Source organism: Aplidium turbinatum, chromosome 2, assembly GCF_918807975.1.
Source record: "Aplidium turbinatum chromosome 2, kaAplTurb1.1, whole genome shotgun sequence".
NCBI lineage: Eukaryota > Metazoa > Chordata > Ascidiacea > Aplousobranchia > Polyclinidae > Aplidium > Aplidium turbinatum.
In genome coordinates, this window is record NC_137473.1 from 17,343,770 (window position 1) to 17,487,948 (window position 144,179).

General features: G+C 38.1%; 4 protein-coding genes and 1 non-coding gene across 5 annotated transcripts; 2 read left to right on the top strand and 3 right to left on the bottom strand.

The window, feature by feature from the left end:
• Positions 1–27,209: 27,209 nt before the first annotated feature.
• LOC145765777 (U6 spliceosomal RNA) lies at positions 27,210–27,316 on the bottom strand. Its single transcript, XR_014288650.1, has one exon. It is a non-coding gene; the product is annotated as a U6 spliceosomal RNA (small nuclear RNA).
• A 1,928-nt stretch (positions 27,317–29,244) lies between these two features.
• LOC145764651 (valine--tRNA ligase-like) lies at positions 29,245–61,912 on the top strand. The gene is made up of 21 exons (XM_082576293.1): positions 29,245–29,474; positions 30,353–30,437; positions 36,461–36,692; positions 36,988–37,152; positions 38,818–38,934; positions 40,434–40,630; positions 41,098–41,185; positions 41,735–41,835; positions 42,260–42,485; positions 43,409–43,498; positions 43,899–44,084; positions 44,450–44,638; positions 45,167–45,260; positions 45,569–45,688; positions 46,340–46,486; positions 47,141–47,263; positions 48,080–48,250; positions 55,278–55,529; positions 57,261–57,557; positions 57,723–57,863; positions 58,118–61,912. The coding sequence occupies exons 1-21, from the start codon at positions 29,298–29,300 to the stop codon at positions 58,220–58,222; spliced, it is 3,303 nt and encodes a 1,100-aa protein (XP_082432419.1). The 5' UTR covers positions 29,245–29,297; the 3' UTR covers positions 58,223–61,912.
• A 4,450-nt stretch (positions 61,913–66,362) lies between these two features.
• LOC145765275 (peptidyl-prolyl cis-trans isomerase E-like) lies at positions 66,363–76,251 on the top strand. The gene is made up of 10 exons (XM_082577076.1): positions 66,363–66,533; positions 69,513–69,638; positions 70,374–70,417; positions 70,772–70,859; positions 71,122–71,246; positions 71,697–71,781; positions 72,127–72,215; positions 72,699–72,795; positions 75,260–75,402; positions 75,578–76,251. The coding sequence occupies exons 1-10, from the start codon at positions 66,506–66,508 to the stop codon at positions 75,644–75,646; spliced, it is 894 nt and encodes a 297-aa protein (XP_082433202.1). The 5' UTR covers positions 66,363–66,505; the 3' UTR covers positions 75,647–76,251.
• A 1,646-nt stretch (positions 76,252–77,897) lies between these two features.
• Positions 77,898–81,670, bottom strand: LOC145764624 (ras-related protein Rab-34-like). Its single transcript, XM_082576263.1, has one exon. The coding sequence runs from the start codon at positions 81,656–81,658 to the stop codon at positions 80,876–80,878; it is 783 nt and encodes a 260-aa protein (XP_082432389.1). The 5' UTR covers positions 81,659–81,670; the 3' UTR covers positions 77,898–80,875.
• Positions 81,671–95,171: 13,501 nt separating this feature from the next.
• Positions 95,172–115,592, bottom strand: LOC145764952 (uncharacterized). Its single transcript, XM_082576661.1, has 7 exons — positions 115,426–115,592; positions 105,310–105,473; positions 104,996–105,088; positions 100,299–100,360; positions 98,982–99,145; positions 98,005–98,176; positions 95,172–97,515 (listed from the first exon to the last, which is right to left on the bottom strand). Exons 1-7 carry the CDS (start codon positions 115,492–115,494, stop codon positions 97,019–97,021), a joined length of 1,221 nt encoding a protein of 406 aa, XP_082432787.1. The 5' UTR covers positions 115,495–115,592; the 3' UTR covers positions 95,172–97,018.
• Positions 115,593–144,179: the final 28,587 nt, after the last annotated feature.

Here is a 144,179-nt window from a genome sequence, read left to right on the forward strand (position 1 = left end):
CCCCCTACATGAAAAAAATGTGATTTTGTGTTATTTTTCTTCTTTTAGTATTTGTGGTTTCTGCAAAATGCTGTGCAGTGCTGGATTGATGCTACTGTAGACATTGAGGGGGTGTTTCGCGCCGTAGGCGAATTTTTTTGCACGGGGGCCCCTGATCTAAATGTGCCTCGGGCCTCCCATCAGTTAAATCCGGCCCTGTGTGAAAATGAAATGCGTTTTTATCAGATTATAATCAAAATCAAAATCGTAGTCTGAAAGTGCCGCCCCAGACGTGCCGCCCGGGGCGGTCCACCCCTCCTTCCCCCCTTAGCTACGCCACTGATTGTCGGACATCTTCAGGCCTTGTCTAGGATTTTCAGACATTGTCGAACATATTCAGTGGTAGATAGGTTTGTTAGGCATTGTCGAACGTTTTCTTGGGTTGTCGATCAATACCAGGTTTTGACAGGTTTGTCAGGCGTTGTCAATACTTATGATAGCCAGGTCATTTAAATGCTGCTGTGTTTGTGTATACCGTAAATATGTTTACAACCTACGCAAAATAGAAAGGGATCATTCTGCTGCTCATGCAGAGCTGGGAATAAAAATGCATGAAAATGTTCGACAATGCCTGACAAACGTGTCAAAAACCAATAATGATCGACAATGCCTGGAAATCCTAGACAATGCTAGGAACTGCCCAACAATGCCTGAAAGTAGCTTAATCTAGAATGCCTGACTACCCCTGAAAAAGCTAGATAATCCCTGAAAATGTTCGACAATGTCTGACAAACCTGTCAACCACTACTAATGATCAACAATGCCTGGAAATCCTAGACAATGCCTGGAAATTCCCAACAATGCCTGAAAGTAGCTACTCTACAATGCCTGACAACCCCTGAAAATGCTCGACAATCCCTGAAACTGTTCCATAATGACTACCAAACCTGTCAAACACTGATATTGATCGACAATGCCTGGAAATCCTAGACAATGCCTGAAAATTACCAACAAATGTCTGAAAGTAGCTACTCCACAATGCCTGACAACCCCTGAAAATGCTCGACAATCCCTGAAAATGTTCGACAATGCCTGAAAATGTTCCATAATGACTACCAAACCTGTCAAACACTGATATTGATCGACAATGCCTGGAAATCCTAGACAATGCCTGGAAATTCCCAACAATGCCTGAAAGTAGCTACTCTACAATGCCTGACAACCCCTGAAAATGCTCGACAACCCCTGAATATGTTCGATAATGCCTGAAAATGTTCGACAATGCCTCACAAGCCTGTCAACCACTGATAATGATCGACAATGCCTGGAAATCCTACACAATGCCTAGAAATTCCCAACAATGCCTGAAAGTAGTTAGCCTACTCTACAATACCTGAAACCCCTGAAAATGTTCGACAACCCCTGAAAATGCTCCACAACCCCCCAAAAAGCCGACATTGCCTGACAATGCCCGACAATGCCTACAATGCCAGACAATGGGTATTTAGAGGTACCCTCTGTGACTGTGATTTGTTTTCAATCGCCAGAATCTCCATAAAGCAGTCCATGCGAACGAGAATGTGACGTCATCACAAGCAATCCACACGTCAACTTGAAAACGAAGAAAGTTTTATTTAAACAAAAACCAAAAAAATATATTAAAAATAAAGTTGTTTTGCTGTGCCAAGTTTGAAGTCAATGCATACAGACATAGCTACGTTGTTAGCCTTCAAACATCGTTACGCACCACTGAGTTGCATATCTATATATAAGATATCTATGAAAGGTTATAATATTTAATATCTTTTCAGGAATTCAGGTTTAGAGGTTTTTTTTGCAGATTAAATTACAGTTGTAATATTTAATATCTTCTCAGGAAGTACAGGTTTAGAGATTTTTTTTGGCAGATTAAATTACAGTTGTAATATTTAATATCTTTTCAGAATTATCGATTTTTTACTGTTTACATGTTTTTTCAGACCTTCTGATGATCCGTTAGGTGAAACAATTTGTAAAGGCTTCAGATAGTAATAACTACATTTGATTTAATTCGCTCTGCTTTGCCTTTTTGCTTGGCATTGACCACTTTTTGTAGTATTAATAGTTTTCATTGTTTTAAGATATCTATGATATAACTCATTTAATTTTTTAAGAAGTCCTTTGAAAAAAATGTGTCTGAAAAATCTTTAAACTTCTCCGCATGGCCATTGGCCAATGCTTTTTCAGCCATAACTTAGTTTTACAATTTTCTTTTTAGTCTAGTTCTAAACTCTAAAGTATGCAAAAGAAGTTTTAACTACATAGTTTTCTACAAATTTGCAAGCTTTCTTAAACACATTTCGAATCAGCATGCTCTCTTGCAATAGGAGTAACTTCTGGAGTATGGACTGTTACCTCGGTTATAGGTAAATTGTTCGTAAACAGTTTTTCATGAAATTAAATCTTCGTAAAACATTTCTTCGTATAGCCTACATCAATTCTTCGTAGGCTACATATATGTGAATTGTTCGTAAACAGGTGTTAGGTCAATTGTTCGTGAACAATTTTTTGCAACAGCAAGGTTTCTATGGAAATTTCCGATGAAGATGCATAATGTACGTTTTCCTGAATAACCAAGTTACAACGACATAAAAAATAAGCACAATGAAGAAACCCTTTTTTTGTTATTTATTCGAATACAATAATTACATTAGCCTATTCGAATACAACAACAATTATTTATTCAAGAACAATACAATTATTCGAATACAAGAATAACGAATTTGATTCTGGTCACTTTAAAAGTAAGATTTTCCCAATTGATTAAGAATTAACCCTAACCCTTCTTTTTTTTAAACGCTTTTGTTCAGCGCAAAAATTAATTCAAAGGAAAAAATTTGACTTCGATGTGCGTCGAACCGTTGTCCTCACGAACATGACGAAAAAGGTGAAACCACTGAACGGGTACCTCTAAATACCCATTGTCAGGCATTGTCAGGCATTGTCAGGCATTGTCAGGCATTGTCAGGCATTGTCGGCTTTTCGGGGGGTTGTGGAGCATTTCTAGGGGTTGTCGAGCATTTTCAGGGGTTGTCAGGCATTGTAGAGTAGCTACTTTTAGGCATTGTTGGGAATTTCCAAGCATTGTCTAGGATTTCCAAGCATTGTCGATCATGATCAGTGGTTGACGGGTTTGTTAGGCATTATAGAACATTTTCAGGCATTGTCGAACATTTTCAGGGGTTGTCGAGCATTTGCAGGGGTTGTCAGGCATTGTAGAGTTGCTACTTTCAGGCATTGTTGGGAATTTCCAGGCATTGTCTAGGATTTCCAGGCATTGTCTAGGATTTAAAGGCATTGTCGATCATTATCAGTGGTTGACGGGTTTGTTAGGCATTATAGAACATTTTCAGGCATTGTCGAACATTTTCAGGGGTTGTTGAGCATTTTCAGGGGTTGTCAGGCATTGTAGAGTAGCTACTTTCAGGCATTGTTGGGAATTTACAAGCATTGTCTAGAATTTCCAGGCATTGTCTAGGATTTCCAGGCATTGTCGATCATTATCAGTGGTTGACGGGTTTGTTAGGCATTATAGAACATTTTCATGCATTGTCGAACATTTTCAGGGGTTGTCGAGCATTTGCAGGGGTTGTCAGGCATTGTAGAATAGCTACTTTCAGGCATTGTTGGGAATTTCCAAGCATCGTCTATAGGATTTCCAGGCATTGTCGATCATTATCAGTGGTTGACGGGTTTGTTAGGCATTATAGAACATTTTCAGGCATTGTCGAACATTTTCAGGCATTGTCGAGCATTTTCAGGGGTTGTCAGGCATTGTAGAGTAGCCTAGCTACTTTCAGGCATTGTTGTGAATTTCCAGGCATTGTCTAGGATTTCCAGGCATTGTCGATCATTATCAGTGGTTGACGGGTTTGTTAGGCATTATAGAACATTTTCAGGCATTGTCGAACATTTTCAGGCATTGTCGAGCATTTGCAGGGGTTGTCAAGCATTGTAGAGTAGCTACTTTCAGGCATTGTCTAGGATTTCCAAGCATTGTCGATCATGATCAGTGGTTGACGGGTTTGTTAGGCATTATAACACATTTATTTTCAGGCATTGTCGAACATTTTCAGGGGTTGTGGAGCATTTTCAGGGGTTATCAGGCATTGTAGAGTAGCTACTTTCAGGCATTGTTGGGAATTTCGAGGCATTGTCTAGGATTTCCAGGCATTGTCTAGGATTTAAAGGCATTGTCGATCATTATCAGTGGTTGACGGGTTTGTTAAGCATTATAAAACATTTTCAGGCATTGTCGAACATTTTCAGGGGTTGTCAGGCATTGTAGAGTAGCTACTTTCAGGCATTGTTGGGAATTTCCAGGCATTGTCTAGGATTTCCAAGCATTGTCGATCATTATCAGTGGTTGACGGGTTTGTTAGGCATTATAGAAAATTTTCAGGCATTGTCTAGCATTTTCAGGGGTTGTCAGGCATTGTAGAGTAGCTACTTTCAGGCATTGTTGGGAATTTCCAAGCATTGTCTAGGATTTCCAGGCATTGTCTGAATACGCCAGGTTCCGACTCTAAAGCCATGTTTCACACTGCGCATCCACGATTATCGTGTTTTTTATTTCCATTATCTTGAATCGTCATATAATCATAAAAAGCTCTGCATTTTACTTGGTGTTTTGACTAAACATGGGCCAACTCGAGATGCGATTTTTTCAAATTGCGAACTGCAAAATTGGAATAAGAACGACATTAGCTTATAAAAGTTAGACTTTCCACTCTATCTTCATTGTGAGATTCAGTTTGCTTTTATTTCTTCGATGCAGCTTGAAATATGAAGATCGCGGGTAGGCTATGCTGTACAGTAGGCCAGGGGTTCCCAATAACCGGGTCGCGACCCAGTATGTCCTTAGCCATAGAATAAACTAATTACAGTTAAACAAGATCAAGCGGCGCTGGTTCGGCTCTCGGGGTGTGTATTTGACTGAGCAACGCATTTCAGTTTAGCTCTCCATTTAGTGGCACCAAGTAGATGGAATAATTCACCGACAAGAACACTTCAACACCGACAAGAACACAAGCGAAAATTCCACTCCGTCAATCTCAGTGACCGGCTGGTTCAAAGCCTCTACAAGTAGGCTACGCGAAACTGTCAGGATTAAGCTCTCAAAGAAGCTTTCCCAGTCCGAGGATAAAGATCAATCAATCAACTACCCAACAATAAAATTGAAGTATAAGGTGAAATGTGCATTGTATAAGCTATGAAAGGTGGGGGCACCTGAAATGGATTTTCGAAATTTTACTTTAAGCTCATACAATATACTACTATACAAACTTTTAACAAATAAATTATTGAAATCCTTCTGTAGTCGAGAAAGAAAATATATTTAAAAAGTAACTTTAATTTTAAATCAAAGTTTGTCACTCAAACTTCTAAAAATCTATTTTTAATTTGATGATGTTGATCAATTACGAGGTGTACGACTTCATAAATAAATCATTATTGGGCCTAAAAGTGCATCAAAATGCGATCAAAACAACGTAAATTTAGTCAAAATTTTCTGGGGAGCAATCCTCACAGACTCCCTGCTAAACTAGCTTCATTTTCCGACCTCAACTGTTACATTGTCTATTATATTTTACAAATCTTGCTCAAAGTGTGTTTAAACCGCAGTAAAAAATTGGACCTGGGCTATACGTAGATGTCAAACTTTGTTTGTCCTATCGCCGGTCCGCAAGGCTATTTTTATTTAAAAACGGTTCGTGAGAGCAAAAAGGTTGGGGACCGCTGCAGTAGGCTATTTCGATTATCATGCGTATGGTGCTGATACCATACTCAAGTCCTACTTTGGATGGGGGTGAAATACCACAGGGTGAGAAAAGTCAGCTTCTATCGTAGCCTATAACCAGAAAATACAGTATGGCAGCTCATCTTCGACTATTTAGGGTAGGCCTATAACAATGTAATAATGAAGTAGCCTATGGCCAGAGATGGGCAAGATCATCAGTATTGGTGATCTTGAAGATCAAGATCACCAAGAATAGGTGATCTTAAAGATCAAGATCACCAAACTATGTGATCTTGAAGATCAAGATCAAGATCGTGATCTTGAAGATCAAGATCACTTTCAAGATCACTTTTTGTGTACTTGAAAAAAAATGAAGTTTTTGATCAATGATGTTGCAAAAAATAATTACTATAGCCTAAGGAACCTGGGTAAAGGTATATAGTTGGTATTGCTAACTTTTACTTTTAACTACTCGATCACTGGCCTAAGAATTGTAATAAGTTAGTGACTGTTGCTATTAGCCTATCAATTGCTGACGTAGTTTGCGTAGAACCGCAACGTCACACCCAAGGCCGAGGTTAATTACAGTAGTACTGAAAAAGTCGCAAAATTTGCAATTAGTTTTATACTTTTTATTTATAATAAATAAAAATAAACTTTGAACTGCATTATTTTTTACCAAATTTTTGTCTGGTTCATGTGGAAGTTTTAATTCGTGTTACTAAGTAGTTTTAAGTTTCACTGCATTATGTCAATGTTTATTGCACTATTTACCCATCTGGCAAACTTGATACTGTTGTCTGCTTTCAAAAACGTTCAGAGGTTTGCGGTCAGACAAACCACTCCATACTCAGACCTTAAACAAGTCTTGGTCTGGTTGATTTGCTGCAATAAACCACTTTACATGACCAAAGTCGGCTAGAGTCCAGATTTTTTAACACCGCTATTCTAGACGTTTGAAACATCTAAAATTGAGTCAAAGAAAGCAAACATTTCTTTAAAATTCACACATAGAACTTGTGAACAAAGTTAATTTTTTATTTTATTATATTTTGTTTTTGTTTTTTTATCATTTTTTACTATACGTCAACATAAAGTACACGGAAGTTGACTTCTTTATTATGACCAACACAGAAAACTTTTCAATTTTGAAATGGCAACGCTGACCAGATTAGATGGTGACTTTAAATCGTCTTTTGTTGGACACATATTATAATAACAGTGGCTTAATGTTAGTAGATGCTACTAACTACTTTGTACAGTACGAGTTCTAAAAGAATGCCTCTATCTAGTAAGTAAACTTCAATTTTAAAGTGATCTTGATCTTATTGTTTTTCAAGATCAAGATCACACAAAAAAGTGATCTTAGATCAAGATCAAGATCACCAAAAAAAAGTGATCTTCAAGATCAAGATCAAGATCACGACCTTGATCTTCAAGATCACTTGTGATCTTCAAGATCAAGATCACGCCCATCTCTGCCTATGGCAATGCATTAAAATCAATCAATTGAGAATTAAAACAAAGTTCCCCCAACCCAGCCTCTATGCTGGCGATTTTAATTGCCACCACGTTCACTGGGGCTACAAAACCACCAACACAGACGGAGAAAGCCTGGCCTCATGGTCAGCCAATAATAACCTCACCCTACTGCACGATCCCAAGGGTGCAGCGAGCTTCTTCTCCGGGCGCTGGAACACTGGTACAAACCCCGACCTCGCTTCGTGAGTGATGACCCCGATAATGGCCAACCGGACAAACGTGTGCTAGAGAAGTTCCCCAAGTCCCAACACCGACCCTCGCTTATCACGGCTCCAACGCTCACAATGCCTGTCCCGAGCAAGCCTGTTAAGCGATGGAACTTCAAAATGGCTAACTGGGAGTACTATAGCCTCCTCACCAACGAAGCCAGGCAGTATCTTCCATCACCACACACCAAGAACGTGGAAGAAGCTTACTAGGACTTTTGTGATGCAATAACATCAGCGGCAAAACACTCTATCCCCCGCGGCCGACGAAAGAACTACATGCCGTGCTGGGACAAGGAGTGCGAAAGCCTCTTCTCTCCGACTTCCTCCACGCCCCTCAGGGCAATGACACCAACAGTTCAGCCACAGCCCTGTTGGCAAAGCTGGACTCAAAGAGGAAGGAGCGCTGAACAGAAGCCGTTGAATCAATCAACTTCACGCACTCCAGTCGCATAGCATGGAGTACATTGAACAACCTAACTGGCAGATCACATGCCTCTCGTCAACAACGTCCCGTTTCAGCAAATTCCATCGCCTCACAACTTGTGGAGAACGGGAAATACAAACCGAGAGACCGTGAATCAGACAGATTCGTCTTACAAGAAATGACGGACCTCTGGGGGGTAACAACCCCAGACGGAGACAACATCTCGGGTGAGTTTACCACGGACGAATTTTCCGCCGCCCTCCAGCACATAAAGCCAGGTAAAGCCCCGGACCCTGACCACCTATGCCCGGAGTTGATACTCCATGCTGCTGCCTCCTCAAAGTCCTGGTTAAAAGACTTCCTTTCCTGCTGCTTGCGCCACCTGAGAATTCCCAGGATCTGGAGAAGAGCCCTTGTGGTTGCAGTTCCTAAGCCAAAGAAGCCCCCAGGATACCCGAAGAGCTACCGCCCAATGTCACTGCTCTGCATCCCCTTCAAGATCCTCGAGAGATTCATCTACGCCGTGTCGAACCAATAAAAGATCCGCAGCTCCCCCGTGAACAAGCTGGCTTCCGACACGGACGATCAACCGTAGATCAGGTCACACTTATGACCCAAGACATTGAGGACAGCTTCTCGGCTAAGAAGAAGGCTGGCGCCGTGTTGTCAATCTCACGGCTGCCTAATGCCTATGATACTGTATGGCATAGCGACCTTACTTGCGAGTTACTCCGTCTGCTCCCTGACAGACACATGGTTCATATGATGATGGAACTTGTGCAAAGCCGCAGTTTTACCCTCACAACCGGTAGCGGTCGTCGAAGCAGACTATGCCGACTCAAAATCGACGTCCCACAGGGCTCAGTCTTGGCTCCTGTGCTGTTCAACACACAGCCTACACCTACGACATGCCCCCACCATCTCCACGAAATATGCTTACGCAGACGACCTGGCACTCCTGCACTCAGAGGGAAATTGGCAGTCAGTGGAGAGGAACCTCAGCCAAGACATGCAAACACTATCAGCATACCTCCAGAAATGGAAGCTACAGCTCAGCAAGGTTAAGACAGTGTCGGCGGCCTTCCACCTTAACAACTGGGAAGCACAGCGCGAGATAAACATCAACATTGACGGGGAACGCCTTCCCTACTTGCCGAACCTACTTATCTCGGCATAACCCTGAACAGGTCACTCACGTACGGTCGACACTTGGAGTCACTGCGCAAAAAAAATATTTACACGCGTCGCACTTTTGAGGCGATTGGCGGGTTCCTGCTTGGGAGCTGGTGCCAAAACTCTTCGTACAACTACCCTAGCCCTTGTTTATTCCACTGCTGAGTACTGCGCACCAGTCTGGTGCCGTAGTTCTCACACCCACCATAATACCGCCATCAACGATGCGCTGCGTACTGTGACTGGATGCCTGCGTCCCACTCCGACAGACTAAGTCTACCTATCCTAGCAGGCATCCAATCTGCTGAGCAACGTCGTAAAGGAGCCACGATTCCTCTCGCTCGCCGCGCTCTGGACCCCGACCATCCCCTCCATGCAACATTCAAACGACCACCACCTATAAAGCAGCGACTGAAATCAAGACGCCCCTTTGTGCCTGCCGCACAACAACTACTTAAGAACGAAGAAGAACTTGGGTTAAGTGGGGAACACTGGACGAACCACATGTGGAACACGGAGTGGCAAAACCATATACCTCCACGCTCCGTGACTTCATACCCGACGCCGATCCCCGTCCACCGGGGATGTCCCTCGCAAGGCTTGCGTGGATCAGGCTTAACCGCCTGCGAACTGGCGTCGGCCGCTTTCGTTCGGACATGCACAAGTGGGGCCTGGCTCCTCCATCAGAATGCGAGTGTGGCGCCACAGAACAGACCGCAGACCATGTCATTCACCACTGCCTAATCCACCGGTCTCCACACGGTGCGCATGGCCTAAGGGTCCTGAACGACGAGACTGTTGAGTGGCTGATGACTTCCTGCCCTCCAATCTAGCCTGGAAAGACCTGCTCATACGTCGATGATGATGATGATTCAAACACGATGAATGTCTTTAGCCAATTCACTTTCTAACTTCGCAATGTTTGCAAAAACATTGAAAAAATATCAGGCAGTAGTAGGCTACCATTTTTGGTTACTGTTTAGGTACCACGAATGGGAAGCCTCTGCTCCACATTTTTATTTGAATTTCGTCTGCCACGAGAGCCTGGGCGAACCTGCCTCAACGTCTGGCCAGTGCACATCCGTGCTCGCCGAATGAAAGCTTACTCTTCTCCAGTGAGTATTAATTACACTCCCACCTATATATATATATATATTTTTTTTTTATTACAGTATATTGATTCATCGAGCCTCTGCTCCACATTTTTATTGAATATTCGTCTGCCACGAGAGCCAAATTATCCTTAAATGGTTCGACTCTCTTCCTCTTGGGAGACCCCAATTTTATCCGCTCTGCCTACTGGCAGACCGGGTATAAGAGTCAAAGTACCTGCGCCGAGGACGCGTGAAGGAGACGTGGGCGCTACCCGGCGGTCAATTACTGCCGGTTCCAGCGTCCACACGCGACGGGTCGCCCGGTCCGTTGCAGGGCTTCATTCTGGGCTATGCAGAAAGAGCCTGTCTCCCTGGCCCGCTCCGCCATTCTAAATTTGCGGACGGGCCATATAGTGTTTCGATCCACACTCTCCCTCCACAGGTACCTCGACTCCCCAGCCTGGCCCCCGCGACCTAAGCTGGTGGACTTACCCCTCCGGGTGCATCGTCACCCCATAAATCACGCCGCTCCCCGCCGCCGCGGGGTGTGGCAGGCCGGTTTCTGAAAGTCTTCGACCTGGCTATGTTTGTTTGTACTCTCTCACCGTGTCAATCTTTTGTACCGTGAGCTACTGATGCGAATAAAACAGTTCAACACTATCCTTAAATAGTTGACTCTCTTCCTCATGGTAGACCCCAATTTTATCTGCTCTGCCTACAGGCAGACTGGGTATAAGAGTCAAGTACCTGCGCCGAGGTCGCGTGAGGGAGACGTGGGCGCCGTCCGGCGGTCAATTACTGCTGGTTCCAGCGTCCACACGCGACGGGTCGCCCGGTCCGTCGCAGGCCATCTTTCTGGGCAATGCAGAAAGAGCCTGTCTCCCTGGCCTGCTCCGCCATTCTAAATTTGCGGACGGGTCATGTAACGTTTTCGATCCACACTCTCCCTCCACAGGTACCTCGACTCCCCAGCCTGGCCCCCGCGACCTAAGCTGGTGGACTTACCCCTCCGGGTGCATCGTCACCCCATAAATCACGCCGCTCCCCGCCGCCGCGGGGTGTGGCAGGCCGGTTTCTGAAAGTCTTCGACCTGGCTATAATTGTTTGTGCTCTCTCGCCGTGTCAATTATTTGTACCCGTGCGCTGTTGATGCGAATAAAACAGTTTAACACCTTAACTACTGCACTGATGAGACCGGGAGGTCGAAACGGTGTGCACTGTCTGCAGTTAAAGCAATATTTTAGATTATCACACACTACCTTCTCCCGATATGCTGCTCTTTCCCGCTCGGATCAACCTCGCGTTGCTTTTAACTCATCGATAAACATGATTTCCCGATCAACTCGATGCAACCTCCAAAGTTTCATCCCACTATTCTATATTTTTCCTGGTAACGTAGCCTAGTCATATCTATGCTTCGATCGCTAGTCCCCCCGACCTATCTGGGCGAACCTGCCTCAACGTCTGGCCAGTGCACATCCGTGCTCGTTGGTTCAACGTCAACACTTTTTCAGTAGGTAAAGCATACAATATATTCCCACTTGCCATCTTTTTTTTTACACCAATTAATTGAGCCTTTGCTCCAGATTTTATATAATTTTCGTCTCCCACGAGTATTCAAATCGTCCTTGTAGCTAAGCTTCTCTTCTTCGTGGGAGACCCCAAAGTTTATCCGCTCTGCCTACGGGAAGACCGGGTATAGGAGTCAAACGTACCTGTATTACGGTCACGTGATGGAGACGTGGGCGCTGCCTGGCTTTATAAAACTTCTGTCGCCCGGCCCGTTGTGAGCTGACCTTTTTGCGTTTGCAGAAAGCAAAGCCCGTCTCCTTGGCCCGTTCCGCCATTCTAACTTTTGCGGACGAGTCGCACAAAATTCTCGATCCACACTTTCCTTCCACAGGTACCTAGACTCCCCAGCCTGGCCCCCGCGACCTAAGCTGGTGGACTTCCCTTCCGGGTGCATCGCCACCCCATAATCACGCCGCTTCCCGCCTCCACGGGGCGTGGCAGGCCGGTTCTTTAAAGTCTCTGACCTGGCTATGTTTATTGTGTTCTTCTCGCCGTGTCAATTATTTTGTACTCGTGCGTCGTTGATCAAAATAAAACAGTTCATCATCTAGGCCCTATATGCACCAACTACAAAAGTAAAGGTTTTCAAATTCCTTTCTTCAGAAACATCATTACAGCCCAGTGGGCTACTTTGTAACCAGCATGCCGTGGCACCGTAGTGTGCCGAGCGGCGGCACTAGGTGTAGCCAACGGAATGATAATTGATTTTGAGATGTTTCTATTCTTGGACTAAAAAACCTTCTTTGAAAGCTTAATTCTTGTAGTTTCCCATAGCCTACTTATAGAGGCTTTGAACCACCGCCGCTGGCCCGGTCACCTAGATTGGCAGAGTGAAGTTTCCGTTTGCTGAAGTGTTGTTATTATTCCATCCAGTAAGTGTAGCTGAATGGAGCTCTTCTTCATGATGCAATACCTTCAATAGCTTGCTCTCCTCCATGATGAGACACCCACCCCATGACTATAACGCACCCATCCAGACCATCAACACTCTTGATAACGCACCAAGGCCGATCAACATAGCAACTGTTTATTATTTTTTGTTTTTACCAATATAAATTTTAAAAATTTTCCTTGCTCTTTTTTCCTCGTCGTTTTTCTAAATATTGAAACTCTTCGAAGGTGTTGGATGGATGGATGGTCATTTTATTTTTGTTTGGATGCGAAACGCCGAAACATACATAAAACAAAAACTGACAGTGTGCATCCAATGAGAGAGTGCGAAAGACCGTAGCCCTGAATGCGTAGGGCAGTGGTTCTCAACTGGGGGTCCGTGAAGCGATTTCAGGGGATCCGTGAAAGTTTCTGAGTTTTTAGCATGATTAATAAATTACGAAATTGAAAATTTGTTTGTGTTTTGTTTATGTATTAGCCTACAGTAATTCTCAAACTGTAAGTCGCAACGCATTGGTGCGTCGTTTGAAATTACAAAGGACATACCGGTAGCACAAAGGTTTGGTTTCTTAACTAAAACATATCATATACCTACACTAAATGACTTAAACCCTTTAAAAAAAAAGACTCTGTTGGCTATGTTTAAATTGATTCTTTTGAGACAACAGATTGTTGATCAATGATTAACTTAGACTGCTGACTAACGTTTGCATTTCCATCACCACTCACAGTTTTGCAGCGGCTATGATTATAACGAATTAATGTTGATCTAATGTCGATTTACAAATGAAAAAAGGAAAAAATTCTCTTTAATGGTCGCAAGTATTCTATTAACTTTTGATAAAATTTATTGAAAAACATCAAATGAGCATATGGATTACTGATGTTTGATCCTGTGTGCCAACAGATAGCTCATACCTTCATTCATATACGTCGCATGATACACCTGTCTTTTCCGTGTTTCTAGATGCCTCTAAAGCTTTTGATAAAATTAATCATCACACATTGTTTAAAAAAATGATTGAAAGAAGAGTGCCTATGCAATTTGTCCGTTTGTTACAGTATTGGTACAGTCATCAAACTATGCGTGTAAAATGGGGTGGCCACCTCTCTCAGCCTTTTCATGTTTCAAATGGGGTGAGGCAGGGTGGGGTTTTGAGCCCTTACCTCTTTGCCCTCTATGTTGATGATCTATCCAAAAAGCTTAACATGTCTAAAGCGGGTTGCTATGTAGGGAATGCATTGGTAAATCACATTATGTTTTCTGATGACCTTTGCTGCTTTTGTCCCAGCCTTGTTGGTTTACGTGAATTGATTGAAATCTGCCAAGACTTTGCAATGCAACATGACATTACTTTTAACTGTAGAAAATCCTTTGGGGTGTTATTTAAGCCCAAACATTTCGATCTGTCTGCTTCCCCAAGGATTATTCTTGACCAAGAACCGATTGAGTTTGTTGAAAATGTTAAGTATTTAGGTGTGCATATCACGTCCTCATTATCAGATGACAAGGACATACTGCGACAAGTTAAATCTCTTTATTGTACTGCAAACAAATTAAAAAATAAATATAGTAAATGTTCACGGAGAGTAAAAAATGTGTTGTTTCGCTCTAACTGTACATCTCTTTATGTTTGTCAACTTTGGCACAATTATCGCCGTTCTTCTATCAATCGGATTAGAATTGCATATAATGACTCATTTCGAATTCTACACAATATACCTCGCTTTACTAGTGCACGTGAATGTCAAGTCAATGCAAATGTTACAACTTTTGATGCTCTATTGCGGAAAACAGTTTATGCTTTTGTGCAACGTTGTTACAAGTCTCTCAATTCTCTTATCATAGCATTAATGTCCTCAGACGCTTTCTATAAAACGACATATTTTAAGCACTATAATGATATGTTGCACATGTCATCCAAGTGACTCCTTAGGTCTTGTCTTTTTGTGTTTTGGTTTTAATATGGACAACCTTGTCTGATGCAAATAAATAAATAACATAATTTCGTCAATCTCATCAATCATCAAGTGCGTTGCGAATCCAGCAAATCCTTCCAAGTGTGTTGCTTTGAAACTTATGTAACATATGATTCCATAAGGAGACGCGATATATCAGCCTACCAAAATTTCAAATATAAATTTTCAGGGGTCCGCGACCGCTTCGAAGGTACCAAAAGGGGTCCACCAAGACTAAAAGGTTGAGAACCACTGGCGTAGGAGGTCATCGAGTCTGCACTCTCTCATTCAAATAGTTATACGAAAGAAAGTAGGCCTATTGGGTTTTTAAATATTGTAGCAAATTGACACAAAAAAGAAAAAGGAAGGAAGAACAGAAAAAAAAACAAATACAGATACTACAAAAAATAATAACAATTAACATAGTCAGGTAGTGGATGTCGTTTCTATAGCTCTTGATTATTGAAGAAGTGTTTTTTGCACATTTTACTGAAAAATTTGAAGCCTTTTTTCATGTTTTTTTTTCATATTTTGAGGTAAACTGTCCCATACCTTGATTCCCATGCATTTTAAACTTTTTTGAAATAATTGGGTATTTGCCTGTTTAGTATAAAGTGAATTAGAGCTTGAACGTCGGGCGTTATACGAATGAATAGCTGATACATGTGTAAAGAAAGTTTTGAAGTTTTCCGGTAGTTTATTATTATAAAATTTGAACATAAATTTGCTTATTTCCAGTTTAGGCTATAAGTAGAATTAACTAGAATTAACAATGTCTTCTTAAGTAACTTAAATAAGTAGAATTAACAATATCTTCTTAAGTAACTTAAATAAGTAGAATTAACAATGTCTTCTTAAGTAACTTAAATAAGTAGAATTAACAATGTCTTCCTGAACCAACAATTTGCGTGTACTGCAATGATAACAAAATTGAACAGGTTCAAAAATTCAAATATTTGGGCTCAATACTGAATCCAAGCACCCGATGTGAAGAAGAAATTAGACGACGCATTGCATTATCAAAGTCAAGTTTCAACACCATGGCAAAAATCTTTAAAGATCGAAAGCTCTCCAAAACCTTAAAAATTCGTTTGTTGAAATGCTTTGTTTGGTCAATTTTGATGTATGGATGTGAAAATTTTGACATATCATGGAAGCAAGTTTGTTTCCTATCTTGACTCTTTGTTGCTAGTGTAGATATTTTAGTGTAATGTTTACTAAATGTTTATTCATCGACTTGGCTGAGGGTGGCTGCTTGACTCGAAGACCGTCATGGTCACTTCGCAGCTTCCCGTTGTGATTTACTTATCAACGATGCAGTGTACGTACATTTGTTATTTTTCTTTGTTTCAATTGTGTTCGTTAAGCGTGCTGCATCATTTAATGATTTTGCTGTTATAATATTGCACAACAAAATAAACCAATCAATCAATCAAACACTAACGGTAAAAACACGAAAAAAACTTGAAGCTGCAGAAATGTGGTTTTACCGAAGAATTCTTAAAATTCCATGGACAGCTTTTCGAACCAACAGAGCAGTTCTCCAACAGATGGGCCAGGAGCAGCAGATACTGAGATCTTTAGAAATGCGGCAGCTGAAGTTCTTAGGTCACATTATAAGTCAAGTCAAGTCAAGTCAAGTCAATTTATTTTGTTTTAACAGCGCCATATATTAACAAATAATCAGAGTAAAATGTAATTGTCAAAACAATGCATTGTACAACTGTTGGTTAGATTATGGCGCAATCAGGATGGTAGCGAAAGACCATAAGCAGTCATCTAGTCAGCCACCATAAGGAAAGGCGAACTGGAAGATTTATCTTTAAGTGGAAAAATTCTAGGAAAACAGTCAAGAGGAGCACAAAGATTCACATTTTTGCACAATTTTCAACCACTTATCAAAAACCCTACTAAAATTTGGCAAGAAGCACGAGATCGATCAAACTGGAACATCATTGTACATCGAGGGCTGTATCAGCTATGATACCTAAAGAGAAAGAATTAACAGTTAGTAGGCTATTTTATTTTCTTGATAGAGTGGCAGTAATTTAGTTTTCATTTTAATTATCTTATTTTGTCTAACTTGGATTCTATTCAAGTATTTTGTGGGTGCGCATCCCCAGTTGATAATTCCATATTGTAGGTGCGAGTGTAGCCTACAATGCTATAATAAATATTGTTGAGAACTTTTCTAGAAGTAAATTTTCTAAGTTTACTCAGTACGCCTGAAGAAGAGGATAGTTTTTTCGAAATAGTTCTTGCTTACCTTTGTGTCATATTTTAAGCTGATTATTCTATTTTAGTGTCAAGCACGTCATAACTTTCGCGTTTTGTCGCTCCTACTTTTTCTAGACCTCTGTTAAGTTTGGTATATATTGTTATTCGCTGTGATGGTCAGAAATATAAACAAACTGTCCTTAAAATGCGTTGCTCGTACGTACACCCTGTGAACTGAATCAGAGAACCTTGCGGTTTCTCTCGTGCATAAAGGGGGGGGGGGGGGGCGCTTAACCAACTGAGCTATCGGGACGGACCGCAATCTGAACATACTTTTAAAAAAGCGACTCGCAATTTGAAGGCAGACTAGTGATTTAAGAGGATGATTTGATTTTCAGACGTCAGCATAAATTGTCGGTCGGAGGTCCTATGAAGTTATAGTTCTTTATGGGCCTACTGTTTGTTTTCCAGATTTGAATATGGAGAACTGCTTTGAAGTAGCCTACATTGCTCAAGCTCATATAGTTACATAGCCTACTCCAAAAATTAAAAAATTACTTTTGTTTGATCTTGCTGCTTTTTTGTTTATTTTACTAAAATATGATATTTATATCCACAGACCATTCGGGGCAGACGTTTTCACCATTATTGAAGAACAAAAAGATTAGGCTTAAGTTCTATTTGAGCCTCATACTAAAATTCCGAGGCAAGGTTTGTCAGGTTGTCTTTGTTGAACTGACGGAACTCAAGGATTAAAGTTGTTTTAATACGCTATACCACTTGACTATTTTGGGATTCCTGTTGAAGAAGATATAGCTTAAGCAAACTTCGGAAGCAGTTATTACAATTTGCTCCTGTTATACACTAGGCCAGGGATGGCCAACTTCTCATCGATTGTGATCGACTAGAAAATTTCTTAATCACTAGCGATCAATCGGTCGGTGATAAAGTCACTAAACAATTTTTTTCCAGTGACACCTTTACTGTAAATGCATTTACATTTATCACACATCCACCATCGTCAGCACAGAGCAGTCTATTCATGTTTCAGTTAATTTGGTTCTTTACAATAAAACACGAGAAGAATAATTATGTTCTACAAGTAAATTTACTTTAAATTTCTTCTAAATGAGTCAGTGAAATATTAGAGTCATCATGTTGTAGGTACTTCAGCTTGCCGTTATCATTACATCAGGTGTCTAAAGCAATCGTCCAGGTGGCGGTCGGTTAGCACAGCACGTTGCTTTTTTTGATTACGTTCACAAATGAAAATGCAGATTGACATAAATAAGTTGAACCAAAACTATATAGAATGGATGTGTTCCGCACATCTTTTGATATTGCACTATTTTGCATCAACAACAAACCACCAGAAATCATCTTCGGATGCTCGAATCTTCAATGTCTACATTTCCACTTCAATCGTACCTACTTACCTGTTTCCAACAAAAATATTTCATTTATTTTGAGAGAAATTAGTAGAGAGTAGACACAATTAAATCCGACTTGAACGGGTATGAGACGTAGTCGACTATTTCTTCGATTTCATGAAAAACACTAAATCGAGATTCAAAATCATCAAAAACAATTGTTATTTTTCAGCAATGGATATTTTGGACTTTTTATGGATTTTTTGGATTTTTTATTTTTCGACAATGCCTGATAAACCTGGAAATGATCGACAACCCAAGAAAACTTTCGACAATGCCTAACAACCACTGAATATGTTTCTCGGCAGCCGATTTGTAGCAAGAATTGACAGCGACAGACACGTGTTTCGCCCATGAGGCAGAATACGGTGCGATACTGATGAGCCCAGCCTCATGGGCGAAACACGTGTCTATCGCTGTCAATTCTTGCTACAAATCGGCTGCCGAGAAACATATTGTTGATTGGAAAGTCTGAATGGCTAGCGTGGAAGCTACACCGTTATGGTTGGCGAATCGCAGTTGCTCGCTGTACTAGTGAGTGCTCAGCCAGTCAGCCTTGTGCTGATAGCCGGGAAGAACGCCCCTTTCTTCACAATGTCCTCTGCCCTGGCGCCTGCTGGTTTTGTTGGCTCTTTCTTTGTTTCCACAAAGATAAGAGTTAAACTGACTGGTAAAGCGGTGGTCGAATAAATTTGTGGCAGAATACAATGCGATACTGATGAGCCCAGCCTCATGGGCGAAACACGTGTCTATCGCTGTCAATTCTTGCTACAAATCGGCTGCCGAGAAACATATTGTTGATTGGAAAGTCTGAATGGCTAGCGTGGAAGCTACACCGTTATGGTTGGCGAATCGCAGTTGCTCGCTGTAGGCCTACTAGTGAGTGCTCAGCCTTGTGCTGATAGCCGGGAAGAACGCCCCTTTCTTCACAACCACTGAATATGTTCGACAATGCCTGGAAATTCCCAACAATGCCTGAAAGTAGCTACTCTACAATGCCTGACAACTCCTGCAAATGCTCCACAACCCCTGAAAATGCTCGACAACCCCTGAATATGTTCGACAATCCCTGAAAATGTTCGACAATGCCTAACAAGCCTGCCAATCACTGATAATGACGGACAATGCCTGGAAATCCTAGACAATGCTTGGAAATTATCGACAATGCCTGAAAGTAGCTACTCTACAATGCCTGACAACCCCTGACAATGCCTGAAAATGCTCGACAATGCCTGAAAATGTTCGACAATGCCTGAAAATGTTCTATAATGCCTAACAAATCCGTCAACCACTGATAATGATCGACATTGCAATGCCTGGAAATCCTAGACAATGCCTGGAAATCCTAGACAATGCCTGGAAATTCACAACAATGCCTAAAAGTATCTACTCTACAATGCTTGACAACCCCTGAAAATGCTCCACAACCCCTGAATATGTTCGACAATGCCTGAAAATGTTCTATAATGCCTAACAAATCCGTCAACCACTGATAATGATCGACAATGCCTGGAAATCCTAGACAATGCCTGGAAATCCTAGGCAATGCCTGGAAATTCACAACAATGCCTAAAAGTATCTACTCTACAATGTCTGACAACCCCTGAAAATGCTCCACAACCCCTGAATATGTTCGACAATGCCTGAAAATGTTCTATAATGCCTAACAAACCCGTCAACCACTGATAATGATCGACAATGCCTTTAAATCCTAGACAATGCTTGGAAATTCCCAACAATGCTTGAAAGTAGCTACTCTACAATGCCTGACAACCCCTGAAAATGCTCGACAACCCCTGAAAATGTTCGACAATGCCTGAAAATGTTCTATAATGCCTAACAAACCCGTCAACCACTGATAATGAGCGACAATGCCTGGAAATCTTAGACAATGCCTGGAAATTCCCAACAATGCCTGAAAGTAGCTACCGTACTCTACAATGCCTGACAACCCCTGAAAATGCTTGACAACCCCTAGAAATGCTCCACAACCCCCCGAGAAGCCGACAATGCCCGACAATGCCTGACAATGCCTGACAATGCCTGACAATGCCTGACAATGCCCGACAATGCCTGACAATGCCCGACAATGCCTGACAATGGGTATTTAGAGGTACCGCACTGAACCAAACACGCCAACGCAAAATGTTTGCATTCACACTGTATTAATACAAACTGTATGCGATTTAACAAAAAGTTCGTGGGAAAAAAATTTGGGGCCCGGTCACCGAGATTGACAGAGTGAAGTTTCCGATAGTTGAAGTCATGTTGCCGGGTTGCATGGAAAATTGCAGAATCATTAGGAAATAACATATACAGTAGGTTAAACGGCTTCACTATAGTTAAGAAAAGGGAAACTTGTTAGACGCAAACGCAATAATGGATCGCTACACTGTAGGCTACTTAATAGTGTACTGTATACTAAAGTGATTGCTGCAAAGATTTTTCATTTTTCCGGAATTCTTTGCGATTTAAAAAATCCTGTATGAATGTTTTTGCGACCTTCATGAAATGACCGTAACATGACCCTCTTGGGTGTCGCGACCTCCAGGTTAAGAGACGCTGTTCTACAAGTATGCGAAACTACCAGGAATAACATACCAAGTCTTTGTTAGTCTGAAAATAAAGATTCCAACCAACCTATGTGCGTATTTGTGACCATTTTTTCAAGGACCACTAAAATTCGTATTTTGTTAACATAAACAATTAATCTTTTTTATTAGAAAGATATTTTCCTTCTCTTGAACGTGTAATAATTTTGTGATATTGTTCTGTATACAGTAGAATTCGCCTATAGTGACTTCGGCTATAGTGACACTTCGCCTATAGTGACACCTGTTGCAAAGTCCCGTTTGCATACGCAACAGTTGAGTAGAATTCGGCTATAGTGACACTTCGGTTATGGTGACACTATTTCCGCGGTCCCTTCAGGTGTCACTATAGGCGAATTCAACTGTATTAAAAGTACAATAGCGGCTTTTGTGAATGCTGTTTTATATCCAAACTGCTCCGAACAGCACTGTCATTCTGGCGGAATACTTCTACGCGATCTGCACAATGAAACAATCCCCAAAAAACGCTCGGTAAATAATGCGATGAGTCATTGGCTTATCCTGTTTTTAGCTTCATGTGTCGTAATGCAATTTGTCATCAGTATTGTATGTTGGTTTATTTTTTAGTTTATTTCTGCTTCAATTTGGTTTATTGTAGTCTTTTTTAGGTTCATCTAGTTTTTTTAAAAAAACCTAGATGGCAACACTGCCGATGACAGTGACTGACAACTTACAGTAACAGCATGTCACACTCAGGGTTGTCAGATTGGCCCTTTGGGGCCAAATTTCACAAATTTGGCCCTTTTTAGAGCCAGCTGGCGCAAAAAAATTTGTTTGGCCCCATGGCCTTTTGTTTTCAATATTTGGCTTTTTTTGGAAGCAGTTGGCACATACTATCAAACTAGCTATTTAAATGAATGTCTTTCGGAAATTGAGACTGAAAAGTGTTATTACGATTTTTTAGACAGTGCTTGGTGTATTTTATGAAAAGTTGTCTGGACAATGTTTATGCCAATGCCAAAGATTCGAGTGGAAACACTGTAGACTCTACAGTGTAGAGCAGGGGCGTCCAACCAGTGGCCCGCGCGCCACATGTGGCCCGCGAGAAGGTTCTGAGTGGCCCGCGTGATATTTTTCGAAATGACATATATTATATAATCAACTCAATCGCCAACGTAATTTATGGCAAACTTACCATCCGATAAATTGGCATTTATTGTTTGCTTTCTTTTTTTATTACTCTATAATCCCTAGTGCATGGGGTGCGCAACTGTTCAAGTTAATTTTATTGTATCACAATGCACATTGTTAGGCATCACATTTTCCACATTGTTGCGTCCATCCTTTTCCACACAATAGTACTGGTGCTTCAAGAGTCAGTCAATTAGCATTATTTCTTGCTTTTAGCGAGAGAAGTTCAAAACTTTCTATTGCTAGAATTTTCCAAAAAAAAAATTGTTTCTTAAGAAAAAGATCAGAGGATTCATAGATTGGCAGTTTTCTTGACATCATTATTCGGCAGCACTTACTTTTGCGAGCAAGTTTTTTGTGGATGAACCTAGGGACAGCCGGACAATACATTACTGGACGCGCAACTCCGCTGTTCCGGCAACATCAGAAGGGTCAATTGCCAATTTACATTTTTTACGCTTTGCTGCTGGCTTGCTTTCAACTAAAATCCTTAAACCACTTTAAAACCAACTTCACTCTTCTTAGTTAGCCTAACCCATAAAGTGTACAAACACATTTCTAAGATTAGAATTTGGGTGTAAGGGTTTTAATTAGAAATTATCAGACAGTCATTTTTAAGATTACAAATTAGCAGTAAATACTCAAGTGGCCCACGCAACCATTTGTAAACTACATGTGGCCCTTTGGCCAAAAAGGTTGGACATCCCTGGTGTAGAGTGTAGAGGATGAAGATTTGGAATTGTTCTTGTGTACTAGAATGTAGACTGTGTTGTTGTAACGTTATTGACGTTGTTAACGTTATTCTGCATTATTAACAACGTTATTAACGTTATTGAACAATTTGGCTGTTTTTTTACCCAGTTTGGCCTTTTTTTCGACATTGTATGGCTCTTTTTCTTAAACCTGTGTGACAACCCTGGTCACACTCAGAACTCAGACTCACAATTTAGGGTTGCCAGATTGGGCGCTTTTACGCCCAATTGGGCTACTTTTGATTTCTCCGGGCGCCAAAATTCGCGTTGGGCGCGCTTTTTTGGCTGGCGCCCAATTGGGCCACTTTTTTTCTAAATATAATATAACTTTTTATGTAAAAATTGTAGGCTATCACATTTCAGATTTTTACCTAATTCGTAGTAGTTATTTCATTGAGGAGCATTGTTTTTGGAGGCCTCGGTCAAGCAGAGTTACCAATTTGGTAGAAAGATGCCAATTTTCAAAAATGTGCGAGTTTAGGCTTTGATATCTGGCAATCCTGGCAACTTAGGTTGTCCAGAATTCCAGGTTTTCATGAAAATACAGTGGACATCAGTGATCAGTTCAGTTTGTTTTTATTTCTGACCATCACAACGAAAAACAATATATGTTAAACATAGTAGAGGTCTAGAAAAAGGTAGCAGCGACAAAATACGGACGCTATAACGAGCATGATGCCAAAGCAGGACCATCAGTTATGGCATGGTCACAACACCTTAATAAAGTTTTTACAAAAGTAGAAAGATTAGAAAAAAAAGGCTACCGGTAGTAAATTTTTTTTAACAATTTATATGAGTAAAAAAAAAAGGAATAGTTTATACGTTGATCGACCTTGGTGGGTAATCAAAACTGTTGATGGTTTTGAAGGGAACTTTTTGATGCGTTAGCTCATCACGAAAAGCAATTAAACCATTTTTGTGTTTAGGTACCGGTGCTTGTTTGTACTTATTTTAACTAACAGTTGAGTGAATGCATGGTTGCCAATCTGTCTGAAACGTGTGAAGAACTGGAAAAACACTTATAATTTGGGACTGATGATCAAGCGCTCTTGAAGAATTTTGTATAATGGCCTATCTCTTTGCTTGGGCTCTATTTTGGGCTCCATTTTAAAAAACCCCAAAAAATTGGGCTACTTTTGGGCTACTTTTTGCATAAGCTTGGGCTCTTTTTTATATTAACCTCTGGCAACCCTAACTCACATGCGGATTGCGGACCCTGAGGAAAGTGCTTCTCGATTACATAATTATTATATGTATTTTTAAGATTAGCCATCTAGCAGCTGCGTTTTTTTTATATATTTTTTTATATAAAAACGGAGTTTTTCTAAAAAACGTAATTTGAAAACCAAAAAACAAGTCGCATAATTAGCGCAAAAGATAAAACTTACACAAGTTGTGGTAACATTATTGATAAATAACACTGGGCTACAAAAAAAAACGAGTTTGGATTTTGAAGCTGATTTAAGGTAGTTTGGAGTGCTGAATCCCAATGTGAACTCAGATTTCTATCATGACATTAGATGTTTGAGAAATGATGACAAAAATACTATATTGTGGAGGGTCCCACGAATTACCCATAAGCCCCATAAGTCGCGTCAAATTACCCATAAGTCGCGTCGAATTACCCATAAGCCCCATAAGTCGCGTCGAATTACCCATAAGCCCCATAAGTCGCGTCGAATTACCCATAAGCTCCATAAGTCGCGTCGAATTACCCATTAGCCCCGTAAGTCGCGTCGAATTACCCATAAGCCCCATAAGTCGCGTCGAATTACCCATAGGCACCATAAGTAGCATTGAATTACCTAGAAGTAACGTCGAATTACCCATAAGCCTGTATAGTGTAGAGTGTACCGTCAACTGGGGTAACTACGACAATGGGGGTAACAATGACTGCAATAAAATAGGTCTAGGCCTACTACTGCTGCTGTGATTAATATTAATATTGAACATTCTGTAAATATTCTATGTTGAATTTGTACAGCACTGCGTTCTTTTAAAAGGGTGCAAAATAGCATATTTGCATATTCAATGATATGATATTGCAGGGTGCTTGTTTGATTTTCTAATTTCTTGTCTTAAAATACAATTTTTTTTTTTTTAATATTTTTTGTTATCATTGAAGCCCCAGTGAGAGGATTTAATGATAAGCTGTTGCAAAATATTCACATCTCATAGTTACCCCAACATTGAGGTAGCCTAACTATGATAATTTTTTGAAGTTTTAAAAAAATTAAAATTTTTATTTTAGCTGATAGGCAAGACCCTAAATGTCATATATTCAGAAGTTTATGGATTTCCAATCGGTATATAAATTTTTACATCATAAAACATTAAGAATATTATCGTAGTTACCCCATTTGACTGTAGTCTATAGCCGTCTAGAAGCCTAGTAGTCGGCTGCATAGCCGAGTGGTGAGGAGCACTGGCTGGGCGTTCCAAAATATAGTTCGACACCGCTCAAGAGCAGGACACTTGAAGGCATGCCTAAAGGTGGACACGAAGATTGGCTTCGTTGCCTTCCCGTACGCTTATATGTAATCTGCAGTTTGCTGCAGCAGATGGAGTGTTTTGTCCGATAAAACACTTTAACATTGGACAATTTTCCCTATGAACCAGGTAACTGCAGCATAGCAATCGTTCTCGCACTCAGCTAGAGACTTAATTCTTGCTTTGAATTTGATAATTAAAGAAAAAAAAGAATAATGGCAAGGGTGGGAATCAAACCCGCGTCACCAAATTCAATGGCCCTTTGGCTAAACCACTCTGCCACGCAAGCGCTCGTGAAATCTTCGCTTAATTTGGTTTATATGGGTAATGTTTCGAGAACGCTTACAATATTATCAGTTTGGTTTGTTTTTATTTCTGACCATCACAACGAAAAAACAATATACGACAAACTTAGCAGAGATCTATAAAAGGTAGAAGCGACAAAACGCCGACGTTATAACGTGCATGATACCAAAGCAGGACAATCAGTTTAAGTGACACGATCGCAAGTCGCAACAGCGACTTGCAGATTACATATACGCTGACATGAAGGCGTAAGTAATTCCACGTTGCTTATGGGTAATTCGACGCGAGTCGAATTACCCATAAGCCCCATAAGTCTCATCGAATTACCCATAAGCTCCATAAGTCGCCTCGAATTACCCAAATGCTCCATAAGTCGCGTCGAATTACCCATAAGCAACGTGGAACTACCGGTACTTACGCCTCATGTCAGCGTATATGTAATCTGCAGGTTGCTGTTGCGACTTGCGACCGTGTCATGTTAAACTGATTGTCCTGCTTTGGTATCATGCACGTTATAACGTCCGCGTTTTGTCGCTTCTACCTTTTATAGATCTCTGCTAAGTTTGTCGTATATTGTTTTTTCGTTGTGATGGTCAGAAATAAAAACAAACCAAACTGATAATATTGTAAGCGTTCTCGAAACATTACCCATATAAACCAAATTAAGCGAAGATTTCACGAGCGCTTGCGTGGCAGAGTGGTTTAGCCAAAGGGCCATTGAATTTGGTGACGCGGGTTTGATTCCCACCCTTGCCATTATTCTTTTTTTTCTTTAATTATCAAATTCAAAGCAAGAATTAAGTCTCTAGCTGAGTGCGAGAACGATTGCTATGCTGCAGTTACCTGGTTCATAGGGAAAATTGTCCAATGTTAAAGTGTTTTATCGGACAAAACACTCCATCTGCTGCAGCAAACTGCAGATTACATATAAGCGTACGGGAAGGCAACGAAGCCAATCTTCGTGTCCACCTTTAGGCATGCCTTCAAGTGTCCTGCTCTTGAGCGGTGTCGAACTATATTTTGGAACGCCCAGCCAGTGCTCCTCACCACTCGGCTATGCAGCCGACTACTAGGCTTCTAGACGGCTATAGACTACACTCTACACCAGGGGTCACCAACTGGCGGCCCGCGGGCCGAATGCGGCCCGCCACGCTGTATCGCTGCGGCCCGCGAAAGGTATCAGCATACAAGTATAACCAAAAATACTTTTCTTGAGGAGTTAAAGAGGACGAAGGCAAAAAATACTTTCCGGGAAGCATATTTTCGTTTTGCATACGATTCCACTGACCGACCAATCAGATTATAGTTCTCGGTGGGGTTTGCTTAAAGTTATTCCAGTGCGATGTCCAGCCACACTGATCCAGTGGTTGATTAAAACGTCTGTTTTCGAATTTCGAATTTGTCTGTGAGCATAAGGTTGCTTATTTGAAGTTTGCAAATGTCATGTAAACACTAATGTGTGTTTCACCGTTATTGTGTTTCACGAGCAGTGTTCTCTTTATGCAAGTTTTTGTTGGCAAAATAGGTCGGTGTGCCAACTCAATTTATAATAAATTGGCAAAATATTATATATAAATTTAAAGACTTTTTCTGATTGTATTATGAAAATATTTAGCTTAGTAGGCCTACTGCAAAATGTTTTTTTTTAAAGAAATATGGAACGCTTCACGATTTTGCGTGTCATCCTTGCGCAGGGGCCGTGCTAATTTTCTCTGTATCGTTCCAATTTTAGTATATGTACTGCCGAAGCAAGTCCTGCAAAATGTTGTTAATCAACAATTCTTGCCATGCTGATAAGCACCGCAAGTGACAGTTGTCTAATAGTCAAAGAAAGACGGTTTTGTAGACTCTCACAAAAAGGATAAAAACCAACTCATTGCTTTTTTAGACGGAAGACTGTTCATGAATTACGATAGAATTACGATTTTTCGGTGATTTCCACAAGCGTTTGTTTCATGGTGCCTGGTTTCTTTTTTCCTGTTATTAGAACCTATTTTTACCCACTTGTTGCCATGGTTACAATCAGGTGTTGCCAGAGTTAGGATTAATGCTAAGAAGGGTTAAGCCAAGGTGAGTGTTAGAGTTAGGAATAAGGTTAGGGTTTTGATCTTTGCGCAGGACTAAAAAAAGAATTCGAAAATACAAGTTTGTGTTTTCAACAGCCTTAAACCTTTCTCAAATTAGGGCAGAATTCCTTGTCTGGCAACGCTATTGAGGCTCACAAGCTTGAAAAAAAAACTTGCTGAAACTTTTATGACTTTGTTGCTGCTCTGTTTTTTATGTTTATCTCTATCTTTTATCGGACAAAGTCTTCAAAAGATCAATTAATTGTCATCTGACATAATTAGAGTTGCTGCCATAATTTTCGCACAAAATTCCATACGGTATTTTGACATATTTCCATTTTTGCCTACATCCTTTTGCTCCTCTTGGTCTACAATTTATCTAGGCCTGCACAAGGTTACTACCCAGTGTCAAGCATATAGGCCTATCCACTCATAATTTTGGGTGCTGGTTTAGGATCGGCCGCCCCGGTCAGTGACATCATAAGATTATGTGACGTCATGCAAAAAATTGCAACTACTTTAGCTAGCAATCTTTGTACCTGTGCCATTTTAGTTTATGAGTTGAAACAAACATTAGCCTGTTTATTTTGAAATTTGTGTTTCGGGTTATTTCACTAAATATTCGAGGTTAGGGAAATCACTATATACCTTAGCTTCCATTTAAGCAGAAAAGCTTTGAATTTTACGTTGCTTCAACGATTGATGACATTGAATAAGTGCAACAAAGGTGAGTTCTTCTCTAAGAATGGAGTACCTACTTCTACACTAATCAGCGCAGTTTAATTCAAGTCTTAAGTCACAATGTCTGGCTTTGATCTCCGAGTAGTATTGATAAGATAAGGTTGGTTACAAAATTAGATTATATATAATAATACGTGTAGGCTAAGTTTTGGTATTACAGTAAGAAAGAAAAGGCCCAGGGAAAATTCTATAAGTGAAAATAAATATGAATGAACCTACTTGCTCTTCATTACTTTCGCTCACATGACACGCAAAAACAAACCTAAGGAAAAAAGCCTAGTGAACGTTTGACTCTCCAAGCGCAGGTCGTTGGTCTGATGAAAACCTTTCAGAGTGACTGCGCTGAAATTTTGTAAAGTCTTTCAAACCGTGGATATAGTTCAAGATAAAGCAATTAAGCATGATGATCGACGTTAAAACTGGTCGCCTTGAAACTAGATTTGTCCGCCGAGATAGCTGGACAGTGGACATGTTTGTTCACTGTCAACAAAATCGAATTTCAAGGCCTGCAACCTATTTCGACAGTATTTCGTTCCCTGAAAAGATAAAAAAAAATTTTGAAATGTTTGCGGTAACTCCGATCAGCGACTTTGGCTCTGTTGTATTTTTTCTCGATCTTTTCAGGGTACAAAGTGTTCAGGTGACGAAATAGGTTGCACCCGAAAATTTCTAACCCTAACCTAATTCCTAAGCCTGGGTTAGAAATAGAAACATTTCTAACCCCAACCTTCAATAAGGAATAAGGATGCAACCTATTATTTCTCCCCCTGAAAAGATTGAGAACAATTTTGAAATGTTTGCAGCAACTCCAATCGGCGATTTCGGCTCTGTTGTATTTTTTTCTCAATCTTTTCAGGTTGCACCCGAATAGAATAATGGTAGGTTACTGATATATTGTTTTGTCAGTTTAGCAAAATAGTTTTTAAAATAATGATTAAGAGAAATGTTTCAATGCGTTGGGTATTCCAATGGCATTTGCACAATCAAAAAAGGTTACAGCATGATCAAAATCACACCCAAACTAATGCACAGAAACATCGAAATCAGAAAGAATATCGAAGGTTATTAAGAAAACAGGATATTGACCATAACATCAAGTTAGCAATGGTAAGTCCAATTGAATCGTTTTGATGTTCTTGCCTGTTCAGGCTTTGACCTTCATGCTAATTGTGATTTTTTCAATATATATATAATATATATATATATATAAAAAAACAATGAAAATATATATAATATATATAATAATACCTTGTTTTATTTATTTTTATTTTGTTTGCATTTATTCCTCTAAATACATACAGCACTGAATTATACTGTACAACTGTAAAACCATCATCAACAGTTCAACACGTTTTGCAAAGAATGCAGGTCAATAGTGAAATGAGACTGCATAATTGTAACCTACTGATTGTCTTTTGAATATAACTTTATAAATTCGACTGGTTTTCAGAATGTACCAGAAGATGCAAAGCTTGCACATTCTGTGATGAAAAAGTTGAATGTTTTAAGGAATTTGTAACAGTTGGTGAATGGTGATTAATTGGTAGCTCATTTTCATAGTATATATACATGCAATGCTGATTGCTGATGTTGCTACACAAAACTTGCACATTATGTTTGTACTTGTACATTTTGTGTAAAGTTTTCACACAATTATACAAATTACAGCAATTAGGTTCATTTAAATAGGCATAACATTTTTTCTATTTATGTGGGTTTTCCAACAAACTGATATATATGCGATAAATAAACCAATGTTTTTTTAACAAATGATTGGATCTGATTTGCATTTTGCATGTTTTGTAATTTTCCAAAATCCAATTATATGTCCATTCGTTGTTTATCTGCAAGACATGGTATTTTGGAAGCCATTTCTGTTATTTTTCTAAGCTAATAGTAATATGATATAGAGACAAAGCCTTTAGCTTAAACTGTATATAATACTACTTACAATATAGGTCTACATTTACATTTTTTATGTTCAGAATACACTGCCAAAATTTTCTAAGCAAGCTTTTGTATTTGATGAAGAAGAATATAAAGGAACAACAGATCCAAATCATATAAAAGGTTTAGTCTAAAGTAGTGTAGCCTATTATTAGTGGCTTAACCTCTTTGGGACAGATGATGGATTGATGGTAGTACAGTATCCTATATGTACGACATACGTGACAAAACAATTTTGCTACAAGACACACGATGTATAATTGTATATATAATGTATATATATATATATATATATATAGTATTTGAGTACCAGTATAGGTTGAGATTTTTGCAAGCGATTTTCACCTCAAAAAGACAGGTTCGGCTAATACACCGGACAAGCTATTGTCTCCGGTTCGGCAGCCTTCAAAATTAACGCTTTTGCCGATGTAGATTACGAATTGTGGAATGGCATCGGCCGAAGTAATAGTTTTGAATACATTTATTTGCAGTGATTCAAACTTAATTTTCCAATGTAATGATTTCTTGTCAATTCTAAACTTTATATAATATATATACTAGGGTGCGTCGTGTGCCCCAATGTTCATATTTTTTGTATTATTTTTTTTTAATGGTGAGGTTTCACTGAAACAACAATAATATGAAGTTTCAGCAAAAAATATTAATGTTTAGGTGCTCCACATTGCAGTTAAAAATACAGGAATTTCGACCCCCATACTCCATAAATACCTTGTTTTAACATAACACTGGTCTACACGATTTTTGCTCTATGAACTTTGAAAACTGATTTAGAGTAATTTTGGGGTGCTGAATCCGAATCTGCCCTCAGATTTATCCTATCACGTCAGGTATGTGAGATATGATGACAGCAAATTGTTACTTTTGTCAAAAGTGGAAGATTTGACGTTGCGTTTATTGCACATACATATTTTGCTATATGCAGAAATCCAGGCCATGTCGTGCATAAGTAGCTGAAATACACCAAATATAATTTTGATACCAATTTGTTTTCTAAGCAACATTATTAACCATGCAGTAATAACAATCTAAAAGGGAGGCTAAAAGTATAACTGACCCCCCCCCCCCCCCCCCGTCAAAGGTTTGCATAAAACCACAAAGGATTAAGTAGGCCTGTGGCAATGCTTGTACAGTAACCTTACTTAGGCTGTTTTGGTCTGTCTAACACTAACCATTCGTTATAGCACTGCATTATGTTGGTGGTGAACGCAATGCCAAATCTTCCACTTTTGACAAAAGTAACCATTTGTTGTTATCATATAGTCTCACAAACCTGACGTGATCTGAGGTTAGATTCGGATTCAGCACCGCAAAATTACTCTAAATCAGTCTTCAAAGTTCATGGAGCAAAAAATAATTCTTTTTTTGTTTACCAGTGTAATATATGGATTATGCCTGCATTGTGCTTGGGCATGTTGAATGTTGATGAAGGCTTGCAGTTTTTGTCAGTCGGGAAATTATGTCGTTCAAGGTGGCTAACACTTGCTTGTAGGCTACTTCGTAAATACACTCATACAATCAACCCTTCCAAAAGTTTCATGAACTTGTCTGAGTAGGCTACTGCATCAAGGTTTGCTTCCCACCTTGGTTTGAAATAAAACACCACAATTCATTATTTGATGGGTCAAAAAACTTCTTCAACATGTTGCAAAGAAATCTTCCCAAACCAAGAAGTAAAAGATTTCCAAGAAGGTTTTGGAATGCAATGCATTATTCGCTCACTCTGAAAATGTCATTGTTGGAATGCTAGGTGATGAAGACTGCCAAGTTAGAAGAGCAGCAGGCCAACAAATCTATTCCTTAGGTGCACAAGCACAGGAAAAGCAAAGCAAGAATCATGTTGGCTCCTCACAAAAAGCAGAAGATGAAAATCGAAAGCTGAGAAAGGAAATTGCACCAGCCGCGCCACCTGCAATATGCAGATTTCTTGTGCCACAGCTTAATACTAAAGCAAAATCATACCACCAACTTGTGAAGCTTGGCACAGTTCATAAGTCTGAGCCACCTATCATGAGATCGCTAGCAGATCAACAGCTTGACAATGTCATCGACGAACCTCTGCGGCTGGATTATCCTTGCCACAACCAAGCAGTGGAGTGTCACGTTAAGCTAGTGACTGTTAAAGCAAGCTTATATGCTGTAGGTTTTGAAAGAAGGGATGGACTGATTCGTCAGAAGGTGCAATCTCGTCAACTTATGAAAGAATTCAACAGCAAGAAGGAATTCCCACTAGATTGACATGTTCACCTTTTTGTGCTGGTTGCTAAAATCTCAATGTAGTACAGGTAGTCTAGCACATGCAGCAGTATGGAGTATATCAATCTGTGTGCTGGTATTTCCTTGACAATGATTTCATGGCAGAGCACAGTCTACCCATCACCAATTATGTCTACTAATTACAGTATTTGTTTTATGCACCTACACTTTGAACAGTCCAGTTAGTAACCCCCAGGTCGTGCAGTAAAGTTGTTACTTGCTACTGTGTGTGTACATGACACGAGCACTATATTGTTTCCAGTCACACTACTGTACCGGTAGACCACTGCCTACATGCTCTCGATTAACCCTTGTATTCTCTACATCATGTGTAGTGTGTACCGTATATTATGCATACCATGCTGTATATTTATTGCAAATGCAATAAGCAAAAGTATCCAAGTCATCTGTGACCTGCATCAACATATGCAGTACAGCATGTGCATTTACCCATTACCTTGTGCCTGCGCTACCGTTTTGTCCAAAACATTGTCAAATATACGCTTTTTGTCATAACTTTTTTTCTAGTGAAATTAAGGCAAAAAATCCTCATAGAGCAGATAGAAACATTATGATTCAGCATCATTTGATACCAAACTCATGTTCCTAGCACCAGCAGTTCCAAAGTTACATCCGATTTGAGAATTTTGGGGGGTATTCCCCCATAAAATGGGGGTTAGAACGGCCAATATGTGGTACAACTCCCTGAAACCAGTTTTGTTATTTTTAGCCAATTTGTCAGTGGTCTAAACCCCCCTTTTTTTTAATTAAAAAAAAAAATTTTTTCAATCCACCCTATTGTCAAGCCAACAAGGGGATACAGGCAATTGAGATGTGGAGCACCTAAACCTTAACCAAATTTTTTGAAATTTTGTAATTTTGCTTTTTTAGTCAAGCCTCACCCACAAAAAAAAAAATTTTGTTTTCAACCATTTTTTAAATTTTTGGGGGCACACGACACACCCTAACATAGGCGCCTAACGCGTGGGGGCCCGGCCCCCACGCATATTTCTCCGTGGGGGCAAATTTTATGCTGTATTGATACATAAAACAATAGATAAACTAGCGATCGGCAGCAGGAAAACATTTTTTAAATGCAAACCGCAACAGCTTCGCGATAAATAATCACCAGAACGAGCAGCTATGCTACAATCCCACACCAGACAACAAAATCTGTCATTTTACATTGATTTAACGTCTGCAGACGCACCCAAAAACAAAACAATTTGCTACGTAGACACGGAGCGTGCGTTTAGCTTTATGCACTTACAAACAGACTTGATGCGTTGCTCGATGTCGCTTTCGAAAGTCGAAACCTCTGCAGTGAATCGCTCGCTGTGAAAATGAACTTGAAGTCTCTGCCCGAGGTAACCACTAACATTAACCAACGCAACAAGGGCTGGTACAAACCGCATTGCGCACACACGGCCGTTGCCATAGAAACCCGATCAAAGGCAGGAATATGTGCATCTTTTGTTTCATCTACAACACGAAAACCGGCGTTTTACAGCGAATTGAAAGCAGATCAGTCATAAGTTGCGACATTGTAGTGAAAAGGGAGAAATGTCAAGTGGAAAACTTAATCAAACGTCTCTCCGTAACTATTTTCAAGGGCTGTTTACGGATGTCAGCAACTTCTAAATTTATTCAAGGTGACGTGCTGTCATAGGCGTAGCCAGGGGGGGCAAAAGGCGCCATGGCCCCCCCCAAATTTTCAAAGCTTGCATTCCGAAGTTGAGCCCTTTGTTGAAAATGTAATAAAATTTGTAGAAATTTATAACGTTTTCCAAGACATCTGGCTATTACACCCCAAGGACTTGTTTTAGACACACAGAAAGACACCAATAAATTTTGCAAATTGTAAATCGCGCAAAATTTACTCGATTTACGTTTCTTTGAACTAATTTGTGGAAGCAATTTCAGAATGGCTTACTCTGTTGGGTTTTTGTGTAGCTGAGTTTTTGGTGTTCTCTAATGTTAGCCGTAGATTTTGCCCGTTCGTGTGTAAGAGCTACCTTTAATAAGTTAATAGCTGTTTATCTGCTAATAAATTTTATACTAATATTATCCTAAAAGTGTTTCCAGAAAGCGCTATAATCCATTATTTGAGTGTAATTTTGCAAAAATTTTCCGGGGGAGCATGCCCCCGGACCCCCCTAGAATACGCATGCCTTCGGCATGCTCTAACCCCCACCAGTTTCATTGCTTCCCATTGCTCAACCCACCAGGATACGCCACTGCACATCAGGTGGCGATGTCTTAAATCAAACACTTTGTCGTTCTCTTCAATGCATCAAATATTTGGCCCCCCCCCAAATTTTTGTCCTGGCTACGCCACTGCGTGCTGTTGAATTGAAGTAAACATGAATGATTTTACTTTCAACAGGTATATTTTCAAGCGCATGATCAAGTTAGTATTTGCATTCCATTTTCAAAACATTGTCATTCCATTAATACAGTATACCTTTTACTAAACCTTTTCGTCTCGTGTTTCATGCTAATAAATCTAGTTCGTTGCTGAACTTTATGTTGTGCTTAGCTTAAAGAGTCGCAGTCCATCAACCGCTAGCAGACGCATGGCATGTGTTTGCTTAACCGAAGTGATCGAGTTTTGTTTATAATAATTAACGATAGGTCGAACGTAGCGATAACTCCGAGTGTGGCAATAAAAGCAATCCTAGTGTGACGGCATAATTACGTCATCGATCTGCGTGACATTTTGCTGAATTTACGTTGCTGCTGATGAAACACGCTTTCGCCCCCACGGTCAAAAAAATAGTTAGGCGCCTATGCACCCTAATATATACACTTGGCAATATGCAAAGCTCACGAGACAAAACAGCAAAAAGATCTGTTTTAAGCGATCAGTTTTGTTTTATTTTTTTGTGTAGGATATATATAATCGTTCTTATTACGTACCTAACATTCCATGATCGTTGAAGTCGATGTCAAGCCTTAGCAGATGCATAAAATAATGACGTCAGGTTGGCTAGGTGATAATAGCGGTAAGAGACGTCGTTAACTTGTTAATGCAGGCTATATCTGCGACCAAGACCATTAAATGCAGGAAGGCCAAGTGCTAATTTTCATGTGTTAATGAGCGGATTTCAATTCGTGTGTGTCTGATAACAAAACAATGTGTTCTGTTGAATCATCATTGATCTCACAGCGGGAAGACCTTGTTAAATAGCGCGATCCGTCTGATTTAGCTGGTTTGCCGTGAATAGTGTTATGTGACTATTCCAGGAGCGAAAGTTAGTCTATGCTCTACTTTGAAATTTCCTCATCGTATGTCAATGCCAATACTTAGATGAACCATCAAATGGTAGTGTTGGGAATAAGCTATTCGACATATATATACATGAGAGAAGGAAATATCACCGTTTTTCAGCTCAAAAGTAGAGGTTCGACAATCGACATACACGAAATCGACCTATACGCGAGTATAATTATATGGTGGCATTTTGACCATTGATAAAAGGACTGTTTCCGTTTATATATGCATAGCTTTTAGCAGTTTTCATATTTGCAACATTATTAAGTTGTACACTGGGGAAACCAATGAACAGAAGATCAATTCAGAAACAATGTAATTTTTTGCATCTGGTTACTTTAGGCTCAGCTATCGAGAAAGTGTACTTTTGAACATGGTAATTTCTCTTTCCATCTCTATACCATATACCGCATATATACATTTTATGCTAAAAAAAGAACTTATGAATAAAATAGAATCAGTCTTTTCTGATGTCACTACAGGTGAATTCTACTGCATTTAAAAGTGACGTACTTGGCATCGATGTTTATTGTGCTCCATATCATATATATTCTAGCAGATAAATCGTAATTTACATTGAATTTTATGATGGGTTCAGATACTTCCTTTCCTCTGCCAAACAAATACAGTCCTAAGTTTGTTGAAGCGCACTGGTACAAGTGGTGGGAACAGCAAGGATATTTTACTCCTGAAAAATTAAAGAAAAAAAGTCAATCTAAGCTAGCTCATCCATCCACATTTAGCTTGGTAATACCACCTCCAAACGTGACAGGAAAATTGCATATAGGACATGCTTTAACTGTAGCACTTGAAGACTCTCTGGTTAGGTGGTAAGTCATGTTAAAGGACAATAGTTTTAATGTTATTGCAAAGAAATTAGGTGTCAAGAGTGTTTGTGTTTTTATTTTGAAGTGACCAGACCTTATCTCAATGACTAACAGTTTCTTAGCAAAAATGTAACAAGTGGTGAGCCTCAAGTATTTTTTTTACTATTTACATACCTTAATAAACAGTGATAAGCTTGAATTTCTTCAATCTTGTTTGTTGATTCATACACACTGTGTGATCAACTGATCATGTCAGATTTCAGTGGTCAGTCTCACTCGTTTTTTGTCGCTTTCTCAGGAAGACTATGTTGGGTCATGATGTTGTGTGGATACCAGGTAGCGACCATGCTGGGATAGCCACTCAGGTAATGGTTGAGAAATTTATTGAGAAGCAATATGGTGAAACCAGGCAGGATCTTGGACCTGAAAAGTTTAAAGAAGCTGTCTGGGAATGGAAGCAAAGGTAGAACCGACTTTTTGTAATTTGTGTTTTAAGTTACTACCATATGTTTTGTTGTAAGCAATGCTTGAAGACTTTCTATAAAGAATATATTTTAATAAAAGGAAAGCTTTTGGAAGTACAGTATATATATAATACTTGTCGCCAATTCTGTTTTCTGTAATCATCACTGAGTTTTGTTTTGTAATGTGCACTGTGCAGGTTTTGTGGAGCAGTTTTTCCCTCGTATGCCCCACTCCAGTATATTTGTGCGTTTTAGTAACCTATTCTTTATTATTTATTTAACCCTACCTGGTATTCGTCTCAAAGACGCGCGAAAAGCACGAGACGTGACCATTTGGCCACGCCCTGATTATTGGTTTATAACTCAGCCGCTAAATATCGCACATTTGTGAAAATCGGCATGCACATAGTCAAATGCTTTTATTTTATATTTTAATTATTTGTTTTCAAAACAAATGTTTAGTTTGTGCATTCTGAAAACATATGTTGCAAAAAAGCTCTAAAAACGCAAATTTTGCTGGCATTTAGGCATTTTATGTCCGATTTTGTTCGTTCGAATTTTAATTTTAATGATTTGTGAACATTCAACAACAATATTTTGAAACTAATTATTTTTTCCTGCAATAAATGCAGTATTTTTCATATTCATACTACATCAAGCGGTTTTGAGGTTATTGTGATGAATTGCTTCTCCGCAGGTGGTCATGGCTGCTTAGCATCGCAGTATCTCTCATGACAAATCAAGATGAATGAAAGCATAAAATAGTTGTAGCGATCCCAGCCAGCAAATCATTTTTTTCACATTGATTCAACGTTGGCAGATTGAATTTCTGGTTGAAATAACTCTAGTTTATTACACAAAATTTCTGAACAACCTGTGACAAAATGCTTATTGTGAACCACATAGTGTTCCAAAAATAACCAAATTAGGTTTAAACGATGCTCAAATGATAAAAAGTAAAAGTCAAGAAATATCAGCGTTTTAGAAAAATTCCTTCTATATAAAATTTCAAAACTAGTGAAGGGCGTGGCCATTTGAACACGTCTGATAACAGGTCGAGTTAATGTTGTCCCTGCTCTGCGTAATTAGCTATGTTTTAGGTAATAATTTCAACAAAATCATTTTATGTCTTTCGAAAGTGCAGTGTGTCATACAGTCATAGTAAAAACTAATTGAAGTCATGTTACTTAGTGAAATGCTTGGAACTTTCTTAAATTCAATTAACAAATAAAGTCGTTCTGATGTCTTTAAATTTTTCTTCTGCCTTCTCGATGTTGGGGGAATTGCAGATCATAAATTTTATTAAGATCCATGTATTGTAGGATGCAACCAAACAAATAAAAATCAAGTTTGATGGGCCTAACCAATAAGATTGATTTAAAATTAAATGGTTATTGAATTTTAGTGGTTACCATAACCGGATAGCTTTTTGTTTAATTAAAACTGATTTTTAACACAATATTTAGTTAAGCAATCTTATTGAGATGTCTAGACCTCAAATTGCAAAAATGCAACCACAATTCATTCTTTCTGGAAAGAGGTTTCCCATAATTTCTAGGTATCACTTTCACTTTCGAAATTTTTTGAAGATGTGGTTGGTTGTAATTGATTTCAGTTGCTTTGCTGTACATGTTTTTTGAAGCTATCATGAACTTTTCATTCAGTAAAGGAATTGACATACATCAGCAACTCAGAAGACTGGGTGCTTCACTGGACTGGGAGAGATCGGTTTTTACTTTGGATGAGAAATATACACACGCCGTAGAAGAAGCCTTCATTCGGTAAGGGACATATACTAGTACTCGTAGTCTCGTAGTTGATCGCTTTGCTATAAAGGTACTACTGGTAAATCGATAAGGAATTGCTTCAGCAAGAGCCAGAGAGTGTCGTCTTCAGGGCATTGTCAGAAAACCGATGCAAGAGATACACTTGTTGCATTGAGTTTAATGGTAGCTCTGTCAAAACTGACAAGGGCATTGAGCTGCGAACCAAAAGCTGCAGTGTTCAATACATTATATGGGTCTGCTACTATTCGGTGAGTCCGATTCGGTGAGTCCGATTCGGTGAGAGCCTTTTTCGGTGAGAGCCTTTTTCGGTGAGAGCTTTTTTCGGTGAGAGCCCTATTTGGTAATTTTTTTGAATTTTTTTTGAAAATTATCGGGTACTGTAGCCAAATTAAAACCCCTAACCCCAAAACCCCAAACCCAAAAACCCAAACCCCAAAAACCCAAACCCCCAAAAAACCCCAAAACTCCCAAAAAACCCCAAACCCCCCAAAAAACCCAAACCCCCAAAAAACCCAACCCCCAAAAACCCCCAAACCCCAAAAAAACCCAAAAACCCCCTAACCCCTATCCCCTAACCTTATAACGGCAATGATAATTAGGCTACGGCGCGCAATAATTTAAAAAAAAAATCACCGAATAGGGCTCTCACCGAAAAAGGCTCTCACCGAATAGGGAACTCACCGAATCGGACTCACCGAATCGGACTCACCGAATCGGACTCACCGAATTGGGCCATTCCGACATTATATATACTCATTGCGTCTGAGCAAGATGCTCCACGTTCATCGTTTAATGGCTAACCGGGGCACACCAACTCGCCAATCTATCTTTTTCAGTGCTCAATAAGCAAAGTCGTATTCGGGTACAGTCTTTCTCGGGTAGTTCCCTATTCGGAAAATTTGTGAAAATCCAACCATAATCCTTCTGTAATCCAACAAAATCCTTAAGTAAATCCAACGAACCAGCCGAAAAAAGACTGCAGCCGAATCGGACTAGCCGAATCGGACTAGCCGAATCGGACCAGCCGAATCGGACTAGCCGAATAGTAGCAGACCCGTATTTCGCATATTGGAGTATTAGCTCATAGATTTCGATAGCAATACTATTGTTTAACTAGAATCTAGTAACGCTTATATGAACTTAAAAATTAAAATGTTTGTTGCTAACTTCTAAGATGCGACTCCATTTTGGTTCAAAGGAGCCTGGTCTTTATCCTGGATCATCAGGGCTTTACCAGATGTCAGCAGTGACTTCTCCAGTCTCCACTTCTTTCTGTCGTTGGCATCTTTAAGATGCATCTAAATGCGATGACATCATTGCTCACTAACGCGATTCCCAAAACGTCAGTGAAAGAATAAACATCTCTTGACGTAGCCATGGATATCGTTTTGTCATTCAATCTGTATTACAGTCGTTGCATGACATTGGTTTGTTTTATCTAAACTCAGTCTATTTGAAGTAGTATTACTCTGTTTTTGGGTTTTTATTTTCAGTCTTTTCAACGAAGGTCTCATTTACCGCGACAACAAATGTGTTAACTGGTGCTGTTACCTACAGTCTACTCTGTCAGACTTAGAAGTAGAGTCGAAAGAGATTGACAAGCCTACGGTCTTATCCCCACCCGGTTATAAAAGTCCTGTTCAATTTGGCATGATGCATAAGTTTGCATACAAACTAGAAAATCCTGTAGGTAAGTGGTTCAAAAGATTTACGGGGTAAAGTTCAACTAGTTGCTACGTCGTACTTGCACTACTTTTGCGTTTTATTTCTCAGTTGTCGCCTTGTGAGAAATTTATGGCGGCGTTTCATTCTTCACACAGTGTTTCTAATCTACTGTGTCTTGCACCCGACCCTACTTGCCTTGCCGAGAAATCTATATATACTTAAACGCCTAAATATGCGATTGGTTAGGGGATGCACGATGATGGTACGTTCAGAATCTCGTACTTTTCACGATATGTATAGCAACTGTTTTGTTTCTTATATGTACGGTACATTGTACAATGTACATACAATCATACATGATACGTTTATTTAAGTTGTACACATGATTTTTTTGCGAAAACTAACGGCCTTAAGCCGCAAAAAATGGTTAGGTCACAGCAAATTGAATGATAACTTTCTTTAACTAATTCAAATAACAATCTGTTTCTCCAGGTGATATTTCCGAAATTGTGGTGGCTACTACCAGATTGGAGACTATTTTGGGCGATGAGGCAGTGGCTGTGCATCCAGACGACCCAAGGTAGCTGGTGGTATAATTTTTTGTTACTACTTTGCCTTGAAGGTGTTGTCAGAATGAGAACTTTCACTTGTGCACTACGACTACGTCACTAATAGATGGTGAAGCATTTGTGGTATTGTTTTGTTGATAATTTGAAGCAGTTTGATTGCAGCACAATTTTGGCAAAGGCATGGATTTAATAAACCATGAGTTGGCATGACCAAGAAATACACGGTTCATTACAGTAAACAACAAAATTGCGAACGTTTTATCAGGCAAAACAACATCAACCACCAGAAAACTAATTTAAGTTGCTCTAATACAAGCAATGCTTGGAATAAATTACTTAGCAACGGATAACAGCACATATTGGAGAATTAAGTACTTGACATTTGCTAGTATGGTTAATGTTTTAGGTGTTTATTTGTTTTCCGTATGGCTTCATTGAAACCGGTCAGTTTTTATCCACTACATGGACCGTTGGACCTTTTATCGAAATTTTGTTTCTTAAATCAACAGAAATTGGATTTACTTAAAAACAGTATTTTTTATATACTTTACTCACTGTAGGTACTCGTCTATAATAGGACAAAGGCTCCTCCACCCAATACGATTTGGTAAGAAGATACCTATCATAGCCGACACAGCAGTGGACATGAACCTCGGGACAGGTGACTTAGTTGCTTTGCCTCTTGACCCATTCATGTTTCTTGTGTTCTACCAAAAATGCTCTATCACTTTTTAAAGCAAATAACTTTTTTTGGACTTTTTTACAAAACAGAACAACGTGTTGCAATCTGATGTTACCAGAACTACAATTGCAGTTAAAAAGTAAAAAAAAAACAATTATGTGGCACACTTAAACAGTGTTTGTAGGCAAATTGTAGCCATGATCCGCGCTTTGCCATCTATACGTAATGCTTCTGCTAAATCGAACGACCAGAGCCACTGACGTAAGTCTTTACTCGAAAGCGGTTTGTTGAATATGTTTTACTGAAATGCATAACTAGTTAACAGTACGACTAAACAACCTTTTTTGTTCTTTTTAAACCACCTTCATCTTAAGCTAAATATTTTGCTTTTCAATCGATGCAGGCGCCTTGAAGGTCACTCCAGCGCACGACTTCACTGACTTTGAGATCGGACAGCGTCACGGGTTGCCTGTTGAAAGCACGATTGACTTCTCTGGCCATATCAGTTACGAAAAGCCTTCTCTCCCTCCCCGTGTGACAGTCTCCAAGTACGATTACTTGAATGGCGTCCCGCGGTTTGCCGCCCGAGACGTCTTGTTGGCGCAGCTGCGTGCTATGGATTTGTACAGGTAAAATCCTTCAGTGCTTTCTGATGTTCTGAATCGTATAGTTTTACTTGGCTTTGAAGCGTCGAAAGCCTTTAAATTGCTTTTCCCACTATAATTGTAAATAAAAAAAATTAGACCAAGTAAAGCAACATGTTATGTCATCAACTTCTTCTTCTTCTCTCGTTTGACTTGCAGTAGCTTAGATTGGCAATGCCTCCTCGTGCAGCCAAGATACGGTAGTTGGGTCCAGTTGTCGAATACCAGTGATTCCACTTGGGGGTCGTAAGATGGGACATTCGTGGAGTATGTGTTGCATTGTTTGTTCTACCGCTCCGCAGACACATATCGGCGAATTATGCAACCCCCACCTAAACAAATTAGCTCCAGTACAGCCAACGTCACATCTGATCCTGTTCAATGTGACCCTTGCCTTTCTTGAGAGGTCTGCTCCAGGAGGGATGGAGAGTGCTGGCATAACTGAAAACTGGGGAGGGATATGTGGCAGCTCGTTCCATTCTTGGGTCCATGTTTGCATGCAGCTGAAGTTCTTATCCACAAGTTGTGTAGCATATCGATGGAATGGGCGCCTTGATCAACTATAAGTATAAGATGGAATTTAGTGTTGGTTGTGTGTCTCGTTGAGCATGAAATTGATTTATTTAAATAACTATTTACAGCTGTATTGTAAACTTCGGCGAAAACATACTTTTGCATACATGTTGCGAATCGTTTGTATTATTTGAAAAGTCAGGCTAAATTTGGTTTCAAATTGGATCGAAATTTTGTACTTTCTGGTCACTGCAGTGTACGTCTCCGTAGCTAGTTGATGCTTTCTAGAATGATTTCATTTTGATTCAATCCATATCGGTCGAACATAATTTTCCGAGGTTGCAGGATAGTAAGTTATTGTTTATGATTTTGCATTTCTTCTTTCACTTGTCTAGGGGTTCAGAGCCGCACAAGAGCGTCCTAAGAATGTGCAGCAGGACCGGAGACATTGTCGAGCCCATGGTAAAAGAGCAGTGGTTTGTGAAGTAAGTTTAAGCTGGGTTGTCTTGTTTTATCTGATGACTTTATTGTTGATAATAACACTTAGGACGAAAGCTGCAACTCCTCATGGTTATTATTGGTGTTGGCATCACCTTGACAGTAACTTCACTTGAATACCTACTTTTTCGAACGCTTTTCATTTTTGAGATTTTTATCGGCTCAGGATATTGACTTTTAGCTATTCATAATGTAGGTTTGGTAACCGAAATCCGCAGTTTGAAAGTTCTGTTAAAGTTTGAAATACTAGTAATCATTTCACAAAGATCGTGAGTTTTTCTTTCGGACTTCAACGTCAACACGTGCATGAAATGTCAGTTTTTTATCGTGACAGAATTTGTTTTCGCGCCAACTCTATACTTTCGTGTCAATTGTCATTTCACGCAGCGTTGCCGACATGACGAAACAAGCACTAGAAGCAGTAGAGAGCGATCAAATTAACTTGCTCCAGAAATCGCAGTTTGAAAAGCAGTGGAAGCACTGGCTGACCACAACCGGGGATTGGTGCATATCACGACAGATATGGTGGGGCCACAAAATACCAGCGTTCCACGTACATGACAAGGCGACGGGGTAAGTTTGAAGTTTAGTCACTTTATGTCTTTTCCACGTTTTGAAAAAAAGTTAACCTTTATCCCTGACAGCAAAATCTGTCTTTTCTACATTGATTTAACGTCTGCAGATGTTGAATTTATGTAAAAATGAAGGATTTTGCTGTCTGGGATTTTAAAGCACCATTATTTTTCATACGTTTCTATACCGCTTTGAATCGTCGCCGCGTTTGTCGTTGTATAGTATTTTTAGCCTTATTTGGTAACCGACATCTTTAGAAGAGAATAATTTGAATATTTTTGCTCATTCAAAAGTTTCCAAACAACGAGACGAACTGTTGCGTAAACTAGTTGTCATAATGCGACGATTTCAATTGGTTTCATCAGAGAAAGCCGCTGGGTGTCGGCACGAAGCGAGTCTGAAGCCTGGGCAGAAGCGAAATCGAAGCTTCCTAACAGCAAGGAATCCAATCTTGTTTTGAAGCAAGATGAAGATGTTTTGGACACTTGGTTTTCTTCAGCTCTCTATCCTTTTGCTTCCTTAGGTTGGCCCAAGGAAACGGAAGAGATGAAAAAGTTCGTGCTTAAATTTTGAATTTACGATGCTGAGTTTTAGATTTTAAATGCTACAACTGTAGAAATAAAACATGAAATAAGCCTCTCCGCGTAAAGTTTTAGCTGAGAGAATACAATGGTAGATTTACACTCATCTTAAGAACACGTTGACTAGTTTTCTTTGGTTGAACGTGAATAATGTATCCAAAGGAACGTAATAGTTGTCGAACTACGATTTGAAACACAAAAGTGCTTCGTTCACTTCATTATTATGACCCCTTTTGGCAGCTTTCCTCTATTGTTAATAACACAATGAAAAAAATCGATAAGTATTTTGCGACTATTTCCTGGCCAGTCGATAGACTGGTTGTAAACCTTCTCCTCGCCGGTTGTACAGTAAACGCCCAGACTTGACGTCGGCTTACGAGAGTCGCCAAACCAACTTTGTTCTGAAGCGAGAAGCCACCACTGCTCGAACAATCCTGGCCTCAGTGTTAGCCCGAGATCAGTTAAATGTCAACTCTGCATAGAAGTATTCTGTTTTTCTAGGTACTTCCCCCTCAGCCTGATGGAAACTGGTAGCGACCTGATATTCTTCTGGGTGGCCAGGATGACGATGCTGGGGATGAAGCTTACAGGACAGGTACGAAGGGTTGGTCTGATTAGCTGAAACAAGGATGACTTCAATGAAAACTTTTGTTGCTCATTTAAACTGAGTTGATAGTTTACAATGTAAGATTTGTACTTAAGTTCTCTTTGGTGTGAAGGACCAGGACATGACGTGGCCTTTGGTCGGTTGCCACCTTAGGAAAGTAAAACTAAAAAAAAGTAAAAAAAAAAATGGAACATGAAACTGTTCAAACCCAGTCACCAAACGTTGATTCAATGTTTAAAAAGACTGCTTTTCTGCTGGGATATCCCACAATGCCAATCAAAATCCCATTCCTTTAGGTTCCGTTCCGTAGTATCATGTTCCATCCCCTGGTCCGTGACAAATATAACAGGAAGATGAGCAAGTCTGTGGGTAACGTCATCGACCCACTTCAGATCATTGACGGAACCACAATGAACGTGAGACTGGATAACCTTGAGAAATTAAAGTCGCTTATTTTAAAAACAGTCTTCACTTATTACTTTGTATCGTTTTTAACGTCAAAGTGATGCCATTTAAGATTATGGGATTGTTTAAGGTCAAAAATCTACTTTACTTAGCGTTGTATCTACGAATACAAAGTTCGTTTCATTCCTAGCTTTATGCATTGTAAGCAGCTTTTTGCAAACAAGTTCAATATTACGCGAATTTCATTATCATTTCAAATAATTGTTGGTGTTTCCGGTCATGGCTTAAATTTTAAAAACCTATCTCAACTGATTTCGAATTTGTTTCACATTGAAAGCCAAGGAGAAAACATGACTGTAATAACAGAAGTGTTTTTATTTCTTGATGTATCTCTCGCAACTTGGTGCATGTTTTCGACATGCTTTGCAATTAGCACCCAATGCTTTTGCAAGGCAGCTTCACCGCACCCAAGTGCAGTACTCTTGTGTAACTACTAACTAGCTGTGCCAGGTTGTATGCTCCCAGACAGCAAATCAACAGCTTTTTGTACTGATTCAACGTCTACTAACGTTAAATACATGTAAAAAGCGGTTGATTTGCTGTTTGGGGTTTAGCCATGTGCTCAAATATTGATAGTCACTAATTGTCCAGTCTCTGCTCAGGAGCGCGTGGAGACGTTAAAAGATTACGACCTTAACTCCAGGGACACTGAAAACATTGTCAAGGAATTTTACTCTGAGAGGAGCGGAGAGATCCCTGTGTGTGGAGCGGATGCGCTGAGGATGTCCTTGTTGAGTCACAGTTCAGATGTACGTTGTGAATTTTGTTTTAAAACAATTTCCTTTTGAACTGTGTGGCATGTTAGTTCCTTGTTTTGCGAAAATAGTTACTGCAGATTCTCTAACTAAAATTAAGCGTTGTATTAATTCATGTTTTAATGCATTTGAGCTTATACATCATTATACAATAAATTCAATAATATTCTGCACCGTTTCTATTTCCGAATTATACTCACTGTAATTTTTTTTTTTAATGCAAGTTTTTCTATCGGTTTTGTTTGTTGGTACATTAATGAGAGACAAATTACGTTCAGTAATTTTAGAACGAAAGTTTGAAATTTAATTCTTTTCTCAAAATTTCAGGTAAATGCAAAGTTTCTTTAAAATGCCTCTGCATACACTTACATTGTCACAACATTGAACCTGTTCACTTAATACAAGCCCATTGTTGTCACACAATGAGATATTGTTCTATCTTTTCTCGAGCAACTTAGATTTTATAGCTCACTTATCTATTCAATGTTTAGACAAAACAACGATGTTGAACGTTTATCAAATTCTAAAATAACTGCAAGTCATAGGATAGTTATTGTGGAACGGTCGCTTTAAAAGAATCTGCTCATAAACCGGATGGTTATGAAAGTGTCGTGTATTTTCACCAAATCCTATTACTTTTATTTTTAGACACAAAGCATCAAGTATGAGGTAGACCTGGCTTTCAAAGGCCGGACCTTCTGCAACAAAGTGTGGAACGTTTTTATATTTTTGGATCTGTATGCTTTCAAAGATTCAGAGAAATTGTTGCAGGTGTGATGATTATGAGAGGTAACACTCGGCAGTGCTGAAAGGCTCTGCGTGTAATGTCATCTTTTTTCAATGCAAAATTTTGGTGACCAGCGAAAAGTGTACAGTTAAAACCATAGTGTTGTTTTTTTATCTGTCGTTACTTCATAATTGTTTTATATCTGGTATAACAATGCAACAATGGCATTGATTGCGAAATTGAAATGAATATTCAATGCCAAGAGCAATAATTAGCAAAGCTATTGAGAACCAACTGAAGTTCCCACTGGTGACGTGAAACGTACTGTAAAAAATTAGCTAGATACGTTTGAGATGTTGAAATTCATTGCATTTGTTACAAATATTTTCAGATTCCTGATCAGGGCTTATGTTAAGCCGAAAACATTCGGCTGTTAAACCTGTTTGTAAACTTGTAAAACGTTTTCTTTAAATACTCAACCCTGTTGTGTTGTTGTGCCTTGCCTGTCTGTGGTACAAAAAAAGCGAATTCTCTCCCGAAACTACATTACTCTGATAGTGATTTCATTTCGCTGGTATAAATATTTAGGTTTCGATTCAACATACTTTCCCCAAATCTCCTGCTCTCTCAATTTACTAAATCTGACTCCATTAAGTTGCGGAGTAGATACTACCTGCTTTTGCGCAGACAGAGGCATGTTGAAGAAACATTACATTTCATTCCTCGACCTACAAGACTTTTTCAAGTCAAAATCTTCAAAAGTTGTTGGATTTTACTTGATCATTTTCTAAAGACTTTTTTCATCTCGTCTAAACGTGTAATTGTAGTGAATTCATAAATAAACAAACTTACATTCACAGACGATGGACAAGGTCGATAAAAAGGAAATGACGACAGCGGACTTGTGGATCCGAAGCCGGCTCGCTCACGTGGTGACAGATTGCAACAATGCTTTGAATAATTGTCGGGTGCCCGAAGCGCTGAGAATAATCAAAGATTTCTGGCAGCATGACATCAGCTCTGTGTATTTGGTGAGCGCTTCACATTTTTAGTGTAAAACAGAAAAAAAATTGTTTGCTCAATACAATAAATAGAACAGTAAATAAAATGCAAATTGGATTGCGGAAATCAGATGATAAATCAGAGGATTAAATAACAATTTAACATCATATACGTTCTTCTGGTGCAAATTTAAGGGGACCTGAAATGAAAACTTAAATTTTTTTTGGTGATTCATTAGTGTTTAAGTATTATATTTTTTGAAAAAAAATTTTGAGATACCTTTTTGTTTGGGAGATATAACCAAATGAAAATCGGCCACCTGATGGCGCTATGTGTCTTGTAACGTCATCGGTGGGCGGCCAAGTAAACAGCTTCACGCATTTGCCTTAGAAACGTCGCATATGTCATTGTATATTGAGTAATTGAGCATGTATTGAGTAATAGAAGATCAGCACAAACAAGATGTCTGAAACTAGACAAGGATTTCTCTTTGAACCAAAAAGACGGCGACTTGACAGCGAAGAACATCATTCTGATTCGTGCTCTGACAACACCAGTTCGGACAGCAGTCGGATGGAAAATTTGCATTGAAAAAAATGCAGGAAAATAATTTGCTTGAACCAAGTGGTTTATATCAACTATCGGAAACGAAGGGCGAACATCATCATATCAACTAAAAGTAGCCTATGTATTCAGAGTTGCCTACCCTGCCAACGTTTTACTGTCCTACTGACCTGTTTCAAAGTCTTGTTCTTTTCTCGCTTTGCTATTCGATCCAAACGCCCGATCGTACTCACAGACCTGTACCTAGGTCGATCGAGTTTTGTGGGTATACTCAAGACCTTCTTTAACTTACAGGCCTGGAAGCGAATTCAAGATGGCGTCGTTGAGAGGCTGGCACAAACTAGCGATACGTTCAACAGCGTATCAGACGTTTACGTCTTAGCGCATTGAAATTAAACTGCTGGTATTAAAACTAATGCTCATATCGAATCCACTTTTCTTTTAAATTCTTTCATGCAATTGAAATGTACTTGTGGATAAATTACAATGCACAACATATATTCACTGAAGTTTTGCAGCTAGGTAAACAGCTGTATTAATAATAAAAAAAACTGTATGGAGAAGGCATGCTCAGTGCTCACATTAATCTATGAAAAAATTCAACAAAACTCAAAAAATAAAGAGCAAATAACTACTAAACTATAACAAAATGTATCATACTTTTTGAGATTACTCATATTAATAGCAGCCGCACAAAATAACAGGCAACATTAACAGCTTGTCAACAACCATTTCGTGGTTATATAAATTTTAGAATAAAATCAAAGTCTAGCACCTTTGCATGAGACTTACCAAACACAACACACTATGAGCGAAAAAAAATCAACAAATGATTTAAATGCATGCATGCGCTCTTTGTCACAATCATATCAAAGTTACCTGAGTAATTAATGTGTTAAACAAAATTAAAACTTAGCTGCCCGTTGAGATAAAACAGCGGAATACCGGATTTTGTCGTTTTTTGATTTTGTGTAATTGTTCAGTAAAATATTTGCAAAAGTGTTCAAACACTTTAAGGCAAGAGATTGTCTGTCAGCTTTACAAACCGAACATTCAGGAAACGTTAAAAATTCACAAGTCTGCCAGTAGTTTTTATTGATGGTCAAAAATGTGTATTTTTGACTAGTCACCTTTAAAAATTGATGTTCAAACTCGGGAGCAATGCAAACATTAAAAACACTGTAAGCAGCTTGGAAGATGTCAGAGAGGCTGATGGATACGTTAAGCCACCTCTGTTGAGAATGTCAAAATACTGAAACAAAGCATCATCAACTTCAATATCCATCGGTCTGTTTTTGCCATCAACCAACCATTGTTTGCATCGTGAACAAGCGACTTTGGCTGCAACCTTTTTCCAGCATATCCTGTGATGTATAGCAACACAGGTAAAGTGCTCTCATCTAGTGTTGCAGTTATTTTTTCAAAAGGAAAGCTGGAAATCATGGAACAAGCAAGTGCACAACTTTGTTGCAGTGCTGGAGTATCTGAAAACTCAGAGAGATAGGCTGTAACAGGAATGTCACCGCTTTTGGAATGGAGCTGCAACAATGACTTAATTTTAAGCTTCCGCTCGCTTTCAACAATCTCTTGAATGGAAACCAAACGGTTGCAGCCGGACAGCTGACGGTATTGTCCAAAGCGGCTTTCTAGCTTGTCGGTTTGAAATTTCCCAGTCAATACAAACTGAAAGTTGTGCTCTTCCAGAAGAAATTTAACTAAGCTGACAAGAGCAACAAGGGTATGGCGGAAAGCCATGTATGTGTCTCTTGTTAAAAATCCCTCCTTTGTTATGGCACATGTTTCGTTCCATTTCTGCAGCCACTCTGCAAGGCTCAAAAGAAATTTAAGTTTCTCATCATCAATCCTGCATATCGGCATTGCATCCACATTCCGTGTGTTTCGCCCTTTGTAGGGGTGTTGGACATTAACTATTGACCACCACTTGCATATGGTGGAGATGAAAGTGGCAGTTCCTTCCCAATTCTCCAGAATGGAATCTCCTGGACCAAAGCACTGCAATGCTGCTGCATTGTTCTCACTAAAAATGTGAAGAGCGAGTGTAACATTCTGCCTTTCAAAAGAGAGGGGTGTAGTGCTTTCCAAGTGAGTGAGGGCGCCTTTTTCAATGTACTTTGCAACTCCCGCGAAAAAACTTCCTCTAGATCGCTAAAAGAGGCATACAACGTTTTTCCATTTTCTTGAAAGTGGGGAAAGCAGAAAGTTCTTTTGTAGTTTTTCAAGTTTAGCCAATTGTTTCGCAAGCACTTAAGAATATGCACTGAATCAAACAGAAGAAAGATCTTTTGTGATGGATCACATGGGTTAAGAATGTAAGGGCCTAATTCAGAAAAGCTCTGGCAACCTGACAACAAAGTGAAGAGCTTTTTATTTATTCTATTTCCATCAGAAATGATGCTAACAACAGTGTAGCCAGCATGGTGCAAATTTAACAAGACTGTCTTTGTTGCTTCAGCTAATTTTTCAGCTGACATGGTTTTGGCTGGTAACAAAGTAACTACATCTTTGTTAGAAGAGCATAAGGATGTAATCATAAACGAGTGCACACTGGATGCAATCTGGCTAGAATCATCGCATCCTAATATTCTATCATTCTTGAAAGTCAAACAAGGCTTAACATGGATTTCGTCGATAAGCAGGTTGACTAGCAACTCTTTTTGCTGTAGATATTTTGCCTTGTTTTTTAAATAAGTTTTATTTTCAGAGCTGGTGCCAGCAGCAAGACTTGAAGTAAGATTACGTAGCCACCTACAACTTGGCAAAGTTAAAAGAGTGTCTCTAACATATACATATCCATTTGGCGATAAAAAATGTAGGGTAAAAGCAGCAATCATGGTGTCGGTCGAAAATCGTCTTTGACAGGGAGGACAAACACTCAAACGTACCTGATCCAACAAAAAGTTCAGTTTATCTTTAACAGTGTCACAAGCAATGTGCTGTAGAACTTGTTCCACGTGCTCTACAATGGTTTTGTCAGACACCACAGATTGCAGATTTTCAGCGCTGGTGAAACGAGTAATTAAGTTCTGAAGCTGGCTCCAGAGAGCCAACCTGCTTTGTTGAAGGTTAAGCCACTCAAGATCTTTCATCAATATTTTAATTTTGCTTTTCCATGCAGTAACCAAAAAAGATTCATCTATACAAACAGCAAAATCCAACTCAGGCCAAAGGTCAGGATTGTGTGAAGGAATAGTAAAAATCATGATAGAGTGCTCTTGTATGTTGACAACAACATGGCTATTCATTTCTTTTACTTTATTTGCAACTTCTTCTTTGAAAGTTGAAAAGGACAGAATTTTATCATTGTTCAAAAAACCTTCCTGTTGTTGATTATGCCAGTCTTCATGTTTTTTACGCCGTTTGCTTGGGCTAGATCGGCTATTGCCTGGTATTTCACTGAGGTATGCTGGTAAATTGGGAAAAATAGTTGGGACAGCACCATCTTGCAGTTTAAAACATTTTCTTGGAAGAACAATATCTGGCTCCCCATTTTTACCAGGAATTGTATCACTTTTTATGACATCATTGTCATTGAAATGTTTTATACAAACCACAGTGTGTTTTGACACTTTCAAATTGCTTCTGGGAATTTTTCTCAACCATAATGAGCTTAAGAAATCATTTTTCGGAAAGCGGAAACATTTTACATGCCCTCCCTCGTGGCTGCTGTCATAGTTCGAAGAACATCCTGGGACACAGCACTTGTTGACCATAATGTGACAGCCTTTATTAAAGTTATGCGTTGTTTTAATGACGATAAAGTTTCAGAAAATTCCTAAAATACATAGCCTAGTTAGAAACAAAAGATGTTATTAGAAGTGGCTACCACCATCATAACCAAAATTTCACTATTTTCCACTTCAAAATTGGGATTAGTACGATAACCAGCCTACAGGCCAAGCCAACAAAGAAAGTCACATGACAATGTTTCTACTTTCTACGGATATTATTTCTAGTTTGGTTACAACTTATTCAGTATTTTTGCATGCCAGCTTCAATAAAGCTACCGTACCTTGATATAGTACCAAAAAATGTAGCTATAAAAAAAGGTCTTGGCAAAACACTCCTAAAAATTCACTGTTTTAACCTTTCCCAACAGCCGATGGTTACTTTTGAACTGCAGTATCACACGCCTAGTTTATAATCACACCCCCAAGTACAAACTTATAACTTAACTTTAGCACAAACAAGCTGAGCAAAAATGCTCAATACCTTGACCCTGCATGTTTTAAAAAACTATTTGTAGGTTGCCCATAAAGCTAACATTATCAGTGCATCACCAGACAGTACAAAAACATGCAAACTGTGAGTCGAAAATGCAAATCAACTAACAAAACAAGATTACTGTTTCACCACTTTCAATAATGTAATCAAAGGCTACTGGTAAACTACAGCAGCCTACCCTTTCATTTCGCCATTAGTTTAAACTTAAAATGAATTCTGAAAACTCCACACAAAAACTTCGATCTTTCAAACAACTGGTCTACACAGTACACTCTACTGAATATTTAGCTCTTCAAAACGTTGCCATTGTCTGGTAGAACAGCTGCCAGATCAAAATTAGGTCATAATCAGAATCAGATCAAATTAAAATCGAAACTTTTAGTTTAGCAAGTTTTAGAAAAAAGCCAAGCCGTAATTTTTTCATCCAAACGCTTTAAAAAAGCCATATTTCAGCATTTTGTCTTGAAAAAGTTTTTATTTTTAATAGACCTCTGCTATAATTGGCATGTCTTGTGTTTCGTTATCATGGTCAGAAATAAAAACAAACTGAACCGGCAACCCTGTCTGGCACAACTAGCATTGCAAACCGCGCAAGCGTGATTCGCATTGAACAAGCGTTCTGAACAGTAAGCCTCTGAGGATTGCGCAATCCTCATGAGCGACAACCGCTTCCAGGCCTGTAAAGTTAAAGAAGGTCTTGGTATACTGCATTGACAGTGGCTTTCACATATCTTGAAAAATCAAAGACAGAAGGAACAGCTTCAGGGATGAGCAGGTGTTTGGACGTGGGGCCTTGTAGCTCTGCCTGCAGATCACGTTAGGAATCGCTGGCCAGAAAATGATTGCTGCACACACGGCAGTGCTTGTTTACAGGTGGGTCTTTGAGTTTCATCGTCGAGATTCATTTCTTCAGCTTGTCGTCATTATTCAGAGGTAAACGATGAAAGGATACCCCTTTGACGATTCCCCGGTTAGTAGCCTACAACCGGGAGCCATACAAGAAGCCACCATTTTAAGGGCGTAAAAACTTCCTTAGCTCAAAATTGTTCGCTGTTTCGGTAGCCTACGCGATTTGTTCCTTGTGTTTGCACGCAAAACAGTAGACCTTGGATACGGCGTTGCCGGCCAGTGGCGTCATCAAAATTTTTGACCAATCAGAATCACTCAAATCAAAAAAGGTTTTTTTTAGGTATTTTAATTAATGGTAACACAAAAAATAAAAAAATTCTTGAAAAACGTTTTATTTTAAAAAGATCTACAAATACAAAAGCCATGTATTTTCGTTGCAGCGCACCTTTAAGCTGAACTATCACAAAATGTATGAGATGATAAACTGCTTTTATTCCGACGTTTTGTAAATTAGACACAACTGGCTTCTTCAGGAGACTAGGTCAGGTAATGACTACTTGTTTAAATTGGCTAAACACAGGACCATGTTCCTGTAAACCAATCCAAAATGCAAAATGAAATTCAACTTCCAAACAAAGATTATCGTGCGCAAATTTTGAAACTAAAAAAAATAGTGTACATGTTATCAATCAACTAGAAACTTAAATAACGGCAGAGCGCGGAGAGAGTGAACCGTATAAGTCGTGAAAAATCAAATTATATACGCAACTCTGCACAGTTTTCAGCATGAAAAATTTAAATACATCAGACAAGCACTTAAAATGTTTTTGTTTTTTTTTATAAATAGTAGGAAAAGGGATGCCATCATTACGATTCATTACATGAATCTTTTGATTGAAAAACCAACTTTCGGAAAGCATTCGTTTTTCATAATCACTTTCAACTTTTGAGATTGCTCCATATTATTTTATGATTTCAAGTTATGGCATGCATGCAGGGAGTTGATTTTTCCGGATGTTGATATTTGAAAGTTCCTCAGTGCTCATTAATGCGAGATTTAAGATCTCGTTTTGTTTGGCCAACATGAATTAAATTGCAATCATCACAAGATACTTGGTACACTGAACCTGAGATTTCTCTTTGTTTCAAAGGATCTTTTAAAGACGACAAAAATTTACTTATGGTCAAGAAAGGTTTCAAAGCAACTTTAACACCAATTTCAGTTATAGATAATCAGAAGATTTTTGGTATTGCGGCAAGATTACAATTCAGGTTGACTACAAAAGGAGAAGAATGCTGCACAATTTTATCAAAATAGTCTGTCACTCTTGTAACTTTACTTCATAGCTGGAGAACTTTGACTACGTTATCAATCTTCTTTCATTGATAATTTTATTGCAGAGGCACTGCAATGGTAGACTCAGGGATTCAGAAAACAAAGACATCTCTGAACAACGTCCAAACATGTTTGACGACTCGTACACGACGACACTTGTTTGGAATATGGTCGATGTAGTTGAGACTGCTTTGAGACTACTGGCACCTTTTGCGCCGTTTTTGTGTGAAGAGTTGTGGCAGAGAGTACCTGGGAAGATTCTAAACATCGACAAGCCAGAGAGTATTTTTCTCTCTTCGTACCCAACTCCAGAAGAGGTGAGTATTTCTAGTATGAAAAGAGTCAAAATCAGGGTTGTCGGTATTTTACCGAACCCAAAAAAACCCGGGTGTTTTTTTTTTTTTTAAAACACTTAAAAATCGAACGTTTTCGACATCACGAGATGTCCTCTTCAGGAATAATATACATACAACTTAACTACATCTGAATAAAATACAATGGTTAACTAAATCTATAAACGGATTTATTGTTCCACAATGAAACTAACAAGTTGAAAAATATGCTACATTTAAATGGATACCCGTCATACTTTTTTGATAAAATATTAACAGCTTTTTTGGATACGAAACCGAAAGATAAACCCGGAGAAGACGATTTTAGCAACTTTTTTGATCTACCATTCTTGGGAAAAGATTCGGTAAGATTTTCAAAAAATCTAGCTAAAATTGTCAAAAAGAAATTTGATTGTGACATTTACCCTGTATATAGAACGTTCAAAGTAGGCAGATATTTCCAGCTGAAGTCGCCTACGCCCTTTGCTCTATGTTCTAATGTCGTTTATAAATTCAGTTGTTTGCGTGATGCAAGCCTGACATACATCGGTATATCAACAAGACATTTATCGACTAGAGCTGGGGAACACCTGAATTTGACTTCTGTACAGAAAAGCGCAATTAAAGATCACATTTTCTCATGTACAGAATGTCAAAACAACGTTTCTATCAAGCAATTTGAGATCATGTCCAGAGGCAGGTCCGAGTATCAAACTAAGATCTTGGAAGCCTTGTACATAAAACGTCACAATCCACTTTTGAACAGACAATTGTATGCTTGCGGCTCGTCTTTCTTGCTCTCTGTATTTTAAAATTAGTTTTTTCGCACCTTGCCTTTCTACCATATCATGTGATCTGTTTAACACCTTTTGATGCAGTTAACTTTGATTCTCGTGGACGTGGAGCCTATCGTTGAGTTTGAGCTAGTCAGAAGTACTGTGCAGTTTTTGTTTTTTTCTGTTTATAAATTTAGTTAACCATTGTATTTTATTCAGATGTAGTTAAGTTGTATGTATATTATTCCTGAAGAGGACATCTCGTGATGTCGAAAACGTTCGATATTTAATTGTTGCGTAGTTTTGTGTCTTTTGTAAATATAATAATCTTTAAATATGTTAAACTTGATAACGTTGCTCGGCTTCGTATGCCTTTATTGCCTATGGTTCAACAAGACAAACTCTCTACCGAAGCTGTAACACTTAAAAAACTCATAAAAAACCCAGAGCATCATATTTGTCCAGTTTTTATCAGAAAATTGAAAAAATGAACCAAAGTACTACAAGGCACTTATAACAAACTTCAAATTAGGACTTAAGATGGAATTGTGAAGGAAATTTCCAAGGATAAATTGAAAACACAGTGGATATATTTCTGTACACAAAAATCAAGTAATGCCACTTTGTACTACACTAAAACTCATTTATGCAAGAAGGCCTCATAGTTAAACAGCCCTAGTGCTTTATTTTATTGAGTTATGCCAGCATGTACTGAGAGTGAGAGGCACTTCATTGGTAAAAAGTAGCATTTGAGGTGAAATAAGCATGAATCTACCTTTTTTGCATCTTTTTTAAATAAAACCCCAAAAAAACCCTGGTCAAAGTACGTTTAGTCTTTGTTTTGATGCTTCTCTGTGTCACATTCATTCTATATTTCTTGGTGTTCACATTCATTCTACACTACACCAAATCGAAACCCTAAAAAACTCAATCCTTTCAGCATGATCAAGACAAAAACTTAGCCCTTGATGAAGATGTCGAGCTCCTTCTGCGTTTGGTGGATCGTGCTCGCACCGACAAAATAGTTTATCGACTGTCAAAAGACTTCGGCATCGTTTTCGTTTGCAAAGATCTGCGAAAGAGGGAGTTGCTGTCGTCTCTCCAAAACTTGACAGAGTCCTTGATTTTCTGCAAAACCTTCGAGGTGCAACCTTTCGAGAAACTAGATGAGTTAAAGAATGAGTGTTTGGGAGATTTTGAAGAACAAGATGGTGTTGTCGTTCTCTTTAGACTCACGGTAAGGAATTGCTGGTCATAGTTAAATGGTCTTACGTAAAACATGTAGGCTTATAGTATAAACGCTTTATTTTATGATTGAGCATACTACATCAAAACAAGTCAGTAGGAAAGCCCTTTCATTGGTCAACAGATCTTTACAATTTCAACCTTGTTTTACTTTCAGCCGGAGGCGTTTCGCATATTCATTGAAGACGAAAAGAAGATGAATGTGCACGAATCCGCAAAAAGTATTTGGATCAAGAAAGTCGAACAGTTAGAAGCAGGCTTGCACAATCCTCAAAAGAGTGCCGCAGTATGCGAGAAGGTAAGTCAACATTCTCGGTAGCCTGGTGGATAGAGTTTTTGTTAAGACGGAACTGCATTCGCTTTCACAAAGTTTCAAAGGAGTGTGTTGTGTATTCGACGCTCTGTAAGAGGTAATGGTGTTTGGTAATTTAGGTTCTGGCATCGACTTTTAGAATGATGTCTGCCTTTTTTTTATTGCTTTTACTTGTAGAACAATGTCTGATATTAACCTCGCAAGGCAGTAAAGCGAACTGACATTGGTGTCATTTACAGATTATACAAGAAAGTGAAAAGTATTTAAAACAAAAGAAATTCATGGAATCCGTTCATAAAGTGAAGGAGAATGTGACACTTGAAACTGCTGAAATATCGACTTGAAACTGCGAACTTTGCTTGAAAGGCGTCTTATCTGTATCAGAGATGTTCAGATCTATGAACACCTGAATACTGAAAAGTTTGGGTGTTCACCAGGATAATTATTGTTTCTAGCACTAGTTGCAACGTTCACTTTCAGTCAACACCAATGCAAACGATCTGTTTTTTTTTTCGCTGAGAGTTTTCGGTCATTTGTCCGAAATGACTTGAAAAAAATCGGCCATTTTTCATTTATTTCGGTCATTTTTAGTCATTTTTGGTCATATTTAGTCAATTGACTATATATTTTTTCGGACATTTTGATCGAATTGACTATGTATTTTTTCGGACATTTTGACCGAATTGAGCATATTTTTTTCGGACATTTTGCTAAAAAATCGGTCAATGACCGATAAATGACCGAAAAAACCCCCCGGCAAACGATACGAACAAAATGTTTCAACAAATCTAATTTTCTGTCGCTGCTGGCTTGTTCTTTCGTCATGTATCTGCCGTCGGACTTCAGAGGCCGTGGTGAATGTTATAGTCAACACTTAGTCACATTGAAACACTTTAAATGCAACTTCAATAACCCTCATAATGTGCAAGCAAACTTGAGTTGCAAGAATAAAACTGCAGCTCAGATATTTCATTATTTTTGCTAAAAATAACGAAACAAAATTTAACTTTTCATTACTGGCGCAACAACGATAAAGTACTGGCCTAAGCAACGACAAAGTAAACAAACACATTTGGCACCAACAAAACGAAAATCCAAAAGGTTTGAAACATGCGTCAGTAAAAGAGTGTTCAGAAATTAGTATCATCAATTCCACAGGCACCAAACCTACTTCTAAAAATAGAAAATACAGTGGTCACAAACAGTTACTTCCGTGGCAACAAATAAGAGGCTATTACAATTACAACGCTAAAGCAAGAGTGTAAGTGGTCGTGATAACTAAACTGTAAAAGACAAAAACAAATGAAACAGTAATTTTGCATAACACAAACTAGGGTATGCCAGTGATCCATCAAAGCAAACTTGCTAAAATAAATAATAATTGCAAGCAAAATTTGACGGAGTTAAACTTGTTGAAGCACATGCTACATTCATGCGATCAAGCCTTTTCTTCATTGCTATGTTAGACTTCACAGCAAATAAAGCATCCACTGTTGACGATGCAAGTTGTGAGCGTCGTTTTGACGCTGTACTTCCAGCTGTGCTAAACACTCTTTCATCGGAACTACTTGAGAGTGGTTAACTCAAAACACACAAAGCTTACTTTGTTCAACACTGGAAATTGTTCCTTAATGCGTTAGCACTGCCAAGACCTAATCATATTAAATCTATCCTTTTCATCAAAAATTGCTTGGTGAATAATTCCTAAAAAAAATTTTTGAATAAACTTTTACTTCATTAATTTTAGTATCGTCATGAACAGTTTGATTTTGCCAGTGAACAAACTCCTCCTCAGTTGTTAGAACCTTCCTGCATTTTTTTGGAGCTATTGTGTAGGTATGATCTGCATCGGTATGTTGATTAGAAAGTTCTTTACTGTAAATGTTGTAAGATGTTGCAAAATCATTAACTTCTTTTCTGGCTTCGTGCTGCAAAGGTATTAAAGAATTAAACATTGGATTGAAGTTGTAAAACATGTTTCAAAACAGTGCATGGTGCACTGTAAAAGTGCACAAGCGCTGCTTTCATATTACAGTGAAACTCGCCTGGGACCTTCGAAAAAGTGTCACTTAAACAAAATGTCGTAGACACTGTAGTCGAATTCCTCTACCTGTAGTTTAAAAACGGAACTTTGCAACAGCTGTCACGCCAGAAGAATGTCAGTATAGCCAAATTCTACTGTACTTTCATTGCCATTGACAAAATGAATGCTTTGCAACAGTGACCCCACAGTTATCCCTGAGGAATTGCAGGTCTTTTCAATACTCTCTGTAATGTTCGCTCCAGTCTTTTGGAACTCAGGAAACTGATACGCAAATAAAAAAAAAGTGCCACAAGTTTTTTCTTAACAATTTAATGAACAGTTAATCCAAAAAAGGACTTTGCTTGACATCAGTCCACATCATGCATGGTTGTACCAATAATATCATATGAACTCACAGCTGACCTAACATCTTTTGCCAAATGTTTCTTTCCTTTTGTAATTGTTCCACATAGTCGGCGCTTTAATCTCATCCGAGATGACAACAAACTTGCTGCAGAAACATTTCCTACCTGAATCAACTTCAATCGATTTTTGAACTGAATGGTGCAGGATCGCCAGCAAAAATCAACGTATACATCTGCAACCTCTTATTTTACTAAAAGTAGACTTGTCTGCCTGGCAAAAAAATTGAAATTTTAAGTTGGGTACCATCGTTTTTTATCAATTTTGGCTGTGACCTGTCGGCACTGCATTTTTCAAAATGTTTGTTGTGACGAGTTGTTTCACTTGTGTGTTTATCATGTTTGAATATTTCCTTGCACTTCTTGCACCCGATGAATCTCATGTACATTTTCCTGTTGCATTGCAAGTCTGAACATAACGTTTCCAGGCATCACTTTCTAATCAATACCCTTTTTTAGGGTTGAATTTATCTCACCAATTTTCTCTTTACTCGTAATTACTAAACACTAAAAACATTACCAAAAATGGTGCAATTTAATGTCTTAGTCAAGAAAATGAGTATGTTTCAATGTCTTGACCAGTTTAAACACTGTTTCCTTCATATGCTTTGTAAAGCTTACATGCTTAAAAACTTTCTGCAAATCCGAAGATTAATCTTTATCCAAATAATAGTGCCGTACTACACCAGATATCATCTTTTACTAGTGCGCTGAAAACTGTATTGTATTGGTGACAAAAGTGCATAGCTGCATTTCTATCGATTGCAAAATCACATGTTTGATACTCAGCAGAGTTGTCAGGTACTGCGGATTTTTCAGAATATAAGGCTCCCTGGCAACCCTTGTATACAGTCTTTAATCTTAAAAAAAAAAACTTGACTGATATCAAATTACATGTTATTTGGAGTCAATGTCATATAGAACTAGGGTGCATGGCACAGTGCACACCAAAACTATAGCTTATTCCATGTCATTGTAACGAATCAAACCTCATGACTTTGTGAATCATTTCATATAGCCTACTGTTTGCAATCTTTGGTCTGTTGCAAAAAATTTTGAATTCTGTCCAGTGCTCATGACGAAATGGTCTTTTGCTGCTCCTGGCTAATCATGTTGAATTGTTGACACTGAGTGTGCTTCTTAAACCTTCAAGTTTCTCTATGTTTGTGAATTGTAGGCTATGTCATTGTGATGTATGCTTATTTTGTACTATATTATAAAATCTGATTGGTAAATGAAGTTATTCATCTCTCTTTGATCTAGCCTTTGCTTAAAAATCAAGATCTGATCCTGTGAACATCTCTGATCGCTATGACGAGGTATTGCATAGCACATGACTATCAATTTAACAATGAAGAAAAAGAAGCATAAGCTGTAAGGAAAAAAGGAGTGTGAATTACGAAAACGGTAAGCATTTTAGAGACAAACATTTTAGAAAGTGACCACACTATGTACAGAGCTTGCCCCTTTTTCTTTGTTTAATAATAATCGGTGGTCATGTGCTATGCTTTATTGTATGAAAAAGCTTGCAACTTTAGGGTTGCCCTTTTTTGTAAAAAAAATTCCAATAAAAATATTTGGTCCAGAGACATTGTCATTGTAGCTACCGTATTCACGCTCAGAGATAGTTATGGAACCGGAATAGGGATAGAGAGAGATGCTTTTTATTTGTCCTACCAGCACGAGAAAAATCGAGTAGTTGTGCAATACAACACATAATGAACAAAGAAATGGCAGCACCGAATAGCCTTGCGGTTTCCTAGTCGAGGTGCTGCCTGTCATCAAGTAACAACAATAGTATCAATATTGTTAAAAAGTATAATCACTACGTGTAGCACATGCAAAGGTTCATAATTTGCAGTGAACTTAAATTTTTATACAATTACACCGTCATAGTCAGTTCATGAGTAACGTCATTAAAACAATTGATAACTCCATCTCAAGCTATTCAGGAAACTCAACAGCCAGCGACATTAAGTGCAACAGTATATCGTATTGCTGTAGGCCAAGATACACAGCCCACTCCCCCCTGTGATGTAGGGGCGAAACCAAGCACCACAGCAAATGATACGTACACAATTACACATTTCTTCCATTTGGAAACGAGAAGGCTATTCGTATGAGTCATGTAAAATGTTTTTATAGTGTTATTGGTCACAACGGTAAACCATAAGCTCTTTGTGGGAAAATTGTAACATAAGATTGCCGGATCCGTTCGTCTGTATGCAATGACCGAAAAGAAACACTCTTCTGAGAACGTCTATTCAAGAATTGTATTTCTGTAAAATTAGCCTCAAGGCTGTCGAAATTGGGACGCAACACCGTACGCCACTAAAACTTGTCACTACAATACAAATTACTGAGATAAAAACGGAAATTTTGTCCAGCTGGCAAGCACTAAGCAAAACAGTTAAATATGTGACCAACTTTTCAAGCAACAATTTTGAAATGACGAGAATAGATTGCAATCTTCCAAACGCACGTAAACATCTTGTGTGACGTAATAATGATAAGCATTATGAAGCTATTCCAGCACCTGTTGGCTTTGGCTTGCACCATATCTCGTAATCAGGGTTGTCAGACAGCTTTTGAGAAAAAGAGCCAAACAATGTCGAAAAAAGGGCCAAACTGGGTAAAAAAGAGCCAAATTGTTCAATAATGTTAATAACGTTGCTAATAAAACATAATAACGTTAACAACGTCAATAACGTTACAACATTGCAACAACACAGCCCACATTCTACAAGAACAATTCCAAGTCTTCTTCTTTTACAGTGTTTCCACTCGAATCTTTGGCATTGGCATAAACATTGTCTGCTAAACACTGTCTAAAAAATCGTAATAACACTTTTCAGTCTCAATTTCCGAAAAACATTTATTTAAATAGCTAGTTTGATAGTATGTGCCAACTGCTTCCAAAAAGAGCCAAATATTGAAAACAAGGAGCCAAACAATTTTTTTGGGGGCCAACTACCTCTAAAAAGGGCCAAATTTGTGAAATTTGGCCCCAAAAGGGCCAATCTGGCAAGCCTGCTCGTAATTCAAGATTTAACGATGATGTAATATTTCAACAGGTGTGACAAAGGGTGATGCAATCTTTGCTTATTTCTAGCAACAGTCCATGACGTCAGGTTCAGTAGACAACGGTTTTATGTGACATTTGATTTAAAATTTGTCCGTAACAGTTATTTAAAAGAGTTTATCTACAAATTCCTTATTGTTTGGTTAATTTCAATCGATTTCAGTTCAGATTTTCGTCCCTCGATATAACAGAAAGTTTTGTGCAAAGGCTTTGTTTACTCTTGGAAGAAAAACACAGCTTTATCTAATTGTCTGGTGTTATGAGTGTGTTGTGTGTCCTACGTTCTGAATTTTGGTGAAGTGTTTTTGAAAAATGCTTGGAAGATTGTCGTTGATGAATTGACTGGTCATTTAGTCATTTATAAGTAGGCTAGCCTACTCCTAGGTATTTAAAGGGATACTAAAGGAAAAACCTGACTTGGCGATTTTCCACGTTCTTTGTGTTTAACATGCTACCATAAAACGATTTTCAATAAAATTTTGCCCCATTGCGGTCTGATCAGCATTCCGCGCGTACTTTTGTCAGAGCTTTCAAAACCAGAATGGACCTGAGCAGCGAAGCGTGCGATTGTACAGTCTACGTAATAAAAGACGAGCAATCAGCTGATCACGCAACAGTTGTTACTGCCGGCGATTTAACTGTAGGCTATGTATGTATGTATGTATGTACATCAAAACATCAGATTTCAACGTCAAAACATCAGACAGTTTGCTCAAAACCTCAGATCTGATGTTAAAACATCAGATGTTGTAACGTTGCTTTTGTTATTGCTGTCTTTTGTGACGTATTTTCGAGCTGTGTTTGTACTTTTTGGTCATTTTGAAAAAAAAAATGAAAATAAAGAAAACATTGGACTTTGAGCCTTACCAGCGCCATTGAAAACAATTTTTTTTAGGTAATTTTTTTTGAAATGTATTCTTGAATGTTCAGTTTACTCATTTTAATGCTTAATTCCCGTTTGAAATTTTCATTTAGTAGGCCTTTAACTACTTTAGACCTTATGAGGAGAGTTTGGTTTATCACTAAGCTGTCTGCCCCAAAAGCTCAGTTAATTAGCGCGTGACTTCTGGAGCGAAGAAGCTTCAAACGGAGCTGGTTCGACTCTCGGGGTGTGCGCTTGAGCAACGCACGTTAAGGACTGCTCTCCATTCAGCGGCATCGAATGGATGGAATAATTCTGTGGCAACAAGAGTCAACAAGACTTAAGTTTGTTTTTATTTCTGATCATCACAACGAAAAAACAATATATGACAAACATAGCAGAGGTCTAGAAAAAGGTAGAAGCGACAAAACGCGGACGTTATAACGTGCATGATACCAAAGCAAGACAATCAGTTTAAAATATGGCACGGTCGCAACACAATAATTTTTTATAAATTAAAAAAAAGTTAAGTTAGTAAATGTTTTTTAACAATTTATTTGAGTAAAAAATAAACAAAAAGGCAGTTGCTATATGTTGATCGACCTTGGTAGGTTATCAAAAGTGTTGATGGTCTTGAAAGGAACACTCTTGAATCTTGATGCGTTAGCTCATCACGTAAAGCAAGGTTAGCAAAGAAAACCCCTAAAAGAAATCCTACCACGGCAAAGCCATTTCAGAACGCATAGAAATATTAAAACAGCATAGAAATATAAACAACTTGTTGAAAATTTTTTTTAAAGTCACATAGATAACACTGGTCTACACGATTTTTGCTCTATAAACTTTGAAACCTGAGTTAGAGTAATTTTGGGGTGCTGAATCCGAATCTGACCTCAGATTTATGCTATCACGTCAGGTTTGTGAGATATAATAACAGCATATTGTTACTTTTGTCAAAAGTGGAAGATTTGACATTGCGTTTATTGCACATACACATTGTGCAAGATCCAGAAATCCAGGCCATGTGGTGCATAGCCTAAGTAGCTGAAATACACCTACCAATTATAATTTTGATACCAATTTGTTTTCTAAGCAACATTATTAACAAGGCAGTAATAACAAGCTAAAAGGGAGGCTATAAGTGTAATTGACCCCCTCCCCCGTCAATGTTTTGCATGAAACCACAAAGATTTAAGCAAGCCTATGGCAATGCTTGTTCAGTAACCATATTTAGGCTGTTTTGGCCTGTCTAACACTAACCTTTCGTTACAGCACTGCATATGTTGGTGGTAAACGCAACGCCAAATCTTCCACTTTTGACGGAAGTAACAATTTGTTGTTATCATATTCTACAAACCTGACGTGATAGGATAAATCTGAGGTCAGATTCGGATTCAGCACCCCAAAATTACTCTAAATCAGTCTTCAAAGTTCATGGAGCAAAAAAAAAATTCTTTTTGTAGACCAGTGTAATAGGCCTACTGGTAGTCAGTAACTGCGTCCCGATTAGTTGTAATCGTAGATGTATATGCAACCCGTAAGCCGCCCCAAGAGATGGAATGCCACATACACGTAATATTGTAAGTGCTCTTGAAACATCAGACAGAAACTACAGCAAGAGAACGTTTAGTCGTCGTCAGTGTAGCCCAGCGGTAGGCTACAACAATCGACTTCAACAATCGGAAACTTCACTCTGTCAATCTCGATGACCGGGCCTGCGGCAGTAATTCAAAGCCTCTACAAGTATGCAAAACAGTCAGGATTATGCTCTGCAAAAAACTTTTTCAGTCCGAAGATAAGACTAGATTCAATCAAAATTAAATTTTGTTTCTACAGCACGATTAGGATTTTATTTATATATAGGTAGTTTTAGAAATAAAAAGCAACTCATTGTGCTGACAAAAATTTGTAGTGGAAGTTTATGATACAGCCAAAAAATGTGCTGGCCTTGTTTCCAAAAGAAGTCCATTTTTTTGTTTACCTTCTGCCTATTCAACTGACATCTGTTTGTGTCCCTTCGAGTTTTAAAATGTGCAGTCCACTTTTGAAATTTATTTGGCGGCATCTGGCAACTTTGAATTGTGAAATGTAAAAAGTGAAATGTGAAGTTACTTTCAAATCGAACTTTCAATACTCATAAAAGTTGATCCGATTGTGTTGAGTGATGAGCTCAGTTTTTGTGGCATTTTAAGTAAACGTACTTGCTTTCTGCTAAAAAACTTGCAATAAAAGCTTACTATGGCAAACAAGCGCATGATTTACGTAGGTAAGTACTGTACAATGTCCCGATAGCTCAATTGGTTAGCGCGTCACTTCTGGAACAAAGAAGCTTCAAGATCAATAGGCGCTGGTTCGACTCTCGGGGTGTGCGTTTGAGCAACGCACGTTAAAGACTGCTCTCCATTCAGCGGCATCTAATGGATGGAATAGTTCCCAGGCAACAAGACTTCAACAATCGGAAACTTCACTCTGTCAATCTCAGTGACCGGGCCTGCGTCAGTGATTCAAAGCCTCTACAGTCTACAAGTATGCGAAACTGCCAGGATTAAGCTCTGCAAGAAGCTTTCCCAGTTCAAGGATAAAAATTCAATCAATCAATCCTAAAGTGCAAGCCTTTTGTTTTAAGTTAAATCCTATTGACATATTGCCTTGGGATTTTATACCTGTCTAGCATGTGTGAATGTTGTTGCTTTAGCTATTTCGCTGGTAGAAAAGTATTGAATACTAAAACAAGAATTATAAATTAGAAAACAATACCTGAATTAAACCTCTGAAAGAATATTGAAAGATTAATCATGGAAATGTGGATGATAAGGCATGGTGAATGATTGACACTGGACGTCAGAGGCTCATACAAACAAAAAAACAAAATTTTAATTAGTGGGAATGTGCACTAACTGTGTTTGTACAAAAAGTTGCTGAAAATGTTTGGTTCATTTAAATTGGATTTCCTGATGGGGTGCAACCTAGTTCGTACCCTGAACAGTTTGTACCCTCAGTTCGTACCCTGAAAAGATCAAGAGAAAAAAATAAAAAAAGCCGAAGTCGCTGATCGCAGTTTAATAGCACAAAGCCGAAGTTGCTGATCGGAGTTTCCGCAAACAACTCGAGGGCTAGGGTTAGCGGAAACTGCGGAAAAATATTTGCAGAAACTGCGATCAGCGAGAGTTAGGGTTAGAGAGCATAGATTACTCGATGGTTAGAGTTAGGGTAAGCGGAAACTGCAGAAAAATGTTTGCGGAAACTGCGATCAGCGAGGGTTAAGGTTAGAGCATAGATTACTCTGTGGTAAGGGTTAGCGGAAACTGCGGAAAAATGTTTGCGGAAACTGTGAACAGCGAGGGTTAGGGTTAGAGCATAGATTACTCTAAGGTTAGCGGAAACTGCAGTTAGCGGAAACTACAGAAAATGCTTGCGGAAACTGCGATCAGCGAGGGTTAGGGCTAGAGCATAGATTAGTCTATGGTTAGAGTTAGGGTTAGCGGAAAGCCGGGCGGAAAGTGCAGAAAAATGTTTGCGGAAACTGCGATCAGCGAGGGTTAGCAGAAACTGTGATCAGCGACTTCGGCTTTATGCTATCTTTCTCTCGATCTTTTCAGGGGGAATATTTTAAAATGTTTGCGGAAACTGCAATCAGCGATTTTTTTGCCACTAGTGGCGCCATTGTGTGTGGGAATATTTTGGGAAAATGCTCTAAAGTCACCATTTCTTGTCCAATTATGATGAACAAAGTGTCTATTCCCATGTTCTCATGGGTGAGGAATTCAATTATGCTATTAAAATATCAAAAAAACAATTGCTTGATATGAAAATCCTCATGTTATTTTTTAAAAGTTCTTCAAACTTTAAGCCCCCTCCGGCCCCCACTCCCCCATGATTGCATAAATTTTTTTCTGATTGGCTCCATTTTGTAAAGTGATTGTTTATTTACCAAGAAATGAAAAATTCAAATATTCATATTCAAATAGAATTATAATTGAATATTTTCAATAGTTTCTATTCGAATAAGATTATACTGAAGAAGCCACACTTGTGTGGCAAAAGCTCTATATTTTAATAAATTGATTTTTTTGATTTGATGTGATATTGTTTATTTTAAATTGAGGTTAACCATATCATTTTTATGTCTTTGTGAAGTCATATTGGCTCTGAAGTCATAAATGTTATTCCTAACTTCACAATAGCTTAAATATAATTATTAGCTTGCAATGGGTATGCTAACAGTTAATGTGATAAAAGCACTTAAAGAGAAAAGTTCAGTGAAAGATTTTTCATTTCTTGGTAAATAAATAATCACTTTACAAAATGGAGTCAATCAGAAAAAAATTTATGCAATCATGGGGGAGTGGGGGGGCCTTAAAGATTAAGGAACTTTTAAAAAATAACATGAGGATTTTCATATCAAGCAATTGTTTTTTTGATATTTTAGTAGCATAATTGAATTCCTCACCCATGAGAACATGGGAATAGACACTTCGTTCATCATAATTGGACAAGAAATGGTGACTTTAGAGCATTTTCCCAAAATATCCCACACACAATGGCGCCACTAGTGGCAAAAATGTCAAATTTTAAATTGCGATAACTTGAAAACGACACAAGGTATCAAAAAAATTCCAACAGATATGAATATTATTCTAGAATATGTACCAAATATGTAAAAATAAAGAAAATCTAAGAGATGGTGGTGTAAAATTTCTTCAAAATTTGTTGAATTATAATGGAATGACTCTACTGTGTTTTTAGAAAGTCCCTTTACACGGTCTGATTTGTCAATAGCACACTGTGGTTGTATAAACACACCATGAGTTTCTAAACCAATACAAAATATACCAATACTGTCAGAGTGTCATTTGAGCGTGTTTTGTATAATATCAAGAAAAATGGTTAAATCAATACATGTTCTAAAATTTAGAGTCACAAAATGCACCTGAGGATGTTTGCATCCAATATGTTAAATTTTTGAATCATTCAGTTGTTAGTATGCCAGTGTCAGTTTTTGACTTTGACTTTTGATAACTACTTTGGTTACTTCACCTGAGTTGCAATATTTGCTTATTCAATAAATTTGACTTATTTGGTCCTCTGATCCACCACTTCTGTGGTACATAGTAGATATGCTGTATTGCATTGGCCTCAAGTGGTCTTTTGTAATGTTCTAAAATTGGGATCTGAGTTTATTGTAAAAGTTGAAAACAAAATAATTGACCATTTACATCTGGTTTATTTTGTTATTTTATTACAGGAGGTCTGGCAGAAGAAGTAACTGAAAAAGACATACATTCTACATTTATTCCATTTGGGGACATTGTGGATATCAATTTGCCTCTGGATTATGAAACAGAAAAGCATAGAGGATTTGCTTTTGTTGGTATGTGTACAAGTATGCTGAGTTTTGCATTATTTTATGGATCAGCAGGTTTTTTTATCATTTTGTAGATGTGGCAGCAGCTCTGGCAACAAGTATGTCATCTCATGTAATGTTGTGGCTATAGTTACATAGTTGCAGTTCATGATGTGGTGTTCCCTGCATAATGCATAGGCTGCAGAAAAGTTAAGATGGGCAATCACTTGATTGGTCATGAAAATAAATTGATAAAACTGTTACCATATTGTTAAATGAACTGTGTGGTTTCGCTTATGTACCATTTTCATTCACCAAGATTTTTGAAATTTGAAGTAGTATGTATGATTGTATGCTTGAGTAGTTGACTGCTGCTGACAGTAAAACTATAAATAATCTGGAAATATACCGTACCGTACCCCTAGAAACTATGTGTATGATATGTGAAGTCGCTGCTTTTTGTGGTAGGCATTAGGCAAGTGACTTTTACACATTGCTTGCTAAAACGTTAAAACATTGCTGTTGTGTAAGTAAAACAGGGTTTTCTAAATGTTGCTTGAAAATGTTTTTTAATGTATGATAACATAAGCTATACTATTACACTGTATGTTTTTTCAATGTCATATACTGTAGTTTTTCTGTGTTAAACTGATGAGCACTCTCCTTCATGAGTAGAAACTTTTCAAATCACTAGCCTATTGTTTATTTTCTGATTATGAGGTCACTTACTTATAAATGAAACATTCTATCATGTTTTTCTAGAATTTGAACTAGCAGATGATGCACAAGCTGCCATTGACAACATGGTGAGATTTGTGGAGTTATAATGTAACAATGGCTTATTTGTATGTCACTATCTTGTCAGATGCGATTAAAGCGTTCAAGAGATATTTGACATGCAAACAAACAGCATGGCTTCTTGCTTTTTTCAACTACAATAAACAACCTTGGAACATGCGGTCGTGGCAGGGGAAACACTTAAACAGCATTAACCCATGACCTTGATGCTAGTTTTATTCAGTGTATATATATATCACGGTTTGCCGGGTCGGATAGTTGAACCTCGGGAGTCGCAGTTTGGTGACCTCTTGTATAGACAAGCACTTTTCTTAGCTTGTTAAAGTTGTAATTGCACTGTTTCAGTTTCTATTTGCTTACAGAATGAATCAGAGATATACGGCCGGACGATAAGGGTCAATACTGCAAAGCCAATGTATTCCAAGAAAGAAGGTCTAGCCCACAGACCAGGTCAGTCATCAACATTACACTGAAAACCTATGGAGTATGCCCCAGTAGTATTGCGATGCATTACCTGACCTGGAAGTCAATTTCTTTAGATGGCGTTGTTTTTCTCAACACCGCCCTTGAGGTGTTTTATTACAAAATTCAATTTTTTAAATTTGTGTTTCATTTTGGATTTTTTATTTCTCTAAAACGGTACGTCTTTCCAATGTTGCAACTACAACAGTGCATAAATACAATATTTTTTCAACGAAATTCTTTACATCAGTGTGGGCGGATGAGGATTGGTTGAAGAAATACGCCATGAAAGAAGATGAGGACGAAGAGGCCGATGGAAAAGGTGATTCTGCCACTGGTAAAGCTGCTGAAAAAACAGGGGTGAAAAATCCAAAGGTGAACAATGAACATCTTTAAGTGCTATAATTACCGGGTATTTTAAAACTGTCTTATAAAATGTAACTCTTGCAATTACTTGTTTTCTGTACCACTACAGAAATCAACATAGTTGTGATTCTATATAATTATTTGCTTTTATCGAGCGACAGAATTCAACCGTGCCGAAAAGGAAATTTAGCTGTTACACCAATTGCAAACATATGTTTGGTCATTTTTCCAAGGTTAATATTTTATAGTTGCACTCTACCGTAATTATTTGAGTGAAGTCCATTTTTTAAATTCGTAAATCAACAACTTTTTTTGTATTATGTTTCAACCTATTTTACTTTAAAAAGTATAGCATGATTTTTCAGGTACTGTATAATGAAACTTTCCTGCATTTCAAAGGTATCCAAGCCGTCATGTGTTGTAGGCTATATTTTGACATTCAAATGCTTTATATTTAAGGTATTCTTTGACATTCGCATTGGAAGTCAATACACCGGTCGGATTGTGATTGAGCTACGGGCTGATGTTGTACCTCTTACTGCCGGTAAAACCTGTTTAGAAAGTATTCAAATCCGCCAATACTGATTGCTTTTTAGTTTGCTGCGAGGGACATTACATTTTTCCCTTAGAACTGTGTTATGCAAATGTTTTTTCTTTGGTTTAGTATTGGCACCAAACAACAATGTTGATGGACTTGCACTGCTTAAGTCTGAAGGTGTTTTTTTAACATTGAATTGTTGGTACTCTCACAGTTTGTCAAAAAGCACTTGGGCGAAAATATTTCTTTACGTCATCCAGTCTAGGGGAAATTGACTTTTTTCATTCGCTACCGTTGTCAGGTCTTTTAGATGTTGCAATTGCTTCAACCAGAACTTTTTCTGTTTGTCAGAAAACTTCCGGTGTCTATGCTCTCACGACAAAGGTTACGGATACAGAGGAAGCACGTTTCACCGAATCATTCCGCAATTTATGTGTCAGGTTCGTTCGTTCTTTCTGCAATCGTTGTTTTCGGTGAACTGTTTTATATCATCGTAATAAATCGCGTTCGTTCGTGGTACATACTTTGGCATTCAAGCAGATTACCGTTTTTGTTTTTTGTTAACTTCGAAAACTGGCTTGTTTTTATTTCGGCCAACTTGAAAAAAAATCTATTGGCTATACTATTAAACTAGACTGAAAAAGAACAACAATTTAATCGGGTTCGTATTTACAAGTTTAATAACTTTGGTTGCATACAGAAGTAGATCTTGTATAATAACTTAACAAAATCTGAAATTTAGAGCCAATTTGAAATCGATGAAAAGTTACTGAACTGTAATTGCAAAAACATTGAAATAGTTTGCAGCACTCATTGAATGTTCACTGTTCAGTGCCATCATTTTAAGTAATCGGACTCTATTTCACATTAGTGGTTACACTATTGCTTTATGTACCCGTAATTTCTTCACTTTTCGTTTTCAGGGTGGGGACTTTACCAATCACAATGGTACCGGCGGCAAGTCAATCTACGGTAGGAAATTTGACGACGAAAACTTCATTCTCAAACATACTGGACCAGGTACGATCAGCAGCATACGCAGGATTTTACTTGAGAGGGAAAAACGATTTTAAACTATTTACAAAAGAAAACTTCAACTTGTTAACAGCCGCGGCATACATATGGCTAGCTTTTTCAGTCCATATTAAAAATATCAGTATTCGATTTTAAAACAGCTCTACTTCGCTTGGCATAACATTTGCATTGAAGCGAATAACCTGGCTGCAATAAGAAAAGTAAAACTTTGGACGTACAAAACTTCAAGAGTTGTAAGAATAAGACCTGCAAAACAGAACAGGCCGTTGGGGTCAAACGCAGGCATCCAATCATAATGCTTGCGTCGTTAATTAGATACTTGCAGAGCAGAGGTAGGAACTTTCACTGCAACACCAGACCAGTACGTTGACGGTTAAATGAACAAGACGAGATGGTGTGCCCAAGGTGTCTGTGCATTGTGCAAGTCAGATACGACAGGTCGTGCCCATCAGATACTGTAGCCTACTTAGGCGACACGTGACGTTTGCTTTTTTAACAACCAATCAGCAAACAAGTAACAACACATATCGTAGGTCAGGGTTTTCCAAACTTTTTGGGTCACGGATAGAGATGTAAAAAAAACGTTTTTTTTTTGTTTTAAGAAAAACGAGCTCGTTTTTTTTTTCTATTCGTTTTTTTTTTTTTTTTACCTATTTTGACATTAAATGTCACAACTCACAATATGCAGAAATTAGGGTAAACTCATTGCAATAGCCTCTCTTTCAACAAACAAACAGTCTCATAACTCGTATAACTTATTTCAAATCAGAAAATATGTCTGGTATATTTTTTCATTGCAATTTTGTAGATCTCAAGTCTCATCACACGAGCCATAAAGATTTCTCATCGTCTCATAGTAGTAACAGTGTCCTATGGTTGGCACATCTCAAGTATTGTCTGTAGTTTGGTCCAGCCAGTTGTTAAATGCAGTACCACACTCGTGTACAGTTTCGAAGCCACGTGGGACTTTGGTTAATGGGCATGTTAGAACCAGGTGGTCAGTGTCCTGTTTCTCTGCTTCACAAAGGCACTTTTGACCAGCACTCCAAACCTTTTCCAGTACAACATCAAGAGGTTGTTCTAGTTGATGTGCATTTGGTGCAAACATGATGAAAATCACACAAGTGGTTTTCGAGTTATAAGTGAAATAACCTTAACCACTAGGTGGCTTCATAGATAAGGAGCTATAGAAAAACGGCAATATCTCAAGAACCGCTCAACATATTATGTGAACACTGAGCAGTGCTGAAAAACTCCACTTTAAGGGGAAAATTTCTTCATTCAGGGTTGGTAGTTACTAGCAATAGTCAACATGGGTGGTGGGCATTTGAAAGGAACATTAACCTAAACCTTTTCTGACAAATGCACTTACTTTTGACAGCTGAAAATATCAGTGATAAGATCTCTTGCATTATGTTACAAATGATCTGCAAGAAGCATCAATAACAAAGTGTCTAAGACCTTACAACACACGAAACGAATACTTCTGTTTCAACATTTATCAAGCATATACATCGTTTTCAAGCTATCAGTTAAAAAACATGTTAAAACAAGCTATTGGCCATAGCTTGCATTAGTAAATTACCACAAACAAGGTAGCCTAATGTGTGTTGTGAATACTGCCATCCTGTTTTTGCCAAAATTTTGTCAACCCATTGAGTGCGTACAAGAATAACCAGTACCAGTATACTAACATTGTAGGCTAACTTTCATAAAAGGAAAAAAGAAATTAACTCATCTACATTATGGCATGTATCAAATTGCATTAATTCAATGTTTGTCAGGTCTACTGCCACAAACATGCCTGAGAATGAAGAAGAATGCGAAACAACGTAGGAGTCCATAGGACTATGCAAAAAAACATATGCTGCCAAGCACAAACACTTAGGAATTTCAGCACACCAATAAAACCATTTTTACTAGTTTCATGTTTTTTAAAAGCATTATAATGAAACTAAGCTGCAAACTGTAAAAAATTTGTAACTTTTCCAGAAAAATATGAAAAAAAAAACGCGTGTTTTTTTTTTGCATTTACATCTCTAGTCACGGACCACTATTTGTGAAATTTTTTGGGTCACGGACCACTAATTTTTCGTAAACAACTTTTTAACTGCAGCGAAGGTGCAACAAGTAAGATTTACGATACTGGATAGCAAAAGCTTTCGAAATCATTTCAGTTGTAAAGAACTGCAGCAATTATCTTTGACAGGGTACGTACTGTACAACATATATGTGTGACTTTAATTTCTTGTCATATCTCCACGGACCACCTGTTCAGTCGTCGCGGACCGCCAATGGTCCGCGGACCACAGTTTGGGAAACCCTGCAGTAGGTGGTTAGGTGCTCTTTTGCTACCAACCAGACAGCAAAATCCGTCATTTTTGCATGGATTGTAGTATGTAATTATTCTTCAACAGAAAACATCACGTTACTACAACTTTATCTACAGGCATTTTATCAATGGCCAATTCCGGCCCCAATACCAATGGCTCGCAATTCTTCCTCACCACTGAGAAGACGGAGTGGTTGGATGAAAAACACGTCGTGTTTGGCCAAGTAAAAGAAGGCTTTGAAGTTGTGAAAAAAGTTGAGGTATATTCAATTTCAATGCTATCTCGTTTTGAGCACGTCGAACTTTTGCCTAGTAGGCTATTGCTTATTTGTTTCTCTGCCAATTGCAACTCTCAAAGCACTGCACTTGTTGTGATGTTCAGAAATAAAATCAAACTGCATTGTATTTTCAACCAATCGATTTTGCATTCTCCAGGCCGTTGGCTCCAAGGATGGAAAGCCTCGTCAAAAAGTTGTGATATCAGATTGTGGAGAGCTGACGTGACCGGGAAAGCAATGAAGCGTGCAAATGCACTGATGCGGAAGAACTTATCGCCGGGGCTGTGGAGTAAACTTTCGAATCACGGAGTTCTTAGAACCACTGCCAGTTTTAGATTTATTTACTAGAATCAATAAAACTTGAACTGATTCTTCAACACAGAGTCATTGGAAATGTAACGATTAGATTCTGTCGCCTAGAAGTTCTTAAACAGTGTGTCCCAACGCCCTGGTGCGTCGTATTAATCCGGTTCGTATCTTAACTCAATTGCGATAATGAAATACTTACAGGTTGGCTCTTCATCTCCTGACATGTGCATTCGAACTCATTATTACAAAACTATATCCTTAAAAGGAAGAATACTATTGTACTGTCACGGAATGGCCCGTTTCGGTGAGTCCGATCCCTTAACGGGGGATTTTTTCAATTTTTTTTTAAATTATCGGGTACCGTAGCCTAATTATCATTGCCGTTTTAGGGTTAGGAGTTAGGGGTTAGAGGTTAAGAACTCACCGAATAGTAGCAGACCCGTACTGTCAAGTGCCGTTCACAGGAAATATCCATTCATTGTACTATGACGAATGTGCATTGTGCATGCAATAAATGACCACGCAGCTACCTCACGCCTAGTTTTTCATGGTTGAACTTAACGGATCGCCAAACAAAAAATAATGTTTATTAACGTTGCAAACTTTAAAAAAAATTAAAAGCGTCTAGCGGGCCAAAAGTGTAAGCTTGAGGGCCACGGTTTGCACACCCCTGCTATAGGCCATTTAAATGCTGTATTGTGCAGAGAGTTGTCAGAACCGAATTCATAGTTTCTCAAAGCTGTTGAAACAAGTCTATTCGACAACTGCTGTGCTGCAGGTGTCCAATGCCTCAAGCTGGCATTGTTGCGAGTGAATGTTCATTGGGAGTTATTGTTCGTCAATTTCCACGTAAGATGCGGCTGACATTTCAATTGGAAAACATTTCGTTCAGTGACGTCGACTTTGCTCATGGTTTTCAACAACGTGTTATTGGCATTTTGGTAACTACAAGAACATTCGGTTGAGATTACTTCGCAGAAGAAACAGTCTTTTTTACGACTACCATCAACCAAAACACAGCTTTCCATATTTATTGAAATAACAGTACATCTAAACAGGAAAAAATTTACACTTGTAAAGAAAAGTATAAATAAACAAAATGTGGCCTACTCTAATTTTTCAATATATCTTTTTTTTGCCTTCACCAAACGCCTTAGTCTGTTGACGTTGTGCACTTGACTGCGTGAGGCACGTATGGTGTCTGACGATATTTTCCCACAAGTGCGCAATTCTGCCTTCAGAGCTGTAACGTTTGAATGATTTGAAGAACAGGCTTCACTCACAGAACAGACAAGATACTCCATTGGGTTTAAATCAGGAGAGGATGGAGGCCATAATTCCTTTGGCCGAAACCCTGCCATATTCTCCTTACACCAGTTCTGGACAAGATTCGCTGTGTGGGACGTAGCCCAGTCTTGTTGAAGAGTTATTCCGTCTTCTCCAGATGTTGCATTGATCCAGGAAATCAATTTCTCCAGCATTTTCAAATAAACATGTTGATTAACTATTACTCCCCCTTCAATGAAGAAAAGGTGAGTTTTTTCACCAGTTGAAGTTACCCCACCCCAAACCATCACAGAGGCTGGTTTCTGTCTCCAGAACATCAGCCTTTCATTCAGTGGGATGTCTTCTTTATTTTTTGCATAAATACGGTCATTCTGATGAATTATGCACAGCCTGAACTTTTCGTCTGTCCAACGAACTGCGTGCCACATGCAGTCAAGTGCACAACAGACTAAGGCGTTTGGTGAAGGCAAAGGGAGGATATATTGAAAAATAAGAGTGAATTTTGTTTATTTATACTTTTCTTTGTATTTTTCTTTATACAGTATATGTAAATTTTTTTCCTGTTTGGATGTACTGATTCCAGTAAATATTTGTCTACACTTGGTGTGATCACCCTGTAAATTCCAACTTGGTAAAGTTGGAATTTAACAAGTGAAGGATGAGTTTAAAAAAGTCGGACTGAAGGAGGAAGATATGCAAGGGACAGGGTGAAATGGAGAAAAGGGATTAAGACAATTGCTGCGCGGAAACAATCGGCCACCCCCACTAGTGGGGAACAAACCGACGATGGATTATGATGATAAAACGTGACATTCTCTGAACTTTTATCACTTCTTCCGTGCGCAGCTTCAGCGTGACAGGATTCCACAAAATACAAGCCGTAAATCAGATTTTTGTATTTTATACACACAAAGAGGGCGAAGCGCTTTGAAATTGTTTGATAGCAGACACTGAGACACGACAAGGATTATGTGTAAGGTTACACAGTTACAACAAAATGCACTTTTCAAACAATTCAAAATTGAATAAGTATTCTATACCGGTACAACCATAAGCTAATTTCATCCTACATACAAATGTCCACCCCGATATCTGAGTTGGATGCGACCGAGTTTACAAGGAAACGCCAAAAGCAGACAACGCTGGTTCAACTCTTGAGGTGTGCACTTCGTAATTCAAGGACAGCTCCCCATCCTGCATTGCTAAATAGATGCAAGAACACACAAGCAACAACACTTCAACGACAAGCGGAAATGTCACCCTATCAGTGGTCAGCGTTAGTAGTTCAAAGTCTCTTCAAGTATGTGTAACTGCCAGAAACAACCCTTCAGAGGCTTTCTAGGCCGAAAATAAAGATTCAACCAACTAATATGCAACCTCTCCAGCACAGTACCATGCGATTGGCACTACCAAGGTACCATTCGGTCGCACGGGAAAAATAATAAACTCTTTCGTTTATATAAAAGCACAGTGAGAAAAAGCGGATAGAACGCGGTGGGATCCAGCCAATGTTAGATTTAAATGAGTGATAAAAAAACATTTGAACCTAAAACGACTTTCTAAGAGTTGGTTCAACGACCAATAAATTTACGTTGTAAAGTTGTCTTCTGTGAAGCTGCAAAATACATAGCCAAAAGTCATATCATACACAACAGCAAGTACAGAACAATAATGCGTTTATATTATATGTGTGATTGTGTGTGGTGACTGAAATATATGTAATAATAAAAAAAAACTGCTTCTTTCACATTCTAATGCGAGATTATAAAAAGCACAAGTTATAATTCTAAAGTCACTGTTTAACATAACGATTCCTACAAAATGCAAATACTGGAGGCAAGCACTTCTGGTTCATGATTAACAGGTCGTTGATCAATTGATAAATTTGTTTCACAGAGCAAGGATCCTCACAATGAAATCAAAGAATCATTGCTATCAAGGTGTATAACACACCCTACCCAATTACCTATCTGTGTTAGTTTGTGCAGCAAAGCATAAAGATCCAACACTGCAACTTTACCACAAAAACAGTTGCCGGTACAAAAATAACACATAAACATGTAGTACAAATTAGCTAGCTAGTACCATACTACCCAAACAATGTTGATTCACACCTTGTAATTTGTACGGTATAGTGTTGAATATATACTGTATGCAGTAGACCAAAGTTTTTGCAGTACTTGTTCATTAGAAATGACTATCTTTTTAAAGAAAGTGAAAATCATTCTTCTCAGTAAAATAAACTAAACACAGTACCAACCAGATTTAGACTGGTCCAGATATATAAATCAAATTAATTGAAGATAGGTTTTATTGAACATGTGAATGATACTGATTTATGTTCAGTTATAATCATATAACAATCAAAATACGTTGTTAACACTAACAAAAAATACACCTACAGTGCTAAAAAAGATGTGAAACCATAGGTAGCCTTACGACAGATTAAAACCAAAAGGTAAATGAATTAATGTGAATACATAAATTATTAAAACGAGTAGCCTACATTGGAAAGTACATTTTTACTTCTCACTGACAAGCTGTATGGCCAAACTTTTCAACCAAAAAATTTTAACATAAAATAATGACCTGATGTCAATACTAACAGATTAACTTTCTTGCACACTGGTTTAATTTTTTTTTGACGTCACATATAGTTATAAAACCAAATTAACTGTGACAAAAATCCCAAAATTAACAGACCTTGTTATTTCAAAACAAAATACGGTAGGTAATATCAAACATGTCACAAATCTTTTAACAACTGCACACTATTATAAGTGACTATAAGTTGACAAAAAAATAACCAGCAAGTCGTATTAATTGCAGTGGTAATAGTCTGTAAATAATGGTCATTCACAATCCAAAATAATTATATCAACAAACCGATTAAGACAAAAAAAAAATGAATCTTTTGAGTTGAGTGTATGCCTGGTATTGATGTGATACAAAGCCAAGTAGAGAGATCCGGCACAATATTCAGAAGTATATTTGGCAAAGAGTGACAGCTCTGAAAGTGCACACAAAGATTTAGTCTTTGTTTTTTTCATTCACCTGTCTGCCTCGTTAGCTCAGTGGTTACACGGCACCTAGTGAATAAATTAATTCTCTAGCAACAACAATCGGAAAACTTCACTCTGCCAATCTTGGTAACTGGCCCTGCGTCAAAAGCCTCTACAAGTATGCGAAACTACCAGGAATAACCTATCAAGGCTTTGTCAGTCGGAGGATAAAGATTCAAAACCAACCAACCACCTACTCTAAATCTTCAGCCAGTTTGGTGTGGATATGACAAAAAAGTTATTTTGTCATTCAAAAAATGTTTTTCAAACTTATTTATGAGCAACAATGCTTTGGTCATCATTTTTCTCCCTGTGTTGTCTTCTTCTAAATTTGGTTATCACACCACAGATTGACACATTCGTTTGCGACAAAGTTGTAGATTGAAAGCCTGAAAGGTCTCACTTACTGCATTGGGTGGTAAGCTGAGGGCGCACAAAAGATGGTCCGCTAATTGGGGCTTGGTGCCAAAGATGCATTTAACTGGGCCTGATATTGTAATATTGTGTACCGTACTGTATAACTCTCACACATTTATTTTCCATTGTTTCTAAACACTTCTTACAAATTTGCAACAAGTGAAGAGCTAAACCTTGATTACCGAAAAAAATGTGGGTGGATGTCATTAAAATTTTATTAACTGATTTATTTTGCATTACAGAAAAAAATTAATCTTAAAATAGTCATATTCTGACAAATAAAAAGCATTGCAATAGAAAGCGGTAAAAGTAAACTTAATTTGCATTTGACCAAGTTTTTCTGTATAATTATATATACTGTATTCTAAAAAACAAATCATTTAAAGTTTACAACAAGACATCTTATTATCATTTCTACTTGATTGATCATCTGCCTTTAAATTTATTTCCATGCCATTTCCTATTCGACTTGATGGTGAATTGCTTCGCCGCTCCAACTCACGTAGAACTGTTCCTTCAAATGAAAGAGCAGCAACACGAAAAAAAAACTCTTTAACATTTTCTCCTGTTTTTGAAGAAACACCCCAATACTCTGCTCTGAGATTCTTAGCAATATTAATTGCTTCTTTTTCAACTTCATTATATTCATTTGCCGTCAAGAGATCTTTCTTTGTGCCAACTAAGAATATTAACATAGCATGATTTTCAGAATTTTCTTTTCTAGCTGCAGTCAGCCATTTAGTAGCACTGGCAAGTGTAGACATGTTTGATACATCAAACACAATTGTCACAATATGTGTGCCTCGATAATAAGCGGCAGCGATACATTGAAAGCGTTCTTGACCTGCTGTATCCCACATTTGTATTGTAAAGGGAGAATTTACAACTTCAAACCTTTCTACCTCAAAATCAACACCGATAGTTGCTTTATAGTCCTTGTCGAATGCTTTCTTACAAAATCTGTTGACAAGAGAGGTTTTTCCCACAGATACATCACCAATTACAATCATTTTGCAAATCTTAAGACCAATGGAAAAAACTTTTTCATTTGAACATGCACGTTTTACTCTTGGATCAAAGTCATATTTTTCATCAATCTGGGCTTCTTTAGAGTAAGATCTAGGAAAACCAGCAACAACTCTATCACTGTGAATCTGCATCATATGACCACTCCGTTGTTCTTTATTCATGTCTTTCACATACCTTAAGCTTATAATCAAGTAGAATTCTAGACATGAAGCAAGTGAAAAAAACAACTTAATAACTTAATCAACCAAACTTAATAATGAACAATTAATTAAACATAGTATATACTTAATAAAAGAGTCTATTTAGTATTTAAGAGAATAAGTTAGAGCCTATTCCTTTTTGCAAACAAATAAATGTAGCTTCAGATTCTCAGCGTTGCCATAAACGTACCGGCCATGGTTCAAAAGATTGTTTCTGCCTCCGGGTTTGATTTTTGAAATGTTGCTAGGGATGGATGGTACAGTGGCATATCCTGGTTGGTTGAGCAAGGGAAGCAATAAACCTCGTGGGGGATTAGAGCGTGCCGAAGGCACGTGTTTTTTAGGGGGGTCCGAGGGCGTGCCCCCCTGACAATTTTTGCTTTTAACTTTGCTTTTAACACTTTTAGGGTAATATTTGTATGAAATTTATTACCAGATAAACAGCTATTAACTAATTAAAGGTAGCTCTTACACACGACATTGCTAGAAAAAAAACATTGCCGTCGGCTGCAGCATGGGTCAGGTGTACGTCGGAAGGCGTACATCGATGCATAGCGCTCAAGTCCACTTTCCGCAATGCAGGGTAAAGATATGACAAACAAAAAAAGAATGGGAAAAAATGCGGCTAAAATTAGAGAACACCGAAAACTCAGCTATAGCAGCTTAAGCTAGAATTCATTTCAGTCAAGTCCAGTCTAGCCTAGACCTCACATATCCTATCTCATGCAAAAGTCTATCCAGCCAGGATAACAGTGTAAAGCCAACATTTGGCTCAAACTTTATCTTACTAGACTGATATTATAACCATAAAAGCGCCTTAGATTTTCTCATTGCATAGCCCACTGGCACAACCAGTGCTTTCACTTGACAATTGAAAAATCCTCTTCAGTTTCCTTTTTTGTCCTGAAAAATCCCTTTTTCTCAGTCGGAAATCCTTCAAAATTTCCTTTATAGGCAAGGTTATTTTTGACGTTATTTAAGTTAAAAAGGGTGCTAATACAACTTTAAAGTAATTATAATCTCAGTTAAAACCATTTTAATCTCGATTTTTTTCAGTAGCACCAGTATGTCGAAGCAACGTTGTTTTATTAGAACATTAGGCAGCACAAAAGCAGCACATATTTTACAATAACATGGTGTACTTCCTTTGTTCACTGTCCAGCCAAAAAAATGCTTGTCGGTTAGTCAGTTCTGGGACATTTACCACCTGGAGTTCTGGACATCATCTACCAATTACCACTCTCATCTTTCCTACTCGGACTCCTAACCTATCCCTAACACCGAAAATGTACAGGTGGTAAATGTCCAGCAACAAATCGAGGGCTAAATGACAGAACAAGCTAAGTCCATTTTTGCATTTTTTGTGGTTAGATACTGGAAAGTGTTTCTCAAGCCCCGTATTTTTACTGACAGAAAGAGCTAAGTTCTAGCCTGAACAGGTTTCTCAGAACTGACTGCTCATTTTAAACTAAGTCCAGAGGGCTATACGACACAATGAGCTATTGCTACATAGCTCATTGTGCCGCTTCTGCATCTATACCATCTCTATTGACAAAATGAGCTAATGTGACATAGCTCATTTTGTCATCATTGCCGACTTGCTGTCACAGGTCCAAAATATAGTCACACAGTAAAAAAGAGTGGTTTGATTTCAAATTTAAAATTAAAATTTTTAAATTTTAAAATGCAATTTTCTCAAAACTACTTTTGGGTGACTTGGCTCGTTCTGTCATTTAACCCTCGAAATTATATTCATTCATTAACAAATTTATTTTTGTTTTAGTTCAGTTTTCCTTGATGCGCTAACTTAACACTATAGTCTAGGCTATCTCTTTTTTCTCCTTGTCAGTAACGTCTTCACAATCATCTGAGACTGATGAAAAACTTCAGGATACTAGCGGTGCTGTATTCGTAAAAAAAGCACAGGGTATATTGTCAGATTTGCCAAAATGATAAAATACACAACTTGCAAAATACTAATCTTTATTTTATCATAACATGAATTATATTAACATCAAAATTGGACGAGAGGTATGAAATGGTTTATTTTTCTATGAATATATACATTCCAAACAGCCTGCCGAGAGGAATCTACATCTTTATCCTCTTTAAAAACTTGGGATATAGATCTAGTATCCTTAGTTGATCGGTGGTTTAGCAGCCAGGATCTTAAATATTTTTTAGCTGTAAATTGAGCCACAGGTGGTCCATTGCAATCAGGGTTCGATCTTAGAGGTAGTCCGCTAGTCCGTTACAAAATGGCGACGTCACTCTCAAATACTGCAAAAATTTGCTTGCCAGAGGCGAAATTGCACAAAGAAGGCTGCAAAATCGGTCAACTGAGCACGTGACTACTTTTTTCTCACATTTTCGCTAGACATGACACGTGGTAACGCCATCACGCAGAAGCCAGCATCCCAGCAAGCAGCAGTTAGCGAAATTAACGTTTTTTTGTTGATATATCGTGATCAAATGCTGATTCAACGTTACTACAAAGTGTCTAACGCTTAGTGTTAGCTGGGTAGTTATCGGTAGTTTTTACGAGGACTGACAGGAAGAAAGCATATGCTGATTCTGACAGCGAAGAAGAGCTTGTTGTCACTGTGTAACATTAATAGTAAATACGTCCCCAAGCTTGAATATTTTTACAAACAATAATTTATTTGACTTTTATTTTGTTTTTTTTCCCTCTTCTTTGGATTGCTACCTTGTCGTAGTCGAAGAGCTCGTGTGCCTCCATGACCTAGAAGGTGTTTTTGTGCGTATTGTTGCTCTCTTGTGCGTACTGAAATCTGAAAGCCTTTAGTTAGTTTCAGTCTAAGCCAAAACACTTATCTTAATACGTCATCAGACAAGTGAAAAGTCAGTAAACTGGTCGAACTAGTGAAAAATCGTGCGGGCTAGTGAAAACGGGTAGCAACTAGTCCGGTGGGCCAGTGAAAAAAAAAGTTAAGATCGACCCCTGGCAATTAATAAACATCAAACAGCTCACATTATCAATGAGCAAAGATGCTCTTAACCTGTGATAATATCGTTCATTAAACTGAAACCACGTTCGCATTCTGCTGTCGAACAAGGTAAAGTCGAAATAGCTGTCAAGATAGGCTTCAAATTATTGGGCACAATTTCAGCGTTTTCACTAAAGTCTCTCAATCATTGGATTGACTGTATTTTATCAATGCCAAAGCGTCTACAAAGTCTTCTCACTTCTGCTTCTTTTGAGGCAAACTTCCTTCTATCATTTTTTTGGGTTGCAAGTTAGCAATATCAACCAGTAGCTGACCATTGTCAGTGTCGGCATTAGCGCAAAGTGTCATTTGCATTCTGCTAACAATGCTCTGAATGAATTGATTCGCATTAATTGGCACCATTTTAGAATTCTGTATTAAAGAACGCTTCCGGATAGCATCGAACTCATTCCCTCTAGAATGGCAGCCGGAGACGTTACGTATGCGCCACGGATTCAGTTGAAAAAAACATGTTGAATTGAAAACTTAACGCGCTTATCGTCTTTTGCTTTGAAAGAGAAAAAGTGCTTATGTAGTGACGTCATGACCGGTCAAATAGTGTTTCAGATTCAATGACCGGAGCCGGTCAAATAGCCACTGCCAACATTTATACACCATCTTTCAGTTTACATTAAATACAGATAGAAACTTAACACTGCAATTTAGCTGAAAGCAATATACATGGATCGATAATGGTACAAGCAGTGTAAATATTTTTAAGGTAGGCTGTCATGAAATATTTTTACTGGCTACCGGTAATTTTAGTAAAGTGACAGTTTCACTTTACTGGTGACTGCCACACAAAATTCTTGAAGTCTAGTTTAACCAGGCCTACTCCAGAAGCTGAACTGGCCTTTCCTGTCTGCTCATTCATAAAAACAAGTGATACCTACTGCCATGAATCAAACTTGTGATCAGGTCAGCACCTTCAGTGAAACTTGCCTAGCCACTTGATTATCAACGTACCGTAGCTGGTGAGAATCAGCAACAATGTTGGTACTGGTAAGCCTAATAACCCCATAGTGTGAGCATGTACTGATGCAACCTGCCATCAACTTTGCAGAGTAGCCTACGATTAGTACATGCAGGGCAGGCATAGGATTGTTGTAGTAGTAGGCTACGGTACCATACAAAAAGTTAATGGCATTTAATGCCGCATAAAAGACAAGGGGGAAAGTCTATTTGAATTGTCAGATTACAAAAATAGATGTTTCTATATAGTTATAAATAGCCTAAACTCAAGTTTTTAAAATTTTTGACTAGTTAGCAGGAAAGTTTATATCCTAACTTGCATATATTGCTTCTGCTGAACCCCTAGCCTAGCACACCATTTTAGTAGCCAGCCAATCTAAGCAAAGAACCACTACAAAGCTTTACATTTACTCCCTTTACTTAAATCATAACCAAGAAACAAAACTAATTCTGCAGTGACAATCTAATAAGCACAGAGTTATGAATTCTCTGGTCAGCACACTGCAAACTTGCAAAGGAATTGTGGAAACACTTCAAAGTTCAAAAATACCGTCGGCCCGCTTATGACAAAATTGCTGAGTCATTAAACGTGAGTTAGCAATCCCGTAGTTGTAGATATCCCTGGTCGAAGCTCAGTGAACTTTGTCATTGCTACTCAAGTTCCACTGTAAATCAACGGATTACCAAATTTTAACTAAAAGAATTGAGAACTAACATACCAACTCACTCACTGCACTCACATCCAATTCCCAAAATGGCAAGAATAGAAATCAAGCGACAGAAATGCTAGAATGGGAAAGAGAGTGAGAGGGGGCTCCGGATGGCGAGTGACGACGGAAACCAGCTGATCATCGTTATTCCGGTCGTTTTTAGAAGTTTTGAAAGGGAATATTAATAAAATTTTCAGTGCTCTTCCACAAGACGCCCTGTTGGTCAACCGGACAAAATGATGACGTCACACACATTGGAATGGACTATTATGAAGGAGGAAATGCGGGGTGGAATTGCAATGAAACACACCAGAAGGAAATTGTCCACAGTCTCTATATTACTAGTCTGGAAGGCTAACGAAAAAGGCAGTTGTCGTCGCTCGTGAAACAGCGCTTTTGGCTACGAATTGCGAAGTACCTACGTACCACTTGAGGCGCTGTCTCAAATGCGAGGACACTGCCTTGCATAGCAACGCCATTGAGCTTCCAGACTAGTAATATAGAGACTGTGAATTGTCTCCCATTAATTGATTTGTTGTTCAATTTAAAGAAATTTGCAATCGTTGAAAAGCACAAGCATAGATCTAACCAACTAAGTTAATACCAAGTCCCAAAATACTACTAGCTCCATCTGGTGGCCACTTAAACTTGACCAAATTCAAACCATTATCAAAAGTTTATTTGCAATGATAAAAACATTAAACGACAACCAATTAAAAGAACATTTTACTGTTTATTGAAGTGCTAACTTTCATTTTTATATCTTATTCAATATGCGCGCAATCGTTGTTCGAAGACAGCCCCCCAACGAAGCTTTTGCCCAATGCATTTCAATGGCGAATCGATCGTCTTCCAGTTCACGCCCTGCGTGATCACCATTCTTCTTCTTGCGTTTGAGATCACGATAATTAATTGTCTCCCATTTATTCATTTCTTGCTCAATTTCAACAGATTTACTATCGTTGAAAAGCACAAGCATAGATCTAACCAACTAAGTTAATACCAAGTCCCAAAATACTACTAGCTCCATCTGGTGGCCACCTAAACTTGACCAAATTCAAACCATTATCAAAAGTTTATTTGCAAAGATAAAAACATTAAACGACAACCAATTAAAAGAACATGTTACTGTTTATTGAAGTGCTAACTTTCATTTTTATATCTTATTCAATATGCGCGCAATCGTTGTTCGAAGACATCCCCCCAACGAAGCTTTTGCCCAATGCATTTCAATGGCGAATCGATCGTCTTCCAGTTCACGCCCTGCGTGATCACGATAATTAATTGTCTCCCATTTATTCATTTCTTGCTCAATTTCAACAGATTTGCTATCGTTGAAAAGCACAAGCATAGATCTAAACAACTAAGTTAATACCAAGTCCCAACATACTACTAGCTCTATCTGGTGGCCACCTAAACTTGACCAAATTCAAACCATTATCAAAAGTTTATTTGCAATGATAAAAACATTAAACGACAACCAATTAAAAGAACATGTTACTGTTTATTGAAGTGCTAACTTTCATTTTTATATCTTATTCAATATGCGCGCAATCGTTGTTCGAAGACAGCCCCCCAACGAAGCTTTTGCCCAATGCATTTCAATGGCGAATCGATCGTCTTCCAGTTCACGCCCTGCGTGATCACCATTCTTCTTCTTGCATTTGAGATCACGATAATTAATTGTCTCCCATTTATTCATTTCTTACTCAATTTCAACAGATTTGCTATCGTTGAAAAGCACAAGCATAGATCTAACCAACTAAGTTAATACCAAGTCCCAAAATACTACTAGCTCCATCTGGTGGCTACTTAAACTTGACCAAATTCAAACCATTATCAAAAGTTTATTTGCAATGATAAAAACATTAAACGACAATCAATTAAAAGAACATGTTACTGTTTATTGAAGTGCTAACTTTCATTTTTATATCTTAATTAATATGCGCGCAATCGTTGTTCGAAGACAGCCCCCCAACGAAGCTTTTGCCCAATGCATTTCAATGGCGAATCGATCGTCTTCCAGTTCACGCCCTGCGTGATCACGACAATTAATTGTCTCCCATTTATTCATTTCTTGCTCAATTTCAACAGATTTGCTATCGTTGAAAAGCACAAGCATAGATCTAACCAACTAAGTTAATACCAAGTCCTAAAATACTATTAGCTCCATCTGGTGGCCACTTAAACTTGACCAAATTCAAACCATTATCAAAAGTTTATTTGCAATGATAAAAACATTAAACAACAACCAATTAAAAGAACATGTTACTGCTTATTGAAGTGCTAACTTTCATTTTTATATCTTAATCAATATGCGCGCAATCGTTGTTCGAAGACAGCCCCCCAACGAAGCTTTTGCCTAATGCATTTCAATGGCGAATCGATCGTCTTCCAGTTCACGCCCTGCATGTTTACGATAATTAATTGTCTCCCATTTATTCATTTCTTGCTCAATTTCAACAGATTTGCTATCGTTGAAAAGCACAAGCATAGATCTAACCAACTAAGTTAATACCAAGTCCCAAAATAGGCTACTACTAGCTCCATTTGGTGGCCACCTAAACTTGACCAAATTCAAACCATTATTAAAAGTTTATTTGCAATGATAAAAACATTAAACGACAACCAATTAAAAGAACATGTTACTGGTTATTGAAGGGCTAACTTTCATTTTTATACCTTATTTAATATATAAAGGCATTTACAAATTTAAAATAAGCAAACCTGTGCTCACAGACATTTTCGAAATTCGAAAACAGACGTTTTAATCAAGCACTGATGGGACAGTGTGGCTGGACATTGCATTGGAATAACTAGGCGACCCCTACCTAGAACTACAATCTGATTGGTCGGTCGGTGGAATTGTATGCAAAGCGAAAATATGCTTCCCGGAAAGTATTTTTTGCCTTTATGCTGTTTAACTCCTCAAGAAAAGTATTTTTGGTTATACTTGTGTGCCGATACATTCCGCGGGCCGCACATAACGGCGTGGCGAGCCGCATGTGGCCCGCGGGCCGCCAGTTGGTGACCCCTAGCCTAGAACATCACACGCCCAAGGCGAAAGAGAAAATTGAATTGAGTCCTGTCTTTGTCATGAGTTACCATGGGGGGTGGGGGGGACAGGTTAATGAATTGCTCGCCCGGATTGCGCGGCTGACATCGCGGCTGGAAATTGAAATCTTCTGATGTCAGGTAAGAGTGTGGATAAATTGCATGAAGCGGCCAATACAGAAATGCAAGAAGTTGTCAAATGGCTTGTAGCAAATAAATTATCACTCAATGTAGATAAAACAAAATAGGTACATGGTATTTGATACTAACAGTTTACGTGCGAATAAGTGTAAGCAAATCTTAAATATAAATGATCAACCAATTGAGAGAGTACAAAATAGGCTATCAGTTTCCTTGGCCTGACTCTGAATTTCTTTCATGAAATGACTTGAAATCGACTTGAAATCTTGAGACTTGAAATCTTTCATGGAAACCACACATGCAACATTTGCTGCAAAAGCTTCGAAAAAATGTTGGCATAATTTCCAAGATTAGACCCTGTCCTAATTTGTCAAATTTGATCTGCTTATAGCCTACCATTTTTTAATTGAAAGTAACCTGAGGTATTGCATTACGACTAGAAAATACGGCAACGAAGGACTTATACAAAAACTTCAAAAAATCTGTGACAAATTTCATCGTATTTTCCGTCCCAACAATGATAGTTGTAGCAAGATCCCGATATCAATTGAGCAATTGTTCAAACTGGAAATTGGTGTTTTCATGTTTAAATTTTACAACAATTTACTACCAGATTGCTTCTCCAACCTTTTTAAATATGTCAAAGAGGTTCACAGCATTCCATATTCATTCTAAACATTCCATACTTCTCATAAAACGCTTACTCAGCATTCAATAGAATTCACAGGTGCGAAAACATGGAACGAATTTCCTTCTTCAATTAGAAAGACTGATACAAAGTCACTTTTTATTCACAAACTAAAACAACATTTAAGCAAAACGGACACGCAATAGAAACACAACGTAGAAAGGCTTTCTTGCATTCTTGTGAAGATTTTAGTGGAAACTCGAAATTATTTACAATAGATTAGGCTTACCTAACAATAATATCGATTGCTTGTGCTGTACTTTTATGTTTGTAGATATTAACAGCAAACGCAATACTCCATAATCAACACGACACGTCGCAAAAGGGGATGAGAGCTTCACCAATACCATCAGGACATCATCATCTACCAGCTCATCCATTCCATCACCCACCAGGACAAGAAACAATAACTTAAACTGGATATCAAACCTCAATCGTCTTAGGCTACTGTGTGATGTGCAGTCTGACCATAGAACGAGCTCAACACCTGCTCTCCTGGGCCACATCGAAACGGGCTTTTGCCTGAGGATGGGTTTCTTTTATGTCCGGTTTTCTTTCTCCATCCTACTATTATTATTATGACTGCTCTTCCACATCAATATTGGAACTGGCAAATTCAATCCACAACACTTTTCATTAGGCTGTCATTCATTACTACATGTGTGCTTCTCTCTGTTTTTGTTTTATTTTTTGCTATTTGTTTTTTGGGTTTTGTGGCCGTGCTAACTACTGCTATATAGCCTACTACATAATTTTTCATGCAGGCACGTTTTAAACCTTTCAAGCTTTGCCACCTTTTCCCGTTCATTAACGTGCTGGTAGGTCTAGCCAATATCAATTTTTGTAGTTAGTATCTTTTTCGTCCCGGACGCGTTAATGACGAAAAATAAAATGATTGATTGATTGATTGAATCAGCTGATTTCAGTCATACGACTCAGCACGTGATATTCTGACCGATCTACTCGAAAGATTTTTGATAGAAAGAAAATTTAGTACCGGTAGGCTAAATGTATCGCCACAAGCAGCGTGGACTATTGGGTTAAGGTTAGGGCAAGGGAATAGTCATTTCGATTGCATGCTCGATTCCCACCCTCTGCTAATGTTCTTTTTTCTTCTGCAACTGAACTGAGTGCAAGAAGGATCTTAATGACCGTAGGCTAATCAATTGAGTTAATCAGGAAAATTGTCCTTTCTTTCTTAACCAATGCGCCGCGGTGCAATGGTGGTAGCTGGTTCGCACGGAAAACTGTCTTATGTTAAAGTGCCTACCTGCCAAATTTGATGGTTGTAGCAGCTCCCACAAAAATAAAGTGCAAGTTAAAACAAAACCTTGTGACAAAAATTATCATTGTGTTTAAATAAAATAAAATTATTCGGAAAACCAAATAAAATTAAATTATTCGAAAACCAGCTAATTAAAATTAGCTGGTTTCCGACACGGACGATCAACCGTAGATCACGTCACACTCATGACCCAAGACATTGAGGACAGCTTCTTGGCTAAGAAGAAGGCTGGCACCGTGTTTGTTGATCTCACGGCTGCCTATGATAGGCTACCGTATGGCATAGCGGCCTTACCTGCAAGTTAACCTGTCTGCTCCCTGACAGACACATGGTCCATATGATGATGGTACTTGTGCAAAACCGCTTTAGTTTTACCCTCACAACCGGTAGCGGTCGTCGAAGCAGACTACGCCGACTTAAAAACGGCGTCCCACAGGGCTCAGTCTTGGCTCCTCTCCTGTTCAACATATGCACCTACGACTTGCCCCCCACCATCTCCAGGAAATATGCTTACGCAGACGACCTGGCACTCCTGCACTCAGCAGGAAACTGGCAGTCAGTGGAGAGGAACCTCAGCCAAGACATGCAAACACTATCAGCATACCTCCAGAAATGGAAGCTACAGCTCAACAAGTCAAAGACAGTGTCGGCGGCCTTCCACCTGAACAACCGGGAGGCACAGCGTGAAATAAACATCAACATTGATGGGGAACGCCTGCCCTACTGTGCCGAACCTACATACCTCGGCATAACCCTGGACAGGTCCACCACGTACCGCCGGCACTTGAAGTCACTGCTCAAAAAACTATCGACACGCGTCGCACTTTTGAGGCGATTGGAGAGTTCCGGCTGGGGAGCTGGTGCTAAAACTCTTCGTACAGCTACCCTAGCCCTTGTTCATTCCACCGCTGAGTACTGCGCGCCGGTCTGGTGTCGTAGTTCTCACACCCACCAGACTGATACCGTCATCAACGACGCACTGCGTACTGTGACTGGATGCTTGCGTCCCACTCCAACGGACTGCCTACCCATCCTAGCAGGCATCCAACCCGCTGAGCTACGCCGTAAAGGAGCCACGATTTCTCTCGCTCGCCGCGCTTTGGACCCCGACCATCTCCTCCATGCAGCATTCAAGCAACCACCACCTATAAAGCAGCTGAAATCAAGACGCCCCTTTGTGCCTGCCGCACAACAACTACTTAAGAACGCAGAAGAACTTGGTTGAAGTGCGGCACACTGGACGAACCACATGTGGAACACGGAGTGGCAAAATCACACCTCCACGTTCCGTGACTTCATACCCGACGCCGATCCCCGTCCACCAGGGATGTCCCTCGCATGGCTTGCGTGGGTCAGGCTTAACCGCCTGCGAACTGGCATCGGACGCTTTCATTCGGACATGCACAAGTGGGGCCTGGCTCCTTCATCAGAATGCGAGTGTGGTGCCAATGAACAGACCGCAGACCATGTCATCCACCACTGCCTAACCCACCGGCCTCCACACGGTGCGCATGATCTGAGGGTCCTGGACGACGAGACTGCTGAGTGGCTGAAGATTTCCTGCCCTCCAATCTAGCCTGGAAAGATCGCTCATACGCCATCATCATCAATAAAATTAAATAAAAAAGTATTTGAAAAAGGCATTGCTTAGAACAGTAATTTTCAACCTTTTTGTCTTGGCGGGACCTCTTTTGGTGCTTTCAAAGTACTTCGAAGCCGTCGCAAGCCCCTAAAAACGTTTTATCTGAAATTTTGATATATCGCTTTTCCTAATGGACTCATGTTTTATAAGTTTCGAAGCGAAACACTTAGAAAAATTTGCTAAACTCGTACCGGTAACGCATTGATGACATTGACAAAGTTTTGACTTAGAATATAGGCCAAGATCAAAATTCAGCAAACTATAGATGCTGATTTAATGTTTTTCTATAAATTTTATCAAAAATTAATAGAATTTGTGGGATCGTTACAAAAAATTTCTCTCTTTTATCATTTTTGTAATAAATATTTTGTTGTTATCACAGTCATAGTAAAACCAGGCTCTGGTAAAACTGTGAGTGCAGATAGACTGCTGACTAATGTTTGCACTTCTAAGTGAAGCATTGATCAACAATCTGTTGTCTCAAAAGAATCATGTTGAACATAGCCAACATAGCCTTATAAAAAGATTAGGAGTCCTCGGACCCCCAATTGAGAACCACTGGCTTAGAATATTTGAATCATGGCAGTCTTCAATACACGCCTCAATATTACATAGTGCAAGCTTTCAATTTGATTTTGTTTGATGACAGATTAAATTGCAATAGTAAGCTGCTTGCTTTAGTTGTAGCCTACCGGTAGTTAATAATAATCATCACAGTCTGACTATATTTTACGTAATTTTGTTCTACCTTTTTGTCACTGGCAACATGCAAAATATCGGGTGCAACCTATTTCCTCCCCTGAACACTTCGTTCCTGAAAAGATCGAGAAAAACACAGCAGAGTCGAAGTCGCGGAGGGAGTTGTGGCAAATTTCAAAATTTATCCCTTAAAAAGATCGAGAGAAAAATTACAGAAGTGTCGAAGTTGCTGATCGTAGTTGCCGAAACAGTTGACCACGCTAAGTATCTTCAAATAGTAGTTGATAAACCGGACCTTGCTATCGGGTTAGGCTTATTTTGATAAACCGAACCTCACTTTCGGGTTAGGGTTATCGAATTAAGATTGTAGCCCCTCCCCTCCATTGCAAATGATCATGAGCTGCCACACTGGAAGGATCTATTCACTTCCAAAGTTCCAACTAAATTTAAGTTAGCCTGCAGGAACCGAAGTTTTGGAGTGGCCTATTTAGGAACCACTGGGCTATTACAAATGAATTCAAGCAAATCAAAAATGCTGACAAGTTTTCTGACAGGGATTTTCTGATGTGACTTAATACGACTGCAGCAAATAATCAAGCTCAATTAATAACAGCTCTGACATTGACTTATAGTTACAAATCACAAGCGAGTTAAATTTGTTCGATCGTGAACATTTACAACACAGCGTTATCCTTATTTACCGGTCAATTGGCCGGTGTGGTCGTTCTAAACAGGCCTACAACAATTTTTTGGTAGTTTTAGGGTTAATCAACTAAGCTATCGGGATAGTGGATTTCTCCAGCACTTGCTGGAGCGATAGGCTAAGGGTTTGGAACCTCTTTCAAGACGGAATTTTAGGGCCTTGGTGATGCACTGCAGGTTAATGCGGTTTAGCCTATAGCCTACATCTTTAGCTGAGAAAGTCACTCCAACTGTAAAGAAGAGGTAGGCGTATGTCTAGCACCATTGAGAGGGTAATCTGGGCCAATGAGATTCTTGGGCCCCAAATAAAGACACTTCTAAGGAACACGCATTATATCCAAACAATCCGAGGTGGTTTATTCAAGTTCAATAATCCCTTGAGGTTATGGGTCCCTAAAATCATCCCGAGCCTGAGGAAAAGCACCCCCTCCTGTCTACGCCACATATTGCAGCGATTGGTAGAGTAGGCTAGCCTATTTCACCTTGCATTATTTTTAAGGTGTAAAAGTTTTTAATATGTAGCTCTAAATACATTAATGCAGTTGGTGTAGTCTAAGTCGTGGTGTATTCAATAACATACAAGCGCTGGCCTACTGATCTTCCATCCACTCAAATCGGTTGCAGCATTATATGTCAGAAATGAGATTAATGAGTGTAAGAATTTTTCAGTTTTCGTTTTTAACTCAATCGTATTTTTTTGAGGGGATAAGCTACAAAACAAGCAGGGGATGCAATGACATCTTTTCAGAAGACAAACAGTTGCAAAAATAAAGTTAGCAGCTGAGATCAAAGAGCTTAAACTACTTAAATCAAAGAGAACAAGAAGTTTAGGCCTACATTAAAGTAAGTCTACAACTTTACGCTCGGACAATCATAAATAGTAATAACCCATTTAAAATCAATTGTGTAGCCAGTGTAGCCAACTTGTGAAACCGAAACAAAAAATTACAACAGGTCAAACAAAAACGCCACATAAATAGTTTGATGCAAGATAAAACAAATAATCATGAACACATAAAAAAAATCGAAAATGAAGTTTTTCGTCGTTTTAAAGGTGACGAAAGGGTTTGTTAAATGACAAAAAACGTGGTAAAAGGTTCAGTGATAAAGTATAAATACTGTGGCGTTTGCATTTCATCTCTCATTAAAAGCTTCTTATTTCACTCCACAGTCCACGTTGCATTTCTCGTTTGTGTTTTCCGCTCTTCCGCCCAACAAGACTGATAAACAAAACGTCCCTAAGAATAATTTGGTGGACAGTAGCATGGGGTTTAAGCGCTACGAAATAAGCTTAATTTGTTCACTTTCGACGACAATCTTCACGACATAGAAGTAGCTCTGCCGATACAATGTGTGTGCGACTGTGCACCTCAATTTCAGTGCGCTTCACGTATTTCCGCATCAGCATTACAAATCACCCCTCTACCACGCACACGATTTGGAGTGACAACATTTCATCCTTGCAAACACACTCAGTGAAGATGAACCACGTCAACAACTACGTCAACTTACGCTTACTAAAAGATGACAAAAATCTGAAGATTCTGGTCGGCAAAATAAAAAAATTTAGCTTTTTCTACAAACCTCAAAGGTGGTAAAAAAACAGGTCTTTGCCTCAAAATGCAACAATTAAAGTTAAAAGAAACATCTACCTAAAGTAGGCTACACCGCTTTTTGTAATGATTCAAAGCCACAAGATGATCGAAATTGAAGCAAAGAACCACTATTCAAACGAGGTGGAGTATAAGACCTATTCAAAACTACTGGTAATAAGAGTCAATGCCTTAGCGTGGCCTATGTACACTGTACAGTTTACGTCTATAGGCAACGTGTGTTTACTCAAAGCTTTGCTGATGAACTATGTGCTGCCAACAAGAATTTGCGCGTAACAGTCTTTGGATAAAACATAAAGTGTTTTTGCCTGCACACATCGGCCTTATTCCGCTTCAAGTATAACCCACTCCAGTTTAATTAAAAGAGCAGTCTCAAAAGCTATTAGCAGCGTTTTTATACTTTTAATATGACTACTATACATTTCTTCTGTGTCAATGTTTAAAAAATAAGTTGCCGAAATAAATAAACAATCGCAAAAAAATTAGTATAATCAAACTAAATTTACAATCACAATTTATTCCCTTGAAGCAATGGCAGCAGTATCAGAACAAAGCGAACAATTTTGTGAGCATTACAATTCGTGTAGCTTTGTTTTCACTGCCAGTGGAGCTCGTTCATTATCTGATGACAAAGCTATTTGATTTTATTATCTGATGTTGGTACTCGTACTACATAACTGCGAAGAGAGTCCACCAATACTATTGTTTTGGACTCACATTGAAGAGCATCTTGGAAACTGTTCTTCCAACCAAAACTGTAGTTAGAATGTCACTATACTTTTACACTTTGGCTGTCATTTCGGAACCTCCATCGCTTTCCAGATCATTTTTTCCCGCGTTGGAAACAGAGTTCTCCGATATATGCGTGACTGTTTCTGAAGTGGTCGTAGATAAGACATGACTTGAACTTTTGTTACTTTCTTTCAAAACAAAAGCTGAATCAGATTTTGGAGATAAAACAAGTTCAGGTAAAGAAGGCTCTGTTTGATGAAAAGCAGGAGAAGCAAGCAGAGAATTCGAGTTAACTTCGGAATTCGCTTTTGCACATTTCGATCGTTCTACATCCTCCGAAACCTCTTTTTTCTCAATAGGGGAGTCATTTGGTTGCTCAGCTGTAATAACTGGAGTTGAAACTGTGGCTTGCTCCTCAACCAACTCATCAGCATCGCTGTCTTGATAATGACAATAGTAGCAGCAAGATATGATTTTAGGAGGAGACTTGGACACGTTTTCTCCTTTCGACTTCTTCGATGATTTAGTCTCCTGTTCCTGGCGTTCTAAAAATGATAAAATTTAAGTCTATTTTAAAATCAGAACATGCATTAAGTTTCATTTCAGTGTGATATGGGCGGTTCAGACAGATATGAATGAAAAAATGCTAATAAGTTATAAATTGCTTTTAAACAATAAATACTAATCACCTTGACAGCTTGTTTCATCCTTATTGGGATCTTTCGAAAGTTCTTATTCAAATAGATTCTGGGAATGAAACAGGCTGCCAAGGTTTTCAAATGATTAGTGACTATATTTGATATACGAGCTTTGGTATGATATCGGGTTGGGTCAATCTTGGTCTGGCAGCTCATCTGTACTCAAATCAAGTATGAGAGATCCATGATATTGCTTGCCTGACAGTTTCTCGGTGCTCGCAAGCCTCCATACGACGACAAGGTGTTACCCGGGTTGTGGAGATATAAAATGATGATATGCTTTAACAGTTGTTAAAGCGGCGATATGGTAACACTTCTACAAAATCAATGACATACCCATCAAAGCGTTAGTGAGTTCAGCAGCAAATTGTGAAGCCAGAAACCGAGGATAGGAATCCCTATGCATCAGAGTGTACACTTGGTGCTGTGTCTCTGTGAACACTGAAACATCTTTTTTGTATTTCAATTGATCGATGATATCCTCTCGCATTTTGTAATCAATGTTGATCTGAGATTAAAAGCAAGAAAAACGTTTTTTCAGATATAAACTTATAGAGTAAGTTATTAGAGAAACAAGATAGTACAAAAAAGCCCTACGGAAGTTAAACACTGTTCCAGCTAGTAACTCCGTTTAGTAACCTTTGGGAGGATGAATCACTTCTCTTTTGGCATGCATGACTTTGATACTTTCTTCAAATATAGCCTACTATAAATTTAAAAAAAATCTAAGGTCATTCTTGCTTAGCACACTGCAATGTGAGAATGAACGTTAAGTAGAGATGTATTAGAGAACCATGCTATGTCTCTATATAGCCTATGGCTGAGCTGAAACTACAGGCGCTGTAGGCTACCTAGAGCACCACATAATTGTGGTAGATGTTGCGCAGTATAAAAGCAGAAGCCTGCAGTAGCCTACATGTGTATTATTAGACACATCTAGTAGATCAAATTACAAACTTTAACATGATGTATATATACAGTAGTGCAATTTAGGTTATACACCAGGACTAGTCAGTACTCTATTTACTATATTGAGGAATTATTGTATTGGTCTGATAGTCTGCTCAGTACGGTAACTTGTAGTTATATTTGTCACATTGCTAACCTTTTCTACGTTGTTACGATGAACATCTTCAGTGTGCACAATGTATATAGGTTTGACACAAACTATCAACAAACCAAGTATTCACCATCATTGAACAAAACGCTTTATCTTTGGGAGGTCAACTAATCATGACATTCAAAGACTCGCTTTCAATGTCTAAATTTGTATCAAATCATTCGACAAATGTATATATACTAAATGTACATACTTCATGAGGGGAATATACATCAATGTAGGTATTATATATATCCTGGACCCGATGCTTAAGTCTCTTCGACTTTGAATTCTTTAAATCTTCACAGGCTAGCCAGAACTTTAGATTCTCGTCTGCAATCTCCGATTCTAGAAACAGCTTGAAAACGTAGCGTCCCGCTGGTGAAGAACAAACAAAAATAATTGAGTCAACGTTGATGCAAACTTAAAAAAAAAAACATGTCAAATAGGTACGGTACTCATGAGCCACAAATTTTGAAGAAAAAAAAAGGTCACAAGTTAGACGATAGGATACCAGACTCACACGCATCCAATTGACGCTTAGCTGACGTAGAGCAGGGTCAGAAAACTGTTTTACACTACCGAAACATTCAAATTTAAGAGAAATTTTCACAAGCATTTATCAAAGGGTGACAGACTAACAAAGCAAAACAATAACGAAACGAACGTAACTTCACGTAAATTCAACATAACTCTCTCCAGAATGTCTACGAATGAATAATGTATTCTTATTGTGTCGTCGATGACAATGCTGCGTGGAATAGTATCGGCCCGAGCCAAAATGGTTGCCGATCCCTGATTGTCGAACATTTAAATATGTTCTTAAGTGGACTTGCTTAATCAATTTAAATAGAACTGCAACTGTGAATCAAAGCGATACAAATGAATGTGCCACTATTGTAAGCATCTTGCAAAATGGAACATTTTACAGAAAAAAATCTAAATGACTTTGCCCCAAGTGATAGCCTAAATAGGGTTTCACGGCTTCAAAAATCGTAAAACCAAGTTACAAAAATGTAAAGTTCACTTTGATCATACTATCTAAGGCTAAGCATAGAAGTTAATTTTGTTTGAATACTCATTTGAACAAAAGGTTGATAGAATGCACAGAAAATAATAGTAAATTAATTTCTCAGAGCCAACAACATTATCCGACCAGCATTCAAAATGCTTAAGCCTGCAGTAGCCTAATTAACAGCATGTGCAAAAGCACAGTGCTGTTAACAGTGCTCAGATTATAAATTGTTGCATAACTTTCCAAACTTAAATCACTCAGGATTTTTTAACAATGAAAAATTTACGCTTCATCATTCCCTTTGAGAATACTGAATTTATTTCAACAAAATGAAAAACGTGTGCATCGAAGCGCGACAGCTTAAGGACTTGACGTATGTGCCGGTTGGACAACTCCATGAATATTTCATACCGCCTTGCCCTTGCGTTGTAATTAGAAAGAAACATGTACATTTCGGTGCGAATATGAACATTGAACACGTAAAGCAAATGCACGATTTCGCAGCTTTTTTCTCACCAGGACTGTGGAGGAGAGAGTCAAATGATTCTTGCCACTCCATCATATCTTCCTTGGTAATGCTGAAAAAACGAGGTTATATTTAAAAGATTGGCCGTATTCAGGAGGAAGATTTGAGCCCGGTACCAATGAGATCTTCGGCCCCTAAATTAAGACACTTCCAATAAAGACGCATTATATCCAAAGAATACGAGATGGTTTCTTGAAGTTTCCCGGCTCTTTGAAAAGTTCGGGTTGCTGAAATCACTCTGGCACGGGTCTAATTGTACCCGCTGTCAACGCTACTGATAGTAATATTACTCACCATGCAAGCTTTATTCAATTGTTTTAAAATGCATGAAGTTCAGATTTAGTTGAAAGAGTTCGAATTGATCCTGATTCAGTTTCGCAAATATCACTTCCATAATCTTGTTTCCATTTTTGTTTGTTTGCAACGATTTTCATTAAAATAAAAAAATTATAGCCAAAAATGTCTTAAGGTTTTGTTCTCTTTTGAATTATAACAAAATCAATGATGTGGCATGGTTTGGTTTATTTATGGTTTATCAAAGACCTTTCTAAAATAACCGTGATGTTAAATATTTTAAGAGTGTCTTTAAAATATCAAAACGTTTACTGACATCAACTAGGGCTAAGATTAAGACGGGGCTGCAGCTTCAGGCCTACAAAAACATAAGCCAAAGCCTACCCACAAAAACTTACTAAGAGCAACTAACGTAATCTTAGTAGAATTTATAAAGCTGGTAGATCGAAAATCTCAAGATTTTAACAGCTTTTTTTTACTCCTAATCCGGGGATTTGTTTTACTCAAATCCAGGGATTTCAAGTATTTATGTATGAACGTCAAGCTGAACGATTTCAGTTCATTTGAGGCCCTGAGGATGTATATATTTACTTCCAAAAAAGTTACCGGCAGGTGGTATGATTTATATATGACAAAGAAGTGTTGTGATAAACTGTAGATTCGAGTGTCGAACCGGATCTGTACCTGAATGGTCGTCAGACCACTCGGCATGCGGCAACTCAGCAAGTAGGCTACCGTACCGTAAACTTCAGCTACTGTCAAGTCAGCAAATGAGATTTTCAGCTTGCATCGGACTTGCTTATTCAATATTAATCGCTTGATGAACTGAATTTGCTGACTTGTGAGATGCAACTTTTCGGCTTTCTCAATTGTTACTTGCTCAGTTTTATCATTTGCCAACTTTAGCCACTTGCTGAAATGTTGCTAGGTCAGTTGTCATTTCCTCAACTGCAATTTTCTCAGTTCACAATTGCTGACTTGTAGGAGACTCTACCTGAACCACTGAATTAAGACAATGACAAAAAAAAATACAGACGGTCAAATCTTTCTCGATTCATGACCGCAGCTAACTGTTTCGGCGAAATTATTAACTTGCAACTATAGGTCGACTTTTACACGTACAAGTCTTAAACTAAACTCATTTTAATTTAACTTTCTTTAGCCAATAACGTGCAATTGGGGAATGAGGTTGTAACAATTCAATGGGTGACTAAGCGGTCTTCAAGAGCAAAGCCAAAAATAATCATCTAAAAATGTGTGTAATCAATAAATATTTCGAGTTGCACTTTTGCAATGTCATTTTGATTGTGGTTCATACAATGAAGGAAATGAATTATGGACCTCTAACTATCACATGGAAACATCTTAACTGAAAATTTTAATTCTGTCCTGTCCTCAACGCTGCAGCATTGGTCAGCAAATGACATGAAATTATGCGCAGCAACGCAGAAGATAACCATCAAGGCATCAACCTGCAGTAGGTAGCGCGAAGAACACAACGACAAACAACAATAAGCAGAAATAAAATATTAACAACCACATGTCATCAAATTAATTTTATATGCAAATAAAACAACAGCTTAAATGTGAATAATCACATAAAAAGAAAATAATAGGCTATGCTTAAACATGCCTTAGATAATTTTAAGTCTATATAAGAACTCACATTGATAAATTTGAAAGCGTAAACAAACTGTCTTTTAGACTCGGTCACACAACCAACGGTTATAAAATTATAGTCTGCAGAACATAGTGATGACGTCATTGACCGTGATGTGTGATTCTACGTCGTATAAGCAGAACCAGACTTATGTCATAAATGAGAAGGTTATAGCATACGGTACCGCTTTTTAGCAGGAACTCCAAAATTAAACACATATCTATCGGTAAAATGCCAAAATAAACTACGTTGTGTGTTATGATGCCTGTTATGATGAAAGTAAGTTATAAGGAATTACTCCAATTCTAGTATAGTCTGCTTCCAGCACCCTCTACCTCAAAAATATTCCCATTTTATTTTGCTGTGTGATCCCATGAGTAAGCTATAAGCAGAGATGGGCGTGATCTTGATCTTGAAGATCACAAGTGATCTTGAAGATCAAGATCGTGATCTTGATCTTGATCTTCAAGATCACTTTTTTTTTGGTGATCTTGATCTTGATCTAAGATCACTTTTTTTTGTGTGATCTTGATCTTGAAGAACAATAAGATCAAGATCACTTTAAAATTAAAGTTTACTTCCTAGATAGAGGCATTTTTTTAAAACTTGTACTGTACAAAGTAGTTAGTGGCGACTACTAACATTAAGCCACTGCTAATCTGGTATGTGTCGAACAAAAGACGATTTAAAATCTCCATCTAATCTGGTCAGTGTTGCCATTTCAAAATTGAAAAAGTTTTCGGTGTTGGTCACAATAAATAAGTCAACTTCCGTGTACTTTATGTTGACGTATAATAAAAAATGATTTAACTTTGTTCACAATTTCCATGTGTGAATTTTAAAGAAATGTTTGCTTTCTTTGACCCAATTTTAGATGTTTCAAAAGTGTAGAATGGCGGTGTTAAAAAATCTGGACTCTAGCCGACTTTGGTCATGTAAAGTGGTTTATTGCAGCAAATCAACCAGACCAATACTTGTTTACGGTCTGAGTATGGAGCGGTTTGTTTGACCGCAAACCTCTGGAACTTTTTTGATAGCAGACAACAGTATCAAGGTTGCCAGATGGGTAAATGGTGCAATAAACATTGACATAACACAGTGAAAGTTAAAACAACTTAGTAACACGAATAAAAACTCCAACATAAACCAGACAAAAATTTGGTAAAAAATGATGCAGTTAAACTTTATTATTATTTATTTATTATAAATAAAAAGCATAAAACTAATTGCTTTTTCAGTAGGCTACTATTGTAATTAACCTCGGCCTTGGGGTGACGTTGCGATTCTACGCAAACTACGTCAACAATTGATAGGCCTAATAGCAACAGTCACTAACTCATTACAATTCTTAGGCCAGCGATCGAGTATAGTTAAAAGTAAAAGTTAGCAATACCAACTATATACCTTTACCCGGGTTGCTTATATACAGTATAGCAACTATTTTTTGCAACATCATTGACCAAAAACTTCATTTTTTTTCAAGTACACAAAAAGTGATCTTGAAAGTGATCTTGATCTTCAAGATCACGATCTTGATCTTGATCTTCAAGATCACTTAGTTTGGTGATCTTGATCTTGATCTTCAAGATCACCTATTGTTGGTGATCTTGATCTTGATCTTCAAGATCACCAATACTGGTGATCTTGCCCATCTCTGGCTATAAGGATGAGCTTTGTTATCAGTAGCTTAACCCAGGATTAGGGGAGCAAGCGGATTCTCTTTAATAAGCTGAGTCAACTAACTGGGCCCTTGTTACCTGCGTCATGTAATATAGCCTATAAATTGGAGCACGTATTAAATGTTTTGGTACATGAAAACATAAAACAACATTATTGAATGGTGTTAGCTAGCGGTAGAAAATTATTTACGCGGGAAAAGAAAATTCTAACCACTGAAATCAATTAAATGAATTCCTGATCGTAATTTACTTAACACCTCAAACAAAAAGGTAGTGAGACAGCATAAACAAATTCATGCGTAATATTTTGAAAAGGTTGGTTTCACAAAATTTAGTATTGATATTTGTTTTTAACTTTTTAACCCACTTTTCTTTATCAACCATAAAAAGCTAAAATCAATACACACAGTAACAAGATGTAGAGTTTCAGCCTTACATAAAGGTCTTTTTGTTGCATAATGCCTTGTTTTAATCAATAAATCGACTTTCTGCCAATAGGCAAGGAAAATCACCTAATGAGTGGTTACTAAAATATTGGAGGATGCAGCTCAATAGGATGCCGGAATTGATAATGAAAATGTTACGTCAGATGTGATATAAGCACGTGTGAAATATACTGTAGGCTACACCCAACTTCTTAGTAAGCCTAGCTTATTTATTAAAAAAAATCACAGGTTCCAATTTATCGAATAATTCTTGGGTTTTGAACTTCCGACTTTTTTTTGTCAAAACAAAATAAGTGCCGTGATGCAATTGCTAAGAAAAACAAAACATATAAAACTGGTGTGACTGGCAAATGCGAGTGAGTTTGACATTATGTTACTTCAAAAGTCAAACGTTCCCGCAAAGTACAAAACAAATATAGGTCATTGGAGCCGAAGAAAGAATACGTGTTTAAAAATGATATACGTTTGTAGAAGTTTTATTTTATCTAGGTTAAATGTAGCATAAGTTCAAGAGAACTGAATTTTAATTTTACACGTTGTCATTAGGGCCCAATGGTTTGATAAAAATTTCAATGCCTATGACAGTTTTTGTTAGCTTATTTATTTACTTGTGGTGCAATAGGATTTCTTTTCCGCTTTTTAGTTTTCGTTTTCCATTTGATATTTTTCGGACGGAGTACTGGGATTTGCCAGATTGAAAACTGCAAAAAATAATTGGACTAAGTTATTAAAACATATCAAAAGAACAAATACGCAGCATGAAAATTTGTAGAAAATAAAACAAACTTTTTTCAAGCAATTCTACCATATCCAGTGACAAGGTCAAGATGTACGGTACATTGAACAGTAAAAGTGTGCATGGACCTATATTAGACATTTGCAGCAACATATCAAGTTTACTACTTGCACAGCCAATGCTCACCCGGTGGCGTTTTGTGTATCATCAGTTGACGGTCCAATTTCCAACGATTGATGACTGTTTGAACAGTGGAGGTTGTTGTTCCTCTTGAGGATTTCACGTTTTCCAGGAGAAGTGTCTCTTCCAGATCTCGACCATTGTCTGGTCAAATGATCTCCCATGTATATCTAAAGAATAAAAAAGAGTTTAGTGACACTATTGGTGCAGAAATTTTAGAACGTCTTTACGCAGAATTTCTTAAGACTAGCATTCGAGACGAGCAGCTGACTTGATGACTATACGTCCCTTCGCTGCTTCCTGTTGCGTTGCATCTGCGATCACAGTGTACTGTATGTTGTCGCAATGGGTGCAAAATAAAACATGAAATAATAATGGATTAATTCGTTTTTATGCAAACCACAATCTACTTCAAAAAATGTGTTCAATCACAATTATCTAAGTGTAATATTTTAAATAATCTTAAAATAGTGCAACAATTCGAATAACTTGCGACTCAAATTTCAGCTATATTTATACCCTATTGACAACAATATGACAACACTTGACAATAAAACAGTGAATGGGAGTGTAGTATGATATGATCTTTGTTTATCGGCTTTGGAAAACAAAAGCTATTTAAAGGTAAAACCTCAAACAATGTTTTAAGGAAAACAGCTATCCAATTGATGTACGTTGAAATACATGGCTTACTACTAGCTTGCAACTTATGTACATTTTTTCAAACTTATACTAAATGAAGTCATAACATGCTTAACTGTACAAAACTCTAACATAGTTTTCTTTGTAGTAAACACGGCATTATGAGACTTTGAAGTAGGCTACTGCGGTAAGCGAAAGCCAGAATTTTTTTAGATTTTAAAAGACTGTGGTAAAATGATGTTAATTCAATTTCAGCTTTACTCGTACACAGAAGGCCTAATTCAGTACTTCCCAACCGGGGTGCCGCGGCAGCCTAGGGTGCCAATTGCAATGCTCAAGGGTGCCGCGAGAAATTGCTATAGTGCGGCCTGTTCTTTATTTCAACTTTAACCCGTTAAGTGCGGAATTTATTTATTTCTAACTGAGTTTCAGTGCGTATTAAGTTTTGCGCCTCGTAGTTATTCCCAGCTCCTTTCTGGAGAGTCGCTTAGTGGGGAAGTCGCTGGGCTGGCGATAAGCCTTCGTTTTCTCGCCCAGGAAAAACAGCGTGAAAGAGATTTTGACTCGTTGCTGTTCTTTCCATAAAAACATTTGAAACGCATCATTATTGCCAGGTTTCATGATTTTATTTTGCGTTTCACGTGCACAAAGTCAAATTGCAGTGATGGTTTATTCATTATTGGATTGTGTGACCCAGCACGATTAGAAAATTGCACGATTGTTTGCAAACCATTGTAAACCGATGGTTGGGTCAAGGTCAATTGAAGGATTGGTATCGTTAGCAAAAAGGCAAAATAGTGATATTATAACAACACACTGTTTTTTTCGTACCCGGTCGTTTGGTCGACAGTCATTTGGTCGACAAGACATTTGGTCGACAGGACATTTGGTCGACAGGACATTTGGTCGACAGAACATTTGGTCGACAGAACATTTGGGTTAGGATTAGGTTAGGGTTAGGGAGTTAGAGTTAGGGTTAGAGTTAGGTAACCCTGGGTTAGGGTTAGGTTAGGGTTAGTTAACTCTAACCCTAAAATGAATCGTTCTGTCGACCAAATGTCCTGTCGACCTAACGTCCTGTCGACCAAATGTTTGTCGACCAAATGTCCTGTCGACCAAATGTCCTGTCGACCAATTGTCTGTCGACCAAATGTCCTGTCGACCAAACGTCTGTCGACCAAACGTCCTGTCGACCAAACGTCTCTCGACCAAACGTCTGTCGACCAAACGTCTGTCGACCAAACGTCTGTCGACCAAACGTCCTGTCGACGAAATGACTGTCGACCAAATGTCTGTCGACCAAATGATCGGGTACCGTTTTTTCATCGCGAAGTTCTTGTCGGAAAAACATTAGGTTCAGACCTAAAAAAGTGTTAAACAAAGTTGTCAAAATGGTCAACTACATGAAAAGTAGACCACTTAAATCACGTCTATTTGCCAAGCTTTGTAAGGAAATGGGAGCAAACTATGCTAATCTTCTGTTGCATACCGTCCGAAGTAAAATGGTTGTCCCGAGGAAAAGCATTGTCACGAGTAGGCTATATGAGTTTCTCGGCAGTCGAGTGTAGCAAGAACTAGTGGTGCGGTACTTATGAACCCAACCTCATGGGCGAAACACGTGTCTATCGCTGAGTTCTTGCTACACTCGACTGCCGAGAAACACATGTTTTTGAGAAAAGTCTTGATGGCTATTATGGAGGTTACACCGGTATGGTTAGCGAAAAACAATGCTCGCTGTTCTACAGTAGCCTATAGTGAGTAGTCAAGTAGTGCTGACGCCAGGAAGATTGCTCCTTCTCAACTAGGCTACTATGAGTTGAAGGATGAAATGCTCTTTTTTTTCAGCCTTGAAAAGCAAAAGGAATTTTGTGAATTGCTTTGCGATTACAATTGCGTCTCCAAATTAGCGTATTTAGTAGATATCTTCGACCATTTAAACAACGTGAATGTGAAAATGCAGAGAAAAAAGGAAACTCTCTTAACTTAAGAAGTCAAGCCCAAATTTCACACTAAATTTTGAATAAATACATTTATTTACGTGCGCTATACTGTAGAACTGATTTTGTGTTATTTCATACAGGTATTTGAAATACAGAAACCTCATAAAATTAATCCAGTTTTGCCATGGTGCCGCAAACTATTCATCTCTTTGATAGGGGACCGCAAGGCCAAAAAGGTTGGGAACCAATGGCCTAATTAATCAAATTAGCAGTGAACATCCATATAAATAAACTTTAACTTTAGTATAATGTGTCCTAATTGATAAATAACACAAGAAGATTCAGTTTTTTGGATTAATTTAAAATGTAACCAGAAACAGAAGTCGGCAAAAATTAACAATTTCTTTGCAAAACTGCATCAAGGAGAGGGCTACAACTTTTATCATCATCATCAATGACTACAGCTACAGCTTTAAAGACTTGCTTTTCGGCGAGGAATCATCAAAGGTTCAGAGTTAACAAAAATATCTGTGCTGAAGCAGTTATCCGTGTTGAGAAATGCATTATTTAGTATTCCTGATTCCCCGATCAATTATTTATTTCAAAATTCAAGCGTCCTCTATTTTGCACATGGTAAAGAATAATTTAATAAATTCTTTTTTGGCTCTGACGTGAAGAAACCTGCTGCATAATTTACTTCCAAATTCAAACAAATACCCACAAAAAGGAAATAAGATTTTAGGCGTTCGTTTTAAAATGACCGCAAATCGAAAATACGTACATAAACTACGTCAGCAAGACCTTAATTTAACCTATGTTTATACTTAAACATAGGCTTGTCGTTAATTTTTGATACCAATGTATTGTTACCATATGCCAACCTATATTGCTAAATCGATCTGTCATATTGCCACCAAAACAGATCTACTCCATTTGTTTACTTTGTCTTGCCAGGTTATATCATGATGTGTTTAACTGTTTATGGTGACGTAAAAAGATGTAATAATAAGTAACAGAAAGGTGTACATCGTATAAGAATTAGCTCTGAATTTGTAGCTTTTGTTTGATATATAAATGAATGCATGTCATTCGTCAGACAATTCAGCATCACGACCCCTTTTATGTATAAAAGCTTGCAAGATATACAATCTTAATTTTGTCTGTCTATGTCAATCTTAATATCAGTCCCTTCACTATCTGGGTCATTCATTCATGTAAGCAAAACAAAAACAAGATCCCTTGCCATAACATAGCAGTGGTCTGGAAAAAGGTAGAAGCGACAAAACTCGAAAGTTAAAGCGTGCTCGAGAAAGAAATGGTTTACTAAATACAAGGATTTTGACACGGTCGCAACACCTTAAGAAATTAAAAGATTAAAGCAAATCCAAAAAATGGTGGAAATGGCCAAATAGCTGCAAAGTAGGCTACCATTTTTTGTTCGTTTGCTTCCCTTGTATTGTTTGATAAATGTACTGTGTCAATCTTCTTACGAACTAAATTGTTTTTATAACAAAAGTATCTTCGTACGAATATTCGCAAGTTTTGTTCTTAGCATACCAAATTGCCAAATCATGAATGTTCGTATTTGCACGAAGAGCATTTAGTATGTGGTCTCCAACGTTTAACGAAAATTTTAATGTTTCTGAAGAAAATTAATAACTTTCGTCATTTCTAAAAGTTGTTCTCACGGAGAGTGAACAGGCATCAAACGATTTTAGTAGATAGAAAAGAGATTATGACTTTTAATAAGTAAAAAAAGGTTTTGTTCAGTTGCAAAGGATATTCATGAGAGTGAATATATCCGTATGATTTGAAATGCTCAAGTTGTAAGTAGCCTATCTGAATTTCATCGAATTTCCACATTGCTGGCAACATGACCTACAAATACCCGTCAGTGCGACACAGAGCTACATCTAATTTTACAAACATTCACAAACACACCAGTTTGCTCTAAACATTCGCTTAATTAAACCGTCACTTTCCTTAAATTTTCGTTAAAATTGTCAATTGCATTTTAATCAAGGTGGTTTACGATGACAGTTTAGTAACAAAACTTCTGCCAAATTACGGTGAAGTCAATTGTGAAGTTGCTGGTAGTCTGTCTACTCTTTATAAAAGTTTATCAGCTACTATAAAATTTTTTTCAAGATTGGAGTAGTGTAGTGTGCCTACTTTCCGAACAAATAGGCTACAACGCTTTATAATTTTTCGTCACTGTTTCTAAAGTACGCACGTTAGCATTGATTGAAGATTTCGCCATCTTGAATGAATCAATCAGGGCTCCCCGCAAGACAAATTCAATCTGACTTTCGAGATGGCTCAACTAAACTTCCTCGGCCACACAAAACAACTGATCATTTCAGTGCATGAAATAATCCATTTAAGTTGGTTAGTGATTGGTAAAATTTCTTTGGCACGGAAATAATAATTGTTACTAAGAGAAAAACCTGTGTTTCCTTCTTCATCCCTACCACGACTCCTTCATGTCTCAAATTCAGACAATAAAAGCATAGCCTAGTAAAGGGTAAAGATACTGCCAACCTTGCTTACACAATATTACATTAACCTTTCACCTGAGTGCACTTAGTATTGGCCGGAACGGTAGCCATACTTTCCAAGCACAGCATTTTCCAAATGGAATTCCAGCTCAGCTTTTTCTCGTCCCCATTCATTATTTTGCAATAGCTTACACGGTTCAACTTGAAGACTGAATAAAATATTCAGCCTGTCGTGGTAACGGCGCTCACGCCAGATTTGCTGCGTGAATGATCTCTCACAGTTAAGAGAAAAAAAACAGAGAATATGCAGTAGATTAAAGAAACCACAAGATAGCGAAAGCGACCCAAAAAGCTGTTTGGCATAATCTCAACACCTTGCGATGTCCGATTTACGCAAAATTGCTAGTCTTCAACCAAAAAGGTAGGTAATTGGTCGAAAGCAAATCCATCACTTTATCAGATCCTGCTGCAAGAACCAAGTTGACGTTTGGGATCATTGGTTTAAAAGAAATCGATAAATTTAAACAGCCTAAACGTCTGGCAACGTTCAACAGAGTGCTTTTAGGTTTAATAGGTTCCATGGCATTCGAGCTAAACATTCAAATTTGGAAAGTTTGATAAGATTGTGGGAAACCGTGGCAAAACACCAGTTTAAGGTTTAGGCTTTCAACTTTTGATTTTAATTTTATGTAACCATCAATTCAAAATAGCCTTTTTTATGCGTCTTGATAATATCGGAGTTTGATTTATTTGTTCGTTTTACGTATTTTTCAATTTTTTTTACACGTCACGTGCTAGCTGAAGATGCTATTACTATAGCGAAATCGATTTATTGATAAATTACACAAAGAGGTTAGATTGTTGTGCAAATGCCAGCATTTGATGAATGCAAAATAGCAGTAAAATGTTGATAGTTTAGATTAAAAAAAAATGTCCTATGTGTATTTTGACATATGCTTTGGAATAATTCCATAAACAAAATTGCATCCTTAAAAGCAAATTATTCGTTATTGACATTGATTCAACGTTTGCAGACGTGTCGGCTGGCAACATTGGCAAATTGTGACGCTTTGGTGCCATCCATCTGCTACTGCAACAATATGAAAAAGTAGAACTCGGTGTTTCTTTTAGTTTTATTTTATTTTTTTTAAATTTTATTTTATTTTAGTTTCTTTTGTTTTATTTTTAGAGGTTATTTTATTTAATTAAATATAATAAAATTAATTTGTATTTTTTAATTGGTTATCTACATTCTACCGTACTGTATATGATATTCAGGGTCGTGTGGGCACCATCTCGCCCTTCTCCTCGAAACCCACTAGTGGGCTCCTGTGATCTTAAAAAAAGGACCAGAAAGCGTTTAGAGCAAACTCTTCCAATGTGGGGAAAAATTTACATTCATCATTTTAGCAAAAAGTAAACAACTTTTAAGATTTTATAGAAAAAAATAGATGTAGAAAAACGTTGGGAAAGGACCAGAGTTTCATCAAAGTAAAATTTATAACAAAAATAAACTGCAATGCAAAATTTAATGTCCAAATATTAATAAATGGAAAGGGGATGTGGGGAGTGTTGCTCCCCAGAAAGTTTTGACAAATATAATCTTGTTTTGGTCACTTTTTAGGCATCTTAAGAGCAATTTTTTTTATCTAGATGCACACTTTGTATGTAACCAAATTCATTAAATTAAATTTGGATTGCTTAATGTTGTAAAATTATGTTGTAAAATTACGTTTAGTCTACATTATGTTCTTGCGTTCTGGTTTCCTTGCCTAGAGCGCTTCACGTTGATTGTTTTCTCAGTTCGCGTTCAGCGCTCAGTTCTCAGTTTTCTCATTGTGTGAAACAGATCTACTTTGTTCGCTTTATATTTATGGTTTGTGTTTTGTAGGTACACTTCGTTTCTTAGTTTTTTAAAACTCAATAAATGGATGTTACACTTACCATTTCAAATTTTTTTTATTCACAACCACAAAAAGATTTAAAAAAATTATTTCTTGAAAGTTTGTAGCCTATAGCTTAGTGCGTTGTAACCTTTCAGTAGGCTAGAACTTCGAAACTTTTACTTGAGGTGACTGTCCCCCCATTCATTGATGACATTTTCACTTCATAACCTATCTCGATTCACATTTTAATTTACCAACTTAATTATTATTTATTAAATAGGTTATTTGAATGAGCAGCAAATACTTCGAAATATTGCATCATTCTGTTAGTTTTTTAACTATGCTTGCCAAATATCGCAAAGAAAAACAAAATGTGGTTGAGCGAGCAATTTTTTTTTACAAAAATAGGAAAAAAATATAAAATTACAAGCCGAAAAACGCTGCACAAACTAAATATGAGTGAGCCCCTAGTTAGAGGTAGGCCCCTAGTCCGAAACTTAGAAAGCAGTAAATACGACCTTGCATGATTTAATTAGCTATTGGTTATCGAGCTTCTGTTGTATTTATTTTTTACACAATAAAAATAATTAGACGGACTAAAATGATCTGGCCCCTAATCAGCGTTGCCCCCCCGTCCGGGGGTACGGGGGGCGGTTAACACGGCCCTGATAATATTACGAGTGCTTTACGCGACAAACCCTTGCCGGAGATCGTTCTGAAAGAGGTGCAATTACGTCCATGATCAACTTTACGCTAGAAACTCCTTTATATCCGAAGCGTGACAAAATGATCAAAATTGTGATTGCAGAAAGGAATTAGTGAGGAAAGCAATGACTTAAGAAATAGGTGTAAAACTCCAGGGCTGCCACATTAGACTATAAAGACGACGCACTAAAGTAGAGCGAAATCACTTCACCATTGTCGTACTAAGTATTTCAAACATTGCAAACAATGCGAAATTTTGTTTTATTTTGACGAAAAACATTTTCGCCTAGGTTTGTTGTGGTAGGCTAACTTGGTGAAAAACTTCATTTTGCGTAAAAGAGTTGTTTTAACAACCTTAGACAAAAATACACGAAGCGCAAACCGATGCTGCAAAACCCCGATTCATAGTTTTAAAGATGTATTTTAACCACAAAGGGATGAAGCTGACGGTTGCGCAGAAACAATGGGCTAAAACATTTTTGAAGTCTTCTACATTACTCTCAATTAAATTCTGGGTTGTTATCCAAGAATCATAAGCACCAAACGATTACCTTTAACTTAAATGGGTTTCATGGATATACCCTGCTAAGGAAATTTCAGGGGTTAACTTAGCCCTGCACCAGTTGGTGGCAGGCCTTCGTAATTTCTAAAAGGCGAACTTTTGTTTCTTGATCTTTCCAAAAGTAAAGAACTGTAGTGTTTGTTGGAGTTACTAACAAGTCATGATTGATTCTGTTTTGCTTTTTGTCGTCATTGTTTGTTTTTTTGGCTGTTGAAAATGCGCTTTTCGTAGACCGATGTGGTAACAAAGTACAATATCAAAATATTAGCAGGTCTGCCAAGCTTTTGCGTTTTGCAAGCGATTGAGGGATTAAATATTTCGTTTTGTCGCAGCCGTATGAAATGTAGTGGGCCTTCAATAGCTATGTCTACGAGAAAAAAAGTTTCGCGGCCACTTACTTACAACAATCAAAAACACATTCAGGGCCGTTGAGAGGATAATTTGGGCCCGGTACCACTGAGTTCTTCGGGCTTCAAATCAAGACAGTTTTAAGAAAAACGCACTATCTAAACATACGCGATGGTTTTTTATGTTTCCTGGCCCTTCGCAAAGGTTATAGGCCCCTAAAGTCATCTCGGGCCCAAGTTAAAAAACATCCCCTAAACTTCCATGTCAAACCTGCTGCCTAGGGGAGACTGGGGTTAGTTGGAAAGCGGGGTTAGTTGAAAAATCAGCATTTTTGCAACTCCCGAAAACTTTTTAAAATATTTACTGCTACCATGTGATGTAGTTTGTCAAAACACACAATCCATGTTAGTTTCGATTTGCTGAGTCCAGGTATGCCTGCTTGAGCGAACATTTTTTATTTTTTTAGCTATGAAGTAAAATTTTTGGCTCTTTGGGAAACATCTTATGCGTCCATGGCGTTAAAGATAGACACACGTTTTTTGGTGTGTGTTAGCTGTAGTTGTTCCACAATACTGAGAAATAAATAAATTTTGGTCAAATGAACCATGCTTGAATATTTTAGAAAAATTGTTAGTCATGTCCTGATGGGGCTAGTTGGAAAATTGTAGATGGGGTTAGTTGGAAAATGTTTTGAATACTTTTGAATTTTTAAATTGTGCTTTTGAAAGTAGTATAAGCTCTAATATACTTGTTTTTAGCACATTGTAAGGTTTTAGTTTGAACTTTGAATAACTTGGAAAGTACAAAGGACATAGAGTAAATAAATTAAAAAAATTATTTTTTTTCAATGGCGCCCTTGAAAAAGGCTCATGGCCTACTAGAATCCATGGCTTCCAGGATGAGAAACCCTGGTTTAAAGTAATTGGTTGTTGAATTTATTGCTTTTTTACTTGAAAGAAAGTAATTTATTTGCTTACAACGACATGTAAATGTTAACCTCATGACGTTTTCCAACTAACCCCATGATGTTTTCCAACTAACCCCAGACATGGGGTTAGTTGGAAAATCAATTGTATGTTTGTTTATTTTAAATTTCCATTAAAAGCTGAATTGACTCAATACTTATTTTTGGTTGTAGGATACAGGACACCATAGGTGATAATTTAAGCCGCTTCAAGTTGTCAGGTTATGCACCAGTTGTTTTAAATTTCACTTTAAAAGAAAAACTTTCCAAGTAACCCCAGTCTCCCCTATAACAAACAAACAAACAAAATCAACGAGGTGAAAGACGTGCTACTTTTACATTCAAAAATCGAGTAAACAGACACAAAATGCTAGTATATCTGCTCAGTTTACTATTTGTTTATAGCAGTATAGCACACCTTATTTTTAGAACTTCACATGCAAAACTGTTCAATATTATTCATTAATGACCCTTCAGTTATCTTGAAAAATATTCATTTTGTAAATTGTTATGCAAAAATATTCATTGTTAAACCAACAAGAAAAGACTAAAACATGCAACAATTGCAACAGCTTACCGCATTTGTGCTTAGCAAGCGCTCCCATTCTTCTTTCTTGTGGTTTGTCAAAACTTTCTCTTTCATCATCCCGAAATTGGTCGTTCTTTTTCTACATCAAACAGCAAACCCTCCCCTGTGTTCGCTTTTCATTAACTTTATGATACTACAATCTAAATTAAAAAAGAGACTTTTCCTGTCTGCAAAAACAGAGTTGCAGTAATAACTGAGCAAACTACTTCTTGAATTCGGAATAATTTTCTCACCAAACAAATTCGTTGCCATGAAAATTTAGTGATTTTTTTCATAGGGAAGATTAAAACGACAGACTTCAAGATCAAAGGTGTCTCAGCATAAAATGTATCGTAATTTCATAAACACTGAAAATAATAAGTTAAAGTCTACAAATTGACTCGACTTCGACTTGCATACTGAAACTAAAACGTTGGTTTTAAACCTAGCCTACGCAAAATTTGAATATAAAACTGTTTATAGTTTTAAAACGTGATCGGCTGTAGATCTGACTCTTGACACGCTTTGCTTATAACGCCATAAGATAAACCGCTTTAATGAAGCTTGTTGTTGATATAGGTATAATGAAAGGCCACCGCTAAAAGTTTTTTCTAAATTTTTTTATGGAAACACGTTTTGCAGCTTACGTCATTGTCCTGGTCGGCAGAGGGTCATTGACTCCACTCCACTTGTGTCCAAGTTGAAATTATACCTTGATGACCATTCAAATCAATAAATGTTACAGTGACAAGCAACAAATTGAAAGCTTTTCGTCTGATATTGTGCTCTGTTATGCATGCAGAGTGGCAAACGTTGATTCATGGTCAATAAACGTTATATCTAAATGTGCGATGTACAACCAAATGTCACGAAATTAATAAATTTCGCAAGAAATGCAAAAGCAAAAACGAAATGTAGTTTGCAAATACACATACAATGCTCGATCACTGAAATTTATCTTCTTAAACTTCAAAACAAACAAGATTGTAAAAAACCACCGAAATTTGTATTTGACTTGCTACGTATGTTTTAACGTTTACACAAAGACAAACTGACAGATTTACTACCGGTACAGAGAACACATAAATACCGTGAAGTAGTAACCCCCTGACAAGAGTGATTTTGAAGCTATTTAAATATTTAGTTTGCCAGTGCTTTGGACAAATTTATGATCAAACACAAAATCCTAAACTCGGTTCTTCAATCAAACTAAAAGGTCAAAAAGATTGTAGCTTATTGACAGATAACACCAAACGGTCGAACCCTTTTAATAACAGCGACACCAACACCAAACGGTCGACACCAACACCAAACGGTTAACACCAAACGGTCGAACCCTTTTAATAACAGCGAAAAGTAATAGCAAAGAAAATTGGACAAAATTCAAGAACTATTTTGGAGGCATTTTACTTACCAAGAGCTTATAAAATAACAGAAGACTTTGTACTTAAGTTATGGTCACAATCGTTTACTTTTATCTTTTATCTCTTATTTTTCTTTTAAGAAAATTCGCAAAACTGGGAAATTTTAAGCGTTTTTGAAAGTAGACCACAGGTGGTAACATTCTTAGACTTCAAAGCATCCATAAAAATTTATGACAACGGACTTTCAAGGACTTTACGCATTTTTCACAACTCTGCTCTTTTTCGCAGGACTATAAACCAATCTATTGACTGGGGAATACAGAATTTCAAAAAACCGTTTCAATATTGCAGTTATCTCTCTCTCTTGGAATGAGATAAATGTTATGCAGCACTAAAACAATACAGACAAATAAACAATGGCTTGTCGTGACCCACAGCTTCCAAAGATGCGAAACTATTGTAAACATGTCCAACAGTCCATACAAAGCCTTAACTGACATAACAACAGAAAGAGGTGGGGATGCTTGAAGTGTAGTCGCCATAACATCCTAATCGATTGAGAGAATATCTGTTCTCCCACAGAAAAAAGCTTCTTTGAGAGCTCAATTCGGAAAGTTTCGTATAGCTACTAGTAACTAGAGGGTTTGAAACACTGATGAAGGCTCGATCACCGAGTTTTTGACAGAGTGAGTTTTCGCTTGTTGAAATGCGGGGTGGACTTGCAGCTTGATATAAAAGGCTGTTCAAGTCAGAGCTGTGAAGCAGCTTGCTTACACCAACCTGACCCTCGGTATCCTATTTCAAAAGATTCACTCCACCTCTGCGGACAAGCTAGCTATAACTGCACGATTCAACAACATTGTTCTAGCTAGTAGGATGAGACAAATACTTTTTCAGTCATGTTGCTGGTCTGGCAATTTGCTGAAATGTTTTTGTTGGTTTACATACATTTTAAAGCTGTTAGTAACTAAAATTGACTAGAACAGAGTCAAAAATTACGACAAGTCCTAAATGCTTTTCAAAAATAATATTTAAACAAGTCTTTCCGGAATTAATAGTGTAACTATATCCCAAACAGCAAAATTTGTCGTTTTTACATTGATTCAACGTCTGCGGACGTTGAATCGATATAGCAATGACGGATGTTACTGTCAGGGGTATTGACTGTGTAGTCTTGGTATTTGCTTTCAAGCAAACCTATTTTATCTTTGTCTCTAAAACTTAGCCAATGCATACTGTATATATTGTTGGAAATAGTTTGATATAATAACTACTCTACCAAATAATCAAAGGTCAAAGCTATGCTAAGGTAAGCTAGCAGGTAAAAACTAAACTTCCGTGTCGTAGGCTGCATTTTCATTGGAAAAAAGGAGAGATATTCAACTCAGCAAAAAAACACTATACTTCTACGAAAAATAAATCAAACCAAACTTTCTTTTGGCAAACAGTGAGAGCTAGCATTCTACCAGAAACATAACTTAACAACACAACAATGCTCTGTTGTATCTTGTAAGCGACTGTTTGATGGTTTAAATTACCGTGGCTTTCCTATCAGCATTCCCAACTGTGAAAATACAACTACTCTCATAACAGACACTACTTGAAATAACAGCACAATTGACTACCACGCAACAAACGTTTCCAGACGTCGTTTTATCAACAATAAGTTTATTTTCATCAGCACTTGGTGTTGGTAATATGACACCGAAACGAACTCCTGAGAGACAAAAAAGTGACTGACTGATCACCACGCAGAGCAAGTTATTGTTGTCTCAGCTTGTATTTAGATGTTTATTTTTGTATCGTAACGTTTATTTAACGTAAGTAAACGTTGAATAATGAAGTAATGAAGTTTTACCTTGTGTCACTGAAAAAGATACTTTTTGACAACTAGTAAACCAATCATTTTTCACATTGATTCCATGTCTGCAGACGTTGAATCAATGTGATGAAATCAGCTTGCTGGGATCTTGCTTTCGCATAACAAAAACGTTTCTTTTCATTGTTTTGAGTCAAATTTTATGAACTCAGCTAAAATATAACTGCTCAAAGCAGTTGCCATTTGGTTTATTCATATATCGAATTACACAAATCTGGTATGATTTTTTATGTTTAAGAGTTGAAATCGTTGTTTGGGATATTTACATTTTGTATATATGATTTGGTAGCTATTTTTATGAGTTTAAAATATTTCTATAATTTCATATCAATTTGATTATTAGTTTTCATTAATGTAGGGCTACAATTTAAACTCTTGGAGCACTCTAACCTTTAAAAACTAAAAAAGTTAACTTAAATCAAGTTGAGACATTAAACTACAATATGTTTCATTTTAGTTTGAGCATCAGCAGGGTTGTTAGTTTTAAGGTTTTCCTGAAGAATTACTGTCTTACTGTCGCATTGGCGTCAACATTCAGATAATAAAGAAGGAGGTTTCGAATAAGTGTCAACTGTCAATAGGGATGATCACTCGAAATCAGATGCAGGCTTTTTATAACAAAAAAACAATTTGATATTTGTAGTTTACTATTATTTCATGCTCAAAGTTATAAATTGCAATTGTGTGACACGTGAGGCAACAAATGTAGAGTAAATGCCGTTTGTTTAAATTCGTTGACATTCAATCTCAATCTTGTGACATTTTCTTTGAAACTGGCAAGTTTGTATAATCTATATATGTCGCTATAAACCCATTGCATGGTAGTTTTGTACTTTTGTACCTCCAACAGCTATATTAGCCTATCTGTCGCATCATCGATTTACAAAAGGCAATTTCTTAGCATTTTTTTATAAACAAAACAGTGATTCCACTGTCCAATGTTTGCCTGTTACCCTATTCTTGCTTATTTATTACAATGGCCTTGCTCACAATTGCTTATTGGAAATCTTTCACCATCATCATCATCAAAGAACTGTAATCATAAAAGACTTTTAGTCATCAAGAACTTAATAATAAGTTCAGCTCGCTTTCAGCTATCCATTCTTCCCATGTAGATTACAAAAAAGCAGCTGATAAAACGTATTAAAAGAATTAAAAAAATATTTTAACAAATAACTTTTTTAACACCGAAATAAATTTCGAAAAACCTTTTTTTAACTTCTATTAAGTAAATAGACCTTATCCATTTGTGATCAATAATTAATAAAGATATTAACTTAGCGAGGCATTTAATTACCTGGAGAAAGTTTAATAGCAGATAAATATGATGTTTTAAGTTTTCCTAGCTTAAGTTTAAGCTTAATTTTCCCGAAATCGGTCCTGCATACATTGATTTAACCTCTATAAAAACAACAGATTTTGCTATCTGAGTAGAAATTAAAGACTAAAAAAGCATTTGAGTTAGCGTGCTTAGACCAACTGTCACAAGTTGCTGGAAGCAGTAATTCTGCTCAATCAACGCAAGTTTAAGTAAATCATAACTATTTTGTTCAATTAAATAGATTTCAAATTCACCACCAGTTGCCTTGCTTTCTTAAATGACTTAATATTCCACGACGATGCTCAACACAATATCTAAAATAGCCAGTCTTACTGTTTCTTTTACCGTTTCAACACCACCTGATCTTGTCCATACACAACGTTGGTGGGGTGAGCCATTCCTAGCAGAAGTGATCGTAAAAGATCAAAAAACTTTCTCAAAATGACTTGAAAAATGTGATTAAGGCTTTTTTGAACTAGTTTCTTCATAGCTTTTTTTTTAATGTAAAGAGGCGGATGTTGACTTGGAACTCAAGTTCAAGTGCCACTTTGCATTCCATAAACATTTAGCGACGTCACTTCTCAAGTCAGAAAATGACAAACAAATTTAATGAATAAAAAGAATTTCCCGACAAAGCACTACAATAAAAAACTGCAACTGTTCAAACTTATCGTCAAATTACGGAAACCGAAGTGATTTGTTGGCAAGGCCAATGAGAGGGGGTACGGAGGATACGGCGTACCCTTGAGGGCCCAGGCCTGTGTTAATTGGGGGGCCCGAAATTCTGATTTTATAGTTTACGCGCAAAAGTGTTTGGTTAAAACCATCCTAAATGACTAAATTCAAGCATAAAAATTGTCATTCTTTAGCCCGGGGGGCCCGTAATGTAGCAAAAGGGCCCGGAAAGGTAATTGAGAGCATTGCGAGCACGTTAGGGGCCCAAAGTGGTGATTCAGTGCTTTACTTGCAAAAATGTTTTGTTAAAAGCACCCTAAATTAAATTATAAAAGTTGGCTATTCTCCTGACTTGGGGGGGGGGGGGGGGCATAGTATAGCAAAAGCAGGGGAAAGCAAAAGCAATTGAGAAAAACCCGAGCAAAAAGCTCGGGTGTTTTTGTGCTTTTTAAAAACTATTTGAAAAAGGTAGTTTCACGCTTGTTTCGCTTCAAAATGAATTTACGAGTTGGAGCAGGAGTCAATAAGTTACTTTCGGAGCAGGAGCGGAGCCGCAGTAAAAAAAAAGTGACTTCGTTTACGTCTGCTAAGCATGTGGTGAATTTAAAAGTTAATGAAGAAAGGTTATTGGTCAGGTGATTAATTTGATTATGTTTTAACAAGATGTTATGTTTGAGCCTTGGTAGAGAGCTTGACTTGTTGTAGCTACCAGATGCATTTTACACTCAGTAACGTTAACGGATTTAACATGTTTTATTAAACACACAAAAAAATAAGAAAATAACTACTAAATCCAACATTTCGACACCACATAATGTCCTCATCAGGTATAATTATAGGCTACATCTAAGAGAAATAAATAAATGAATTTGAAAATTTTACATGAAAGCTGTACAAGCGACACCTCCTCTTAACAGCACCATCAACAACAATAGGCTACTGACACACGAATTCAATGCAGGATACACAAATTGGCGAGGGACAGATCACATGATATGCACAAACAACACAAAACACTAAACAATACAGTAGAATTCGCCTATAACGGCACCTCTAGGGGATTACAAAAACTGACGTTATAGCCGAATTGACGTTATAGACGAACTACCGCAAACTATTCCAAAACTGTCTTTTGATTAAAGAAAGAGGTGTATAATCCAGTCAGGTTTACTGTGTACCACCAAACTGACAAAAGTCACGCAGAAAATACAGTAAACAAAGAAACTGTTTAAAAAAAATAACCTACAGCGAAAAGTAGGCCTACAGGAAATTTTGCGCAGTACAGCTCGTTACTTACAGTAGTAGAGAAGTTCATTGTTTATTAGCAAAAAAAGCATTGATCTTCAGCTGTTTCGGTTTTGAGCTGCTTTTTACACGTGATAGTTTTTCACGCGGGAAAAAAGTTAATTCAGTTAATTAAAGTCCCTGCTGCGAACGACGTAGCAAAATAAAGGAAAAACATTTTGCAAGCAGCTTAAAGTGACGTTATAAACGAACAAAAGACGTCAGGTGACCAATAAAGGGTGCAGTTACATGCGAATTGACGTTATAAACGAAGCCGTTATAGGCGAATTCTGTTTATATTACGCCTAAGCAAACATCACGCCTTTTGCCCAAGACAAAGTGGGCCCGGAGTGAGAGGGGGGCCCGAAAAAATTCTTCGTACCCCTAGTGAAAATTTCTCTCAGAGGCCCCGTTTGTTGGACAAACGTCAATGAAGTTCTCTTTGAAAAAACGAAACCACATTTTGTTGATTGTATGAAAATCAAAGGATGCATTGTTCTAGTAGGAAAAAGGCCACATTTCAGGCACCAAATACCAATCAACGTTATAACTTTTTTATAGCAAAGTGTAGGCTAACATCATCAGTGTTAACTCGTTTTTTTAAAACTCGGTTCACAAGCAAGTTTATTACGATACAAATCAGGCTACTTGTTGTGTAGGCTGTCTTAGGCTGAGTTTGCAAATTCCTCAGTGGGCTGTGTGATTTTTAAATAGTTGAAATAAATATCAAGACTAATTATTGCTTCAGAGTATATTACTTTTACTAATTAGGCTACTATACGTGGGATAGGCTACTCACCAAACGTTGAAGATGTAGGGCGTAGGCTATAAAGATGCAACACGCATCAAATCTCTATCAATTATTGTGCTTATTTGCGAAAGGATTGCAATAAGCTACAGTGTTGCAACAAGAACCTGTAGTTAGTAAATACGTTGCGTAGGCCTATTGTAAATAGGCTATGCTTTTAGCTTCGTCGGCTATATGTAAGTGTAGATGTGATAGGCTACTTCATTTATCAGAAACATACACTATGAGTAGGCTATAGGGTATTCGACTATCCTAATGTAGCCTATATATGATTCTTCCAACTCACAAAACCGTTTGCTATAGACAGTCGCCGAGTGGTTAGCGCGTTGGGCTCGCAGTCGAGAGCGTGCATGTTCGACTCCAGCCACCCGCACTGTTGTTGTTTCTCTGGGCAAGAAACTTTACGATAATTGCCTCTACCCAGTGATCGATTTCGAGTAATGGGTAGTAGTGATGCAAGCCGCGCCGCGCCGCGTACGCGGCCGCTTTTGACTTTTTCGCCGCGTGCCGCGCCGCGTGGAAGGTTGAAATGACAAAGCCGCGCCGCGCCGCTTGCCGCGTAAACTTTCAAGAAATTAATTTTTCGTAAACGTAAACTTTCAAGAAATTAAACTTTCGTAAACGTAAACTTTCAACTTTTCAAGAATCAGCTATGAAACTTCAAATTTAAATTGGAAACACGGATCAGTTATTTTTCCCTTCGGAAACCCTAAGATGGAAAGCTATGCAAATGCAAATTGCAAATGGCTTGCAGTTGACAGGGTTTTAGGGCTTGCTTGTCAGGGAAGCTGTACGAATGTTTTTGGTTAGTAGCCTAGCTGATAAGCTCAGTTACCAGGCTATAGGCCTAGCGCAACTACCGCATTATTTACTATATCAGTTAGCCCAGTGAGTTCAGGCTATAAGTTTTACTCTTGTGTGTGTAGTTCATATAGCCACTGGCATTATAATTGCATTATTGCTTACAAAAAGTGTTCAAAAGTCCTGATACTGGATCCAGGAACATTCTATTTGTCTTAGTTTGTATTATGTCTTAGAACTTAGATGCATTGCTGATAAGAGAATATGATCTGGTTAGCCTGGCCAATTAGTGCACAACTGTATTGGTACTAGGTTACCAGTTATATGCCATGGATGCTTTTTCCTACAATTGACTTTCTAAACAATAACTCGTTAAAATATTTTTTTTTAATTTTGTAATTTGCGGTGTGCGGTGCGGTGCAGTGTCAAAGTTCCAGATAAATTGCGGTGTGCGGTGCGGTGCGCGGATAGATGAGTCAGTTGCGGTGCGGTGTGCGGATAAAAATTTTGGGTTCGCTGCATCTCTAATGGGTAGTACCAAATTTAAGTCATAAGCAGAGTAGACAACCGGAAACAGACATTGCCCTCGGCTGCAGCGTGGGTCAGGTGTATGTCGGAAAGCGTACGCCGATGCATAGCGCTCAAGTCCGCTTTCCCGCAATGCAGGATAAAGATAAAACAAACAAACCTACGTCCTGCGAAAGTGATGATTCGTCATTGTGAGGAGTCACTTGTAGGGCAGAAAGCTCCGAATGGGATGAATTAAATAGCTGGTTTTGACATGTCACTACCCAGACAGTAAAATCCGTCCTTTTCACAATGATTTACGTCTGCAGACGTTAAATCATTGTAAATATGACCGATTTTGCTGTCTTGGTAGGACGCATTCAGAAGCTGAAAGTTATACTTTCGCTTAGGCTATCTAACGTCACTAACTGTTCGGCTAACAAACTCATACCCGGTTCTGCCCACAGAAAACCACCTCACCAATGTAGGGTCTTCTAAGCTAAATAATTAACATATTGACACTGCATCCAGCTATCCAATGAGTGCTTATCAGAATATGATTTTTTTACTTGCATAGGAACAAGTTCACACCTCGAGTATCTGTTCAGCACCGAACTGAACTTACACTTCAATGACTTGATTTTATATTAAGGAACGTCATATCAGCTTGCATTGATTTCGCGTCACTGGTGACTTCCACGCTATCTTGGTGACATTAAGTATGGCAAACGTCACTGATACTGACGCAAAGAAACACAAAGGATAAGAATGCAATATTCTACGTATACCGTACGTCTGCTGTTATCAGCGAGAGAGTTTGCAACAACTAAAGTCAGACTACGTCTTGTGGGGTGGAGTAGCGGATAAAGCGTTGGCTTTCAAACAATGCAAACGTGGTTCGACTCCCAACTTGTTGTTGCGAACAACAAGCTGGTTGTTGAGAACACTTCTACCTAAGGTGTGCATTGGGTGGGCATAATTACTGCAGGTATGGCAGCCGTGCCAGCCGAACTGGCCATCTTATTCTTCTTAGTGCTTTTGGCTACAAAAAAAATCACATCTTCTCACCGACTTGTGGAGTCCAGTATTAGACCGCCTTCTTGTCTGGTAACTGCCTTGGACCTTATGTGAAAGCACGATTAGGCCTATTAAAGAGGAGATTACAAAGAAAATCGTGGTAGCGTTGGTGCAGAAACTTGTGTTTATTCAGGGATAGCTATGAAGCTGGAAAAACGCTTTTTCACATGCTCAAGTTTAGTAACAATAAATGAACCTATCCAGGATGCTAAACAAGATATCAAAATCTCTGAGGTTTTTGTAAAATAACTATGAGATACTTTCTATGATCATACGTTTTAATCACCACACCAAAACATATTTCTAACATTTGCAATAGTCGACTTTCAAACTGAACCATTCCTTTAGGACAGGTCACTTCAAATAAAAAAATTCTTGCTAGATATCCAGCCCCCTAGCTATTAGATATAACATTGGCCAGTTTAGAACAAATGTAGCCTACTATTCCTTCAAAAAGTTTGGTTAGTGCAATGTTCGATTTAAACACAACCCCTTCCTCGCAAAATCTATTCGCGTCTCAGAGTATTGCCTTGTCATGAACTGCTTCAATATCAGTTTATTTTTGTACTGCCTTAGGCTAATTCTTGACTGGTTTCACAAATAAACTGGTGTCTAAGATTGCATTTCAGGATTAGAAATACGTCCTAACAAAATAAATTTATCGGCAATTTCTAAGAAAATATCCTAATCTGAAACATGCCTGTGTTGCAGCTGTCAATCTAAGACACTGCAGGTTGACCTACAATCCTTTTTACCGGTAGCCTATAGCGTGCCAATAAGCAAACTGTGATTAAATTTTAAGCTGACTTGATATGTTTATTTAATCCCTTTGGCTCAAGAAAGCAACCATAGCCTACTTTTGCATTTTGAAATGTTGTCATAGCAAGAGAATGTGGTCATGAAAGAAGTGGCCTTTTCTCGTGGCGTAAATTCCTGTGACACGATTTCTGTAGAAATCATGGTTAAAAATCTAAATTACAGCCTAATATTTATGACATCAAACCTTCAATATCGTAGTTATTCATTCTAAGGGCCGAAGATAACGTCTGTTCAATCAAATCATGACTTGAACATCAACTCCTTGCAATGCTATTTTGATGCATCATAGCTAAACTTTTTTAAATTCTTATCAGACGTGTTTTTTTATAGCCTAGCCTATATGACGGTTTTAATTTTGACTTTATCTTTTTAAGTTGCGTCGATGTTGTAGAATAAGCTTACTGGTAATAACAATTTATTTCAGACCAGTTGGATGCAAAATAGCGTCAATAAAAAGTCTCCACAATTGGAGATTTTTAGACAACTGTCGCAGGTCATCCGGGCTGTGCTTTGTAAGAGATATAGAAAACATATTTTCCACATCGACTTTAGAAACATGTTTTAATTCACATTATCTAAATTAAATCCCTTTTTCTGTTTATTGTTTGTAAATACTATGGATAAAATGTTTTGTTGTGTGTAAACTGCTAGGTAATTTTAGGACTCCTGATGTCCAGGCTAGGACTGGCCCTTAAACCACATGCTGGGCTACGTCATTTCATTGTCTGGTGAAATGTGAGCTGCTACTCTGCCTTTGGTGCAGTACCCTTCAGTATAAATGCAGTAGATTAACTTACACACCAACTTCAAAAATTAGCTAAAAGCCTAACAACCCATTTTAAAGGCATAAAATAACTTTTGGCAGCATGCCATTTTGTGACTCTAGCAGTGGCGAACGGTGACCATTTTTTAGGTGCTCACATTTTTGAAATTTAAATTTCACAAAGTAGGTAGGCCTATTTATAGGCTAAGTCTCTAAAGCTTTCCTGAAACGAAAAAAAAAAATTGCCAAATCGTCTTATATTAAAAGTTACAATAACCTACCGGTACTAAATTACACAAAAGTAGCCTAATGTAAAGTGTTATGTAATAAATGAAAGGATGCAAAAGTAATGGGAAGTGTTATGTAATAAATAAAAGGATGCTCCTTATAAGAAACAAAAGGATTTAAAATTAAATGACTTACGTTTCTGCAATGGCCTAAAGCCAAATACAGCACCGTAGTTACACAATCTTTTAAGCTAATTTTTTCATCATATCTCCTTTACAAAGACTCTTCACAAATCACATATTGAAGTGAAAAATGTATTGCAAAAATCGTTATCATTTAAAAAATGAACCAACATAGTTAATTTGCAAAAAAAATTAAAGCCTGCTTGCATCACCTGCTGCACTTTTGTACCTACTGAAAATGTAGGCTATAGCCTATTTGAGGGACCCATCTCTGATAAAAATACTGGTTACAACATTCCTAACCAGCAAATAAGAAATAACTAACCCTAACCATACGTATTTGACAATGACACGTCTACAGACATTGATGACAATCGTAGCTTCACTTGATGTGCAAAAGATGAAGATTTCCACAACTAACCAACGTCGGTCATAAACAGAGATAGGCATCCGCTACTTTAAAGGTAGTGCGTTATTCGGGATAAAGTAGCACGCGCTAGCAGCTACTTCTATCTTAACTTGAAGTGAAACAGAAAGCAATTTGTGACGTCAAAATGACCTTCAAAAATGATATCATTCGTTTTTTTACACTGCCATTTCAACGTCGATACAGAAGACATGTTCTGGTTGAAATTTATTATCACGCATCTTTCAAAAACATGAGGATTACAAAATGCGAGGGGCTGGGTCCTGCCCGCTTTGGCTTCAGCAGGCTTCAGACTGCATCCATTCTGTAGCTTACCGTCCTGAGCAAGACGTGAAAACTGCATCCATTCATCCATTTTATAGTCACTCGCTTAACTACAGTCACGTGACGTTGCAACAACTTTTTATGCTCGTGTTTGTCGCTTTTTTTTAATGAGTGCTGAGCCTACTCAGTACCTATACTACGACTCTCATAGTTTCATGTCTAGTTTCCTACTTATCATCAGCCGGCATTTGTTGCCATGACCACGTCATGCCTTGCAACTTTAACAACTTGCATGCCCGCATGTAGCCTATCGCTATTTTTTTTTGCTGCATCGTTCATCAATTGCTGCATCGTTCATCACTCAAGCCTTCTCTGCGTCAGAAGCACACCGCGACGTTTCAAGCCTTTTCCACGTCAGAAGCACACTGCGACATCAACCCAACCAGTGCCGCTATTTTGCGCCACTTTCGACATGCAATGGCTGCATGTCACACAGCTTGCAACTATACAAGCTGGCCTCTTTCGTGTCATATTCGGCACACATCAACGGACTCACAACTCAACACCTGTCGTGCTCGTCATCCATCAATGGACTACTAACTGAACTGCTTATCACCTGCTGTCGTGCTCATCATATATCATCGAACTTTCACATCAACTGCTGTCTCGTACTCCCTCATCAAAATACTCGAACTAATAGTATGACTTTAGAACATCCTGTCTCGCACAACCGAGCGCGCAACGTTAGGCTACATACATTTTTTTTACCTTTCTGGTTTGCTTCAGTGGGTGTCAGGTCCTATCTCTTCGGAGGCAGGACATGGACAGCCATGGACGCTTACCTGTTTGTATATATGAACCCTAAATCATAACTTACTGTTTTCGTCATTCACGACGTTTCATCTACGTTTCAACGTCGTTTTGACTGGGGCCAACGTATGTACCGACTGCTGTCTCGCATTCGTCATCAACCAATATTCTGCAGTGCAGTTATCTTAATTCAATTGCTTAGCCTACCGTACTCTCAACTGTTTCAAGTTTTAATTAATTAGCATTGCGTCTGGCAGCACTCGCCAAGGGTGACTGATTTCGCCTATAAAACATACTGGTGTGGTAATCTTCCTTCTTTTTCGATCTACGCTCTCACCACGGGAAGTCGGTGACGTTTCTGAATCCGCCTTGATCGCTTCACACGTGGCGTAATACAAGATGTACTTTCTGATACCAACAATCTAGTGTCGTTGTCAGCCACTCTTAGTCAGATGCATTCAACCGGCAATCCCAGTAACGTTACAAATGGTTGAGCTGAAAAGTCCGACACCCGTGTGAAGACCGTTGAAACGCGCTCATGTCTGTCTTTGTAGTGTCAGGCCGATGAGGCGCTTGTCAGAGTTGGGGATGAAGTCTGGTAGTACTTGACTTCTATAGTCACTTCTATTCAGAATTTCATTTATGGTCTGCCCCGGTCTGCAGCAGTGGCCGAGTGGTTAGCGCGTTGGGCTCGCAGTCAAGAGCCTGCATGTTCGACTCCAGCCACCCACACTTGTTGTTGTTTCTCTGGGCAAGAAACTTTACGATAATTGCCTCTACCCAGTGATCGATTTCGAGTAATGGGTAGTACCAAATTTAAGTCATAAATAGAGTCGACAACCGGAAACAGACATTGCAGTCGGCTGCAGCGTGGGTCAAGTGTACGTCGGAAGGCGTAGCGCTCAAGTCCGCTTTCCCGCAATGCAGGATAAAGATAATAAAAACAAGAACAAATTGTCCACAGAGGGGTCTTGTCTATCAGCTTTGTTGATTAGAAGCTGAGCGGCTGGCACGAATGGGTGTCTTGATTTGAATCGACGAGGGTGCTCGTTTGAAGGAGCAGAGACCTTGTGTTAAAAAGATGGTTGGCCTCAAATGCCCGTCGATCAAAAGCCAGAGTGGCTTCTTCGCAACGAAGCTCAGCAGGTTAAATGAAAGCAAAAATGAGGAGATTGTTCAATGGTTTTGGACGCAGGCATCCCGTCACTGTGCGCTTTTTATGGCAGCGTCGATGTTGTGGTAGTGAGCACTGCGGCAACAAACATGTACACAGTATTCTTGTGAAGAGTAGACAGACAAGGGTTAAGGGTGCTATACGCAAAGTGTCATCCCTCGTTCCCCAGCTGGAGCGTTCCAGGCGCATGAGTAGCGCAACGCGTGATGTCAATTTCTTGCGCTGTGACACCAAACGATAGCGGTACGTGAGCAATTTGTCTATAGACTCTGTTATTCCAAGATATTTTGGATAGGGACAGAAGGACAGAGATTTTCTATTATTCTGGATATGTAGCTCATGAGCAGCTTCCCGATTGTGTAGATGGAAAGCTGCTGCCACGGTTTTGATTTCGCTGAGTTTCAGTCGCCTATTCTGGACAAAAGATGAGAGGGTTTTCATGTCCTGTCTCAAGGTGTCTTCTAGGTTTGCCCACAACTTTGTGGAGTGAATTGCCAGGTTGTCCGCGTATGCGCATATTGCGAAGACCGTGGATATAAATGTTGAAAAGAAGTAGAGCCAGGCCCGATCCCTGTGGGACACCATTTTTCAGGCGCCTGAGTCTGCTTTGCTGCAAATTGCCGGTGGTGAGGGTGAAGCTTCGATTCATGATAAGTTCCATAATCATTATGGACCATCCAGAAGCAGGCTGTCACGGTTTCTTTCTATCTCTTACCAGGAAAGAGACTTGGAAAGGTCCAATGACGTAGTTTAATGGGATATTACCGAAAGGCAGTCACTTAAATGTCGAATAGTTCTACTAGTGATATGATAATGTAACTTCTTGAAGGACTTTAACGAACGGCTTCTCAAATAACTCTAATTTCGAACACAATTTATATCAGCACCAATTCTCATCTACTTGTATTTAATTACTTCAACTTTCAATCAACAATAATCTCTGCACCTATTACCAATCCACAACTCTCATAATCAACTCATAATAATAAAAACGATTACGCAAATTACACCACTATTTATAGAAGGTCGTTCGGTCTAGTAACTTCGAGAAGGTTACCTAATGTTACATCATAAGGACTCATTGTTCTGTCAAGTTGCACTAAACGTAAACAAGCAAGTTTAAAGAAGCTTCCAGGTTGTCACGTAGGGTAGAAGGTTCTAGAAAATACGTTACATAATAAAGATTTCGCAATCACAGATCTACTGGTAAACATCCTTATGACGCCATGACAGACGACATTTGGCAATTGTGAAAAACAAAAGAACATTTCAGGTTTGTTCTGAATGAATGTTCTGGAAATACATTACATAATAAAGACTTCGCAATCAGAGGTCACTACAGGTCAGTAACCGATAATAACACATCGCTCAAGGATTCCACAATCAAAACAGCACGCTCGGTCAAGATACAAAGCAGCCCGTCGCGAGACCTCGCACATTGATTGTGACACAGGCGAAGCAGCTTGCAAGTAAGGTCGCAATGCCACGCAGTGTTGTAGGCAGCTGTGAGATCTAGAAAGACAGCGCCGGCACGCAACTTTCTAAAAGGTACCATTAAAAAATCCCCTTTGAGCAACTAAGGAAAATAATAGCTAAATCAATTCATCGGTTGCTGCTGCCTGACTTGGTGCAGAGGGTTAGGGCGGTGGTAGTCATTGCATTGACGTGGGTTTGATTCCCACCACTGCTTAGCTCTTTTTCTTCCGTAATTACCAAACAAAGTTCGAAGGGGATTTTTTAATGGTACCTTTTCGAAACTTGCCGCCGGCACTCTTTTTTGCCTAAAAGCAATCCTTGATGTTTTGGGTGAAGAGTGTGACCTGATCTACAGTAGATTTTCAGCGCCGGAATCCAGCTTGCTCTTTCTGGAAGGAGCAGGTCGATGATAGGGCTGATGCAGGGCCGGATTAAGGGTTTCTGGGGCCCTGGGCTGAGCTGAAAGTGGGGGCCCTTAGCAAGTGACATTTTTTGCTAAAAAGGTTATCGATCAATGACGCTAAAAGCATTTCTCAGCAGCTGGGGGCTCCACCTCCAAACCCTGAGTTGTGTGTATTGTGTAGTTGGTACTGTGCTTTTGCTGCGATTGGGATCGAAAAAAGCGATAAAACATGAACATTATTTTTAGAACAACAAAATGACATAATTCGTTTAATGCTGACTTTATTGGAAAGGCGCAAACTCTCAAACTTACCCCAGCGATGCCACTATTCTCTAGGTACTCTATTGTTATTTAGTTGTCTTTTTGAAAGCAAAACCAATCATTTAGAGCAGATTAACAATCGTATCCATTTGTGAGATAGGCTATCACTGTTCAAAGTGAACTCGATCCTTTCTCTACAATTTTTAGTGGCAACACTTTCAATACAAACTGCTTATAGGCGATTATTGATATGCTGTACAATAACATGTTCATTTTGTGCAATAATGTAGGCTACTGTTCAAAACAAACAATTTTGCCCCAAGAAAATTGTGAGGAAAAACCTGGTTAATTTTCAACAGTACTTCTTCGGAAAAGATTCGCTTTTCTGGTTGAAAAGCAAATTTAGCAATGACAATAAACTTTTAGTGCTTGGTGTGAATGGTGTCGAATAGCCTACTTAAACACAAAACAGTTGAGATACAGAGCGATCAAAGTAAGATTAATCGTTTCACAAAAAAAACTAAACGTTTGTTTTTGGCCGCAACTTTATGTATGAACTGTGAATTGTTTGTCAGCTTCACACGATAAAAACAGAATCATATTCATAGGAGTATAGGCCATAAATCAAAAATGAAACTGCATACTGATAGGCGGTATAGCCTACTGGTGGTCATTTTGTTTGCTGCCCTAGAAAATTGTTCATATCAACTCAAAATGGACGCTTTCTTGCTTTTCTCGAAGCAAAATCGCCGTGCACGGACATTTTGCCGAAAGGACATTTTGCCGAAAGACATTTTGCCGAAAGACATTTTGCCGAAAGGGCATTTTTCCGAAACTTATTTTGCCGAAAAGACAAATTGCCAAAAGGATTAATTGCTTGTGAATGTTATTTATGCGTTATTAGGTTATGATAATACATAGCCTATAGTACGTTTGTATAATTTCGGCAATTAGTCCTTTTGGCAAAATGAGTTTCGGCAAAATATCTTTTCGGCAAAATGTCTTTCGGCAAAATGTCTTTCGGCAAAATGTCCTTTCGGCAAAATGTCCGGGTACCAAAATCGCTGATCAATTCTTCAGAAGCGAAAGATTCGAAACTCGCTCTTGCCGCGAAGAATTTGGAACTTCGTTTTTGATTCTCTATAATTTTGAAAAAGAACTTTCTCCACTGCAGTTGGAAATCATCATACACAAATACATTTGCAGAGCAACGAAGACATTGGGAAAGGTTTCAACGCACTTGTTTTCCCTTAGAAGTAAGAACATGTTGAGCTCAACACTGTCTTCCACTTTGTGTTTATCAGGGTTTTCTGAGGCTTCTTTCCACCATCAGCAGTTTTCACTTTGAAAAATTCTGCAAAATGAACTGTTTCAGTTGGAAAATTGGCTTTGAAATCCATGGGATATTCCTTCATCATAGCTTGATGAATCTCGTTAGGGCTAACATCCGTCAGTTTTGAAATGAAACCAAACTTACTTTCGACGTTACGGTATGCTTTCAAACGCTTATCCAGTTCTGCAGATAATTTGTCAATTATGGCAAGATACCCTTCAAATCTAAATATATCTCTTGGGGAAAAAAATCGTTGGCTCTGTAGAGGGCTCATCAAAATGCCTATAACGTTGGGTTTGAATTCATTTTGAAGAACCTGCGTAGGTGCATTTCTTCTTACCTGTTTCTTCATACGTTTCAAAGTTGGATCTTTCGCTTTTGACAAAGCTCATGAGACTTTGTAACAAGTGTACTGCATTATTCAAACACAATCCACTTTTTTGAAGGGACAGGTTTGTTTTTTGAAACCTTTCCAAAATTGCCCTCCACATTTCAAGCAAAGTAGCTGTCTCCAGGTTGTTTCAACTTTTTTACAAATCCTTCTGCTACGACTTTGCTCTCTCGAGATTGAGTATCATCAGAGGCCAATTCTTCAAGCGCTAAAATGGTTTCACTGTATCCTTTGTTTATTTATTTGCAATCAGACTCAAAGTCCATAGAATTTAAATTTTTAACAGTCAACAGTTAATGCACTGACTGCATCATAACTAGCTGACCATCTTGTATCAGATAATGTCAGTAGCGTAGCCAGGAATTTTGAAAGGGGAGGGGGTTGACGACCGGCGAGCGAAGCCCGACGGCGTGTTCACCTAAGACGACACCCAGCGGCGGGGGTTTGGGGGCCTCCTCCATAAATATTTGAAAAATTACTTTGAATTAGGTGCATTCTGAGAGCATTTTCAGAAAAATGTAGGTATGAATATTCTTGTGAATGGTGCTGTTCGGTGGCATAGCAAAAGGATAAGATCATGTTTTCTTGTTGCTAATTCATGGCTGAGATGTTTGAATGTTTGGTATTGGCAAAACTCGCTCTTTTAATGCAGTTTTGTTTAAAAGTAGTCAAATTTTTTTTAGACTGAAAGCATCATTCTCAAGCATAAAGAGACTGAAAGCAGCATTCTCAATATCGTGACGTTACACGCGTGCCAAAGGGGGATTGTTACCCCCCCCCTGATTACGCCACTGAATAATGTCTTTAAAACTGGAAAATCATCTAGGAATTTTCGATGGACTTGCCAACGATGAGTGGACAAGACGAGCCATGAATAAAGGCTGTGCAACAATTCAAAAAGCTCAGCGGCAGAATGGCATGTTTCTACAGCACATTTACCGATTAAATTAAGTGAATGTGCTGTGCAAGGCACATAATGAGCTACACTCGGCCTATACATTTCTCGCCCAGAAGAGCTTGAAGATCGTTATAGCCTACTTGCCACTCATATTGGCAGCATTATCATAACTTTGACCGATGACCGCGGCAGTCTTCAATGTTGATATTAAGGTTTTCCAGAAACTCCAAAACAATATTGGCGATATAGGCCTAGGCTTACTAACGAAATTTGTCTGTAGGCGGCTATGCCTAATGGCACATCTGATAAAGCCTACCAACCTATATCCTAACCCAGCACAAGCCGTGTTTCCATTTTTCAAAAAAAAATCCGTAGGCCTACCATTTCCGGATATGAAAGTACCGTAGCAAATAACTTTGTTTCTTGTTAAAAAAAATTGAATAACTGGGGCGGGGCAGGGGTGCTGCAGCACATATGGGCGAGCCGCCCCTGCTTGTTTGAAATACGAATTAAAGCAGCAATCTTCAGCTGTGCAACTAAAAAAATTAATAGATTTTTTTCTTCAAGGTGGGGGCCCTGGGCTTCAGCCCAGTCCACCCCCTCCCCCCCTTAATCCGGCACTGGGCTGACGCATCGTTGAAGATTTTTAGGATGATATTTAATGAAGAGACGTTATAAATGAGCAAATACGCCGCTTTCCAACTATTTTCTATTGGCTTTGATTACTTTAATCAGCGTTTTAATTTACTTTACATTGCGTTACCTGTTTTTATAAAACTCTTCACTTCTCGGTTTTCACCGTGGATGATTGACTTAACGTTGTATGACTCTTGATTGTATGAGGCAAAAACACACAACAATGCATGCTGTGTTTTTATTTTCAATCTTACAAAAAACATAGCGCTAGCCACCGATAAATAAAAAGGTACCACACAGAATAAAAACAAAAAATACATTGGCGACAACTTACTTGTGAAAAGCAATATTTTGACCACGATTTTGAATAATTTCCTTGCAATGTCATCGCATACAAACCCTATTACTGTATTGAGAATTTAAAACAAGTTTAAGACATTCCATTCAAAGAAACACGGAAATTCCGCTTCTGGCCAAAACATGCGGCGCAATTGCAACTTTTAGTAACCAACAGTAACGAAATATAAAGTTCACACATGGATACAATAGCCTAGGTCAGGGGGGTACAAACATGCAGTTCTGCTGGGCCAAATATACATAACCAGCTTGGTCCACGTCCACAAGTGGAATTACTGTCTATAGTTCATTATATTATGACGAATGTGCACGCACCAATTGACCAGTACGCAGCTACCTCACGTCTAGCTAGCCTAGAGGTGCCTTAGAAAGAGCGGGGATTGCGGGATGCTCACTCCTCGTTCAGTTTAAGTTTGCACTGCGTGCGAGCGAATAGAATTAGGCTACTACAGATAAAATGTAACTGCAATTAAACGATGTAACTACAAGGCATGTAGGTAAAGATTTGTTTGCTCGATTTCACACCAATTGAACTTGTCGGGTAGCCAAACAAAAAATAATGTTTATTCAACGTTGCAAACTTGAGATATAAATGAAAATCGTCTCTGGGGCCACACATTAGTTAAAATTTGGCCCGCGGGCCACGGTTTGCACACTCCTGGTCTAGTTCACAAGCAACAATACTTCAACAACTACCGTAGCGAAAACTTCATAAATTCTATCAAAAACACTGATAAACAAATCATTGACTGCTTTGCGCAGATCGATTGGAGTAAGAACTACCAGTGGCGGCTCGTCATAAGGAACTGCAGCCCCCTCAACATTTTTGTGCATATGTGAATTATAATACATATAGATAGTTTTTCCATGTTTTTCAATTTATTTCGCTTAAAGAATTAAAACATTCTTAATAATAATTTTTTATTGTAATAAAAATGTTTTTTGTAAAAAAAAAATTAATTGGCAACCCTGGGTCTGCAAATTTTGCAGGTCCGATGTTGCTTGTTCTTTTTTTATGACGTAGGTTTTTCAGAAAGTTTTCTAGCATCACTGAACAAGCGCTGTGGGGACTGCAAATAGAACAGACCATGGTCAGGGATTCCAACTTTGGTTCTCGTAAATCTTTAGGGTAAGCGTGTGGAAGCTATCGGTGATTAGGTAAAGGGATAGTAGGTTACTTTACATGATCTGTGTTTAGTGTTTTGAGAAGTCACTGAGACAGACTGGTTTTGATGTGAAGTAAAGCCAATCAGTGTAATTATTTTTAATCATTTCAGACCAGTAAAAGCATGAGATGTATTGTTCACGCTTGTCTTGAAAAGATTTATTAGGCTGTGATGTTATCAAGTAAAAATTATCGGTAGGCATGATATAGATGTTAACTATAGCCATTTTAAGGCATCTTATGTAGACCTAAAAGGATTATATAATATAGCCTAGTAAAAGAACACCACCGAAAAACTTTTTTTTAAATAATTAGATGTGTGAAGTTCTAGTCTACTTGGCTTTAGATTAGCGCAAAGTTGCATACTTACATTATTGTATTGAGTTCTAAGTTATACACATGATTTAGTTTAGTTCATGTAAAGTTTGAGGATCTAAATTTTCAATGAAGAATGTTTAAAGTGTAAGAGTTTTACGAAGTTGATTGCTGATTGTATTCTCATCCCTGGTAACCAAGTTAACATTTTCAATGTTTGTTCAATGCATCCCTACTCTATGGTAACATTCTTATCTCATTTAAGTTTACTTGGGATTTTGAGACATTGTGTAAAACTTTTCAAACAATTTTTTAGGTGTACTCTGGAGTTTTTAAAATCATGGCTAATTCAGTAACCAGTTTAAAACAACTGAAATTTTTTCAACTTACACTACAAGAGAAAACTGATGTTAAAATCGGAGGAAGACCAACACCAATTTTATCAATAACGCAAGAGGGTAAAAGTAAAGGAAAAGTTTATGTAAGAAAATTTGATGCCAAGGTTTATGATCAGTATGAATGGATATGTGGTTGTAGTGATGAAAATGCATTGCATTGCTTTCCGTGCATCCTGTTTGGTGGTGAGGCTGTCTGGACCAAGAATGGAATAACAAATTTGAAGAAACTTCCTAGTCTTCAGCTACGCATATGAACAATACGGTCAACTTGTCTATGTTGGAAAAAGTGAACATATTGTGTGAAATTGATTCAACAAGCTAGCAGTTGCTAAGTACAATGACCAAGTGTCTAAAAACAGGTTGGTGCTATCAAAAATCATTAACTGTGTTAAATTCTGTGGAAAATTTGAACTTCCTCTAAGAGGACATGATGAAACATCCACATCATCTAAAAACCCTGGTGTATTTCGATTTTCGAGGCTTAATTCATTTTGCATGTCAGTTTGATTCAAGCTTTGAGGCTCATTACTCTTCAACTGTCTTCAAAGACACATCAAAGTCAATTCAGAATGACATTTTGGAGTCAATTTTGTCCATATGCAAGGTAATCATGAAAAATGAAATCTGTAATTCAGACTACTTAGCAATAATGTGTGATGAAATCACTGATGTTATTGACAAGTCACAAATGGTGATTGTGTTAAGATACGAGAAGAATGGTGTGCCTGTAGAAAAGTTCTTGTTTTTTTTTAATCCAGTTAGTTTGACTGCTGAGTCACTTTCTTCAGTGCTTCTGAAGGAGATAAATGAATTAATTGGCAATGTCTAAGTGGTATACGCAATGGTGTCCAGGTAAAATTAAAGAAAAATATCCAAATGCCCACTTCATTCACTGTTATGCTCATCAGTTGAATTTAATGTTGCAGAAAGCAACATCACAAAACAGTAGTGTCAGAGTTTTTTTTTAACAGATTATCAGGAATACCAGCATATTTTTCAAATTCACCACAGAGAATGGCAGCTTTAGAAGAAGTAAGCAATCGAAGAATCCCTAGGCCATCCAACACACGATGGAATTTCAAAAGTAGAACCGTGAATGCAGTGTATGAGTCAAAGGAAGCACTCCTTGAATGCTGTAGTAATTTGGAGATGTCTCATTCTAATAGTACTGGCCATGCAGCTGCTGGAATAAGAAGAATGTTAAATGATGACGAACTTTTGTTTTGGTTAGACTTTTTCTCAAAAGTAATGCCTCATGTTGAAATATTGTCCTCACAGTTTCAATCACGGTCAATTGATTCTGTAAGTGCACATAGTTCGCTACAGGCATTCTATTCAGTTATACAAAAGGTCAGAGATGGACCCATGCCTTTAACAATTTCTAACCCAAATAAAAGAAGACTTGTCAACAGAGTTAATAAAGCTAAAGAAGTGTGTGGTGTTATTTTGATGCAATCCTCTGAAAGATTCCAGTTTACAGGGCATTTGGATGCGAATAAACTGTTGAGACTAAATAACGCACACAGCTACAGTCAACAGTTTCCTGAAAGTTGTTTGCAAAAATGTGTAGAGGCGTATCCCATGCTGGACAAATCTATATTAAAAGCAGAGTTACAAGTTCTGTATATTAGGGAAGATTTATGCAAGACAGATAATTTGGTAGGATTGTTTGCATTTTTGATAGATAACAACTTATTGGCCACTTTTCCAGAACTTACAAAACTAATTAAAACTTGATCATAATTCCGATGACAACAGCTGAAGCCGAGAGCTGTTTTTCTACATTAAAATGAATCAAAACATTCTTGTGTAGTACCATGACTACACAAAGATTGGCTGCCCTTGCAATGGTTTCAATTGAAAACAGAATGATTACGAAGACAAAAGACTTTAATGAGAGATAATTAACCATTTTGCAACTTCAAAATCCCGTAGAATGGACTTCATTTTTAAGTAAAATATTTCTCTCTTTTATTCCACTGTCAACTGCTCTCTTCAAGCAACAAACTCTTTTTAACTCATTCAGCCCTGACAAGAACCCGTTGTGTAATATTGTAACCGATATGCCACACAATTTATTGTCAGTTATCCAATTCATTAGATTGTAGTTGTAGTCAATCTTATTGACAACAATCCACACAATTTTGTTGACCTGGAGCCCTATTGGGGTTCTTGTCAATACGTTACCTTATTTAGAGGATTTATAAGCAAAGATAAGAAAAGTTTTTTTTTTTTGGGGAGATGACTTTAAAGAGCCTGCATAATTTGGCGTAGATATCATTTTTTCATTTCTGTTAAGGTTTTGAAAAGTAGACCTGTTCAATTACTTCAGTACTTGCTTAATTTTAGTCAAATAGTTGAACCTTTGCTACCTGTTCTAGAATGTGATTGCATTAAGAGAAAAGTAGATACATTATAACTTGCCAAATACGTGGAGCCACTGCTGTTTTCTTATCGCCGATGGGCTGTTATAAACGTCACCGGCAAAAAAAGAATTGGGTTATGTGGCCGTGGTGTACTATTAAGCAACAATACTTATTACCCGAAACTACAATGCATGTTTTAAACCGTCTTTGGTTTTGTAACGTTTTCCTGCTCATTTTCGTACTCGTATCAAAGATTGTTCAACTTTACCTGCGTTTATCTATTTGCCGTCCCAGATTCGTTAATGACGAAAAATAAAATGAAATAGCTTATTGTTAAACTTGAACGTTCTTTCGTTATTTCGTAACTGTAGGCCTGTACATTAAAAGTGACATAGACGAAAGCTAATTGTTTGTAATCCAGGTTCAAATATGTGATACAGGTTTGCAGGGCCGGTTTTAGGCCGATTTGACCGATTAGATCAAATTGGGCCCCGCACCTTGAAGGGGCCCCGCGCTAGCGGGGGTCTTTCTGTATTACGAGGTTTAAAATACTACTGAAACGTAAAATAAAAATTGAAATAATATTCTTTCTCATAACATCAATTTGTTATGAGAAAAAAACAAAGATATTGATGGGTATATGCTAGCTGAAGAACTTGAAGCTCTAAAAACTTTCCTTCAACCCAGAATTAAGCCGTATGCCCTCTTTGAACACTTGATAGAAAACAATAGATTTACAACATTTCCTAATGTTTTCATTGCATTGAGGATTTATTTGACAATGCCAATAACTGTTGCATCAGGGGAAAGAAGCTTTTCAAAGCTGAAACTAATTAAAACGTACTTGAGATCTACAATCGCGCAAGAAAGACTTAACAGTTTGTCAATGCTTTCTATAGAATGCGAGATTGCTAAAGCCATTGACTAGGGGCGTGAAACCAGAGGGGGGGGGTACCCAAAAAATAGTATATCCAATTTTATTTTGATAGATATACTAAATCTAGGCTGTATACTAAATTTTAGGTCAAAATATTGAAAAACCATTCATTAGGGGCAAAAAATGTGATTTTTGACCCCAGCGAGGGAATTTTTTCATAAAAATTAATTTGGGATATAAAATCTGACACAGTTGAGGGAATCAGTTGATTTAAAAGTGTATTCGTACTCATTTTTCAGCAATGAGTCCATTTTTGGTGGTTAAAATCATCTATCTCATGTAGAAAGGACCAAAACTTAGTTTTTCTTCCAAAAATACTGAAAAAATACCCCTCAAAAAAAAAAATTATTGTAAAAATCTTCTTGCTGTGCCCCCCACATCCCAATTCCAGTATTTTAAGCCCTCGTATGGGATGGTCAGAATAAATGCAAACATTTTGGTGCAAGAAAAAGTGAAAAAGCTCTTGAAATAGCCAAATGGTGCCATTTATAGTACACACGCGAGAATTTGAAAATTTGCTTCATTACATAGCACATAATTAACACATAATATATACACAGTATATTGAGCACAAGCATAGACTATGGCCTAGTCAGTGTTGTGTCCCAGGGGTGGATGTTCTTTCCCAATGCATGTGGAAATTCAAGGGTTTGTATTTGACTCCTTTTTTGTTTGTTTATTATATTGATGGGGGGAGATTGAGAGATTAGCAGGGGATTATATCAGGTGTTTTGAGAAGAACATTCACCTCTGATGTGTCCCAATATTTCTATGTTGCCATAATGAATGTTTATTGTTTATGCATATCAGAATTATGTTCATATTTACTGATATTTAGATCAGCAATTGTGCATGATATTGATACACTTAGAAGGTAGGTTTTGCTTTGTTGAATAGAGCTTCGATTTCTTTGGCATTTTTCAAACAGAATTTCTTTGTTCTACCAAATTCCCACTTTCCTGTAATAATAAGCCTTTTTCCATTTTCATTTGTAAGGATCTGTTCTACATCAACTTTGTCACCAACTGGTTTTTCTGCATGTACCCAGTAAACATTCTTTTCAGAGTCCTTTCTCACAAGATGTTCAATACTATAATCTTTGGCTGAAAACATATCCTTGAAGTTTCCAATATACCAAACTACAGTATCTCGTTCCCACCATAATGTAGCGCAAAGTTCATTGGTCTCAAAAAGAGAAATAGGAACAGGTTGGTGCGAGATTATTGCCAATGCTTCTTCATTGGTAGGCAATGCTACATGAGCAGATGATATTGCTGTGCCATAGGAACCGCCTAACAGTATGCATAAATTTTCCACCTTTTCTTCAATTGAGATTCTACTTTGGCGATATAATTCTGGATTAGATGCGCGTTCATGAGGATGAGTGAGAATAAAGAGTGCTAGTTCAGTGCATACAATTGATTTAGTATTGTCTGGATGTTGTTGGAGCACAGCCAACAACTCATATTTGGTTGTGCATGGACCATTCCAGCTCTTGCATGAAGTGAGAAGTTTTGTGATGTAATCAGTGTGCTTTTGTTTTTTCTCACACTTCTCTGCCAGTCGCTGTTTTCTCAACTGCTCTTGGGAATCTGACCATTTGATATTATACTCATCAAATCAAGAGCTGATTTCACAGCTTTTGCACATTCTGTGATTTTGCACGTTTCTGTGAGCCAGTTTTTGCCAATACCATATTATTTCTCAAAGTCTGTCTATTGTGTGTACGGTTGCGAAATTTTGCTATTTCAGAGTAGCGGCTGAACATTGAGAGAGCTGCCTTTCGCATGGTAAGTTGTTGGTTGTAGCAGAAACAAGAATATCATCTGGTATCAGTGTTAAGTCAGAAGCCCTGGAGCCTTTCACACAGTTTGGTCCTGGGAAACCATATTCCCTTCCACATTGGCGTTGGAGACATCCAGCACTTTCTTGACACATGAGATGGTACAGTTTTTGCTCCAGCTCTCCACTCAGGCAAATCTCCTCCCACTTTGATTTAACCTCATAGTCTTGGAGTAGAGTCAACTGGTCTTTTAAAAGCTGCTCATGCAATGGCTTTAACAGAGATTTTAGCTGCACTGCATCCAACTTTTCTACACAATTTATTAGAGGGAATGTAAGGTGTTGTCCAAAGTAAGCAAGCATTTTCAATTCAGTGATGAAAACATCACACTGTATGTAAATACGATATGCTTGAGCCAACATGTTGTTTGCTGGTGTTTCATCCAAAAGCTTTTCAAACAAGGGCAATGCTTGAAGTAATCCTGCAGCACACAAACCAAGCTTGCAAAACCTTCTTTCAAAGTATAAGACCATTTTCTTCTGTTGATCATTTTGGATACTTCAAGGAGATGTTTTCAGCCAAAGATTATAGTATTGAACATCTTGTGAGAAAGGACTCTGAAAAGAATGTTTACTGGGTACATGCAGAAAAACCAGTTGATGACAAAGTTGATGTAGAACAGATCCTTACAAATGAAAATGGAAAAAGGCTTATTATTACAGGAAAGTGGGAATTTGGTAGAACAAAGAAATTCTGTTTGAAAAATGCCAAAGAAATCGAAGCTCTATTCAACAAAGCAAAACCTACCTTCTAAGTGTATCAATATCATGCACAATTGCTGATCTAAATATCAGTAAATATGAACATAATTCTGATATGCATAAACAATAAACATTCATTATGGCAACATAGAAATATTGGGACACATCAGAGGTGAATGTTCTTCTCAAAACACCTGATATAATTCCCTGCTAATCTCTCAATCTCCCCCCATCAATATAATAAACAAACAAAAAAGGAGTTAAATACAAACCCTTGAATTTCCACATGCATTGGGGAAGAACATCCACCCCTGGGACACAACACTGACTAGGCTATAGTCTATCCTTGTGCTCAATATGCTGTGTATATATTATGTGTTAATTATGTGCTATGTAATGAAGCAAATTTTCAAATTCTCGCGTGTATACCATAAATGGCACCATTTGGCCATTTCAAGAGCTTTTTCACTTTTTCTTGCACCAAAATGTTTGCATTTATTCTGACCATCCCACACGAGGGCTTAAAATACTGGAATTGGGATGTGGGGGGGCACAGCAAGAAGATTTTTACAATAATTTTTTTTTTGAGGGGTGTTTTTTCAGTATTTTTGGAAGAAAAATTAGGTTTTGGCCACTTTGTAGATGAGATAAATGATTTTAACCACCAAAAATGGATTCATTGCTGAAAAATGAGTAGGAATACACTTTTAAATCAACTGATTCCCTCAACTGTGTCAGATTTTATAACCAAAATTAATTTTTATGAAAAAAATTTCCTCGCTGGGGTCAAAAATCACATTTTTTGCCCCTAATGAATGGTTTTTCAATATTTTGACCTAAAATTTGGTATACAGCCTAGATTTAGTATATCTATCAAAATAAAATTGGATATACTATTTT

Bases quoted from the DNA above. Each gene is read 5' to 3' on its own strand.
- LOC145764651 (XM_082576293.1), top strand. From the start codon at position 29,298: ATGATTAAGAGAAATGTTTCAATGCGTTGGGTATTCCAATGGCATTTG. The intron at 40,631-41,097 runs GTAAGTGGTTCA...CTGTTTCTCCAG, and splicing joins CAAACTAGAAAATCCTGTAG to GTGATATTTCCGAAATTGTG. The intron at 48,251-55,277 runs GTGAGCGCTTCA...ATTTTATTGCAG, and splicing joins ACATCAGCTCTGTGTATTTG to AGGCACTGCAATGGTAGACT.
- LOC145765275 (XM_082577076.1), top strand. From the start codon at position 66,506: ATGGCAAACAAGCGCATGATTTACGTAG. The intron at 71,782-72,126 runs GTAAAACCTGTT...TCTGTTTGTCAG, and splicing joins TGTTGTACCTCTTACTGCCG to AAAACTTCCGGTGTCTATGC. The intron at 72,796-75,259 runs GTACGATCAGCA...CTTTATCTACAG, and splicing joins TCTCAAACATACTGGACCAG to GCATTTTATCAATGGCCAAT.
- LOC145764624 (XM_082576263.1), bottom strand. From the start codon at position 81,658: ATGATGCAGATTCACAGTGATAGAGTTGTTGCTGGTTTTCCTAGATCT.
- LOC145764952 (XM_082576661.1), bottom strand. From the start codon at position 115,494: ATGATGAAAGAGAAAGTTTTGACAAACCACAAGAAAGAAGAATGGGAG. The intron at 105,089-105,309 runs GTGAGCATTGGC...TATTTTTTGCAG, and splicing joins GATACACAAAACGCCACCGG to TTTTCAATCTGGCAAATCCC. The intron at 99,146-100,298 runs GTGAGAAAAAAG...GTTCTTCACCAG, and splicing joins CTCTCTCCTCCACAGTCCTG to CGGGACGCTACGTTTTCAAG.